The sequence below is a fragment of the Somniosus microcephalus genome, chromosome 5 (assembly GCF_052327205.1).
Source record: "Somniosus microcephalus isolate GS21.2 chromosome 5, FLI_Smic_1.0, whole genome shotgun sequence".
NCBI lineage: Eukaryota > Metazoa > Chordata > Chondrichthyes > Squaliformes > Somniosidae > Somniosus > Somniosus microcephalus.
The window spans coordinates 285,834,470-285,976,712 of record NC_140991.1 but is presented as its reverse complement, the minus strand read 5'-3'; the positions used below and the strand labels follow the sequence as shown (position 1 = coordinate 285,976,712).

Sequence of the window (142,243 nt, the reverse complement as noted above, 5' to 3'; positions counted from 1 at the left end):
GTGAAGCAGAAGCGGTGTCAATATTCAACATTAAGATTGGATAGGTGGATGAAGAAACAAGGTAGGTAAACGTGATTAGGACTATTTGCTTATGTAGAGGATAAATGCCGACATGGGCTGATTGGGCCGAATGGTCAGTTTCCATGTTGTAACCTCTATATAAAACTTAAATTTACTGTAGTGTATGTACCTTGAAGAAGGAACTATATTCTGCAGCCCCTGTATACTGCAGTACTAGTAGTGACCACCCCTGTATATAAGCCTGGGTAGTAACTTTGTATAGTAGTTCCAGTTTTGTCACCATTCAGTAAACACCTGTTATAACCAACTTCTGCAGTCCATGTCTCAATTACACACGGACGTTACATTGGCGACGAACAGATCCGAACTTACCTACAGTTCTGCACCACCTCACGGGGATCCATCCCTGAAGCGAAGTTGTTCGAGGTCAAGGCCAGAAGGAAGAAATCCAAAAAGAAGAAAAAAACAAACAGAAGAAACGGGCGTCGACCGTGGGCAACCGCCCTCTGATTCATTGAATTCGAAGATTTGCAGGAGAGGCTGTCGAGAGCGGGGCTTGGTTATCCAGTCTATGGTGTTCCAGCTAATCGGGCTGGTGGCAGGTAGTACACTGATCCTTCCTGGGCTGCGGCGGGCTAGAGCTCGATCAGGTGGCTTTTCAACGGGGCCGAGCAGCGTTGTCGGGAAGAGGAGAGAGAGGGTGGAGCACACAGGGCGCGGCCGGTGCTATGAAGCCGGGCAGCGTACAGACCCGAGAAGAGGGAGGAAAGTGTCCCATAGGGTCTGCTCTGACGACGGGAACAGTAATTAAAATAAAAGAAATTAGAAGCACAGAAAGCCGCAAGGAGCTGCAGTTTGCCACGGGGACCGCGGAGAGCGGCGTTGGCAGCAGCGCGGGGGGAAGCGCGCGAAGACCATAGGGCATCGCCATCAAGGCATAAAAACGCCAGCAACAGCGCTGGCAGCAGCGAAAAAGGCAGAAAGCACGGGAGGCGCCATCTTAATCCAGCGGGGAAGAAGGCAAAGCGCGGGAGGCGCCATCTTAGATCTCCAAGATGCCGAAGACTGGCAATATCACTGCCTTCGATAATGCAATAGAAGACTGGACCACGTATGTGGAAAGAGTCAAAGTATATTGCAAGGCAAATGAAGTAGCCGATGAGAAAAAGGCATCGGTACTACTAAACTTAATGGGCGCAAGAACGTATGGCCTATTGCGGAACCTGATCACTCCAGTCAAACCCATGGAGAAGAGTTTTAACGAAATTGTTGATATCCTACAGGAACACCTAAATCCGACACCGCTGCTGATAGCAGAAAGATTTAAATTCCACAAGAGAAGTCAGCATAAAGATGAGAGCAATGCTGATTACCTTACGGAACTACGCAAGCTATCAAAGCGCTGCCAGTTCGGAGCAGGACTGGCAGATACCCTACGGGACAAATTTGTCTGTGGACTCCTGAGTGAAGGAACCCAGAAGAGGTTACTCTCAGAGAAAGAGCTGACGCTAGATAAGGCTTTCAGCGTGGCAGTATCGTACGAAGCAGCAGCAAGGGGAGCTGCGGAAATACAGCAAAAGCCACAGGAATACGGCACCCATGAAATGACACGGGGATTTGAAAAATGTTATCGCTGCGGCAGAACAACCCATGACCAGAAGGACTGCTGGTCCAAGGACAAAACACGCAGGCAATGCAGAAAGATGGGACACATTGCACGAGTTTGCAGGTCTGGGAAGAAGACTTTGCAGGTCTGGGAAGACTAACGACAACAAAAAGACTACTAAGGAAAAGTACAGGAAAGTACAAAAGATGATGGACAGTAGTTCCGAAGACCAGAAGAGCGATAGTGAATCCGGGAACAAGAGACTAAGCTGTCTCAAACTACACAACGTAATCGCAAAAGAGGATCACCGAACCATTTGGGTCACCCTCATGATAGCAGGGTCCCAAGTCAAAATGGAATTGGATACAGGATCAGCCCTGACCATCATGAATCGACGAGACTACGAGCGGCTATTCTCACACATACCCTTGAAAGACACATCCATTGTCTTGAAGACATTTACGGGGCAGAAAGTATACCACAGAGGGAAAATAAGGGTGCCTGTCGAATACAACGGCAAGGTTTTACAGAAATTGTATCTGTACATACTGCAAGATGGTGGACCACCGTTATTGGGACGTGAATGGATCAGAAAGATAAGTTTAGACTGGCACTCCATTCAGGCACTGACTGTGGCTGGTAAAAAGGATGACGTCACACCTGGACGATTGTCAAAAATCTTGGCTAACGCTAAAGAGGTATTTCAACAAGAACTGGGAACTCTTAAAGGCGTAACCGCCTCGATAAAAATAGAAGAGAATGCAATGCCCAAGTTTTTCAAAGCAAGACCGGTACCGTATGCAATTCGCCCAGCCGTCGAGGCAGAGCTGGAGAATGTGGAGAACGCAGGCATGTTAACTAAGGCAGACTGGAGCGAGTGGGCGACACCCATCGTTCCTGTCATGAAGAAAACGTTAAACAATAAGTCTGAGGAGCCAAGGATGGTTCGCATCTGTGGGGACTTCAAGGTGACTGTGAACCCAGTCCTTCACACAGTACAGTATCCTCTTCCGAGGATAGAAGATATTTTCGCCTCACTATCTGGAGGGAAACGTTTTACAAAAATTGACCTAGCGCAAGCATATTTGCAGATGGAGGTTGAAGAATCCGCTAGGAAATATCTCACGATAAACACTCACAAAGGTCTTTACCAGTATAATCGACTGGTATTCGGAGTTGCATCAGCTCCGGCTATATGGCAAAGAGCGATGGAACAAGTCCTGCAAGGGATTCCGGGGACTCAGTGTTACTAGTGACAGGTGAAAATGACAGTGAACACCTTGCCAACCTAGAGCAAGTGCTCACTAGACTAAGAGAACATGGGCTACGAGCCAATCGCCCCAAGTGTGAGTTTTTTAAGAAACAAATATCGTATTGTGGCCACGTGATTGATGAAGAGGGGTTACATAAGTCCCGACAAAATTGAAGCGGTAGTTAAGGCTCCAGCGCCTGAAAATGTGTCGCAACTGAGGTCATTCCTCGGATTGGTGAATTACTACCGTAAGTTTTTGCCGAATTTGTCCACAATTCTGCACCCACTGAACGCCCTGCTACAAACTGGAGTAGCATGGAAATGGAGCGATGAATGTAAGCGGGCCTTTCAGAAGGGTAAAGGCCTGATCACTTCAAGAGAAGTATTGGCTCACTACAACCCATCACTACCGATAAGACTGGCGTGTGATGCGTCTCCCTACGGCGTTGGAGCGGTACAGTCACATAAATCCCTTGATGGTTCAGAGAGGCCGATAGCTTTTGCGTCACGCTCGTTAACTGCAGCCGAGCGTAACTATGCCCAGATTGACAGAGAGGCCCTCAGCCTGGTGTGGGGGGTGAAGAAGTTCAATCACTACCTGCACGGACAGAAATTTACTCTACTAACTGATCATCAACCCCTTGTCTCCATCTTCAACCCTAAGAAGGGCGTCCCGATAATGACAGCACAACGGCTACAGAGGTGGTCCCTTTTCCTAGGGGCACACCAATATGACATCGAGTACAAAGGAACTAAACAGCATGGGAATGCTGATGGATTGTCGCGCCTACCGTTGCCGACGGTGGAAGAAGCACCTGCAGTGGATCCTGTGGAGATATTCCACTCGACCATAGTCGAATGTCTACCTGTGACGAATGCAAACATAGAAAAGGAAACACGAAATGACCCAACACTCTCCAGGGTCTATGATTTAACTGTGAAGGGATGGCCAGCACATGGCAAACCACTGTTGCCAGCATTCTCGCCGAGAAGAGAACAGCTGTCAGTGTGCCGAGGAACCTTGATATGTGGATCCAGAGTAGTAATTCCACCCAAATTGAAGGATAGAGTGCTCAATGAGCTTCATGAGGGTCATCTGGGAGGGGTAAAAATGAAGAACTTAGCCAGAGCATTTGTGTGGTGGCCGGGAATCGATAGAGAAATCAAAGAGATGACCAAGAGCTGTACAGGATGCCAGAAGGTCCAAAACGCCCCACCACAAGCCCCTCTACATCCATGGGAGTGGCCCTCATCTCCATGGCAAAGGGTACACATTGATTTTGCTGGTCCATTTATGGACTCGATGTTTTTAATTGCGGTGGATGCACATTCAAAGTGGCCAGAGGTAATAAAAATGTCCTCAACCACCACAGAAAAAACTATCACAGTCTTACGAACCATATTCGCCAGAAATGGGCTGCCTGAACAGATTTGCTCCGACAATGGACCACAGTTTGTGTCTGAAGAGTTCCGGAGGTTCTTAAAGAACAATGGTGTTAAGCATTACACATCCGCCCCATATCATCCAGCCACCAATGGATTGGCTGAGAGGTTCGTTTACACATTGCCTTGATAACCTTCTTGAATGTTTTATGAAGACATACCCCTACAACACAAGACGGATAACTTCTTGTTTGCCTACCGGAATGCGACACATGCGGTTACCAACCAAACTCCAGCCATGATGTTCTTCAATCGAAGACTAAGATGCCGCTTGGATTTGGTTAAGCCAAACATCAGAAGAGATGTGGAGAACAGGCAGTTTCAGAATATGAATGAAAGGCCAACCAGGAGTTTCAAGGTAGGTCAACCAGTTTTGGCCCGGGACTACCGCACAGAGAAATGGCAGCCAGGAACGATCTGTACACAGCAAGGACCTCTAATGTATACCGTGGACGTTGGAGAGAGCATTGTAAGACGCCATGCTGACCAGATTCTAGAGTCACTGGTGTTGTGTCTGTGTGTTGATAGAGACACTGAAGACAGGAGTTGGTTTCATAGGTGTTTACTAAACAAAGTCTGGAGGGGAACTAACTCATACAACACAATATACAGGCTTATATAGCCCGAGTGGCCATTACCGGCATTACAGTACACATGGGGCTCTTAAAGGCACATACACTACAATTCCTCCCCTTTTAGCCAACCAGTACATAATATTTTAAGTAATTATTAATTACATGTTACAAGAAAAATAATCTACACATTGCTGCAGTTAATTAATTATAAGCCAGTCTCTCTGGAGGCTTCCTGACTCGGTCCGGATAACACCTCGGTGGTGTAGTAGTTTCTGGTGGTGTAGGTTCTTTTGGCAAGGCTGATTCGGCTTGAATGCCAGTGTCGGGTTCATCGGGTTCCAGTATCACCGGATCGGAGGTAGATATGGGTATCTCTGCTTCATCGTTAGGCGTATAGAGTTGTGGTGTAGGTTGTCCCTTTTCGGATGACTATGATTTGGTCAGCATGGCGCCTTATTATGCTTTCTCCGATGTCCACGGTATACATCAGCGGTCCTAGTCGTGTGCAGATAGTTCCAGGCTGCCATTTCTCGCTATGGTAGTCCCGGGCCAAAACTTGTTGACCTATCTGGAAGGTTCTAGTTGGCCTTTCATTCATGCCTTGAAATTGCTGGTTCTCCACGTCCCTTCTGATGTTGGGCTTGGTCAAATCCAGCCGGCATCTTAGTCTTCTATTGAAGAACATCATGGCGGGAGTTTGGTTTGTAACCATATGTGTTGCATTCCTGTATGCGAACAAGAAGTTATCTACCTTGTGCTGAAGTTTTATGTCTTCATTACCCATGGCCTTTATGAAGGTCTGGACAAACCTTTCAGCCAATCCATTGGTGGCGGGATGGTATGGGGCGGACGTGTAGTGCTTAACCCCATTGTTTTTTTAAGAACTTCCTGAATTCTTCGGACACAAATTGCAGTCCATTATCAGAACAGATCTGTTCCGGCAGCCCATTCCTGGCAAATATGGTCCTTAATACTGTGATGGTTTTTTCTGTGGTGGTGGAGGACATCTTTATTACCTCCGGCCACTTTGAATGTGCATCAACCGTGATTAAGAACATTGAGTCCATAAATGGACCAGCAAAGTCGATGTGTACCCTTTGCCAGGGAGATGAGGGCCACTCCCATGGATGTAGAGGGGCTTGGGGTGGAGCGTTTTGGACCTTCTGGCATCCTAGGCAGCTCTTGGTCATTTCTTCGATGTCTCCATCGATACCTGGCCACCATACAAACGCCCTGGCTAGGTTCTTCATTTTCACTCCACCCAGATGCCCCTCGTGAAGCTCCTTTAGCACTTTATCCTGGAGTTTGGGTGGAATCACCACTCTGGATCCACACATCAAGGTTCCTCGGCACATTGACAGCTGTTCTCCTCTTTGCGAGAATGCTGGCAACAGTGGTTTGCCATCTGCTGGCCATCCCTTCACTGTTAAATCGTAGACTCGTGAGAGAGTCGGGTCATTTCTAGTTTCCCTTTCAATGGCAGAATTTGTTACTGGTAGACATTCGACTATGGTAGAGTGGAAAATCTCCACTGGGTCTACGGTAGGTGCTTCTTCTACCGTTGGCAATGGTAGGCGCGATAACCCGTCAGCATTCCCATGCTGTTTTGATCCTTTGTATTCTATGTTGTATTGGTGTGCCCCTAGAAAAAGGGACCACCTCTGTAGCCTTTGCGCTGTCATAATGGGAACACCCTTTTTAGGGTTGAATATGGAGATGAGGGGTTGATGGTCAGCCAACAAGGTAAATTTTTGTCCGTGTAGGTAATGGTTGAATTTCTTCACTCCCCATACCAGGCTGAGTGCTTCCCTGTCGATTTGGGCATAGTTACGCTCAGCTGAGTTCAATGAGCGTGACGCAAAAGCTATCGGCTGTTCCGAGCCATCAGGGAATTTATGCGATAATACTGCTCCTACGTCGTAAGGGGATGCATCGCACACCAGTCTGATTGGCAGTGATGGGTTGTAATGAGCCAAAACTTCTTTGGACGTGATTAAGTCTTTGCATTTATGGAAGGCACGTTTACAGTCTTTGCTCCATTTCCAAATTACTCCTGTTTGTAGCAGTTCATTAAGAGGGTGTAAAAGAGTTGATAAGTTCGGTAAAAATTTATGATAGTAATTTATTAATCCCAGGAACGACCTTAATTGTGAAACATTTTCAGGTGCTGGGGCTTTTATGACCGCTTCAATTTTTTTCAGGTGACTTATGCAACCCTTCCTTATTAATTATGTGGCCACAATATGATATTTGATTTTGGAAAAATTCGCACTTCGGGTGATTTGCTCGTAGGCCCCGTTCTCTCAGCCTAGTGAGCACCTGCTCCAAATTGGCAAGGTGCTCGTTGTCGTTTTCTCCTGTTACAAGGATATCGTCTAGGTAGCATTGAGTCCCCGGAATCCCTTGGAGGACTTGCTCCATAGCTCTTTGCCAGATAGCTGGAGCGGATGCTACTCCGAAAACCAGTCGATTGTACTGGTACAGGCCTTTGTGTGTATTTATCGTGAGTTACTTTTTAGAGGCCTCTTCAACCTCCATCTGTAGATATGCCTGTGCCAAGTCGATTTTGGTGAAACGTTTCCCTCCGGATAGTGAGGCAAAAATATCTTCTATCCTCGGAAGAGGATACTGTACCGTGTGAAGGACCGGGTTTACAGTCACCTTGAAGTCTCCACAGATGCGAATTTTTCTCTGTTCTTCAGATTTATCATTATTCAATGCTTTCTTCATGACTGGAACGATGGGTGTTGCCCACTCGCTCCAATCTATTTTGGATAATACGCCTGCCTTTTCCAAATTCTCCAGCTCTGCCTCGACTGCTGGACGAATTGCGTATGGCACCGGTCTTGCCTTAAAAAACTTGGGAATTGCTGCATCTTCCACTTTTATTGAGGCGGTGATGCCTTTCAAGGTTCCTAGTTTCTCTTGAAACACTTCTTTGGCGTTGGCCAAGATGTCTTTTAATCGTTCAGGTATGACGTCATCATCGTTTTTTTTCTTACTGGTCACCGTCAGTGCCTGAATGGAGTGCCAGTCTAAACGTATCTTCCTGATCCATTCACGTCCCAACAGCGGTGGACCACCATCTTGTAGAATGTATAAATACAACTTTTGTATTTCCTTGCCGTTGTATACGACAGGCACCCTTATTTTTCCTTTGGGGTATACTTTCTGCCCCGTATATGTTTTCAAGATAATGGATGTGTCTTTTAAAGGTATATGCGGAAATAGCCGCTCGTAATCCCGTCGATTTATGACGGTCAGAGCTGATCCTGTATCTAGCTCCATTTTAACTGGGGACCCTGCTATCATGAGGGTAACCCAAATGGTCTGGTAATCATCTTTGGCAATTACATTATGTAATTTGAGAGAGCTTAGTCTCTTGTTTTCGGAGTCGCTATCGCTCTTCTGGTCTTCGGAGCAACTGTCCGTCATCATTTGTACCTTTCTGTACTTTTCTTTATTGATTTTTTTTGTCCAGATCGGCATACCCGTGCAATGTGTCCAATCTTTCCGCATTGCCTGCATGCTTTGTCCTTGAACCAGCAGTCCCTCTGGTCATGGGTGGATCTGCCGCAGCGATCTCTCTCGAAACCCTGTGTCATTTCCTGGGTGCCGAAGTCCTGTGTCTTTTGTTGTATCTCTGCAGCTCCTCTTGCGGCTGCTTCGTATGATACAGCCATACTGAAAGCCTTGTCCAGTGTTAAATCTTTTTCAGAAAGCAGCCTTTTCTGTGTTCCTTCACTTAAGAGACCGCAGACGAATTTGTTTCGAAGATAATCCGCTAGTCCTGCCCCGAATTGGCAGTGTTTTGATAGCTTTCTTAATTCGGTGAGGTAATCAGCGTTACTTTCATTCTTGTGTTGATTTCTCTTGAAGAATTTGAATCGTTCCGCTATCAGCAGCGGTGTTGGGTTTAAGTGGTCCTGTAGGGTATCAACAATTTCTTTAAAATTCTTGTCCTTTGGTTTGGCTGGAGTGATTAAATTTCGTAACAGCCCGTATGTCTTTGCGCCCATTAGATTTAGCAGTACTGAAGCTTTTTTTTCATCTTCTATTCCATTTGCAGTGCAATATACCTTCACTCTTTCCACATATGTGGTCCAATCCTCTATCTTGTTATCAAAAGCATCAATATTGCCAGACTTAGGCATCCTAGAAATAAAATGGCGCTTCCCGCGCTTTTCTTTCTTTTCTGCAGAAAAGATATGGCGCTGCCCCGCCGCTGCTGCCGATGACAACGCTGTTTCCCGTGGTTTCCGTTCTTTTTATTTATTTATTTACAGTTGGAGACTCGTTCCCGCCGGACTCTCTCTCTAGGTCTGAACGCCGACCTGCTTGCAGCGCCGGCCGTCTCCAGAGTGCTCCCTCCCCGTCTGTTACTGCTTGCCTCCGCTTTCGCTGCTTGGCCCAGCTATAGAGCCAGCTGCTGGAGCCCCAGCCCGATGCCCAGGAAGGATTATTGCAGTACCTGCCACCAGCTTGGCTAGCTGGTGAAACCACAGCTTTTTCTTTTTCTTGATTTTTCTTCAACTTTGGACGCCAGAAGAATCGATGTCCTTAAGGTGCTGCCGAATTGCAGGCAAGTCCGTTTCCAATTCGTCGCCACTGTTGTGTCTGTGTGTTGATAGAGATACTGAAGACAGGAGTTGGTTTCATAGGTGTTTACTAAACAAAGTCTGGAGGGGAACTAACTGATACAACACAATATACAGGCTTATATAGCCCGAGTGGCCATTACCAGCATTACAGTACACATGGGGCTCTTAAAGGCACATACACTACAACTGGAAAACGTCAAATCTACACCACGATCCTATACACCTGGTGATGAAACCGAAGTACCAATTGCATCTACCTCAGAATCGGTGATATTGGAAGCAGACGAACCAAACAACGACGTTGATCCCGAATCAACTTTGCCAGAAGAACCTGATACCACAAAGAGGCGTTATCCGGACAGAATCAGGAAGCCTCCTCAAAGACTGAATTTATAATTGATTAACTTCAGCTAACGTATATAGCAACTGTAATTGTAAATATGTTATTTAATTATTAATCGAATGTTATGTACTGTTTAGCTAAAAGGGGAGGAATTGTAGTGTATGTACCTTGAAGAAGGAACTATATACTGCAGTACCAGTAGTGACCACCCCTGTATATAAGCCTGTGTAGTAACTTTGTATAGTAGTTCCAGTTTTGTCTCCATTCAGTAAACACCTGTTATAACCAACTTCTGCAGTCCATGTCTCAATTACACACGGACGTTACATTTACCACTTTCCCTAATCGCTGGGGGAGGCAAATAAAACTAGAGAAAAAAATCAGAGAAATTCATTCCTGACTCCTTAAGTCAATCAGGCAAGCTTCAGAAGACCAAGATGTACTTAATTAACCCCTCCCAATATCCAAAGGAACATAGGATGGTTCAGGACCCAAAAATGATCATTTTCATCCATTGTGCCAATCCCAGAAGTCACAAATCTCAAAGATGTTACGTTGAGCACATAAAATATTTAATGTATAGCTAGAAACATAGAAGATAGGAGCAGGAGTAGGCCATTCGGCCCCTCGAGCCTGCTCTGCCATTCAATACGCTCATGGCTGATCATCCAAGTTCAGCACCCGGTCCCTGCTTTCTCCCCATACCCCTTGATCCCTTTAGCCTTAAGAAATATATCCAACTCCTTCTTGAATATATTTAATGTATTGGCCTCTACTGCCTTCTGTGGTAGAGAATTCCACAGGTTCACCACTCTCTGGGGTGAAGAAATTCCTCCTCATTTCTGTCCTAAAAGGCCTACCCCTTATCCTTAGACTGTGACCCCTGGTTCTGGACTCCCTGACTATCAGGAACATCCTTCCTGCATCTAGTCTGTCCAGTCCTGTCAGAATTTTATAAGTTTCAATGAGATCCCCTCTCATTCTTCTAAACTCCAGTGAGTACAAGCCCAATCATCCCTATCTCTCCTCATACGTCATTCCTGCCATCTCAGGTATCAGCCTGGTGAATCTTCGCTGAACTCCTTCCATGGCAAGAACATCCTTCCTCAGATAAGGCGACCAAAACTGCACACAATACTCAAGATGTGGTCTCATCAAGGCCCTGTACAACTGCAGCAAGACATCCTTGTTCCTGTACTCAAACTCTCTCGCTATGAAGGCCAACATACCATTTGCCTTCTTAACCGCCTGCTGCACCTGCATACTTACCTTCAGCAACTGGTGCACAAGGACACCCAGGTCTCGTTGCACTTCCCCTTCTCCCAATCTATTGCCATTCAGATAATAATCTGCCTTCCTGTTTTTGCCACTAAAGTGGATAACCTCACATTTATCCACGTTATATTGCATCTGCTATGCTTCTGCCCAATCACCCAACCTGTCCAAATTATCCTGTAGTTTTTCGGCATCCTCCTCACAGCACACACGCCCACCCAGCTTTGTGTCGTCTGCAAACTTGGAGATATTACATCTAGTTCCCTTGTCTAGATCATTAATATATATTGTGAATAGCTGGGGTCCAAGGACCGATCCCTGCGGTACCCCACTAGTCACTGCCTGCCACTCGGAAAAAGACCCGTTTATTCCAACTCTTTGCTTTCTATCTGCCAACCAGTTCTCTATCCAAGTCAATACCTTGCCCCCAATCCCATGTGCCTTAACTTTACACGCTAATCTCTTATGTGGGACCTTATCGAAAGCCTTCTGAAAGTCCAAATACACCCCATCCACTACAAGTTAAGTAGTGTATTGCCATGTAATCTGGTGGCCTATTTCTACTTCTGCATAATTTTACTTGAAATAAATTTGATTAGCTTCAACTATCATGGCTTATAAGGGATTGTGTTGTCAACTTGGAGATCAGGACTGGAGTGTGACAGCTCATATTACATGGCTAGTTTCCGTTCATAGGAGGTCGGCATGCCAGACTCTCCGAGAGCACGGCTATGAGACATCTACTAGTATAAAATGCATACATACGTCACCCTGCTGCTCTATTTCTAGAAGTCCCATCTTAATGGTGCAGTATTCAAAGTAACAAGTTGCCATTAGTGCTAAAACTAATATATGTTAAAAGGTTTTTTTCTGAATTTAAGACTAATTTAATCTGACGATACAGATAACAATCATAAAGCACTCTGGCTGTGCTGCTGTAGTTTATGAAACTATCGCAATCCTTCAATTAGATTACTGTCTTGTAGTTTATTGACAACTATCCAATGTCCTCTCAATTTTTAAACTTGTGAGATACTGACATTTTGTTCAGGAAAGATGCACAGTTTTGTTTACATTCTGAAATTTGAATGGGATATAAAATCATATGAAATTTTTTTTGCAGAACAATGAAAATCTGATCATTCCACCAAATTCATACATTAATGAAGAGTGGGCAAGTTGCGCTATTCTTGCACATGGACAGTGACACGTTTTTGCTTAAACCATGCCTTTTATATTTGACGTAGGTAGAGCAGTGTCATTTAGCAGCTTTTTAAAGTTCTGTCTTAGTTGGATCATGATGTTGATTGGTAATGCTAGTGAATAAGTAGCACCTGAACCAAATACTTACATTGGTAAGTTGACAATGTAATTTTTTTTTTTTTTAAACTTTCATCTACAAGTTCTGGGAAAAACATTAACGGCCCCTCCCCCATGCACCACTTCAGTGCCTCATCGGGTAATTTACATTTTGCCAATGTCACCTGGATAGCTATTTTCTCACCTAATCCTATTCATGTCATGATAGCAAAATACTGCGGATGCTAGAAATCCGAAATAGCAACAGAAAATGCTGGAAAAACTCAGCAGGCCAGGCAACATCTGTGGAGAGAGAAATAGAGTCAACGTTTCAGGTCGAAACCCTTTGTCAAGACATGTTCATGTCATGTTGACCTGTTCACAATTGCTTGATTTTAATCAGTTTCTACAGCAGTATACGTCAAGGTAGGATGCTTGTTGCCTAGCCAGCTTGGAGCTAGAGTCATGTGGCAAATGCATTCTCCACCTTTTAAAGCTGCAATTGCATATTCTGAACTATGCAATGCAAAAATATTATTCTCAGATATCTAGTTCTGCAACCTAATTTCTGTGAAGCCTCAACATACATGTTGCCTAATATTCCAAGTCCAATGGCGAGTTAGCAAATATGCTTTCTGTGTCACCTTGCAGAAATAGCAAACTAAACACCAGGAGCAATTAAGTAGGCAACCAGCAAACCAGTACACCTGTAGGGTCCTTAATGCAAACTTTTTTGTGACTCCAAACAAACTTACTACAGTAGCATTAAGGGAATTGCATACTTGCAAAACATGGGACGAGAGGCCAGATTTCCTAAAGTCAAAATTACCCCCATTTTCTTTGGGTGCATGTTATGATAATGCATATCTAGTTTCCCCCCCACATTTTCTTCCTTAATAGTTACCACCCATGCACTCCTGCATCCAAAATAGTGCGCCAAATTTTGCTGTAGCAGGGCATCTAATGACATCTGCCGTTAGTTAGACTTGCCCGCTTAGGTTTTTACATTTTTTGAATGGCAAGTTGCTGAGAGTGCGAGCTGATAATGGCGCAGCGAGGGAAACAGGGCATCTGGGACCGGAGTGAGCAGGGCAAAATAGGATTGAAGGATTGTGAAATTAATAGCGCAAGGACTGAGAAGGAAGTGTAAATTACAGTGGGTAAAATCAATCTCAAATCAGGTACATAAAGAGAAAGAAAGAAAGGATTGAGAGAAAAAAAGATAGGAAAAGTAAAAAAAGTTTAAATTTGACATTTTAAAAATCTCCAATAATTAAAACCTGAAGGAATGCGACCATATTTGTAATAGTTAATTTTCAGTGCTGGAAAGGATGATTGGCAGGAATTAACATTTATCACGTCGTTAAAAGGATACTTAGACTAGAATGGACAAGGCTTAACTTTCTGTGCCGAGTTTAGTTTATATCTACTGCGCAAATACAGCAACTTCACGCCATTCAATGCATTTCAATGGTGAGCCAGGCAGCGAGATGCTGTTTTCGCAAAGCTACTGGCGGAAGTCCGCAACTCGGACAGCAACTTTTAGATTTTTGAATTTAACCATGCATCTGCCCCTTGCCTGAAGTTGCTGTAACATAGAAACATAGAAGGAGCAGGAGTAGGCCATTCGGCCCTTCGAGCCTGCTCCGCCATTCAATGAGATCATGGCTGATCATCCAAATTCAGTACCCTGTCCCTGCCTTCTCCCCATATCCCTTGATCCCTTTAGCCTCAAGAAATATATCCAACTCTTTCTTGAATATATTTAATGAACTGGCCTCCGCCGCCCTCTGTGGCAGAGAATTCCACAGGTTCACCACTCTCTGGGTGAAGAAATTCCTCATTTCAGTCCTAAATGGCTTACCCCTTATCCTTAGACTATGACCCCTGGTTCTGGACTCCCCGGCCATCAGAAACATCCTTCCTGCATCTAGTCTGTCCAGACCTGACAGAATTTTATAGGTTTCGATGAGATCCCCTCTCAATCTTCTAAACTCCAGTGAGTATAAGCCCAATTGATACAATCTCTCCTCGTACGTCATTCCTGCCATCCCAGGTATCAGCCTGGTGAATCTTCGCTGCACTCCCTCCATGGCAAGAACGTCCTTCCTCAGGTAAGGTGACCAAAACTGCATACAATACTCAAGGTGCGGTCTCACCAAGGCCCTGTACAACTGCAGCATTGCTCATAAATAACCACGAGCGCCATTAGCCTCACTGTTACTTTGACAGGAAAATCTGGGCCCATGTTATTCAAACAAGCCTTCAACCCCGTCAACTGTGCTCTTAGCTGGCCACCATGTAGCTCACTCAAGACACTCCACCTGATTTTTCTCTCCCCAAAACAGCCTGGCTGAGATTGGAAATTCAGAGGGATGGAAGATCAATCTTTCACACAACTCTCCACTTGTAGCATCCTGTGTGGGTACAGACAGAAACAGTAAATTATTTTAATAAAGTGTAGATCTCAGAACAAGTAATGAATCAATGCCCTCTTCCTTGATTTTGTATCAATTTTGAAGAAAATGACATTGCATGATGACTTTTATGGTGATTTATGAATGGGACATGCTGATTCTTTAACATATGACTAACCAAGCTTGCCTCAACAGGACCTCCTAGTCTCGACCTACACTACCAAGGACAAGAGCAGCGACATCGTGGGAACGCCATCACCTCCAAGTTCCCCTCCAAGTCACACATCATCCTGACTTGGACATATGACACCATTTCTTTATCATCACTGGATCAAAATTCTGGAATTCCCTACCCAACACCATTGTGGGAGCACCATTAGCACAAGGACTGTAGCAGTTCAAGGAGAAGCCCCACCACGACCTTCTCAGGGTAACGAAGGATGGTCATTAAAAATGCAACTTTGCCAGCATCACCCACATCCCAAGAACAAATGAAAAAAAAGCTAGGAGTCATGCAGTTGTAATGTTGTAAAAATGGGAGCGTCTTTTTTGAAATTTGGGAGCACCAGGGATAGAATTATGCAGTTTCAGAAACAAGTCAGGAATGAGAAGGCCATTCAGCCCATCAATGTTCATCCCTTCAGTATATTAACTCTCCCATCAGGGCATCTAACTGAATTTTGACTAGCCCCAATGTTTTGTCTTTATTATCTTGCTTGGTAGGTTACCATAAACAAATTACCCTTTGAGTGAAGATGTTTTGGCTGATATCCGTTCTAAATTTAATTTTCCACTTACTTCTACTTAGGTCACGTGCCCCGACTTTCTTGCAGTATTTTTAAGTCTAGGTTTACGTTATCTATACCATTTAACATTTTTTACACTTTGATGAGATTCCTCCTTTTACTGGTTTCTTTCTAAATGCTGAAACTTCTCTAATCGTTCCTCATAGCTCAACCCCATTATACTTGGGATCGGTCTTGTTGCTCTTTCTGTGCCCTTTTTAGAAGTAGAGTATATCTTTTCTGTGACATGATCACTAAAGATTGACCAGTACCTCAAAGATTCATCATAACTACTGCAGACTTGTGTATTATTGTTCCGGCTATACATCCTAGTACAGTATTCCATTAGGTCCAATTGATTGTTTGTTTTCACCATACAGATTACATTTTAATCTTTCTTGCAAACTATTGGGCAGAATTTAATCAGCGAAAAATATCTATTGCAACATTTAACCGTGTCATTGAACAAGTATTCTCTCTTCTCTTACGCAGTCCCTCAGAACCGAGGATGACTTGCTTCCAGATTAAAAATGAGTTCTCGGGTGACTTTGAGTCCAATGCGGGACCTACAGTCTCCGTCACAGGTGGAGCAGACGGTGGTTGAAGGGGCGGGTGGGTATGGTGCTTGGGTTGACGTGCGCTCCTTGCGCTTGGCTTCCGCTTGCTCCCGGCGAAGAGACTGAAGGTGTTCGGCACCTTCCCGGATGCTTCTCCTCCACTTTGTGCAGTCTTGGGCCAGGGATTCCCAGGTGTCAGTGGGGATGTTGCACTTTTTCAAGGAGGCTTTGAGGGTGTCCTTGAAGCGTTTCCTCTGCCCACCTGGGGCTCTCTTGCTGTGTCGGAGCTCCGAGTAGAGCACTTGTTTTGGGAGTCTCGTATCGAGCATGTAGACAATGTGACCCATCCATCGGAGATGATCGACCGTGGTCAAAGCTTTGATGCTGGCCTGAGCGAGAACACAGACGTTGGTGCACTTATCCTGCCAATGGATGTGCAGGATCTTGCGGAGGCACTGTTGGTGGTACCTCTCCAGTGCTTTGAGGTGCCTGCTGTACATGGTCCATGTCTCTGAGGTATATAGGAGGGCGGGTATCACTATTGCTCTGTAGACCATGAGCATGGTGCCGGGTTTGAGGTCCTGGTCTTCAAACACTCTCTTCATCAGGCGACCGAAGGCTACACTGGCACACTGAAGGCGGTGTTGGACTTAGTCATCAACGTCTGTCCTTGTTGACGGTAGGCTCCCGAGGTATGGAAAGTGGTCCACATTGTCCAAGGCCTTGTCGTGGATTTTGATAATCGGAGGACCTTTGTCTTACGGATGTTTAGTGTAAGGCCTATGCTCTCATATGCTCGGTGAAGATGTTGACGATAGTTTGGAGTTCGACCTCCGAGTGTGCGCAGAGACAAGCGTCATCTGCATACTGTAATTCGATGACGGAGAATGGGATGACCTTGGATCTGGACTGGAGGCGACGGAGGTTGAAGAGTTTCCCGTTAGTTCTGTAAATTCGCTCCACTCCAACGGGGAGCTTACTGGAGGGTGAGATGTAGCATTGCAGCAAGATCGACAAGAACATTGGTGCGATGACACAGCCTTGCTTGACCCCGCATTACATTTTAATCTTTCTTGCAAACTATTGAGCAGAATTTAATCAGTGAAAAATATCTATTGCAACATTTAACCCTGTGTCATTGAACAAGTATTGTAATCCTAATTTCAATACATTTCTTAGATGGTTTAATGTCACCAACATCCTCAGTCTTAGAAGTGTAGAGCACCTGAAGAGCAGCCAAGAACCCTGCTGGCAGTTAAAGAGGCCATTTTGGAGAATGCTTTCCCCTCAGTTTAAATAAAGATTGCAAAAACAAATGTCAGCTCAATTTTATGCAGCAGAAAGTAAATTATGTTCTAGTTTGCCCTAAATGTACATCTAAATGTACACTCTCGGAGCCGCAAGCCTACATTTCGTTGTACTGCACTTGTGCACTAACAATGACAATAAAGTTGATTATGATTACATCCCTCAAATTGCCAGCCGAAAGTTTGAGTGATTGGGAATAATCATTGGCAGCATTTACTGGGTCATATTAATGCTCGTCTCCACCTCCTTTCTACCAGTACAGAATGGGACGTCCAGAAGAACCATTAAGATTGCCAGGAATAAAATCTGGTTAATAGGCAACATTGGACAAGCAATAAGTTTGCTATTACTAAAGTAAAATGTTACCTGTGATTTACCCCATCACTGGTGTAAACCTATGTTTAGGTATGAATTATATGGCAACCTAATACTTCCAAGCATCAATGCCCTAGCCAACTGGTTTAAGGGGTCTCAAAGCTGATCATTACACATATTGTTCTGCTATAGTTTGGATGTTCCACCTCTCCAGCAAAGCTTTAAGCAGGGACTTTTTTCACCTTGGTGTTAGGGCAATCTATACCATTCACTATGTTGTTGATTGGATTCATGGTGTAGGCCAATCGCAAACGAAAGCACTTGCATTTCTATAGCGCCTTTCACAACCTCGGGATGTCCAATAGCACTTTACAGCCAATTAAGTACCTTTTGAAGTGTAGACACTGTTGTAATGTAGGAATCAGGAATACTTTAGGGCTAAATTAAATTAAAGCCTTTTTTTTAAAGTTACAACTTCAAGCTGCTCAGTACTCCAATTTCACAACACCTCCATGTTATAGAAAGAATGTGTGTTCGGCAAATATGAGATATTCCATAGCATAATTCTAATTCACAACTTAATTACTCACGGTGTTAATGATAGGTCCTTGTGGGATGTTTTCCATGAAGCTATGGGCATAACTGAAATATCAATTCTGTTCTTACTAAATTTCAAAAGGCTTAAAGATAAATTACAGACTTTCTGTAGCAGCCTGCTGTTAGCTGGCTGTACTCATTGCTCATGTACAGTTGCGGCTTATAGACATTAGGAATAACATGAAAAAGGAATATTAAAGCAGCAAGAGTGCTTTGCATGATGTGACAAAGTACATATGCACTCTTTCCAGTCATGTTAGAATACATTCTGCTTTACATGTTCCATGCTGCTTGCAGATTCATATATTGAAGATTCCAAACAGCCCTTCACATTTGGGTGGGGCTACTAGTTGTGATCATCAATTTTTTGTTGACTCAATTGTAAGGTTGGATGATGCAACATAAGAACATAAGACGTAGGAGCAGGAGTAGGTCATTTGGCCCCTCGATAAGATCATGGCTGATCTGATCTTGGCCTCAACTCCACTTCCCTGCCCGCTCCCCATAACCCTTGGCTCCCTTACCATTCAAAAATCTATCTCCACCTTAAATACATTCAATGACCCAGCCTCCACAGCCCTCTGGGGCAGAGAATTCCAAAGATTCACCACCCTCTGAGTGAAGAAATTCCTCCTCATCTCAGTCTTAAATAGCCTACCCCTTATCCTGAGACTATGCCCCCTAGTTCTAGACACTCCAGCCAAGAGAAACAACCTCTCAACATTTACCGTCAATCCCCTTCAGAATCTTGTATGTTTCAATGAGATCGCCTCTCATTCTTCTAAACTCCAGAGAGTGTAGGCCCATTCTACACAATCTCTCATCATAGGACAGCCCTCTCATCCCAGGGAATCAATTTAGTGAACCTGTGTTGCACCGCCTCCAAGGCAAGTATATCCTTCCTTAGATAAGGAGACCAAAACTGTGCACAGTACTCCAGGTGTGGTCTCACCATGGCCCTGTACAATTGTAGCAAGACTTCCCTACTCTTTTACTCCAACTCCCTTGCAATAAAGGCCAACATGCCATTTGCCTTCCTTATTGCTTGCTGTACCTGCATGCTAGCTTTGTGTTTCTTGCACGAGGACACCCAAATCTCTCTGACCACCAACAGTTGAAAGTTTCTCACCATTTAAAAAATATTCTGTTTTTCTATTCTTCCTACCAAAGTGAATAATCTCACATTTCCCTACATTATACTCCATCAGCCAACCTACTGCCCACTCACTTAGTCTATCTATATCCCTTTGCAGACACTATGGGGTCAATTTTGTCAAACCTATCGGGAAGGCGGCGGGACTTCCCCTTTCGGGTTTCTGACCCGCCTACTTCGACGTCCAGCCAATCTGCGCTATTTTCCCTTGATTGACCTTGTTAAGCAGGCTCAGCAGGCCAATTAAGGGCCACCCGGCAACAGGTGACTTTACAGACTGCAATTTCATCTGTCAAGATTTTTGACAGATGAAATATCAGTGTCTCACAGCTATTTGAAGCTGTGAAACACTGACAGTCTGATTTCTAAGCGGAGTCCTTCTACGCAGACTCAGTTAGAAATCTCAGCAGCACTAAAAGCGAACAGCTGACTGATGCGCTCCCGACGCCTACAGGAAGAAAGGATGTTAAGGTAAGTAAAGGTAAAAGTTCTTTACACACTTTAGACACACCAAACACACTTACCTTTACACTCATGTACCCATCACTCACCTGAGTGCCGACATCGCGACCCCTCCAACTCATTCAACCCGACGGCCCGCCGCTCCAACCTGGTGTGGTTTGGAGCCGTCGGGAAACCCACCAAAATGGGGATTAGGCTAAAAACTGCCTGTTAACTAGCTGTTAATAGGCAGTTAATTGGCACTAATCCCTTCCCACCTGGTTTCGGCGGGTCCCAGTGCGGGGCGGGTACCTGCCACCCCTGAAACTTACGTGGGGCGGGGTTTTGGGCGGGACCCCCAGTCGGGATTTCCCCCCCCCCCATGCCTGAAACCCTGCCTGACGGCTCCCTGAAAATCTAGCCCTTTGTGTTCTCCTCACAGCTTACTGTCCCACCTAGCTTTGTATCATCAGCAAACTTGGATACATTACACTCGGTCCCTTCATCTAGGTCATTAGTATAGATTGTAAATAACTGAGGCCCCAACACTAATCCTTGCGGCACCATACTAGTTACAGCCTGCCAAACTGAAAAAGACCCGTTTATCCCTACTCTCTGTTTTCTGTCCATTAACCAATCCTCTATCCATGCTACTATATTAACCCCAACCCTGTGAGCCCTAATCTTGTATAATAACCTTTTATGTGGCACCTTATTGAATGTCTTTTGGAAATTCAAATATACATCCACTGGTTCCCCTTTATCTACCCTGCTAGTTACATCCTCAAAAAACTCTAATAAATGTCAAACACGATTTCCCTTTCATAAAACCATGTTGACTCTGCCGAATCATGTGCAACGGGACAGGCCATCATCTTTTCACCTCTAGGACCCAATTTGAATTGATCCCAGATGTAGAGCAGGATCCTTGTAGCTAGAAGAGGGAACACAAGTAAAATAAGACTGGGCATTCTCCAATTGAATGCAAGTGCACAGCACAACACAGAACTGATCATACTCAGATGGCGTGACAAATAAGACAGACTTGCATTTATATACACAGGAAACTTTCTTTTATCCGGCACGGACGGGACCGACGTGGTGCCGGTTCATCAAAAATTCCGGATAACCGAACGCTATAGTAAAAGATAGGGAGAGCTGACAGCTCCGTATAAAGCAACAAACCCTGTTGCTTAGCAACAACTGTAGAACAATGAACACAAGTTTCAAGCGTCTCTGTAGCTTAGCAACAGCTGCAGCCACACCCTTGCACAGCACAGATGGAAGAAGGCAAATAAATATATGAAGTAAAACCTACTCCTGAATTTTGCCGGTTAACCGAGATTTCCGGTTATTTAGGTGCCGGTAAATCGAAAGTTTCCTGTAGCGCATTTCATGTCCTTAGGACGTCCCAAAGTGTTCTACACCTGATGAAGTATCGTCACTATTGTAGGAAACACAGTAGCCAATTTGCGAACAGCAAGGTCCCACAAACAGCAATGTGATAATGACCAAATCATGTTTTTGGTGTAGTTGAGGGATAAATGCTGGTCAGGACACGGGATAAATCCCCAGTTCTTCAAAATAGTGCCATGGGATCTTATGTCCACTGACGGGGCAGATGGGGACTCTGTTTAATGTCTCATCCTAAAGATGGCATCTCAGATAGTACAGCACTCCCTCAGTGCTGCACTATAGTGTCACCCTGGATTATGTGCTCATGTCTCTGGAGTGGGGCATGAACCCACAACCGTCAGTGACTCAGAGACAAGTGCTATCTCTGGAATAATTCACATTTATGCAGTGGAATAGGGGCATATTCTTGAGCTGTAAGCTTAATGAACACTATTGGGGAGGGTCGTCAGAGCCTTCCTTGGCATCTTACTCTTGCCTTTCTTTATCTGGGAGTGCTTGGTAATGATTGATCACACAATGCCACTAGTAGAAAAGTGAACTGTAATTGGCTTTTCTTGTACATTTAGTGGTATACAGTTTATGTAGAACATAAAAAGTGATTTAAACAGAAAGATTACAGGCACATTTATATATATATACTAGTTTATTCCCTTATTACAGGTTTCCTTCACAAAAACAGTAGTTACCAACCATGAATATTCTTTCAGACACACAAACAGCAATGTAATTTAGACATATTCAGATACTTGTTGATTAAACTCCCTCAACAAAGTGGAATTCATCTGGTGTACATTTCAAAACACAGCAAGACATATTAAACCACATCCTGTTCCAAAAAAAAGTACAAAGGGAAGAAATCAATGATGAATGAAAAGGTAAGAAATTCTTCAGCAACACATTATACAACTGAAAAGTCAGTCATGATCGTTGTGAATCTTATAGAGAGAAACTTGCATTTATATAGCGCCTTTCCAGGACGTCCCAAAGTGCTTTACAGCCAATGAATTAGTTTTGAAATGTTGTCACTGTTATGTAGGCAAACAAGGCAGACAAGTTGTGCACTGGAGGTCCTACAAACAGCAATGAGATAAATGACCAACTGATTTGCTTTGGTGGTGTTGGTTGAAGGATAAATGTTGGCCGGACACTGGGAGAATTTCCTGCTTGCTTTCAAACAGTGCCATGGAGTCTTTTACATACACCTCAGCAGGGAAACGGGGGCCTTGGTTTAATGTCTCATCTCAAAGATGGTCCTTCCGACAGTGCAACACTCCCTTGGTACTGCAATGAAGTGTCAGCCTAGATTATGTGCTTAAGTCCTAGAGTGGGGCTTGAACTCACAATGTTCGGACTCAGAAGCATGAGTGTAGTGCTACCACTAAGCCAAGCTGGTACAAAACCGTTATGTCATTTATACAGCGGCTATGCATACGAGGCCCAGTCACTAGCTTCGCCAAGACAGAATGTTAAAAAAATTCTGATAAAGCATCGATGTGAAAAGGAACATCCTAAAGAAAAGGAAAAATCTGTTGTCTAATTAGTTTTAAACTAATTTGGATTAAAATATTTAATTTTAAAGTCTATATTAAAAAGTTCTATTCATTCTTTAGTTAATTTCCATAAAAATGTTAGAATTTGTGTCAAATATAAAACTATAGAAATACCAGAAAAGCAGTTGGGAATAGCAATTGGGTTTAAAATAATCTCTGCAGCTACAATATTAGAAGCGCAGCATTTCAAAGCTTACTTTGTTGAATCAAATACTTAAATACTTAACTTGCATGTCACAAACCAGAAGTCAAATTACAGATGAAGCAGTTTAAAAAAAATCCGTATCCTGATTGCATGGCTTAGTACGAAACAATACTTCAAAAATGACTCACTAAAATTTCCAAAATAGAAAGAAAACAAAATATTTGTCATAGCCAAGCTAAATTGACTAAATCTTTATCAAATTCAATGTTTTGCTACATGGCTTTTTATTTTATTTTAACTGTGGTTCTGTTCTGGTTTAATGTTTAGTGATGAGTCTCCTTCAAATATCATTATTCCAATAAAACTTATTAAAATTCATAATACGCATGTTATAAATGCTTTCATTTTTTCTGCAACAAATTCTAATTTAGAATATTTATTAAGTAGAGACACCATTTCTTATAAGCACATTATTTCAACGCTGTCAGCAAGTGCGATGGTGGGTGGGTAACATTTTTGTCCATTTGAACTCAAACACACAACATTTCTGTGCTTCTAAACTTGGGTTGTGTCTGAAGAATGTATTTTGAGTACACAACGCAAGGGTGAAATGCTGGTGTTGGGAGCGACGAGAAGGAATGAATTAGCATAGTCCACAATAAGACGTATTGATACGGCAACATCCTGTGTTAGTTTAAGTGTGAATTTTCCTAAACCATAAAAAGTACCAATACTATGCTAAATAAACCTAGTGATAACAGTGTATTTGATTAAACTACAGGACCTTGATGTTATAGTGAAACCAGGAGCAGTGCCAGAGAACTGCCACACTCTGGCGAATATAGGGGAGATATTCCTGGGACAGTGAATCGCCAGGGTGCGGGAAATATCGGGCAGGTCAGAGGGCACGCCTGTAAAAGGCCACCCCATTTTCCTCCATTTAAATTAACGACAGAAAATTGGACAGGTTCCTTCACAGGCGTGCTCTGACCCACTCAATTTTCTGATAGTTGCTGTGTGCAGGAGATCCATTGCACAGACCTGGAAGAATCTCCCTTCATTAAGTAGCATCTTGAGTGTAAATACCCCCCAAAAAAAGGTCAGGTTAATTCCTCAAATGGCTAGATTGGCAATGCCAAAAATGAAGCGGATCTGTTACCCAACCATATACATTTGAAAAGTCCATCACAGTTTCAACAAAACCAATCTGGATCACCTGTTAGAAATAATGTTATCTAGATCCAGTAAGTTCATTGGTATACTTTTTAAATCACAATAAACACACATTGAAAAAAATGCCACACAAGCTGTCATTCAGCTTAACTCTAAAGCATCAGCAAACCAAGTTGGTGGTCACTATCCATCTCATTTACCTTTCTAAGATATGTACAAATCCTGATATCATAGTCCTGTAGTGTGTTAAAGAGGAGTCCATATTATCTAGAACCCCTCTGGGCTTTGTTGCATCAATTCTCAGATGTTTTAGAGGTTGTCCATACAAGAGTGGAAGGAAGTGGATCTATAGTACACACTTTTACATTCATCATTGAGGTGTCATAATCCCAAAGAAACATCAAGATTTAGAAAAGAAACGTTTTTGAAAAAGTGAATAGATGCCAGAAAGCGCACACCATTGCCAATCATGAACAAGATTAAGACCAGGGCATCCTATATACAAAGCTATTTTTAAAAACTGTACAGATTTTGAAAACTGCTACAACACACCTACCTGACAAAACCAAGAGAAAATTTCTCAATTCACATTGCCTAAACACTTGTGGTAATGTACAGACTGGACAATATGTTGCATGAGCCAATAACTTATCTGTTCATTCAATGCACACTGAACAGAGAATCAGAGACTTCCTTTCCGATTTGCAGCAGATTTCAGGTTAGAAAATGTTCATCTTGCATTTGAAAGCTATTGGAATGTCTCTTTCTCATACTCTCAGGTCTGTGTGTAAAAGTGAAGAGAAATCCATTCCTTCGCTCGACAGGATGGCTTATTTTTACTACAGTAAACATGCTAGGAGTTTTCGCTACTCCGGTTTAGGCTGCCTGCAGCTGTATTACTTGGAGACTGAAGAAATTCACGGAAGTCTTGGACTAGGTCTCCCTGTTCTCCGACACTCAGGTGAGGAGGACTCCCTATAGAGAAAGAAGAAAATCAGGTCGCCATTTTGACAAAAGTCAACAAGAAACAAAGTTACAAAGAAACCTTTAACCAGCAAGTCAAACACAGGTATTGACTTTAGAAAAGCAGAATCTGGCTTAACTCCTTGGGTAAACCTAGGTTTGGTCTAGTCATGAACACCACCTTTACTACGTAATCTTAATTCTGTTCTTAAATAAAATATTCATGACTTAAGATACTCTTTGAAACTGTGGAGTGAGACAAGAACACCCTATTAATATTTGAGTCCATGGAAGATCTCAAACCCAAATTCAGAAAATCCTTTAGATCAAGCAGTGGGCCAGATTTTGCTGAAAAATTAACTGTGAACGATGCACACCGTTATTAACATGCAAACTGGCCAGCAACTTGGAGAGGAAGATACACGCAGTGAATTGCAAATCACCACAAGTTGCTGGCCGATTTGCGCCACTCTGCCATTAGCATCGCAAAACCGGCATCTCGCACTTAACCTGCCAGTGAGTTTCATGAAATTGATGTATTTGCACATAAATTGCCCATTAAACTCACCACAGAAAGTGAAGTCTAGTAATTAACAGCGCAAGTACCCTTTTAACGACATGGTAATTATTCATGACTGCCAATCAACATCTACTGCCCAGAAAGTGAACAATTATAAGTGTGGAGTCTCATTCCTTCCGGTTGCAAATTGTTTTAGATTTTAAAAATGTCAAATTTTAAAATTTTACATTTTTCTCTTACTTTTCCTTTGTCCTTTTCACTCTCTTGTAATCCAATCTTTCTTTCCCACTCTTTATGTACCTGATTTGACACTGAATTCACCCACTCTAATTCACACTCCTTCCTCTGTTTATTTTTCAATCCTTAAATTTCATTGGTTAAGGGATACACTGTTTGTCCTGTTGTTCACCAAGGTCCAAGATGCCCTGTTGCCCACATCACACAGTTATCAGCTTGCACTTCCAGCAACTTTGTAGGTAAAAGTTTTTAAAACCCAAACATGCATGAACAAGTCTAACTAACGGGGCATACTGCAAGGTGTCCCGTTCCAGCAAAAAAGACCTTTAAATCAAACACATTCAGTTCAAATGCTAGATAGGGTGGTGCAGAAGTGGAAATCTGCACTGCATAAAAAGCATTTACAGACTTGTTTAAAACACAGGATTTTCCCATTCAAATGTTACTGGGGCAAGTAGTTTTCAGAAGTAAAACTATTAAAAAGAAAGCAGCTCTTGAATTACTATTTTCAATGTAAAATATTAACCACCAGCAACTTTGCAAAGGATTTGTTTTTAAAGTTTTGTAATTGATTGCTCAATGGATAAGTAAGTATAGAATCATAGAGCACAGAAGGAGGCATTCGGCCCATCCTGCCAGCTCTTTGACAGAGCTATCCAGTAAGTCCCAGTCCGGTGCTCTTTCCCCATAGTCCTATAAATATTCCCCCCTTTCAAAGATTTATCCAATTCCCTTTTGGAAGTTATTATTGAATCTGCTTCCACCGCCCTTTCAGGCAGTGCATTCTAGATCATAACATCTTGCTGCGTATTTTTTTCCCTCATGTTGCCTCTGGTTCTTTTGCCATTACCTTAAATCTGTGTCTTCCAGTTACCACCTTTCTGCTACTGGAAACACTTACTCCTTATTTCCTCTATCAAAACCCTTCATGATTTTGAACAACTCTATTAAATCTCCCCTTAACCTTCTCTGCTTTGAGAACTTCTCTGGTCTCGCCACATAACTGAAGTCCTAGTGCCATTCTAGTAAATCTCTGTACCCTCTCCAATGCCTTGGCATTCTTCCTAAAGTGTGGTGCCCAGAATTGGCCACAACGCTCCAGCTGGGGCCTAGCCAGTGTTTATAAAGTTTTAGCATAATCTCCTTGCTTTTGTACTTTATTTATAAAGCCAAGGGTCCTGTATGCCTTTTTAAACAGCCTTCTCAACTTGTCCTGCCACCTTCAAAGATTTGTGTACCTACACCCCCAGGTCTCCCTGTTCCTGCACCCCCTTTAAAATTGTACCATTTAGTTTATATTGTCTCTCCTCATTCTTTCTACCAAAATGAATCACTTCACACTTCTCTGCGTTAAATTTCATCTTCTGTGTGTCTACCCATTTCACTAGTCTGTCTATGTCCTCCTGAAGTCTGTTTCTATCCTCCTCAGTTTACTACATTTCTGAGTTTCGTGTCATCTGCAAACTTTGAAATTATGCACTGTATACCCAAGTCCAGGTAATTAATATATATCAAAAAGAGCAGTGGTCCTAATACCAACCCCCCGGGGGAACACCACTGTGCACTTCCCTCCAGTCTGAAAAACAACCATTCACCACTATTCTCTCTGCTTTCTTTTTGTATCCATGCAGCCACTGCCCCTTTAATCCCACAGGCTCCAATTTTGCTAAGTTTATTATGTGGTACTTCATCAAATGCCTTTTCCCTACTACCTTCTCCTTTACTGTGCCATTGGCAGAATCCTCTTTAGTGAAGACAGATGCAAAGTACTTATTTAGTACCTCAGCCATGTCCTCTGCCTCCACAAGAACTCATTTTTGGTCCCTAATCAGCACTGCCCTTCCTTTGACTACCGTTTTACTATTTAGGAACTGAGGGGCTAAGCTGTCTTTTCTTACCTTTTTTTAATCGTATGTTCACATGAATTTTAAATTTGAATCATATTTTAAAAAGGACCCTCTGTAAACTCCTGAAGACACCCATATCCTTCATTGAAAAGTTAAGTGGTTGTGCTCCAGTGATGTCATCGAAGGGGTTGGGATGCCTTGCACTGCATCTACCGCCCACTGCAGCTAATGCTGCTCAGTTTCCAAACAGACATCAACAATATAATCAAAATATTTAATTATTAAAACAAAAAAAACAAAAAAAAGACTTCAACTTATTTTTGGATGCATGCTGTGTAATAGTTATAGATTTGGAATAAAGAGTTCACGAGGGAGAAATTCGGTATCGCCCATTTTGGGGCGCTAATATCGGCTGGGCGCAAAGTTTAGCGCCCAGCGCTAATTATTGCCTCTGACTGCAAAATTCGCCTCCATCACCCCTGGAGGTGATTTGCGTGCTAAATCAGATGCTACATACCTCTCAAGGCGCAAACGTCAGGGAGCAAGGCGCTACCTCAGAACACTACTGAAGCTCAGGCGATGCCAATTACCATGGAAGCCAGACAGACTGGCGCCGTCCAATTTTTAAAGGGGAGGGGCCACCTTGTTGGCCAGCCACTCCCCGCTCATTGCAGCCTTGAATCTCGGCCTGGAGAGACCTCAAAAGCAATTGTGTTGGAAGCACTAATGGATAGGCCCAGGGAAAGAGCTCGGCGCTTAGGAACCTCAAAAGTGGTGCTGAGGGCCAAAACTCCTTAGGGCAGCGGTAAAACCAAAAATTCTGCCAACAAGAAAAGGCAGGAAGCACCCACTTTTAAATAGCGCTCCCCCAGCCCCTTCCCAACTTGAAAACGTTCCCCTCTACCGGTCGTTCCTAGTGGCAGGCACTAAGGCGCGACTCAATATCCGGTCTGGGGTGCTACCGGGGCGTTGCACGCTTGACTGATGTCACGATCTGTGGGAGCAGGAGATCATGGCAGTACAGTTTAGCACCGCCGCAAAACGACTGTTCAATTTCACACGTGGCGCTAAAATCGCCACGCTCGGGTGCTAAGTTCCTACCGCCCCCCGCCCGGAGGCGCTAACCAACCGAATTTCCCCCCCCCACGTTTAATCCTTTGCAAACAAACTATTTATAAAGCCTTTCATTAATAAAAAAAAGTACAATGCCCATCATACACAGAATACTGAATTAGCAATTAAACAATAGTATTTATAACTAAAGCAGATGCATACTGCATGCAGAACAAGATCCTCAAAACCTGAACGGTTATATTGATGTTACGTGAAGGACTGTACATTCCACAATCTATTAGGCCATGGCAACAAGATCTAAATGAGGACCAATTACAGAATGATTAATCCTACTTTCACTCATCAGATGCCATAGCAACATAATTACTGAGCAGCCAGCGGCTAAGCCAGAATGCGTTTAAAGTGATGATATTACAGAAACAGGTTGTAAGATAATTACAGATGAAGGCGACCATCCAGCCCATTTTAATTCATCCATCCAGAAAGACCCTAGTCCCCATATTGCTGTATCTGATTCTAGGGTTTTCGCCTCTATGAGGCAGTCTTTTCCAAGTGTTGATCCCTTTCTGCATGAAGAACGTTCCAATATTAGTTATAAAATTACCTTTTACTAGTTTGAAGCTGTGTTTCTCATCTTAGTTCCAGTTTGATTTAAACTAATATTTTAGGTTCTTTTCCCATACAATTTACTATCGTAAACATTGCTAGATGATCACATTTCAGGTACCTCGTTTCCAGGCTGAAAGGCCCAAAGTCCAAATTTCTTTAGTCTATCTGCATACCTGACACTGCAGGTCAGTCTTGTGATTCTTCTCTGCACTGCCTCCCATGCTCTAATATCTCCCTTGTTTCTTGTACAGATGAGACAGTACAGGCCCCGATGTGATATGTAAAACAACCAACCAGTGGACCCGTCCTTGCAAAACTGCAAGTGCGTTATGTCTAGTAGGGTCCATTAATTATTTAAATACAGTATTATAACATCTAATCTACTACTGATACAACGGGTTTAGTGATTTTTTTTTTAAATCAAGAAAATTTAAAGAAAGGGAGGATCGATGTTGATGCACATCATTAAGCAGGAATATGGCAGCAGAGTGCAATAATTATGCAATCTGGGCAGAATTGTGGTGGTGGAGTAAGGGTAGTGTTGACAATGCAGCGCACAAAGAAATGCTTGCTTTTTTACCCTCCAGGAATTTGATTTTTTTCACACTTTTAGCATAAAAATGAGGGACTGGATTTTGCTGATGCTCAGGGATCGGGTTTGGAGGCGGGACTGCTGGCAAATTCAAAAAGATTGGCAGCAGGTCCCGAACCCGTAGCCAACCCACCTCCAACAATCTTCCCGGGAGTCGGGTCCCCGATTTGCGAAGGGACCCGACTTCTAGCAGCGGGAAGAGGATTATAGCCACTTAACTGCTTGTTAACAGGTAGTTATGAGGCCTTTTCCCATTTTGACAGTTCTACTGTGGGCTTCCAGACGTCGGGAAACCCTGCCAGATTAAGTGTGGCGTGCTGTGGGTCTACTGTAATGTTTGTGTATTGATGACAGCTGCAGAGGTGGTGTGAAGAATCCAATGGTACACTGGTGAGTTTCAGAGGTAAGAAAATGTTGGGATATTCATTTTTAATGTGTTTAGGATTTTCTGTAGGTGACAAGCTTTGAAGTGTTTGTGTAGTCCCACCTCAGTGGGAGAACCTCTCTCACCAGTGACAGATCGCTTCTGTCCTGTTCTAACCTCACCTGCAGCTGCCATCTGTTTTAGCCTAAGGAGGGAGTCACTGGAGAGTCTGGGTGCAAGGGCTTACCTTTGTACAGTGATTGTCAGTGTTTGCAGCACCTCAATGCTGTTAAACACTGAAAAATCATGTAAAAAAAATGGTCGTGGCCCCTTTAAGAAAACCGGCAGATGACGCGTCATCAACTGACGTCATCTGACACCGGCTTTCTCTTAATTGGCTGGCAAGCCTGCAGGGCGGGCATAACAAGGCCAACTGATGCAAAATCGCATCTGTGCGTTGGACGTTGCTGGGGGCGGGACTAGAACCCGGAAGGCAGCTGTCTCGCCCTCAACGCGCCCCGAAAGGTAAGATCCCGGCCAACGACTCCAGATTGGAATAGGGCTGATTTTAAAAAGGTGAGAAGTGATCTAGCTGAGGCCCATGTGAAGAGAGAACTTGGCACAAAGTTCATTTAGATCAACAATAGAATACTTTTAAATAAGGAATTTGCAAATTTGCAGAATAAATATATACCATTAAAAAGAGACTACTTCAAGTTTCAGAATGCTGTGGATAAAGGGGTAAACTAAAATTGAAGAATAGGGTATATGGGGGCTATAGGTATGCTAAAAGTAAGCAAGAATACGAGAAAATATAGAAAGAAGTTAAGAAAGGGATATGGAAAACAAGAAGGGAGCATGCCAAGAGGATCCGAAAAATATTAAAAACAGTATTCTACTAATATAGTAGTAAAACGTGAAGAGTTAAATCTGAGGTGGGACCCAAAATAAAAGAATAACAAGTTATATTAGGATACTTAATATTGGGGAAGAGGCAAATCCTGAATTGGTTTAAGAGATGAGCGATATTGTAATAAAAGCAATATATTACAGAAGTTAGTTAAGCTAAAGGAGGACAAATTGCAAGGACCTGACGGGATACATCCATGGATCCCGAAGGAAATGGGGAAGAAACAGTGGAAGCCCTAGGAATTATATTGGTGTCCCACAGGGTTCTGTTCTAGGACTGCTTCTGTTCACTGTGTACATCAATGTTTTAGATATAGGGAGTGGTTTCTGAATTTGCAGAAGATGCTAAAAAACAAGGCATAGTAATTAATTCTGAGAACCAAAGGAAGGGGATATTAATAAGGTGGTGGTCTGGGCAAAAAAGTGGCATAGAATTCAATGTCAGTAAATGTGAGGTGGTACATTTTTGTAAGAAAATTAAAAGTATTAATTATACTTTGAATGGGGAGAAAAGCTGGGTGATGTGGAAGAGCAGAGGGATATAGGTGTTCAGGTTCACAAGACATTCAAAGCAGCACCTCGAGTGGATTAGGCTATAAAAAAGCTAATGGAATACTGAATTTTAGGACAAGAGGCATAGAATATACGAGTTGAGATGTAATGGTGAATCTACTTAGTAATACCACAGTTCAGTTTTGGCCTCCACACTAGAAGAATGGTGAGACAATCAAGAGGATACAGTGCAGATGCGGTCTTGTATCAGGAAATAAAAATACAAAGGCAGACTTGAAATATTGGGGCTGTTTTCATTAGAACAGAGATTAAGGGGTGATTTGATCGAAGGAATGGGATAGATTAGATAGACACAGACGGTTTCCAATGATTCAAGGATGACAGGACACTGATTTAAGAGTAAATGTAAAAGACTTAGGTCAGAGTGAGAGAAACTTTAAAAAAAATAGATGGTTATGAGACTATGGAATGCAGTACCAGAGTTAATGATTGAAGCAGGGACCATGTGAACATTTAAGAGTTCGATAGGGAACTCTCTTTTAACTGGCAGAAATCTCTGTTAACTGGCAAAATTCAGGAGTAGGTTCAGGTAAGTTTTACTTCATATTAGTGGCAGTTCCTGGATCTGTGGCTGTGTAACTGGGGTTCGTGCACTTGTTGCTAAGCAACAGGGCTGCTTGGTCTGTGGCCGGAGTTCCTGCACATGTTGCTAAGCAACAGGGAAGTCTGGATTTGTTGCTGTGTACAGAGCTCTTGTACCTTTTAAACTATACCTCTCTGTAATCCGGACTTTTTGATAAACCGGCATCACGCCGGTCCCGTTGGTGCTGGATAATAAAGAGTTTCCTGTATATGGGAACAGGGTAGGTGCATGGGAACAGGACTACAGATTGGATAAACACCAACACGAACTGGTTCGGCTAAATGGCCTGTTTCTGTATTGTAATTTCTGTGTAATTCTAAGTTGAGCAGGGAGGTAGAAGTTGCAGTGCCTGCCATCAGGAAGAAGGAACAATGGGAAGGGAGAATCATGTCTTCATAAAAACTTAGGCTAAAAAAAGTTAGTGATGGCGCACTTTCAAATAGCAACTAAAGTTAAAAATGGTTGAGCTAAAAAGAGTTGTTTGCTATTCTGGTATGTTTGTCCATTTGCCCCACCACAAATGGTGGGTCATTTGCCTTACCATAGATGATGCAACTCACACGTTTAATACTCTGCTGCCGAGGGGTTTGAGAGACAATTCCTGGAAGATAGTATCTGTTCTGGGAAAGTTTGCTCCACCAGCATCACTTCACTGCTGGCAGCTACAGTTTACACCAGAAGCCAGATGTAGATCAGAGGGATTTGAGAAATACAGCTTTGCTGCTGTGTTCCCTTTGAGCAGTGATGATGAAATAGCAGATGGGGTGTGTACTATGCAAGCACTTCTATACTGGGAATGTTTAAACCCCTCCGATTAGATTTTCATATGCAACTACATGAGTGTAGTGTTGAGGTTAAAGGGAAGGTTAAGAAATTACATAATAGCTTCAGTCTGCTTGGCAATATTGGCCTCACTGCTGGCCAATTTAGGAGTAATAAATTCTAGTAAAACAGAGAACACCTGCTACTATCGGATTCTTACTGACCAAGGTGTGCGGCACAGTGCAATCTTCCAATTTCCTTTACGTTATTAAAAGGACATTAATGGTAGGGTAAACTGTGCAACAAGACATCTTGACTACCATGGAAAGTTAGGACAATTGACACAAATTGAAAGCCTTTAATGTGAATTCACACTGCAGTAGTATACACTGTTTAAATACTGTCACTAGTATATGTATCACACAAAATGCCGACAGCTTAGATTTAAATACCTGGGCTTTGTGCATGCTGCCTCTGCCAGTTAGTGCTGGGTTATAAAAATTCTAGCTCCTCTGTCACAAACACAACTTGGTGACACTCCCTCATCTCCTGGTCATGTATAATTTACACCAAGCAAACACAGGAATCTTACACAGATTGCCGGGTAAAGACTTACTCTCAGTATACTGAGGCTGACAATTACTATGGGAAGTGCTTCCGGAATAAACCTCCTGTTGGTATCCAGTATCCCTGAACATGGCAACAGAAAATTACAACTTAGCTTTACATACCTGAGCTTTCTGCATGCGGTTTTCATTTACTACACAAATAAAAACTTGACCAGCATAACAATGAGCATTCAGCATAAACGGCACCATTTTTCTCTCCAATGTTCTCCTCTCCTGAAGATGGTGTACAGTTCCGCAGTCACCCCTGGTACCTTGCCAAAGTGGCCATTCTTCATGTGTGAGCCCAGTCAGCCCGTATCGGAGGGATCACAGCCAAGCCAAGCCCCGTCCTTAACCCGTGTCAACAGACGCCAATTCCACATTGTTGGGCTTTACACACACCTCTCCTCAACATTGGGAAAGATCTGCGGCCAAATATGCATTTGGAATTGCTGAGTTATTTTTGTGCTGCCGCCTGAGTTCTGAGATCTGTCCTCCAATGTAAAGAGGATGGATTTCAGAGTACTGGAAGCTGACACAAACTGATTCCATTTGAAGTGGCTCTGTGCAATTTAAGACACATTTGTACTGGAGCTCTGGGAGAACAGTGACACTAAAGCACAGCTCTACAATGTCCAAGTAAGGCTGACTTTCTACTGTACATGGTTAAAGGGCCAACAGGAAAAGGCTTTTGCTTTCTGAAGGAATATAAAAAACACACGCACACAAATCTAAAGTCTGATTTCACGTGCAAAAAATTTAATTGCTAGTAACTGCAGAGGTACTGGTCAAGGAAAGATTGCTTCTGTTGCGTGTCTTATTGATCCTCAGTTTTACAATCTCAACTAAAACATCACGTCCTGTGCTCTCAAACATGCCCAAGTTACATATGTCTTCCCACTGAGTACAACTAGAATGAGCTACAGCAGCAGTTAATGCAGAGTTGGATGAAAACAGCAATTTGTAGCCACATATTGTTAAATGAGGGAATTGGGCCTACTGATGACTTATTACAACGGAGAGACTTGACACCATTTAGGTTTGGATAATTATCAAGCAATCTATTAAAATTCTCATACTGACTCAAAACACTTCCTTCCAACTTGATAGCCACATGTGATTGCAGTGGAAGTATTGACAAGAGACTGATCCTGTGACTCATGTCAACCAACCATCAGTGCTTTGTCACTCATTCTATAAACATTTCTGTGGTGAAGTCTAGTAATCACAACCACTCAAACTGAAGGCAGTCCTCCCCCAATATATCCTTACTTGCACCGAGGTGTGTGTCAAGCGGCATTAAAATTACCTCTGAAAAACCTCTCGGTAGTTCGAAGCACTATAATGACGAAAGCATTTACTCCAAAATCTGATCACGCTAACTAAATATCTTCCTACAATTCATAACTGTCCAGTTGCTACATTTGAGTAACCTTAAAATTACATTTGAGCTCCTTAATACCTACCTCTTTGATCAAGCTTTTGGTCATCTGCCCTAACATGTCCTCACATGGCTCGGTGTCAAATTCTGTTTTGATAACGCTCCTGTGAAGCACCTTGAGACGTTTTACTAAAAGTTAAAGGCGCTATATAAATGTAAATTGTCGTTGTTTACATTGTGCAGCACACATATGGAGTGCGTTAGTGTTAAATGCTTAAGAATCAGGTGAACTTGCAGTTGCAAATCAGCAATATCAACAGGAATCGTAATGGAAATGCAAGTTAACAGCTTGTGTTAAACATCTTTCTTCTATTCTAGACTTGGGTTACTCGATTGTCTCACTTCCACAGTCTAGCTCTGTGGTGCTGCCCTCTTCTCCCTATCATATCATAGACATTACACTGCCTAGAGTAGTTTCTGCTCCCATGCCGGCATAGCAATTTTTGGTGGGCCCCATAGTTCCAGCTTTGACTCCCTCCCCCATAGTTTGCATGCTACCCCTCAATGACATCATTTGGAAAGATGCAAACCGCTTTCCTATGCACACCAATCTTGCCACTTCTCCTCTCCTCCCCCAAACCATCCCATTAACTCCATGCTGTTGCCACTCTTGCCGACTGCCTATTTGACATTAACTTGGGATGAGCTGCAACTTCCTCTAGCTTAATGTCAGTAAAACCAAAGTCTCCCTCTTTGGATCCTGGAAACTCCTTTGCATATTCAGCCTCAGCTCCATCTTTATCCTTGGCTACTAGTTCAGGTTAAACCCAAAGGTGCAGACCCATGGTGCATTCCTTGACCCAAGTTCAACTTCCTCCCCCCCATATCTGAAACATGACCTGCCTCCATCCCTACCTCCAACTGCCAGCCTTCTTGCTTCCACTTTTCATAAGTGACGAGTTGCCCAGAATGTGGAGACCTACATCCTCTCCCATAAGGCCCACAATGCCATTGTTCACATACTCACCAAGTTCCATGTGCCCTAGAGAATTGACTAAGGTCCTCATTATCTTCAAATCCCTCTACCTCACCCTTTCCTACCTACTCAATTTCCTCCAGGCCTATGTCCTTGATCTATGCCTCCAACCGGCTTACTGCTCCCTCTGCTCGACCATCGATGGCTACTCCTTCAGCCACTAGGCGCCCATACCCTGGAACGCTCTCCTCTCAGCATCCAATCCTGTCACTTCGCTCCCTACTTTCAAAGTCCCTTCTCGAGTATACTTTTGCCCTCCCACCCGGCCTCTATTTCCTTTCTCCCTCCTGATTTTTGTCTGCTTGTTATCATCTCCCAGTAAAGCACTCAGACATGTCTCGGAGTGTGAGCAGCTCTATAAAAATAGAAATTGCTGCTATTTAACCAGATTCCCAATCACCTATCCAGACCAGTTTAAAAGCCAATTTATCACAAAATTCAAGTGATTTCTATTTTCTCCAATAAGCAGCTAATCTTTTAAAATTAACAAACCAACCAACCATGGAAGCTGCCAGTATTTCAAATACATAATTCATATGATTTAATATGATTTCATTGTGATTTAAAAAAAAAGACAATTGGTGTTACAGGTTTGATTTAACTCCTTGTAGAAGCTTTCTCCTACAATCTCGCCCAATCCAGCTGCTCAGCGGCCCCTACAGATTACACAGAATAAGGCCATTTGGCCCAACTGGTCCATGCTGGTGTTTATGCTCCACACAAGCCTCCTCCCATCCCTCTTCACCTAATCCTATTAGCATAACCTTCTATTCCTTTCTCCCTGATGTACTTATCTAGCTTTCCCTTAAATGCATCAAAGGGGATGCATCATATTGATCAAAGGCGCTCAGAAAAGACTTTATAGATTGAGTATTTAAAAGGTATGTAACAGGCCCATCGTCTTTAAAAGAGCATGCCAATAAAATATTGCTCAGTACTGAATAATCCAATTGTAGATGGAGATTTAAATTAAAATAGATTAAAACATCTTTAGCCTAAAACTAGATTCTGGACTTCAGCTAACATGAATACAGAATGCTCAAAATGGATAAGACTTGTGCAATAAGTTACCAGGGAAAACCAATGAAGCTTCATAAAACTTCAAATTTTACTGACTTGCTTTTTTAGGCAGTTAACTATTTTTGAAGTTAACGATGTTTCCCTTCTCACGCCAGCAGCTGGCCCAAGAATGGCATTTCCTCATGACAGCTTGGTTATGCAGACAAAGGATTAAGAAAAAGAAGACAGAAGACAGATAAAGTTCTGTAAGCTGGAATGACAGATTGGATTTCCACACCAGTCTCACTGCTGCTACACTTTTAGCGTTGCATTACTTAATGTGTTGTTAGCAAAATGCATGCTAATGTTTACAATTCACAACATACTAGACATTAAAGATTTCTACATTGGGTGAGGCTTCTATTCCCAAAACTGACAGCACAAATTCTGTACGTGTGTACTAGACATTTCCAAAAAAATACTACAAGGGCAAGGTCATCAGCACACTCCTCAGTTTGGTACTAATGCCCTTCTTGTACAGTAGCTTTATACTCATCCTCTTCTGTTTTCACACATTTAGCACACAAGATCACATATTTCACACACACGGTCACATATTTCTTGTGTAGAAGGATGTGGGTTTGACTTGTGATAGATAAACTTTTTTTTCCTTCAAGTAAATATCCAAAGATATTTTGGAGGAATGTGCCAAAGTAGCCATAAAACAAAATGCTCCACTTTAAAACATTTTGTACTATAAAAGAAAACTGTTCAAGCAACATATCTGGCAGGCTATATGGGTTGCATATAAAAAAACTTTCACTAGCACAAACCCTCATACACATAAATATGCACCTTAGATGAGGGCAATCTTACTTACACTAATATTCTTTTTATTAAGGCCACATCATTTCTGAACACCTCTATAGGGCTTTTTGTGAATAAATTGCATGCGAGATGAGTGAAGCTCAAAACCATAATGTATTGTAAGAGAATTATCTGCAGTTTGCAGAAGAAACGATGATGAAAACATACTGCTGAACCCGGAGGTTCGGCAGAACCACGACTAGCCGGTGAAGGGTTGACTCCAAGCGTCAGAGGATTTGGGCTGGAAAAACTTGCACTCTTCAACCATGAAAGGAAGCGAATGAGAGGGGACCTTAAAGAGGCAAAAAAGGCATTAAATGGAATAGAAAACATAACTCCAGAGTACTATTTTAAGTTCAACTTCGCCAGCAGAATAAGGGAGTATGGGTGTAAACTGGTAAAAGGCAATTTCAGAATCGATACCTGGACGTATTTCTTCACAGAAAGTGATTAATACCTGGAATAGTCTTCCGGATTGGTTAGTGGAGACAAGAACTCTGGAATCATTCAAAAAGCAGTTAGATACAATGATTGGATTGGAGGGGGGGGGGGGGGGTAGGGGAGGAGGGGGAGAAGGGGAGAAAGAGGAAGGAAAGACAACAGTAGATTTCTACAAAAGGAAGAGCAACTGGATAAAATGGCCTCCCTCATCTGTACTTATCCTCATCATTTAAATCTACAGTACCACAGCAGAACGTGCAGAGACACAAATCTAATCTCACATACTTTGCCCCCAAACAGTCAAGAAGGGTCTTGTGGACAGTTACTGAAGAATAATCAATCTTTATGCGCTGCAGGCACAAACTGAACCAAGGCTAATTTGAACTTAGCTTATACCTAGGTGGTGCTGCTCGCGGTCGGAGTTACTGGAGATTGAGCTGAGATTTGAGGAAGGTCGGGAACTGACACGTTCCGTCTGAGCCTCATGCAAGTCCTGCAGCAACTTGGTGGTCTCATCTAGATTTCTCTGGTTATCATCGTGATCAGGCTCCTTCTTCACTACTTTCCCTAAAATGTGACAAATTTTCAATTAAGGTACGGCTTAGGTATCTTCGGAAACTGGACAAGCTTTTAAGGGATAGGGTACTCAAAATGCTATTGGTACAAATTAAGCAAACTGTAAAAGTTCAACTTTTTTTTGTATTAAAAAACTGGTGAATTTTCTGCTCATTGAGGGCAAGGGATGTTAGCGTTGAGAAAGGGAACATTTTCCATTTCAGTCACCCAGTTAACATTAAGCATTCCCATGTCTAGTATAGGACGTTAGATACTGAGTAAAGCTCCATCTATTCTGACCCAACAATGCAGCCTAGTCCCAAACTCTGAAGAATGCCTCCGACTGCACCACTGCGATATTTTTCTATTTCACACACCAGTCATCCTATGGCCTCAGAGTAAGCCTGCTGATTTAGCACTGAACTACAGATTGTTTTTTGTGCTTGAGCCCCAAACCCAGCAGAAACCAGACTGATACTGCACAGGTTCAATTTTATGTGGGAAATTTGCAGACAGACAGAAAGAGTCTTTTGTCCCATCAGTCGCAGCTGGTTTTAAACTTGTGTCCCAAAGGTAGAGAAGACTATGCTAACCTACTGGACTACCCAATTCCCCATAATGATAATATTTCAATGCGTGGATTTTGGTAGGTGAATACTTAACTGGTAACTCCTGTTTGCTAATATTTGCTAACATTGGACATTTCTTGCTGCTTTTCTGAAATATCTCAGCTTGAAAATTGAAAAAAAAACTTTCAAAAACACACTATAGGAAACCACAAACATAATCAACCAAGTAGAAATTATCTGAGCAATTGACCTACAGTGCTGGGGCAAGCTGTGATGCATGTTCACTCAGCTGCTTAAGGATATGTGGATGCAAATAACTCAGGAAAGGAAGAACAAAACAAAGCCAAAACAAAAAAAAGCAAGAAAATCTCATTTGAGAGGATCTGAAAATTCCTTAGATTGAAGAGAGTGAACTCTGCAAGAAACACAGCAAGTCACAACAATATACACAGAAATGCTGGTGGTGTTTGAAGCTGTTAATTCATCAGCTCAGTTACATCAAACCATAAAAGAGCAAAATTAACACAAACTACAAGACTGAATTACTGTCTTAAACTCACTGCCAGACATCAGCGATCTTTATAAAGTCAATGAAAATACCTTACTGTTTTGTTTCGTCACAAATTATAGGAAATATAGTGTACGCTATATATTTAAGGAAATGTATAGCCCAATCATTGCAATCTGGGCATATGCAAATTGTCACAAAGTCATGGTTTTGCTCCTTACAAAAACATTGCAGGCATAGATATATTATATACATTACTTCCCCCCCCCCCCAACCATTTTTCTGACCACAAGATAACCTGGAGAGGTTAAGATGACAAGAAGGAGCAATAATTTGCTTATAGCATTTCTCCCAGTCATCACAACACTCCAGACCCCAGGTACTCATAAGCAATGTCACAGGATACCAACTAGTATCTATATATAAAGGTAATAAAGTTAAAAGTACATCAAGGTAAATCGGAGAAAAGCAAAACAAGTCTGGTAATCCCAATTGAAGGTTTCTTTCTAAACATGGTCAGCTGTGGTTTTAGGAGATTATTACTCCCAAGGCAAATGTTTAAAACTGCATTCATTTAATGTAAAAGTAGGTACAGTAAGTTATTTGATTGTGTACAAGTTAGGATTCAGGTAAACCTGTCTATTTGAAATCATTTAAAAAAAAAAAAGTGTGTTCAAAGTACAACTCGTACTTACCTAGCGAGTTCAATAAAGAAATATCCAAGGAGACGTCAGAATAAGACTTCACAGGTATGAAATCCAGGCCAGTCCGGTTGTCGCCTGCACTGCCATTTGCCCCTCCAACCTATAGCAATCAATAAAGTACAAAGTTATAACCATAAAATGTAGGTTAGACTTATTGTCCTGTAATGTGTCTCAATGATCAGTTTCACAGGTTCTGGACAAATGAACATTTCACACTTCAATAATGGTTTCATGTAGAATACCATTAAAACTACTGTATAAACCCATTAACACAGGTAGATGTTTGTAAAGCAATTCACAATTCAGATAGGTGAAAATCTATCCAAAAGCAAGTGATGCACGAGACCAAAATTGCTTTTATTAATATATTTCTCACCAACACTAATCTATATACTTGTTGAAACATCCTGCCAGTTCTGTATTTCTGAGACCTTGTGGCCCACAATGCAAACTCACACCTTGATACGATGGGCCAGTACTCTCAACACCTCCTTGACCAATACTGTCTATTGGACCACAGCATAATACAAAAAGAAGCTTGAATTGAATACTGGAAAACTAAAATGGAAAGTCAGTTCTGATGAAGGGATACAGTTGAAATGTTGACCTTTCTCTGAGCAGCTAATCAATCAGCCTTGAATTATATTTTTCTTGAAAATGACCTTTTACTGTCTCAGCGATAATAAATATATGACCCACACTTAAGTTTGCGTATCAAAAAACACACCATATTAATACTGAAAGATAAAAGCCCGACAGATACAATGTGGGTAATATTTTTTGCCTTCCACCTTGCAAAACTTATTTAAAGGTGCAAGTAACTTGGTTCTTCCTTCTCTCCCCAAATCCTTCTATTCTGTCCTTTACATTACAAGTATTTATATTTTTGCTCCACCTCCCATGATGGAGTTGTAGTATTTGCTGAAGATACAAGTACTTTATTTTTTCCCTCCTTCCCCTCTCTAAATCCTCCTTTTCCTCAGGTTATTTACATAAATTATAAAGCTATCGCCCCGCCCCTCTTTAATTCTCATAGGGATTTGTAGCTGTTTCTGAAACAGTCATTAATGTAGTGCTGTACCAGGGAGGTTTTTTTCCCCCACTGCTCAGTCTCCTATGACCAGCAGCTAAACAGATGGCCATTTGCTATGGTCTGGGGACTGACCAACACTGGCCACAGTGTCTGATGCTATCAGCTGTAATGTTTGAGGCCAGCATCAAAGCACCTAAAACATTCCTCCTCTCTGATTCTTGGGTTGGAACCAGTCTCTCAGCAAAACAAAAACCACTTCACCGCAAATGCGATTAGTTCCGAATTATTCATTAGCTTAACCTACATTAAAAACTCAGGGGGCACAAAAAAGGGAACATTTAAATTATTTTCTCCAGGTTGTCAGGTTATACTCTGGATACCATAGTTCTACAGCAGCAAGGTGAAACCTGCAACCCCCACGATGCATCACTCATAGAATTCATCAACAGAAACAATTAACTTCTTGGTTCCTTTCCACCTATGGGATGTTGTGCTGTATTCTGGGTATTCTAGATCTGTAGCCGCAGGATGAAACTTAACTTCCACGATGCACCTCCATGAATTTCTCCCCAGTAGTATCCACCGACCTATGTGAAACTTTCCAACTCAAGCCCCAGACTCTCGCCGCCTTCTCAAAGCACAACTCTTCAACCAAGCTTCCAGTCACTACTCCTAAGCCTCCCGAAAAGACTAATCGCCTGCTGCTTGGAACATTAAAGGCACCAGATAAATGCAAGTTGTTGCTCAACAGAACTGACCATTTGGGCTGTATTAGATTATAATATGACCCTGTCTTCTGTTCATTATCACAGTGCTGTTTGTGAGAGCTTGCCATGTGTAAATTGGCTGTTGCGTTTCCTACATTACAACGGTGACTACACTTCAAGAAGTACTTAACTGGCTGTGAAGTGGGTTGGGACGTCCTGAAATTGTGAAAGGCACTATATAAATACAAGTCTTTCTTTCTATCTAAACCGTTATTTGCACAGTACTTTCAACATAACCTATGAACACTCAGGCCCTCTCACCATTATTGGTTTAGATGTTTCTGGACAGGCAGACTGCAATTTGGGTTCCTCTTTTATAAAAATTGCTGGAGCCTACAACAAAACAAAAAGTTAGTTAAGACAATGGCAGTACAGGGAAAAGGAAAAGATCAGAGAGGGGTAGAAAAGATAAATGCATGTGTGCCTAAATCAGAAAATATAGCAATAAACAATTGAAAAGTTAACAGTGAACTCCTGAAAATTGAAATTTACGAGGGAAGTCTAAAATTTGTTCGTAGACAAAGAGTGAGAACTACAAGGGTTCTGGTCAGCACTTGCCCAGTTAACTGCTTTTACAAATCCCGCTGCCATTTCAAATCAGATTGCAACAGCTAATGACCAAGAGTTTGTGATTCAAAAGTATGTATCAAAATTTCGGTCTGCTCCAGATATTCTCAAGTTCTGTCCTATAAGCTAGCCCCCGTCCCTTGCAAGCAATAGCTCACATTTATTGCCCAACATCTACTCATAGGATAGCGTGACCCAGAGTTGTATGAACTGGATACTGTAATCTCGCACTTGCCCTCACACACATTTCTTCTATCTTCTGGAAGGAGGACTGATGAACATTTTAGTGAGATGAGGTCGACTATAAATCATACGATGTGCAGAGCAGGCTCGAGGGGCCAAATGGCCTACTCCTGCTCCTATTTCTTATGTAAACATACGAATGCAGAAAAACGACAAACAGCAAAATACAACCTGGCCCATCCAACCTGCCCCATAGTGTCTTGGTGTAACTGAACATCATGATGATCCCCAATGCCCTCCATCGGCTAGTAACCACATAACCTCCTGGGAGAGGCAAAAACAAACAGAAAAATACCCTAGGGCAATTCAGGGGGGAAAAGAATGTGTGAAATGCCTCTCTGAACCACTAAAGGTGATCAAAACAAATTCCAGGAGACCAGTGACCATGAAACACATCACCCAATACCCTGCCTACCTTTTCTACATTGTGCTATCTGCCACAGTAACGTTTACAACAAGTTTTAATCTATTTTGCAATGATTAATTCAATAGTTCATATACTTCTCGTAATATAGAAAATAAAGCAAGTCATACTATCCCTATCAACAGGCCAGAAGCACTTCTCTGAAAATAACTGGCGCTATACTTAAGCAGGGCACTCTCTGTGTTTGATATCCTTACCAGGTTGATACAGTTTGCCTGGGCTCTTTTAATTGGAGAGGAAGCCAACGGCTTGACCTCTAATGCGCCAACCGCGCACCGCGCCCCCCCGCCGCCAAACCGGGATTGGCCTGCTGGGACTGACTCCGGATATCCAAACTCCACTGAGCTCACATGAATGAAGCCATTCCAACACCCAATTTCCTCTCTGGACTGTGTTAATGAACCATGCCTCAATCGGACATACTGTACATAACCTTTTTAACAGACTATCCATCTCCTTTTGGGAAAGCTCATGAACATTCCCCAGTCACCCTCTGTTCCAGTGGTTACAGCCTCTTAAGTTAGAAAAAATGTATGCTGGACTTTTGGGAATTAAGTCATAGAAATTCTGAACCTGAATTTACATCAAAAACATATGATACCATAAACCAAAAAATTCTTTGGAGGCCAAATTGTCATGCTTTAGGATTTTTGACCAGTGAACTTAAAGCCTCTGAATAGAACTTTTCCCCACAATCACCCCAAGAATAAGTATTTTAATATAGAAATATTAGAACAATGATATATGATTCTGGATCTGCTCCTGCCAGTGCCTGCAAGAATTCTATATCAGCCAATGGTAACATGTCCAAAAGGGATATTGATAAGTCACATATCAAGAGTGGGACTCGTCAGCTGATAAAGTGTTAAAGACAACTTCTAGAATAATGCTTTATCCTTCAGTTTCCTTATAGAAATCATGGTGGCCCTAAAAATTATTTTTTGTAGGCTAACACAAATATGGAATGAAAAAAGGTTCTTAAGTTCTGAAAGACAGTGTCAGCTACCCAAGGAAAACTCTTGCTCCCATTGCAGAAAACGTGTTTCATTAGAACTCAGCAATGGAAAAAACATCCTAGTAAATAATAACACAGAAATTTGGTAAGACTGACCTTGTGAGTGAACTTCCTGGGATCCTCAACAACATTTACTTTAAACTCATTCCTGGGACATGTGTGATGCTCCATTTATTGTCCGTCTCTAGTTGCCCAACAATGAGTAGCTTCAAAAGGCATCAAGAGTCAACCATGTGGGAGTGGGGTCAACTGTAGGTTGCTAATCCAACACAACTCCAGTCTACTGTACCCTTCGACTTAATCTCCAACATCAAACAAGTAGTCTTTATTGCACCAATGTAGTAGCTCCCAAACTGGGTATCCCTGTAGCCTGATTAAGACTGACTCTGCACCAAATTAGAGGCAATTTTGCATGTCTTTTGGGAACTAGATAGAGGATGACCCAAATCAATCCACTTAAAGGATTTAGAGGCAGAGGGAAGAAAACTTTATGGTATTAGATGGGTTTCATTCAAACCCAGGTCTAAGTTGAGAGGACAATACTCTTAACAACCACACTGCTCACCATCCTATTTGGCTTGAATGTTCTGGTACTTAAGCTGCAGACATGCTCAGCCAGTAGTACAAGCATAAGGAACTAGTAAGTGGGATGATCAAGCACAAAGCAGCACTTTGAACTCAGGACCTGCATGATTTCACTTTTCCATGTAGCTTGGAGCTTTGCCTTGACTGTGCATTGTAACTTACATCTCAGTTACCATTTGCAGCAAATTTTAGTTTCCAATAAAACAGAACAAAGTTAGTTCTGTAGCCTCACCTGCACTTCAAGACTCATATTGATATCTTTACTTGCCTTTTGTTCAATATTTCTTTTCTGAAAGAAAAGGTACAAATGTTGTAAAACAATTACTGTACATAGAATTTACAGCACAGAAACAGGCCATTCAGCCCAACTGGTCTATGTCAGTGTTGAGGAGGAGCCTCCTCCCACCCCACTCCATCTAACCCTATCAGCATAGCCTTCTATCGTGTCTATTTGCAACACCAAATTTCTGATTGGCCCCCTTCAGACACACCCAACAGTTTGTCTGGAATGTGTAATTTGATCCTGCCTGCTGGAGAGTAATCAGGATCTTTGTAATGTGTAATTTGATCCATTCATTGTGACAGCCAGGCTCGAGAGTTCACAGTGCTAACACTACTGCTTTCAGAGAATAGACAGGGCTCACTCTCCCAGGTTAGGAGCATTCACACTGCTGAGTTCAGATAGGAAGAGGTGAGGACATGGAGGGATTTCAACATGAGGATGAGAATTTTACAATCAAGGTGTTGGTGGATAAATGTTCTCCCTCATTTTTTTTTTTTTTTTTTTTTTTTTGAGAGCACAGTCCCATTAACAGGCTGCGAGGCCCATTCAAAATTTTGCGCATGTTCAAAATTTCCCCTTCAAAAGCCGGTAAGCGGCCTGCATGGGACCTCCAGACAGCATGGTCGTGTAGCTTAGCAGGAACAAAAGGAGAGCGAGAACGTGGTGCAGGTGTAAAGGGTGTAGGGTGGAACATGATTCAGGCCTAACAGAGGGCGGGAAAACATGATCTATTTTTGCACCTGGATCACATTCTCCACCCCCCCCCCACACAAAAAAAGCTCCTGACCTTCCCCCCCCCCCGCCGCCCTCGATCCTCTCTTCCCCCCTCCAACCCTCGGCCCGGTCCCCTCCCTTCCCCTCCCTCCAACCCTCGGCCCGGTCCCCTCGCCCCCCTCCAACCCTCGGCCCGGTCCCCTCCCTTCCCCTCCCTCCAACCCTCGGCCCGGTCCCCTCGCCTCCCTCCAACCCTCGGTCCCCTCGCCTCCCTCCAACCCTCGGTCCCCTCGCCTCCCTCCAACCCTCGGTCCCCTCGCCTCCCTCCAACCCTCGGTCCCCTCGCCTCCCTCCAACCCTCGGTCCCCTCGCCTCCCTCCAACCCTCGGTCCCCTCGCCTCCCTCCAACCCTCGGTCCCCTCGCCTCCCTCCAACCCTCGGTCCCCTCGCCTCCCTCCAACCCTCGGTCCCCTCGCCTCCCTCCAACCCTCGGTCCCCTCGCCTCCCTCCAACCCTCGGTCCCCTCGCCTCCCTCCAACCCTCGGTCCCCTCGCCTCCCTCCAACCCTCGGTCCCCTCGCCTCCCTCCAACCCTCGGTCCCCTCGCCTCCCTCCAACCCTCGGTCCCCTCTCCTCCCTCCAACCCTCGGTCCCCTCTCCTCCCTCCAACCCTCGGTCCCCTCGCCTCCCTCCAACCCTCGGTCCCCTCTCCTCCCTCCAACCCTCGGTCCCCTCTCCTCCCTCCAACCCTCGGTCCCCTCTCCTCCCTCCAACCCTCGGTCCCCTCTCCTCCCTCCAACCCTCGGTCCCCTCTCCTCCCTCCAACCCTCGGTCCCCTCTCCTCCCTCCAACCCTCGGTCCCCTCTCCTCCCTCCAACCCTCGGTCCCCTCTCCTCCCTCCAACCCTCGGTCCCCTCTCCTCCCTCCAACCCTCGGTCCCCTCTCCTCCCTCCAACCCTCGGTCCCCTCTCCTCCCTCCAACCCTCGGTCCCCTCTCCTCCCTCCAACCCTCGGTCCCCTCTCCTCCCATCCCTGCGGTCTTGGTGGGGGGGTGGGGGAAATAGAGAGAACGTGGTGCAGGTGTAAAGGGGGTAGGGTGGAAGTATACGTGATCCAGGCCTAACAGCGGGGGGGGGGGGGGGGGACACGTGATCTATCTTTGCACCTGGATCACATTCCTCCTCTCAATCGCCCTCCCCCACCATCTCCTTTAGACCCAGATCACGTTCTCCCCTCAGCCCCAAGCTCCTGACCTTCTCCCCGCTTCAATCCCCTCTACTCCCCCTTCGCCCATGCTCCCCTCTCCTACCTCGATTTGCTCTCCTCCCTCCCATCCGCAGAGGGACCAGAACACCGTGGAAAGAATCAGTGTTCTCCTGTATGTACTTATCTAGAGTCCCCTTAAATGCATCTATGCTATTTGCCTCAACTACTCCATGTGGTAGCAATTTCCACATTCTAACCACTCTCTGGGTAAAGAAGTTTCAGATTTATTAGTGACAATCTTATATTTCTGACCTTTTCAAACCAACATAGCAGTACAATATCCCTACCCCAACCTCTTAATAGATTATACAGTTTTTTTTAAAAATACATTGAAACGGTTCTGATGTAGGGACAATTTTCATGTTCGTTATTTCTGTTTTTAAAAAAAAGTATGATTATTGAGGGCAACTGGCAAATAATTCAGTTTCACTCGGAATCCCCTGGACTTCACTGAAGTAGGCACTGGATTACCATCAAGTTAAAACAGACTCTGCGATACTCAATCACAGGTGCGATTGTAGATTTAGCTTGAACTTGAATGGTCAAGTTGGTTTATGGAATTTGAAACTACCCTGGGGCTGTGTTAGAACTGTAGGTATTCTAATATCTTACTAAATCAACAGATTACACTGTTGTACATCTTCCTTCAACGTCCCTTACTCCCAGGAGTTGAAGGTCAACAACCTGAAATGTTAACTCTGTTTCTCTCTCCACAGATGCTGCCTGACTTGCTGAGTATTTCTAGCATTTTTTGTTTTTATTCTGAAGTATTGATTGACTAACTAGTTTCTCCCCCTCCTCACCCCATCCTCCCCTGAAAGCAGAGGCTCACATTGGGATAATCTGCAGTAACCGAAGTGTCATCAATGTTCATTACAGCCAGGCAAAAATGCTCTTACCTGTGATAAATGATAGACAGCTTTGGCATGTTCCCCTGCCGTCATTTGATTCAACAAGTCATCCACCATTTTCTTTGTGGAGCTCCCACAGTCTTTAACAAACTCTTGTAAACTGCAGAGAAAATATACATTTAAAAAAATACACCACGCAAAGGCTTTGCATTTTCAAAATATTTCTTGCAAAGTTTCATGCAACCGCTTGAAAGAAAAAACGTTACAATTTAATTACACAACAAAAAGATTTTTGGTCTAAAAGTGATGGCGAACTGATGTCGCAAACAAGTACTTAAAAAAAAAAAAAAAAAAAAAAATTTCCATATAATTTTTTTGCGGCAAGGGAAAACATAGAAGATAGGAGCAGGACTAGGCCATTCGGCCCCTCGAGCCCGCTCCGCCATTCAATGAGATCATGGCTGATCATCCAAACTCAGTACCCTGTCCCTGCCTTCTCCCCATATCCCTTTAGCCTTAAGAAATATATCTAACTCCTTCTTGAATATATTTAATGAATTGGCCTCAACTGCCTTCTGTGGTAGAGAATTCCACAGGTTCACCACTCTCTGGGTAAAGAAATTCCTCCTCATCTCTGCCCTAAATGGCTTACCCCTTATTCTTAGACTGTGACCCCTGGTTCTGGACTACCCGACCATCGGGAACATCCTTCCTGCATCTAGTCTGTCTAGTCCTGTTAGAATTTTATAAGTTTCAATGAGATCCCCTCTCATTCTTCTAAACTCCAGCGAGTATAAGCCCAATCGACCCAATCTCTCCTCATACGTCATTCCTGCCATCCCAGGTATCAGTCTGGTGAATCTTCGCTGCACTCTCTCCATGGCAAAAACATCCTTCCTCAGATAAGGCGACCAAAACTGCACACAATACTCAAGGTGTGGTCTCACCAAGGCCCTGTACAACTGCAGAAAGACATCCATGTTCCTGTACTCGAACCCTCTCAAATTAGTAATTACTAGCACATTTATATCCAACATTTCTAACAGTTAAAAGTTGAGTTCCTTTTCTAGAATGGTATGCTGCCATCTGGTGGACATTTCCTACATCTCTATTTTGCACTGTCAGGTGATTTAGTGCTATCAGAGTGGTTAGAATGTGGAACTTGCTACCACATGGAGTAGTTGAGGCAAATAGCAAAGATGTATTTAAGGGGAATTAAGATGAGTACATGCGAGCAGATAATCCTTTACTAATATTCCTGAGCAATAAAAATGTTAGCTTTATTTAATCCTCTTTCCATTAGCATTCAAAAGTCCTTCGAAAGAAATGTATTTGCCTCTGCAGGAAAAAGAAGTGCGATTTTTAAAAAGCTTTCAACGCTGCGCAGGGAAAGTTGACGTTGCTATAGTCAAGTCATTTAGCAGCCATTTCTTTTCATGGTAACTTCTTACTGCACATGAAATTACCATGATATTTGGAGTCATAAAAGATGCCACTGAGCATCAAGATGGTTCTGCATTGCTGCAAGGGTATGTAGAATACAATACAGACATGGCATGATTGACAGCACTGTACCAGTATACACTTGCAGGCAAATTCAAACTATTTTTTTGGGAAAATCAAAACCAGTTGGATGCAAGTACAGGAAACTTTTGATTAACCGGCCCCTAAATAACCAGAAATGTCAGTTAACTGGCAAAATTCAGGAGTCGGTTTCAGCTAACTTTTATTACTTGCACAGCAACAAATTGAGGAAGGCAAGGGTTTGGCTGCAGCTGTTGCTAAGCTACAGAGACGCTTGCAACTTGTGGGCGTTCTAACAGGGTTTGTTGCTTCATAGGGAGCTCTAAGGTCCGTATCTTTCACTATAGCGTTCAGTTATCCGGAATTGTTGCTGAACCGGCACCACGTCGGTCCTGTCCGTGCCGGATACCAGAAAGTTTCCTGTATTGTTCTCCCTTCAATACTAAAATCCAAGGCTTTCTCTGGAGTACAAATTAATAAAGGGGGTTACCTTATGGCACACTGCACCCCAGTCTCTTCTCCATATGTAGAATACAGCAGCTCCGTCTCCTCTTGGGTAAGGTTAGGGAAGATGGTGTTGTTTTGGATGGACTGTGCTGTATACACACAGTTCAGATAAGTAACTGCAATGGGTAAAGAAAGGCTTCTAAATGCTTTTACATCCAACGCATGTTTCATTTTAAACAAGAGAAGAATGGGTATTGGGTCTGACAGATTCAAGCACGTCGTCGAGTCAGATTCAATTTACGTAATAATCTGATTAGGTTTCATAGAAGTTCAAGAATTAATCCAAGCACGTTTCCAATCAAACTTCTTAAAACATGTTATGTAATAAGAGATATTCCCCCCCCCCAAAAAAAAAATTTGTAGTTTTTTCCTCCCCATTCTCAATTTTCTCAAGATGTTGATTTAATGTTTAATGGAAAGTCACAAGATAGGATAAGAAAGCAAAGAATATTAAAGAAGTTTAGCATCTGTGGCACATCATGAAAGACAAAAACAATTTGGCACATGAAAATGTAGTTATATGATGACAATATACTAACTGCACCAGCACAATACAGAAGGGTTACTGATGAGCAACGAAAGTGACACTAGGTGTAATACTTGCAGACTGACTGGATATAGACATTATTGTAAGGGATATGGATAACAGGAAGAATGTTGATCATACTGACCACTAAAACCGAACATTGGCATTGTATTTACTGAACTAGGGCTTGAATTGCAAAAAGTCTAATTAAACCACAAATTTCAATAAAGACTCAAGCAATATAGATTCCTACTCAAAAAACAAAGTTCGGCCTGGAGAAGTAGAGCAAGTCTTACCCGATAAAGCTTTGTTTCTCCTGTCATCTTTAAATCCCATAGTATTGATACCAGGTTGGAGTTTAGTTGTAAGGGAACTTAGATCGACTTGGTGAACCTCTTCCTCTGCAATGCCAACATAGAAGTCTAAATATATATTCAAACCAGATACAAGATTGCAAGTGACAAATCTGCACAGCTATTAGCGTTTCTCATGTCAACATATATTTACTGCAAACAAATGTATGTCCACATAAACTCCATGTTGATTTCCCCTAATGCAAGCTGACTGTGGTTGACCTGGAGTAGCATTTTTACTGTGATAGTTGTCAAACACGTTAGCACTTGACTCGGTTATGGTTAAAATAGCTTAGCAGGTAGGACTACCTGCTTATTTTTGTCATCTGATTTAATGAGTAGAAAGTTTTATTAAACTGTCGTCATCTGAAAACCTAAAAGAATCTTTTTCACTACATTTTGGTAGAACAGAAGAAATAGGAACAGCAGTCGGCCATACGGCCCATCGAGCCTGCTCCGCCATTCAACGGCGCTGTATGAATAGCTGACGTGTCCCTACGGGGAGTAAGCATTCCATTGTAATTATACTCGTACTGGTTACATATGGCAAATAAAATTGAATTGAATTGAATTGAATAAGATCAAGGCTGAACTTCTAAATCAACTCCACCTTCCTGCCCTATCCCCATATCCCTTGATTCCCTTAGTGCCCAAAAATCTATTGATCTCATTCTTGAATATACTCAACGACTGAGCATCCACAGCCCTCTGGGGTAAAGTATTCCAAAGATTCACAACCCTGAGTGAAGAAATTTCTCCTCATCTCAGTCCTAAATGGCTGCCCCTTTATCCTGAGACTATGAACCCTAATTCTAGACTCTCCAGCCAGGGGAAACAGCCTTTCTGCATCTACTCTGTCAAGCCCTTGAAGAATTTTATATGTTTCAATGAGATCACCTCTCATTCTTCTACACTCCAGAGAATATAGGTCCATTCTACTCAATCTCTCTTCAGAGGGCATCCTTCTCATCCCAGGAATCAATCTAATGAACCTTCTTTACACTCCCTCGAAGGCAAGTATATCCTTCCTTAAGTAAGGAGAGCAAAACTGTGCACAGTACTCCAGGTGTGGTCTCATCTAAAGCTTTATATAATTGCAGCAAGACTTCCTTACTCTTATACTCCAACCCCCTTGCAGTAAAGGCTAACATACCATTCGCCTTCCTAATTGCTTGCTGTATGCTAAATTTCTGTGATTCGTGTATAAGGACACCCAAATCCCTCTGAATACCAACATTTACTAGTCTCGCACCATTTAAAAGATATTTTGCTTTTCCGTTCTTCTGACCAAAGCGGATAATTTCACACTTCCCCACATTATACTCCATCTCCCATGTTCTTGCCCAATCACTTAACAGGTCTATATCCCTTTGCAGCCTCATCACGTCCTCCTCACAGCTTACTTTCCCACCTAGCTTTGTAGCGTCAGCAAACTTGGATATATTACACTCGGTCCCCTCATCTAAGTTATTGATATAGATAGATTGTAAATAGCTGAGGCCCAAGCACTGATCTTTGCGCTCTCCACTAGTTACACCCTGCCATTGTGAAAATGCCCCATTTATTCCTACTCATTGTTTTCTGTCTGTTAACCAATCCTCAATCCATACTAATGTATTACCCCCAATTCCATGAGAGGTCCATATGATGACCAATACTTCACTATGCTTAGTTGTACAATCAAATCAGGTAACGGACAGATGAAATTATTCTATTATTCTCATAGATGAATAGTTTCATGAAGATAGAGTGATGAAATTGTTCGGCGTTAGTAACACCAAACGTGCTCAGTGAATCAGCAGCCAGTTTTACACTGCACCCGACTGAAGCTGGGGGAAAAAAAAGGCTGCATATAATGGCACAAGTCCTGGCCAGAATGGACATGATTGGGTAATTCTCCCGTCAATCATGCTTGGAGACCGCACTGCTGCAAGTGAATGGGATTGATTTTATGCACATAATTTGTATTATGTAACTATCCTCCGCTCACTGCATTCTGCTGGAAAAATAATTCAGCTGTACTCGTGAGACTCTGCTGTAGTTTCGGTCATGAGTTCAGAGACTCTGTTTGCTGTAGTTTATGAGTAAATGAAAACCACAAATCCCACCCCAGCTCAAACCCATTGATTGACATGGTGATGTGAATAGTCACTTTGAAAAGAAAATGGCGCATTGTGAAAGAGGCTGTCGATTCGGTATCTCCTATCTCGTGCTACTGCGCAGACCAATTTCACCCCCCGGAATATTTTTAAATAATCAGGATTAAAGTCAATTTGCCTTCCGTTTCTGGATCAGACTGGTTTACAACAGCAAAGAGCAGAGGACCTTCACCCTCCTTTTTGAGGTAGCCAATCTGCAACAAAATACAATTAAATTGTGCGTTAGATCAAATTTACAGTTTCTAATTACAGTCAGAATAAAAATAACATTTTAAAATCAAACTAAAACTACCCATCCATTATGGAATCAAAGTTTTTTCTTAAATTATTAAAAAAAAGGCTTTTGCCTCAGTAAGTAACAACACTCTGCATGTTGGTAGCCTGAAAGGATTAGCCAACAGTAGCAGCTCCTTGGAATTTGGGCATCCAAGTCCTTCAATATAGTTATATACTCCATACAAAATGGATTACTGTTTTATACATAGTTCAAGCAACAGTTTCAATCTACAGCCTTCACTATTCAAAACCATGTTTGAAGACACTGCAATGATACGTATGTAGATTACTCAACAGTATCACACGTATTTCAATGTTAAGTTTCTTTGGTAATTCACACCTACAACATGAGCAGCTAATAATTGTGTTCTATCCACTGATGATAACCTAAAATTAATATCATACACCATATAAGGGTTGCATAAGGTAAACTGGGATACACATCTCCACTGGTCAGTGTGTCGGTAACTAGAGGGCATGAATTTAAGTTCAGCAAAAGAACAAAGGGATAGACGAGAATTGTTTTTATGCAGAAGTTTGTCGAGACATGGAACGCCTAATAATGGCAGAGGCAGAATCCATAGCAGTTTTTACAAGAGAAGTGAATAAATAGTTGGGGGGAAAAAAAGAGAGAAATTTAACGGTTACGGGGAAAGGGCAGGGGAGTGAGACTAAGGATAGCTGTTTTGAGAGTCTGCACAGAAGCTATGGGGCAAATGGCTTCTTTCTGCACCGTATAATTCAATGATTTTATGAATACAAACCGCTCCAGTCAAAGGACATACACATCCAACCTGCAGAACAGGAAACGCTGACTCAACTGCTATACATTTCGTTTTTATTTCACAGCTGAGCTAATATTACATACACACACATTATCCAACTGCCTCACTGATATACCTTGCTATTAGCAGCATTTCTGCTAATTCTATCTCGAGCTTCATCCGCCGCATGTTCCACCAAGGCTAGGACATGTTCCTCAGCTGTACTGTCTGTCGAACTGCATGCGTTCCCTTCTGGCTCATATAAGTAACTGAAAGAGGAAAAATGATCTGTGTAAAGCTGGATGACAGGAACTGAGCAATGTAGTAAATTAATTACACCCATGATATGCAACTATAAGTACATTGTTCGCATACCCACTACCTAGTCTCTAATGGCAGAACTGAGGTAGTACAATTTTGTTAGGATAAGGGGTAAGCCATTTAGGACTGAGAGGAGGAGGAATTTCTTCACCCAGAGAGTGGTGAACCTGTGGAATTCTCTACCACAGAAGGCAGTTGAGGCCAACTTATTAAATATATTCAAGAAGGAGTTAGATATATTTCTTAAGGCTAAAGGGATCAAGGGATGATCTCATTAAATGGCAGAACAGGCTCAAGGGGCCGAATGGCCTACTCCTGCTCCTATCTTCTATGTTTCTATGTTATCGGCTCTCAAAATGTGGACAGAAGCCAACTCTGAATGACTCAGCAAGTTTATCCAGTACACAACTGAGTCACACAGACCAGGAAGGCCAAGTAGAGTCCCCAGTCTATGACAAGTTAACTTATCCCAGTCAGGACAGTGAAGGGGCGATTAAATTGGCTTAAGTGTTCGCGGGTCACGGAAGGAAAATGAATCAACCAGGATTCCAGTTCTTATAATCATCCAGTGTGATAACAGGATCAAAAAAAAAAACAATGATACTCACTGTCAATGTCACACAAGAATAAAGGCCACTTGGACAAAGGTGACCACCAGCACCATGCAACTATATCCTAGCTAGGAGTCAATGTTTCTGGAGAGATGGAGTAGGAAAAATATAGACACTACTGGACCAGGCCACTGAAAGCCACACCAGGAAGAGACATTTCAAGACCACAAACCACACGTAACCTTGAATCATTAGTTTGTTGGATATGCAAGGCATCCTTATGCACTGAACAGTCAGATTCTATAACAAAATGCCCTCCAATACTACCAGGCTGCTCTGAAACAAGGCTACTGCAGTAGGATAACATTATGGCAGATATCTAAAGTCACTACTGGCAATTTAACTACTCCGAACAGAACTCGATTCACCTCAGTGGCTCCCAAAGTAGCAAACGTTGTCATTCATCCAGCATATTTCTAACGGAGGTCTCTTAAAGGATCCCTGTCTTGCTTCTAAAATGCACCACCCCATTTACAAACTTTCAAGCGGTGCTTTGGAAAAGGAGCAGGGATTTCAAATTGAAATTCAATTTACCTTATGACCTCTTTACTTTGTTTCTTGGATTTCTTGGTTGTTGTTTCGACAGGTACAACAGTAACTTCTGCAACAGTTTCCTCTTGTGCTATATCTTCATCACCTAACAGTGCTGCCTGCTGAGAAAAATCGATCTCCTGCATGAATGTCATGCTGCGCTTCAAAGCTAACAGACGCTCCTGTAAGCAGAGAACACAGAAGGGCACGCTTTTTACTTCTCCCCAAGTCCTGGGGTGAACTGCATGCACATGCACAGCATTTAGTGGTAGCTGGTCATTGATGTGTACTGTGTTTAATGACTGACACTCTTGTGAATGAGAGTGATTACAGATGAGCGTTGTTATGGCTCAATGGAGAAGAACACCAGTTGTGACATATGGTGTATGGATCACAGAATATGGCATGTCTTGGCAAAGACTCTACAGCCATCAACACCATAATGCAAAGTCACAAAGAGGTAATGGAGGAAACAAAACACATTCAGGGTAATGCTGAACACATTTTAGATAACATTAAAATGCATTCCAACTCTCCCCCAAAAAAAATCACAAACACAAAAACACTTTTAGGCATTGCATACTGTACAAACACAATAAAAGCACTAAATGTTAACTTACTTCAATTATGCATCACGATAAAATGCATTTCAAGTATATTTTGATTACATTCCGTCTTTTACTTTAGGTATTCCTAGCAATACAAACTATGGTGGAATAATTGAATGACGTACACATTGGATTCCTCATGCTAGTGATGGTTCAACACAAATGATCAGTCTTGTTTGACCTAGTATAAGTATAGTATGCAGCACAGTCAATGTTCCCTCTAATTTTGTTTTGGCCCGCACGGGCCCTGTAACGGGCTGCGTGGGCCATTCAAAATTCCGCGCACGCGCTGTTTTTCTGTTTAAAAGCCGGCTGTGCGGGACCTGCAGAGCGCTGCGTGGCCGCACAGCTTAGAAGGGAACATTGAGCATAGCAACAGCTGAAGGGACCAATTTCTACGTGAAGACCTATTCCAAGATTGCTACAATACCAGAACAGACGCAGTTTATGATTGCCCTCCCTCTCCATATAGCATGCTTCTCAGCACTAGTTACAAGCTGTATTTCCCAATTGATGACTGAATCATATCGGTGATAGACCCATATCAGCAAGCAGCAGAATGAAACTCTGGATTTGCAAGTATTTGAGTAAGATACTGTGCTGACCCATCACTAGTCACACCACACATCAGACACCCAAGTCAAAAAACTAAATCATCTTACTTTACTCATCATCTTAAATCCTGTGTGAAGCAACTTCTTTGCTGCCTTGTAGTACACCGTTTCAGGTCGGTTGTAAGTCATTGCATTATCGCACATTAGCTTGAAATCACCCTGGGGGGGGAAACAACATAACCAAAATTACTTAAAATATTACTATTTCCATGTTAAATTTTCTGCAGCAGGTACAAAGTACTGGCAAGGTTTTTAAAAAGGGAATGCACGAACTGAGTTGGCCTTGCGTATTGATTAGAATCCAATACAAAAGTCACCATATTTGCCATGCCAGGCTTTTTGTTGTTGTTATTCAGTTACCTTTCTCCCCTTCTCCCATCACATCACTGACCCTAAATAGCCAAATTCAATATAAAAGATTTTTAATGTTAAAGCAGTCCAGAGTCGATTTTAACATCTTCAGGAATGATGAATAAACTTTAGTAACTTTTTGTCACCATATTTTCAAATTACATTCAAACTTTCCCAAAAAGCTTGGCTACAAACTCCCTTAACACAGTTTCACACCTTACGGATAATGGGTAAGGTAGCCATTTAGGAACACAGGAGTAGGCCATTCAGCCCCTCGAGCCTGTTCTGCCATTCAATCAGATCATGGCTGATCTGTATCTTAACTCCATCTAGCCACCTTGGTTCCATAACCCTTAATACCCTTGCCTAAGAAAAACCTATCAATCTCAGTTTTGACATTTTCAATTGACCACATTTTGAGGGCAAAGTGTTCCAGAGTTCCACTACCTTTTGTCTAAAGAAGTGCTTCCTGACATCACCCCTGAACTGCCTAGCTCTAATTTTAGGGTTAAGCCCCCTTGGTCTGGATTCCCCAGATAAAATAGATTTTCGCTATCTACCCCATCAAATCCTTTAATCATCTTAAACACCTCAATTAGATGACCCCTTAATCTTCTATACTCAAGGGAATACAAGCCTATGCTATGCAACCTGTCCTCATAATTTAACCCTTTTAGCCCCGGTTTGACATGTGCAATAATAAACCCGTGAAAGACTGGAACTCATCAATTTCTACAGCAATCCACAAATTCTGTAGCCATAGAATTATGAAACTCCAAACATCACGCTTGCAGACAAGTCTTATTGCATTAATGAATGTTATTTGATCCTCATAATTAAACATGCTGGACCGTCTGGGCTGCCAAAAGACACGAGCAACAATCATCTGCCAGCAAAATGCTATTCTCTGCACATCTTCCACCTGTAATTATAGATTACATTATACAGAAAAATATAACTTGTAGGAAGAGCCGTATAGGCAAGTAGTTTTCAGCCATGGATATTTACCTTCTCCTGTAAGTGAAAGCTTTTTAAAAAGAACTTGCAATGATTGAGTTTTTTTAGTCAGTTATAATGCTAACTCCTCAACGCTACACAAGAATATCTGGCAGATTTGATTCCCCTCCACCCTGGGTGAAATAAACCGAATGGAGTCAGTCTAGCACAGTAGAAGGGGCAATCATTAAGACCTCTTCAAAGCCCAAACCAGCTCAATTAAAAAAATAATTCCAAAATGTTTTGAAACTAAATGGTCATTAATGACAGAACTTTAAAAAAAAACACCCGTTGCTACTTTTTGAATATATGCAGATTACTCATGTCCAGCTCTTGTATTAACCTTACCTTGAATTCTGTAATGGAGTTGTATTCATTTGCCAGGATTTTATCCTTCATGGTGCTGAAATCCATCGGATGTTTTATTATCATAGAATAACCAGGTGCAATACTATCCGTAACAGGGAATGCAAAAAATCCGTGAGGATCTTTCCTAAAAAAAAACACACAGTATTTTATGACAACTATTTAAATGTAGGCAATAATTATTAGCAATTTCCAACAATCACTCCTCTTTTCTGCCTCCCTCATCTTCAAACACTTCCAGATACCACAATGTGCAGAGGGGAAGTTTTTAAAAAACATACTGTGCACGCCTTACTCGATGTAGTGGTGTGGTATTGAGCCATACAGCTCTTTGGTGTCAGTCGCATTAGCAGATCTCAGCTGGGCTGGTGGCATTGGTGTTACGATTAGCCTCAGTGGCCCAGGCTATGGTAGGCACTAAAAGTCGACCAGGGTTCCCTCCCTCCCTACCAGGGAAGATTTCCTCAGGCCGCTATGCGTTAGCAACATCTTAAACATGATGGGAGAATTTCTTTTACAATGCATTTAGGAGTTCACTCGATTGGATGAAGTCTTTCTGCTCGGTTTACAATGTCTCACCAGAGGAAGCCTCCCTTCTCACCAAATTGTTATCCAGAAAATCAGAATGACATGCATGCATACAGACATTGGGGATGAGGACAGAATTGAGTTTAATTGTGATTCTCTCCGTCATCCTGCAATGGAATAGCTTGTCACACTTACGGTCTAGGCTCACACATGTGTGATGTATATGGGGGTTCTTGTTATCTGTGGGTACTTTCCCAGTATAAATGCAAGTTCCTTCTCTTGCATCTATCAACAGCTCATAGCCCTCAGGAGGTGAGGGTGAAAATGGAGGAAGGGAGGGTGGGGAGGGACTGGCACAATAAAACTTTTTAAAATGCAAGATATTGCAGTATCTTGAAGCTCCAGCAAGCCGCACTGTAATATGCTGGGATGGAAATTTGTGTCTGCTGTCCTCCACACAGGACGCGCTCAATTTCAGATTGGAGGAAACCTGTCACTGTGGATAGGTGGCAAGCAAAGGCCAGACTCTGCCCACCAAGAAAGGCGGGTGAAGGAGGAAGTGGAAATTCTCTCACACTTTGTGGCAGACTGCACAGCAGCACTGGACACAGCTTAGATCGTCCATCTAGGGAGACAAATATAGTTGAAGGTGCTGTAAAAATGCAAGTTGCTTAATTATCGCTGCCTTTGTGTCATGATATTTTGATATTGCATGGGGTCAGTATGACTGTGGAACTTACCTCTGTAACTGGCGCAAAAAGTGCTCCAATAGCTGCTGCAGGGGTGTGTTCTCACTTTCCGCTTTTAATACAAACAAATGTTTTATTAGTGTCGAAAGATAATGGCACACTGATAATCTGTATTTGCTTACATAAAGCATTGCACTTTAAAAAGTAATGCATTGCGTGAAGTGCTTCGTGATCTTTTAATGTGTCGCTGTATGAATGCAAATATTATTTATTAGCATGGTAAACTACAAGCATAGGGCATTAGAGATTATTTGGTGGTCAAAAGATATTCTGGTCTACATATGTTGAAGCATTAAAAAGCTGAAGGCAGGAAAGTTATTGGGGTATTTGCCCAATTAAGCAACCTGGCATGTACGAGATTTAAAGTGACAGCTCAATAACAGATTGTTCTACAGTGCCAGGTCACCTTTCGTGCTAATGCAGCCGCACTCTTGCCATCTCCCGAGTCAGTGAGACCGCTCCCTGGTCAGAGCTGAAACAGTCAACTGAACCAGGGTGCAATCCCACAAAAGGCAGTTGAACTGTATGCCTAAGCTGTGTTGCTTACCACAAATAATTTCAAAGAAAAGTTATATAAATGCAGTTAAGAAAGATTTTGTTTTTTGGTAATTGCCAGGCAGGGAGTAAAGCAAAGCTGAATACAGACTATAATTTGTCCAGTTTATCTTGTGTGCTCGGGGGAAGGACCAGGCAGAGTAAAAGATTCAAAAAGGTTTCTCCTACATTACAACAGTGACTGTACTTCAAAAGTACTTCACTGACTATAAAGCACGTCGGGACATCCGGAGGTTGTTTTAGGTGCTATGTAAATGCAAATGTTTCTTTGTTAATGAGAAGGGACTTGGTGTTTGCATATTACCTCTCCTTCCCCAAGGCAGTGTGTCATGTTTGGATGGTTTTACTGCATGGGCTCCTAAACTCTCCAGTACTTCATTCAAGTGTCTGGTCTTTAAATGAGAACCTGGATAGCAACTGTTGACTAGCTATTTGACCACTGGTGTCATCAGAGTACAGCGTCACACTGAACATCCACAAACACCGATTTACAGTACGGGGGGGGGGGGGGGGGGGGGGGGTCACTGGAGAATAATCAGGAATAGGATCTCTAGTTGCTGCTCCCCCTACTTAGCACAGAATTCAGAGAATAATTGTAGCATTCTCACTGTGGACCCAGCAAGATGGCTTAGACCAGCGATAAAAACCTTGCACCTTTGTTATTTATATATGGCTCAATACCACACTATGTGGTGTATTTATGTGCAAAAGATTTTATTGAAATGCTATTCATATCCGCTTTTTTTTTTTTAAAAGCAGGTTTGGTATTCGTTTAGCAGTTTATCACCAGTGATACAAGCTTTATACCCTGAACTACAGTCATGATAATCTACTACACAAACTTATGAAAAAGTATAGAGCTAGAAATTCGACTCGGGCAGTGGCGCATAACGGGTGGTATTGGATTGGCTCCCTATTATAGGCAGTGCCCGATAGAAGCGCCAATGACGGCAATGGAACTGAATATCAGGCGCTGCGCATAACAGGAAGTCAATCCGATACCGCCCGTGATGAATTTCTAGGCCAATGTATAATATTTTTGAATCAGTATTAACCAAATGAGGTACTTCTTGGCCCATGACAGAATTCTGCTATTCTAGAGCAGTATTACAATCATCACTAAAAGCCCCAAATAAAAATGTTCCATATGCAATAGTACAGCCTAGATGAAAGTTTAAGTAAAACATTACAACTCTGCTCCAGTGTTAATTTTGTATACCCCACCACGTCCCATTGTGTGAACTTGCATGCCTAAGCTCCAAGGACACAACAGTGGCAGCAAAGGAAGAGGTAAAAATGGTCAAACTCAAAACTTACAACAGTTTGGAAACAGCAATTTAAAAAAAAAATCTTCAATGTATTATAAATAAAAGACATCTAGGAATGCATTATAATCAGTACCGTCAATCTGAGGTCATAATAGGTTCTGGGTTTCCCCTCGTATATCTGAAATTTTATTACACACGATAGTTGTGCTTCAAGTTATAACAAAACTTTTGAGCACAATTGATGACAGATTTCCGAAACTTGGCAATTAATACTTTGTCACCACATGTTTTGCTCAGAGGATAAGGTATTTCTAGGTCTTTTAAACCTGACTAAGATATTATGAGACGCCTATAAAAAGAGATTTAATAATAATTTTAACAAACTTTACAGACTACATATTTTACAATTTTTAAGTTAATTAATAAACTGTCTATTTTAAGTCAATAAATGATTTTTATAACATTACTAAATAAAAATGACAATATTTTCAAATACTCAATCATCTTAATTTTAACATCTTAATATAAATCCCATGTGGAATCACATTAAACTCTTAAAATTAATATGTTTAGCATTCCCAAATCTGAAATAAAGATAGAAAATGCTGTAATACACAGCAGATCTATCAGCATCTCTAAAGAGAAAAGATGGGTTAACGTTTCAGGTGTAGAAGATTACTCATAAAACAAAAGCAAAATCCTGCGGTTGCTGCAAGTCTGAAATTGGGGCTCTAAAATAGTTTTACTTTACTGATGCTAAAGGACCTGCTCAGTAGTTCCATCATTTGTGCCAACATGCTCCCTTGTAATACTCCGTCCACTTATGGCTGTACATTGTATTGCTAGTACACCCAGGAAAACCAAAAATACTTTTACCTTGTTCCTTTGTTCTACATGATCGGACTGGTCGATCTATCGGGGGCTCAACTTCAATCCTTTTTCCCGGGTCAAACTCGTCAGCATCGGCCTCACTGTCCAAGTGCTCTTTTTCACGCTTTCGTTTCTTCTCTTCCTGTTATAAAACAACCAATGTCAGTCGGTAGAATACACCATCACATCGGTTTCCACTAAGGGATGTCATCAAGGCAGACAACCAGTGAATGCGGTGAGCTCTAAATCTATGGCAAACAGAGTACGATTAGTTTTGTGCCACCACAGAAACAGTAGGGTGCAAAGGAAGTTGTTTCCATGTTTCTTAATTCTTAGTTACAAACATGCAATAGCGTAAAGGGCCACCTTTCAGTAAAACAATTTCAGAAAGCACATGCTAAAAAGTTCCGTTCAGTTTATTTTAGAAGACTGTGCAGCTATCAACTTTTCCCAACAAAGGATGGTGCGGTGTGTTTTCAATTTTATGCCCATTTTTTTCTTATACAAAATAAGTAGACAGGTCATCAAGGCAGCTGGTATGAGCATGGTATGGTACTCAACACTACTGGCACACAAATATGAATGTTTAGATCACTGCTAAAACACAGCAAGCAGAATTATAGCCTCCGTTTTCAATCTAATTATGCAGAAAAAAACCTATGCAGAGGTCAAAAGGTGTACTAAAGAAGCTGGGCCTTGTTCAGCATGACGCTAATAGATTACTGTGCAAGACACTGAACAACCAGTTAATCCAATTGTAACCTGTACACGGTTGGTTTAATACCAAATATTTAACACTTTTCTAATAGGGTAATGATTCTATTACCCAGGACAACTGATGTGACTCTCCTATTGTATTGAAATCCAGTCACCAGGAGGACTTTATAGAAACTTGAACAGCCTCGAATACCAGAAAATATTTGTACACTACAATGCACAACCATTGGTCTTAATTTCTTGACCAGTCCAAAGTGTCTGTGAAAACTCCCGGCCTTTGTGACGTGTTTAACCTTTCAGTTCCAGATATTCCTTGGAACTACCACAATACATACCTGGTCTTCAAGACACAATATCGGCAAACAAGAGTTGGCTGACGCCAACTGGTCTTGAACCTGTAACTAAGTGAAATTGAGGATTTGTTTAGTATTGAACAAGACCAGTCGTTCCTTCAGGAAAAGTATGCAGCCACACAACAGCCCGTGATTTCGGGAAAATCGCCATTTTTCCACACAAAGATGTGTTTCTATGGTCAAGTACGTTGCACACACTACTCTTTTTACACCATTTTCCTCAGCCATATGCTCCTGGGCCAGATCTGTATGCTGTACTCCTCACTGTCTCCATTACCTAGGTGATGGATGCAATCAGCAAGTGTGGAACGCAATGTACTAAAGTTAAAGTAATGGTCTATCCATTCATCACAATGCCAACCTCTGATCATGGACATTTGTACAAGATCGTAAAGCACTGCATCTCATAATCTGAGAAACCATTTCAATATTTGTTTCTTGTAGAAATCTCCGCCTGCAATTCTTCACAGATGTCACTGATACTTCTTCATCCCACCAGGAGACACAATAGGAAAAATCCAAGATGTGGCCTCCTTCCCAAACACTTTCCCTGCCCTCAAGTGGAGACCAGGTCACCCTCCAGGGTCAAGGCCAAAAATTCAAATTTAGAAATTCTGTAGCTATTAAGGTGCCACAAGAACAGCATGATAAGCTGAAGCTGAGTAAATTTCAGGGGCTTGTTTATCTGGAACTCTCAGGTGTATTCAATTCTTTCAAATGTAGACAGGTAGGAACACCTAATCCCCAAACCATTAGTCAGACAGAAAAGTCTACCAAGCACTAGCTACCACCCATACAAAAATAACTAATCAAGATTTCAAAGTTCCCCATCAGGAGCCAGCACCTGCAGCAAAATTAAACAAATATTTCCACCCCGCCAGTTCTCCTGGCAGCCATGTTTTCTGCTCCCTAGCCCAAGTACTACTGATCCCAGACCTCCAGTGCTGCCAAACTCCAGAAAACTGCTCCCCACCTAGCACGCTGGCACCCTAGCCCTCACCCAGAGTGCTCCTAAACCTCAACACCCCGCCGTGCTTCAAGCCCCCCACCCCCCAACCTGGATTACAGTTAAACCCCAGCTCCAACAGCTTCCACCCCTTCCAATCAAGTGATCCCAAAACCCATCCCCAATGAATGCTCTCAGGCACCAGACCCAACCTCCCATGAGGAATTTCCATACACTACCTGCACTCTACCACCAACCCCAAGCCTCACTATGAACTGCCCCCACCCTCCCAGGCTGAAACCCCAGCCTCCACTTTCACTCACATCTGTGAACACATGCGTGCGCACTCTCCAGTATTTCCCACACAGCCACTCCCTGCTTAATTCCAGGACAGATTCTAGACATGATGCTGCCTAGTGTCAGCTTGGCTCAGTGGGTAGCACTCTCACCTCGGAGTCAGAAGGTTGTGCATTCAAGTCCCACTCCAGGGACTAGAGTACAAAAATATAGGCTGACACTCCAGTGCAGTGCTGAGGGAGTGTTGCACTGTCAGAGGTGGCGTCTTTTGGATGAGACATTAAACTGAGGCCCCGTCTGCTCTCAGGTGGACGTAAAAGACCCCATGGCACTATTTTGAAGAAGAGCAGACGAGTTATCGCCGGTATCCTGGCCAATATTTATCCCTCAATCAACGTAACAAAAACAGATTATCTGGTCATTATCACATTGCTGTTTGTGGGAGCTTGCTGTGCACAAAATTGACAGCCGTGTTTCCTACATTACAACAGTGGCTACACTCCAAAAGTACTTCATTGGCTGTAAAGCGCTTTGAGACGTCCGGTGGTTGTGAAAGGTGATATATAAATGCAAGTCTTTCTTTCTTAACCCCAGATTCCCTCATGATCCAAATGCTACAGATCCCAGGTCTTCCCAGTCCTCTCAGGCCATCTCACTCTTCCCAAATCCGAGCCAAGAGCACATCATGGTGTGAGCTGGGAGCAGAACGACAGTAGGGACCTAACTTGGTGAGAGCGAGAATGAGGTGCAGGGAAGGAATGGGCTGCTAAATAGGCTGGCTGATATTAAATGGCAGCACAGGAAGAGACAGTGATGTGTCAATCCAGCAAGACACGAGAGTTTCGAGCACCAGGTGTTGACATGGGCAAATATCTGTGAGAAGTGACACCAAATCACATTGCTCAAGCTCGATAATCTCAGAACTTGAGAAGGAGATGGAGAAAATCTGACACACCAGGAAGGGAGAGCAGTTTTGGAGCAAGAGTTTGAGAGGGTAATCACATCGAAGAGAAACAGGGAGTAGGCAGTGGAGGAGGAAAGATGGGCGACGATGCGTGGGGTGGGGAAAGGGAAGGAAATGTTACAACAGAAGCACCCAGAGTAACTCAGGCGCTTATACCGATTTAAAGCCCCAGCACCGTGTGGGTAAATGAGAACTCAATAGCATCAACAAATAGCAAATGACATGGGGGAGTGGTCATATGGTTAGCAACACAGCTAGAAATGCAGTAGTGATAGGGGCTTCAATCATTAGAGAGGCTGACACGATCATTTACAGTCCTGACCGACAATCCCGGATAGGTTGTTGTTTCCCAGGTCCGAGGGGAAGGGACATACTGAATAGACTGAAAAAGATTGCCCAAGATGAGCGCGAGCAACCAGTTATCATGGTCCATGTGGAAGCCAATGATGTAAGTAAAGACGGGCTTAAAGGCCTGCAAAATTAATTGAGAAGTTTAGGAAACAAGTTTAAGAGGAGTTCATGGGTTATAATCTCAGGATTATTTCACCTGCAATGCACTAGAATAAGAAAGGACAGGAAGATTAGGGAACTCAATGATTGGCTGTCAGGAAGAGGCTTTCCACTTCGCTGTGCATTGGCACCAGTTCTGGGACATGTGGGTCCTATTCCACAAGGATGGGCTTTATCAAAACAAGCAGGGTGCCAATTTACTGGCAAAATGTACGACTATAAAAATAATTCAAAAAACTAAAAGGAGAGTATGAGAAAATGAGAGAGAGTAAGAGCTGGGCATGGAAAGTTAAGAGAGAGGATAAGGAACTAATAAAAACATTAAGAGGAAAGGTAAAGTATTTTATAAGCACATCAGTAAAAGAGAATTGATAAAAGCAAAGCAGGACCTTCGAGAAGAGAGGATTGTTAATTTGTAGATGATAATCAAAAAATGGCAGAGGTATTTAAGAAGTACTTTGCATCGCTCTTTACTAAGGAAAATAGATACATAGAAACAGACCGCATGGAAACAGAAATAACAACAGAAAATGCTGGAAATACTCAGCAGGCCAGGCAGCATCCGTGGAGAAAGAAACAGAGTTAACGTTTCAGGTCTGGGAGCCTTTGAAGGGCCCCAGACCTGAAACGTTAACTCTGTTTCTCTCTCCACGGATGCTGCCTGGCCTGCTGAGTATTTCCAGCATTTTCTGTTGTTATTTCAGATTTCCAGCATCCGCAGTATTTTGCTATTGTATTAGCATGGAAACAGAGTTCGGCCCAACTATTCGGCCTTGGTGTTTACCCTCCACGCAAGCATCCTATCTACCGTTAGCTGTTACCTTGTTAAAAAATTCAATGAAGTTTCACAAGCATGATTGTCACTTTTGAAATTTGCTCTATCTACTTGCAACAATTTTCTCTTTATCTAGATACTTGGTCATTTTATCCTTAAAGTGCTGAAGTTTTACCCACTGCAGATGTTACTCTAACTAGCCTGCAATTACTCGGATTAACTCAGGTCCACATTGACAAGTCCTCTGGCACATATCCATGGCTTAAATGTTCCTTTTATTTATCATTTTGCTCTCAATTTAAGGACTCACCTCCTCTCCAATATGCTATTCTAGTTTTCATCACAAGAGGTGAGCTGATATAAAACCCTAAGATCTCAGTTAGAGTACTGTGCGCCATTTTGGGCTCCACTCTACAGGGAGGCTATTGAGACTTTAGAAAGGGTACAATGCAGCTAACACTAGGATGCTACCTGGTATGAGGAAATACTACAAAGAAAGACTTGAAAAGTTGGGTCTTTTTTGAACAATGGACATTACAGGGCGATATACGATAGATAGGAATTATGATAAAAGCAGACTGTTTCCAGTAGCTGAGAGGGTCAAGGATGTGAGGCCACAGATGGAAGATTAAATGCAAGAGATTTAGAACAGAGGGCAGGAGAAACTTCTTTACCTAGAGTTCTGAGGTTGTGGAATTCACATCCAGTGCTAGTGGTAGAGGCAGAAACTATATCAATATTCGAGATTAGACTGGATAGGTGAATAAGGAAAAGGGGTATGGGAATATGCGATTCGGAATATTTACTTGCATGGAGAGTAAAGTGAGTCACGGACTGGTTGGGCCAAATGACCTGTTTCCGTTGTAACTTCTACATATTTCTAAGTGCAGTTTGCTGTCGGCACCACTCCCAAAGAAAAACACAAGCATCCTAAAATCCACCATGGTAGGGGATGGACACACACATACAAAAACTTTCATCCTTCTGTAACATCACTAAAATCCACTGACTTTACTGCAGGAATAAATTAAGTCCATGGTTTTTATGCAAACTGCCGGTGCTCCACAACTCTCTCTGCCTGATCAATAGCTCCCTTAAGTTGAACAGAACCCGAAGACAGTCTACTCCTGATAATTATTGGACTAAATAAAATGAATTATCCAATAATTTGAAATTTAAGCAAATAGCACAACAAAGTGGGAATTTGTTGCTAAAGAGAAATTTCAGTTAATCAACATTGAATTGAGTAAAGTGTATTCATGTGTGAAACACAAAATCTAAAGATTTTTTGTTTGCAAACCTAAAACTTCAACACAAAAATACCAAATATAAATAATAAAATTCACAAAAGGCTAGTACTTCACCAAATTCTGACTCAAGCGAACAATGCTCAGGGGTCATTAGACTCATCATAACGCAGCTTATTTACTACTTTTGTAAAACAGTTTAGATACCTAGTACTGTAAAAGTTGTACCATAATTGATGTACATTTATAAACGAACGTCGTTTCTACAAGACCCAACTCCTGTTCCTTTGATACCCTTCCCTCAGCTCCTGATGATTCATATTCCTCTCCCAGCCCCCACGTTGGCTGACTATTAAAAAGCTCAGGTTCCTCAAGCACAGTCTCTCTACTTTTCAAACCTAAAGATATCAGACCTCTCCTCAAAAAGACCATGGCCCACCTCTCTTGCTACCCCAGCCCCGCCATGGCTGAAATTCTTATCCAGTTTTGCCACCTCTCGACTGGATTATTCCAATGCCCACCTTGCTTCCCAATCTCCACAGATTCCAACTTGTGCAAAACTCAGAAAATTCCATCTTGACCTGCACAAGGTCCTGTTCATCTATCACTCCACATCTTTGCTGACCTACACTAGCTCCCTCTCTCAATGCATTAAATTTAAAATCATTGCCTTTATACCCCTCTATACTGTCTCATCCTTCGCCCACCCCCAATCCTAAACAAGCTCCTTCAGCCCGATGTAGCCTCCTGCACCGCTCAGTCCTCTGGCCGTTCACGTATTCCCCCTTTCCAACATCGATGACAGAGCCTTCAGCCATCTTGTCACTACATTGTGGAACTCTCTCCCGAAAATTCTTCATTTCTCTCACCACATTTAAAAACCTTCTCAAAGCCATTTTTTCAATCTACGTCTCAGTCACCCCATCTAATCTGTCTGCCCATCGCTTGGGTGTCTGTTCCCTTATTTTTTCTATCTCTGAAATGTGTTGGACCTAAAACGTTAAAGGCAGTACATAAATACAAGCTGTTCTTGATCAAACCAACAGTTTGTCGACTTGCCTTCCTCCTCCTACGCTCTTCGTCTGAAATGTGCTTATCTTTCTCTTTCTCTGACTTCTTTTTCTTCTTCTTTTTCTTGTCTTTATGTCGTTCTCGCTCGTGATCAGACCGGTCGTCATAATAACTGGAATCGTGCCCTGAGCCAGAGAGCTCAGTCACTTCACTTCCTCCCACCTTCAGTACCAGTTTAAGTGGCTTTTCAGGGGGTTTATCGATAAAGCCTGTCGTGAAAAGGAAAACACATCACACATACAAGGAATAAGAAAAAAGTTGCAACATTTATGCAAGAACTTGCTCTAAATTAAGGGAGGCAGTAAAAAAGAGTTTGTCTTTAATAATCAAAGATTAGTTGTCCTTTAAAAATCTAATTTTTGAGAGTTTTGCACAAGTTATTCTGTATATTTTCTCTCCTTCCCATTTGATTTCCCTTCATGATGAATTAGGATTGGAAAAAAGATGCATCTTTTACTAGAGTGAGTTACAATCAATGAATTACTTTTGAAGTATACTCACTGTGGTTTTGTAGGCAAATGCAGCTGCCAGTCCACACACAGCAATGAAATAAATGGCCAGTTAATCTGTTTTTGGTGGTGTTGATGACGGGTTAAGCATTGGCCAGGACACCAGGACTACTCCCCTGCTCTTCCTTGAATAGTGCTATGGGGTCTTTTCCACCTCTACCGGCAGATAATGTCTCAGTTTAAATCTCATCTGAAAGATGGCATCTCTGACAATGCAGCACTCCCTCAGTATTGCACTGAAGTACTGGAGGGGAGCTTGAACCCAAAACTTTCTGGCTCAGAGGTGAGAGGGCACTGAGCCAAGCTGCTCCAACGCCCAAGTCGCGTGACTCTTCCCCCTCAAGGTCACCTCACATCGATTGCCAAAATGCAAATCAGTGACCTCACACTGGCATTAGGCTGTGCTTTCTTCAGCATAAAATCCACATTACATTAAAGCAGAATCTATAGTTTAACTTGTGAAATCGCCTTGCAAAAGGTTTTGGTAGATTTTCACTGCAGCTCGGTCTAGACTAAAATGCTCCCAACATCAACTACAATCAAATCTGCTGCTTAAAACGTAACTCCAATGTAGTGGCCTTTCATTCCTGTCAAACCCAATTTTCTTACAATTGTGAACTTTTTCATGTCTTCCCATTTTTTTCCAAACAATTTGCAATGGCAATGTTGCTCTGCAACTGCTTTTAGGACACATTTTAAAACCGAATTTTAATGTATCTCACTTCAACTTTATTCAGTTTAAAATGAGTTTGCAAATGATCATACTGCATTTGATAAGTATTTCAACCCAAACAAGAACAGGGGGGAAACAAAAAAAAAGAGAATTTAAGACGCTGATCTTAAATACAAGACAGTCACTAATAAATCCAATAAAGAATTCAGGAGAAACTTATTTACTCAGTGGTGAGGTGGTGAAACCTGTTAGCACATGGAGTAGTTGAGGCGAATAACATAGATGCCTTTAAGGGGAAGCTAGACAAGTACATGAGGGAGGAAGGGATAGAAGGATATGTTGATGGTGGGGGTGGGGGGGGGGGAAGGAGAGATGAAGTAGGGTGGGAGGAGGCTCACGTGGGGGCATAAACACCAGTATAGACCAGTTGGGCCAAATGGCCTGTTTCTGTGCTGCAAATGTTATGATCAATAATTCCTAGTGGCCATAGCACCAATTACCAGGGTGAGAATTCAACAACAACTTGTATTTATATAGCACCTTTAACGTAGTTAAAAAGTCCCAAGGCGCTTCACCCAGAGTGGTGAACCTGTGGAATTCTCTACCACAGAAGGCAGTAGAAGCCAATTCATTAAATATATTCAAGAAGGAGTTGGATATATTTCTTAAGGCGAAAGGGATCCAGGGGTATGGGGAGAAAGCAGGGACCGGGTACTGAAATTGGATGATCAGCCATGATCGCATTGAATGGCGGTGCAGGCTCGAGGGGCCGAATGGCCTACTCCTGCTCCTATCTTCTATGTTTCTATACAAGGCAAGGCAAGTCCCACATTACAACAGTGACTACACTTCAAAAGTACTTCACTGGCTGTAAAGCGCTTTGAGACGTCCGGTGGTCGTGAAAGGCGCTATATAAATGCAAGTCTTTCTTTTACAGGAGTATTACGAGACAAAAATCACACCAAGCCACGTAAGGAGAAATTAGGGCAGAGTTCCAAAAGCTTGGTCAAAGAGGTAGGTTTTATTAAGGAGCGTCTTAAAAGGAGAGGTAGCAAAAAAGAATCAAAACTAGGGAGGAAGCAACAAAGGTAGAATTTTTTTTTAAAAATCAGCCAGGCAGCAGATGGGTCTGTTGCAGGGTCGCTGCAGATGCCGAGGGGGCTGCAACACTTTCTATAATAGCAAAATACTGCGGATGCTGGAAATCTGAACTAACAACAGAAAATGCTGGAAATACTCAGCAGGCCAGGCAGCATCCGTGGAGAGAGAAACAGAGTTAACGTTTCAGGTCTGGGGCCCTTCATCAGAACTGGAAAAAGCTGGAGATGTAACAGATATTAAGCAGGTGCAGAGACAAGGGTGGGGGAGGGGGTTAGGAATTGAAAGAACACCCTGTACTTTTGTAAGAGGCAGGAAAGATAAAATGTTGCAAATGGGAATGGCAAAAATCATACTGCATGAAAAATGGGGGTAGGGATAATTAGCTGAAATTGTTGAACTCAATGTTGAGTCCGGCAGGCTGCAAAGTGCCCAATCGAAAGATGAGGTGCTGTTCCTCGAGCTTACGTTGAGCTGACCCACTGTCCAGGGCCCCAAACACCCCTTCCAGGTGAAACAGCGATTTACTTGTACTTCTTGCAATTTAATATACTGTATTCGCTGCTCACGATGCGGTCTCCTCTACATTGGGGAGACCAAACGCAGATTGGGCGACCGCTTTGCAGAACACCTCCGTTCAGTCCGTAAGGGTGACCCTGAGCTTCCGGTCGCCTGTCACATCAATTCACCGCTTCACTCCCACTCTGATCTCTCTGTCCTCGGCCTATTGCATTGTTCCAATGAAGCTCAACGTAAGCTCGAGGAACAGCACCTCATCTTTCGATTGGGCACTTTGCATGCCTGCCGGACTCAACATTTGAGTTCAACAATTTCAAATAATTATCCCTGCCCCCATTTTTCATGCAGTATGATTTTTGCCATTCCCATTTGCAACATTTTATCTTTCCTGCCTCTTACATAAGCACAATATGTTCTTTCAATTCCTTCCTCCCCTCCTGACCCCCACCCCCTGTCTCTGCACCTGCTTAATATCTATTATATCTCTAGCTTTTTCCAGTTCTGATGAAGGGTCCCAGACCTGAAACGTTAACTCTGAATCTCTCTCCACGGATGCTGCCTGGCCTGCTGAGTGTTTTTTTCCAAGACAGAGACCTCTTTTTATTTAAATCTGGTAGTACTTGTTACAACACATCAACTTCATAATAAACTGCTGAGTGTTTTCTGTTGTTATTGCAACACTTTCTGGTGTGTGTGTGTGTATATAAATAGGAGCCCCTCCCCCTCCCGGCCCGGTCCAGCTCTGCTGACTGGACGCTAAACCCCCACCCTCCCCTCCCTGAGGAATCGTCCTCGCCCGTGTGCTGTTTACACGGAAAGGGGCCCGGGCTCGCTCACTCACTACCTCACTCACTACCTCACTCACCGTCGTACGAGCGCCACTCACACTTGTGTTTCTTGTGCTTCTTCCCCATCTCCGGGCCGCTGGCAGCGCGCAGGCGCGCTCGCTCGCTCGCTCACTCACCCTCACGCAACCCCCGATTCGGCCCCGCGCGCGCCCAACGGCGCCCGGCTGACAGGAGAGGCGGTTCGGCGGGTCCGTCCACTGCCCCTCCCGCCACCGGCAAGGGGAAGCTTCCTCAGCACCGATTAAAAAATTTTTTTTAATGCTTCAACTATTCCGGATCATTCGATCTGACGGTAGTTTAGAGCCCGTACTATTCCCCGCCTCCCCACCCCCTCAACCCAACAAAACGCTCCTTTCTGTTGGAGTCCGACCGTCAGGGGCAGGCGGGAGCCAATCCGGCTGCAAGTTAGAGAGTGATAGGAAGCACGAGCCAATCAGCGATGAGCTGACGGGCAGGAAGGCGGGATCGACGTTAATTGACGTGGCGGCCAACCAATGGTATTATTTGAGTGAGCAAGCTCTCGCCAATAGCGAACGGCGATCGGGCATTTGTCCTGCCCCCACTCCCGCCATGCTCCGCCCGTGTGACGTCGTGCGCGGCCTGAGCCTGTGGCGTGTCGGGCGGTAGATTTGAGTTGCTGGCGGTGGCAGTGAGGGAGCGGAAGGAATTGTGAGTGAGTGAGTAAGTAAGAAGCGGCCCTGAAATCGCGCGTGTGGGGAGGGGGGTCCTGGTAGTGACAAGGAGACGGTGGTGGTACGGATAGAGGAGGGGGACCGCTACTTTCTCTAAGGGTCAGCCGTGGCTCAGTTAATAGCACTCTCGCCTCTGAGTCAGAAGGTTGTGGGTTCAAGTCCCACTCCAGAGACTTGCGCACAAAAATCTAGGCTGACTCTAGGGCAGAACTGAAGGTGTGCTGCACTGTCGGAGGTGCCATCTGGACCTAAAAGATCCCACTATTTGGAGAAGAGCAAGAAAGTTCTCTCTGCTGTCTTAAAGAAAGACTTGCATTTATAAAGTTGTTGGGTTTCCTACATTACAACAAGTGATGACACTTCAAAAGTACTTCATTGGCTGTCAAGTGCTGCCCCACCCCAACTATTCTCCCCCCCCCCCTCCTCCCCAATCCCCTTCTTCCCCCTTTCCCCCCCCCCCCCCCCCCCCCCAAATCTGCCACTATTCCCCCTGCCTCCATACAACCTTTGTGGGGATTTGTTTGCGAGATACATCCTCACAACTGCAAGTCATTCTAATATCCTTGCGTGGGCTATGTTAGCAGGAGAACTAGCGCTTTGGGTGTAGCTGCCAGTAACTCCAAATGTATCGAGATAAATCAAAGAGTTGTAATCAATATAATTGTAAAATCTTCAAACTGTTGCTAGGGGTGCTTACAGCCCGTGGACGATGTGTGACTTAAAAGCCCTGGCAACTCAGTTCTTTTTGTCCTTGTATTTCTTACTTCCTGGTTTGTCCTGTTTAAATTCTTATACTCTAATGTTTGGAAAGGACTATATTTTGCACTGTTGCCTCACTGGTGGATAAACCCTAAGTTCTGTTGGTATTTATAGCTTGAGATGTATATGAATTAATGGCAATATTGATTTAAACTTATTTGTGACTTGAGACTTCTTGCTATGTATCTAAGCAAGCCTACAAAGTCTAAAATACTTGGACACTCCTGTACATTGTACTGTGCAGCTCAAAGGTGACTGGAACCTGTGAAGGGGACATCCATAATTGTTGTTGTTTTATGTGTGTGTACATCCTTCTCTCAAATGACACTCTAAATAGATGTAAATTAATTTTGCATATGTGTATAGATGGGACGTAACCTCTTGTATTTTCCTGAACGCATGGTCCATTATTGATGCCACTGAAAATGAATGTAGGAATTTGCTTCTGTCATGAGCATCAATTGATTAGATTGTCCAATTCTTTTTTTTTTTTAAACTTCTGTTTCATCAGTAACTATAAATGGATGCAGCAGCTGGAGAATTAAAGCAAGCGTTACCATCTTTCGAATCCATGCAAATACACGTGGAAGTCTGTGTAAAACAGAACAGGTAAGTCATTTTATTTCGTGCAACAGAACCCATTGAAATAGCTTTGAGTCAGAAGCTACTTGAAAATGACTGCTGATCCTGCTCAGAATGGACCGATTTATTTTTTAGTTGCATATTGATACTAGTATGATCCATTTGTTTCTCTGACCATTCTCATGCCACAGTAAACAAGGAAAACAAAATGGAAAAATTACTCAAAGGAAAAAACAGATTTAAGCAAAAGACAACAGGCGAGGATAGTGGTGTTCGGTCAAACACACTAATGCACAATGCAATGGTTTGTGCCTTCAGGTGTTGAGTTCCTGATCTCAGACACATTACAGTACAAGGCAAAGTAAATGCAAAATTTAGCCTCTCTAGTAGTTGAGTAGACGGTTAAGGGGAAAATCATAGAACCATACAGCACAGAAGGAGGCTATTTGGCCTGTCCTGCCTGTGTTGACTCTTCGAAAGAGCTGTACAATTTAGTCCCACACCCCAGCTTTCTCCCCATAACCCTGCAAATGAATCCTCTTTAAGTACATGTCCATTTGCCTTTTGAAAGTTCCTATTGAATCTGATTCCACTGGTAGTGCGTTCCAGATCTTAACAACCATGTGTGAAAAAAATCTCCTCATTTCCCCTGTAGTATTTTTGCCAATTATTTTAAATTTATGCCTCTGGTTACTGGCCCACTTGCCAGAGGAAACAGTTTCTCCCTACTTGCTCTATCAAAACCCCTCATAATTTTGAATACCTCTATTAGGTCTCCCCTTACCCTTCTCTGTTCTAAGGAGAACAATCTGAGCTTTTCTAGTCTCTCCACATAACTGAAGTCCCTTATCCCTAGTATTATCCTAGTAAACCTCCTCTGTACCCTCTCCAAGGCCTTTACATCCTTCCTAAAGTGTGGTGCCCAGAATTGTACACAATATATCAAGGCACAAATCATTGCATTTTGATAGAATAGATGGGAAGAAACTGTTTCCACTGGAAGGAGGGTCGGTAACTAAAGAATACAGATTTATTATTATTGGTTAAAAAAAATTCCAGGGGAGAAATTAGAATTTTTTAACGCAGCGAGTTGTTATGATCTGGAATGAGGGTGGTGGAAGCAGATTCAGTAGTAACTTTAAAAAGGGAATTGAATATATACTTGAAAAGGAAAAGAATTGCAGAGCTATGGGGGAAAAAGCAGGGGAGTGGACTAATTGGATAGCTCTTTCAAAGAGCCGGCACAGAATAGATGGGCCAAATGGCGGCCTCCTGTGCTGTATGTGTCTATGATTTGATGAATGTCTGTCTGGGATCGGATTGCCTATTTGATCCACCATTTGGGCAAGGAGTAGTGTAGGGGGATTTACAGGGAGGAAATATGTGAAAATTGAGATTTTACATTTGGAAAAACTGAACAAGAAGCAGAAAATGAAAGTCAGAGACTGGGAAATAGTAATTAAAATTGAATCGTTCAGTAACCGAAGCCTGCAGTAGGAACTGAAGCCAGGAAGCAGCTGGCACGGTTTTGATTTCTGCCACAATAAGGTAGCCTGCTTTCCTGTTGCCAGTGTTTTCTGCCAAACCTTGAAGAGTCGACCTGCCTGCAGCCTTTGACACGGTTGACCACACCATCCTCCACCAACAGCTCCCCTCCATTGTCCAGCTAAGTTGTACTCCCTTTGCCTGGTTCCCCTCATGCCTATCCAATCTTAGCCAGAGAATCTCCACGACCTTCACCTAAATATAGACAGTTTAGCTTCATCATTATTTTCTTGTGTAAATTTTCCTGCTTTGGCCCAATCCACGCTCTTTCTGGAGTCACCAAAGGATCTATCCTTGGTCCCCTCTTATTTCTCATCTACGTGCTGCCCTCAGTGACTTCATCCAAAAACACGACGTCTGGTTCCACATGCAAGCTGAGAACACCCAGCTCTACCTCACCACCACCTCTCTCGACCCCTCCACTGTCTCTGTTCTCAGGCTGCTTGTCTGACATCCAGTCCTGGATGAGCCACAATTTCCTCCAGTTAAATATTGGTAAGTCTGAAGCCATTGTCTTCGGTCCCCATCACAAACTCCGTTCCCTAGCCACCAATTCCATCCCCCTCCCTGGCCACTGTCTGAGGCGGAACCAGACTGTTCGTAACCTCGACATCCCTGAGCTGAGCATCTGAACCTATGTCCGCTCCATCACCAAGACCGCCTACTTCCACCTCTGTAACATCATCAGTCACCGCCCCTGCCTCAACCCATCTACTGCTGAAACCCTCATCTATGCTTTTGTTACTTCCAGACTCGACTATTCCAATGCTCTCTTGGCCAGCCTCCCACCTTGCACCCTCCATAAACTTAAGCTCATCCAAAACTCTGCCCAAATGCTAACTTGCTCCAAGTCCCATTCACCCATCACCCCTGTGCTCGCTGACCTACAGAGGCTCCTGGTCCCCAAACACCTCCATTTTAAAATTCTGCTCCTCGTGTTCAATTTCCTCCAAGGCCTGGCCCCTTCCAATTTCCGTAACCACCTCCAGCCCTACAACATTCCAAGAACTCTGTGTTCCTACCACTCTAGCTTCTTGTGCATCTCCCACTTCCTTCATCCCATCATTTGCGGCCACACCTTCAGCTGTAGAGTCATGGGGGGACAATTCGGTTGCTTTGCGCCTCCCGTTAGCAACTAGCGCCCGGGCATGGCGATGTTTGCGCTGCTCGTGAAATTGACCAGACATTTTGCGGCAGCGCTAAACACTACCGCCACGATCTCCTGCGCCCGCAGATCGTGACGTCAGTCGAGCGTGTTGCGCCCCGGACCGGATATTGAGTGGCGCCCCCTGCCTTCCCGCCTGCCGCTAGCAACGACAGGTTGAGGTGAGTGTTTTGCAGTCGGGAAGGGACTGGGGGAGCGCTATTTAAAGGTGACCGCTTCCTACCTTTTTTTGTCAGCGACATTTTTACACCACGCATTCAGCGAGAGAGAGAGACTTCTGGAGAGATTCAATGCTGTGTGAAGGAGTTTAGGGTACTGAACAGCACTTTGCAGGTTCATTTTGACTTGACCTTCCTTGCATCGATTTAGAAGAGACTGTGGGGGCTGCACTCTGAGCTCTTTCCCTGGGGGTCTCTATTGTTCTTTCCAGCAGATTTGATGTACAGGTCTCTCCAGGCCAAGATTCAAGGCTGCAAGGAGCAGGATGTGGATGGAAAGCCAGATCGACCCTCCCCTTTAAGAACTGGCCGGCGCCAGTGTGTCTGTGTTCCATTGCTGACTGACATCACATGAGCTTCGCCAGTGCTCTGAGGTAACGCCTCGCTCCTCACCGTTAGCGCCTTAAGCGAAGTGTTCTGATTTAGCACTCCAATCATCTCTAGAGGCGATAAAAGTCAAGTTTGCAGTCGGAGGCGATAATTAGCGCCAGGTGCTAAAATTTGCGCCCGGCCGATAATTGCACCCCATACGGGATGATACCGAATTTCTCCCCCGTAGAGTCATAACGGTACAGAAGGAGGCCATTCGACCCATCGAGTCCATGCCGACTCTCTGTAGAGCAATCCAGTTAGTTCCATTCCCACGCTCTATTCCCGTAGCCCTGCAAGTTTATTTCCCTCAAGTGCCTATCCAGTCTCGCCTTGAAAACATTCAGTGTGGCCGCTTCCACCATTTCCGTCGGCAGCGAGTTCCAGGTCTTCACCACTCGCGTAAAAACGTTTTCTTCACATCCCCCCTGTATCTCTTGCCCAAAACCTTAAATCTGTGTCCCCTAGTCCTTGTACCATCAACTAGTGTGAACAGTCTTTCCCCGTGTAGCCTATCCAAACCTGTCATAATCTTGTACACCTCTATCAAATCACCCCTCAACCTCCTTTGCTCTAATAAAAACAAATCCAACTTCTCCAACCTGTCCTTGTAGCTAAGATCCCCCCATCCCCAGAACCATTCTGGTAAATTTCCTCTGCACTCTCTCAAGGATCTTCACATCCTTCTTAAAGTGTAGTGACCAGAACTGGACGCCATATTCCAGTTGCGGCCTAACCAGCGCTTTATAAATGTTCAGCATAACTGCTCTACTTTGTACTCAACCTCTATTTATGAAGCCCAAGATCCCATATGCTTTGCTAACCACTCTCTCAATATGTCCTGCCACCTTCAGGGACCAATGCACATTAACTCCCAGGTCCCTCTGTCCCTGCACACCCTTTAAAACTGTGCCATTAAGTGTATATTGCCTCTCCGTTCCTTCTGCCAAAATGCATCACCTCACACTTCTCTGTATTAAATTCCATCTGCCACTTGTTTGCCTATTCTGCTAGCCTTTTTATGTCCTGTTGCAGTCGATTGGTATCACCCTCACTGTTTGCCACACCAAGTTTGGTGTCATCGGCAAATTTAGAAATTCTACTCTATTCCAATAACCAGGTCTCAAAAAAAGCAGTGGCCCCAACACTGACCCTTGGGGAACACCACTGTCTACCATCCTCCAGTCTGAAAAACAGCCATTTACCATAAACTGTTGAATTCTTTCCCTAAACCTCTCCACCCCTCTGTCCTTTTTTTGAGACCCTCTTTAAAGTCTACCTCTCACCTGTCCTAATGTCTCCTCCTTCAGCTCGGTGTCAATTCTTGTCTGATTACACTCCTGTGAAGTGCCTTGGGACGTTTGCTACATTAAAGATGCTATATAAGTGCAAGTTCTTGTTGTCTTGGTGGGATGATGCAAAATGTTGACCATTGGCTTCTAGCCCCCACCGCCTTTTATATCTCAAATTCTACCCTTAGTTTAGTAAAAAGTGTAAACTCCAATTCTTTGAGGTCAGAAGTTCTCAATTGAATGGTGATTGACCAGTGCTGCAGCTTCAGATTTATATCATTGTTTTCTATTTCTGGTTTAACAGCAATTTCTGAAAACTGATTATATTTTCTATGATCTGGTGTTCCATTCCAATAATCTGCCCTTATTAGAGGAACGTACCCTGAGGATTAACAATAACTGCTTGCAGTAGTGTGCTTACTGGATTAAATGTAGTCCTATACTAAACTACCAAAACTCTTCCAATTGGTGGAGGTTAAACACAGACCAGAGAGTTTTGCAGATGAAAGAAACTAATGATGATTTACAAGGAAATAATATGAAACACAAAATTTAGCAAATACTAAAACACCATGGCCTAGAAATTCGGTAGTGGCGCCAAGTTCGCCTGGGCGCTGATTTTTGCGGAGCGTTCGGAGTAATACCGATCGCCAGAAATTCAGTTTCAGCGCCCCTAGAGGGAGACGGGGTGAGGCTCGAGGCGCTCTGCGTCCCTCTTAGGGCGCTGAAACTGAATATCGCAGCGCCACACGCTGCGGCACGGCACGCTGCGGTACTGCAGGCCTTCCTCCCATTGTTAAGGGGGAGGGGCCTGCAACAGCGCGATCCCCGATCGTGAGTGCTGGCAAAAGAGCCCGGCACCGAGGAGAAGTGCCGGGCTCTCGGGAAACAGCCGGCAATGCCACGGGGGGGGGGGGGGGTCAGGAGGTCGGGGACAGAGGTGCTGGCAGGCGGCCGCCGAAAAAAGCAGCCGCCCCGCACCTCCACCTTAACTTGCGCCACTGCCGGCACAGCAAGGCCCCGTGAACCGGGCGCGGGTAGCGAATGGCTACCAAATATCGCGATCGGGGCGCTAATGGGGTGCTGCGCACACCGATGACGTCATCGGTGGCGGCGCAGCGCAACAGGCTAACGCCACCATTAGCGCCCCCGCTGAATATCGCGGGAGGTGCGGCCAGTGGAGCTACAGCCACCGACTGCCCTCTTTAGGCGCTAATAGGTGGCGCTACATACCCAATTTCTCCCCCCATGTATATCTAAATATACATTGAATGTCAGAGTCTATAATGGGTTAATTGCCCTTTTATAAGGACATTTTCTAAAGAATTATAACAGTTTTTGATGGTTCACTACATTAAATTCTTGTTTCTGGTAAGACAGTAGGTTTTGTCTTGTTTTCCCACTTTTGCTATCAGTGCCTTGTATCTCGGTGTATTGCAATACTGTATAATGATTCAAGCAGAGCATCAAACTAAGTCCTTTGATCACATAATAAAGCTCCAAAATAACTCCTGAACTGTTTGAAACAAGGTTTTAATCTCTCATTTCTTTTGAAGTAGAAATTTTCAATTAAGAAATATCAATATATTAAAAATCTTATGTCTGCGTGCACTTCCGGTCAATATTTTCCATTTATAAATTCCTGCGTCACATAATGGAAACGGCCTATGTAAACCTGTCACGCTGTAATTGCGCCCTCCTTCTGGTGGAAGCACTGCAGTGCCACCACTGGCAGAAGGCTGTAATTACAACACGCTACGTTTAAATAGGCAGTTTACAATGTAAATAGGAATTTATAATTGAAATATAAAAATAAGGACAGAATGTATAACTTTAATAAAATGGGGGCTGAATTATGTCTGCAGGCCCTGCTCTGCTTAATCTTCATCTGAAGACGACTTTTGGTCTTGACTCATCGTGTGCAACCCCACAGGAGATCGACTAATTACATTAAAATGTACAAGTAAAAATACGACATTCAAATACACAAATATGCAAACGTAGAACTAGATGGGATTAACACTACAGAAAGTAGAAATTACATTTCAGTCTATGAAAATGCAAACACAATTAGTAAGTCCCTGGCAATAAATCAAAAATGAAACACGCCAGAAATCTTTAAATAAAATGACGCTGCTTTTTAATTTAAAATGCAGCAAGTAAATTACACATTTGCAGCAGCCATTTTACATGGTTTAGTTCTGTTTTTATAGTACTGTGAAGCAAGAAGATGTGAGGCAGAGTGTGCTGCAGCTGCTAAGCAGACACAGAGTGGTGTTCGGAGATTATGCCTGGATGGAATTTGATGACGAATTTCTGGCGAGGAACGTAAACTCTGTGAGCATCGTAGACACAGATCTTACAATTAAGGAGAGACAGGTAAGAGGTCGAGAGAGGGAAAGATTAAAATTGTTAGGCAGGAACTTTTGTAAGAATTCAAAAAATGATATTTTGGAATTGAGTGACCTGAGATGAGTCACTTAACGTGATAGAAGTGCTTCTCTTTATTTCCCAGCCAAGCATATAAAGAAAATAGGCTTGCACTACAATTTGAATGTCATTTTCTCTTTTTCTGTTGCATTATTATCCATTCGAGATGATGCTCTGCTTGCTGACACCTGCCAGTATAACTATGTGAATTGATGTACTGAAGCAGCTGGCAGCCAGGTTAGCAAGCAGTTATTTTGCCACTTTTGCATCAGTGCAGTGACTTTGGATGTTAAGCACACCAGCGTGAAAGTGGGAGCATAATTGACTTGCAAGTGATCTGAGACCACGCGAGTAGGTGGTACCGCGTTGCTCGGAGCTTGTGCAGTATAATTACAGCTTGGTGAAAAGCTGCTTTTAAAAAGTCCTCTGGATTTTATAAACTTACTTTCCCAATCCTTTTGATATCGAGAGAAAGCGTTTGCTCCTGTCCACAATCTCCCAACGTTAAGAGGTAGTCCCCTAGAGTCGGAAAGCCATGTGCTCAAGCACGTGAGCATTAACTGCTTTGTACAGGAAACTTTCGATTTACCGGCACCTAAATAACCGGAAATCTTGGTTAACCGGCAAACTTCAGGAGTAGGTTCAGGTAAGTTTTATTACTTGCCTTCCTCGATCTGTTGCTGTGCAAGGGTGTGGCTGCAGCTGTTGCTAAGCTACAGAGATGCTTGGAACTTGTGGCCATTGTTCTGAACCTGTTGCTAAGCAACAGGGTTTGTTGCTTTATACGGAGCTCTCAGCTCCGTACCTTTTACTATAGCTTTCGGTTATCCAGAATTTTTGATGAAACGGCACCCCGTCGGTGCCAGATTTTAAAAAAAGTTTCCTGTAGCTGAATTCAATACAAAATGCAGCCGGCAGTATAACTGGGGTCTGTCAATGGGACAGATTGTAGATATTAAATAGATTGTTTTTACCCATATGATTTACACTTCATCTAGTGTCATCTTTTGTTTCTTAACTTGTCCCATTACCATCTCCTTTTGCCTGGCACCATCTCTTAATGTCTCTTGATCTCTCCTGCCTGCCATCCTATCACAGACCTTCCCTTTTGTTCTTTCCTCCCCTCCCCCCTTTTTTGCCCCTGCGCTTGCTTAAAAACCTGTTCCATCGCCAGCTTTTTCCAGTTCTGACGAAGGGCCATCGACCTGAAACGTTAACTCTGTTTCTCTCTCCACAGAGGCTGCCTGACCTGCTGAGCATTTCCAGCGTTTTCTGTTTTATTTCAGATTTCCAGCTTCAGCAGTATTTTGCTTTTGTCTATCTTTTGTGTCTGTGGCACAAGCCATGATGTTGCAAGTAATGGCGTTGAAATTCCTCTGACGTCGTTGCGAGAAGTGGCAGTGGCAGGATCAAGCCCCACCAGAATTCGCACCAGTTTCACCTCTGTGGAAGCCAAAGTAAAGTGTGCCTGCATGATGCATACTTGTAGCACAGAGACATAAAGTGGGAGGGTGGGGGGGGAATACAGTGCCATTTCCCAATGTGATTGAATGCCGGCAGGAAACTGGAAAGAAAGACATTTGCTGCATATTTTGACAAAGGATTCAAATCTTCAGCCATAATGTGCTGTTCTGATATTCTTGACCGCGAACCCTACCTTTGCTGGACAAAGGCCCAGGGAGCCCAGTAAAGGGTGCCTAATGTAAATGATCCCATGCCTGGGATTTGCGATGGAGTAGGCGCCGGAACAGAGTGGCGAGTGGAAGTCTCATCCCACCGCAGTTCTGACAGTGCAGTGGCCCACCAAAAATGTTGTGGCCGTTATGTTTTCATGTTTGAAATACAACCCATTAAAAGAACCAGAGGTTTAATGTGTTGGGCACTACAAGCAGAGAAGCATCTCCCCATGTGAGTTGATTGTATAGTAAATAAATCGCTGCAAACATATACCCTACCACTTCAATTTTGTATGTAATATTGACTGCTATATATATGCAAAAATTAAATGCAATATTTTTTATTAAATCTTTCTCTTCCTGTGATTTGATTTCCCTTAACTTGGTCTAGTAGTATCATAAAATCACTCCTGTTTCTGCCACATGATGTTGAGCTATATGACAAAATTCAGCACTCTACTTAAATGTTTTAAATGTTGGTGTCTGTCACAACAGTATTTTAACATAAAATACAAAATATAAACATTTTAATAATTATTTGATAAATACTTAAATTTCTGAATGGACAGCAATGGTTAACTAATTTAAAATGTTACTTCTAAAGAATATTTTGCAGAGACTTGTGGAAGTTGATCCATGCTCTGTAGATGAGCTAAAAGAATAAAGCATGAGTGCAAGTGAATTAATGACCAGTGTTGCAAATGGAATATCAATTTTACCTCTAGAGGTCTTCTGTGTATATGTGTTTAAAGTTAACTCGGTGTGGGAAAAATGGATGATGCCAATTTTGTATGGGTGGTTTTTATTTAAAAAAGAAAAGATTTTCTTCATTCCACTCTAATGCCCTTTAAAAGATGGGTTTACTTTTCCCAGTTACTTCTACCTAGTGGATACAGAACCCAAAAACTACAAGACTTGTAATTTTTCAGAATCATCAATTACGCTTGGTGCTATTAAACCATCCTCTTCATTCTCTCTCACAGCCCGTTGAGCTGACAAAAGCCAATCTTTCAATTTATATATTTCGTCTGAATGAGGAAGGTCCATCCTCTGAGATTTTGGAGGGGGAAGAGGAGAACATGCCAGCATCAAACAACTGGCTCCTACCTGCCGGTATGTACCACAAAACCCTATTACAGTCTGCTCCTGTACTGTGAAGCTGGTTAACTGGGTGCACTAGCAGACTGGGACAATCCCAGCAGATAGCAACTCTCTTTTGTTTGCGTTAAAGGGATCCAGGCTGAACAATTCCCAGTAAATAATAAAGCAGCCCACCATGTTTTGTAATGGATCTGTTTCTTCGTGGAACTTAGAAATTAGAACGTACACTGGAAATCTGAAATAAAATACAAAATATAAACGTTCAGCGGGTCAGGCAGCATCTGTGGAGAGAGAAATGAAGTTAACATTTCAGGTCTATGACCTTTCATCAGATGTTACAATGTCAGCTATGGTTCAGTGGTAGCGCTCTCGCTTCTGTGTCAGAAGGTTGTGGAATGCACTGCCTGAAAGGGTGGAAGCAGATTCAATAGTAACTTTCAAAAGGGAATTTGATGTATACTTAAAGAGGAAAAATTTGCAGGGCTATAGGGAAAGAGTAGGGAAGTGGGATTAATTGGATAGCTCTACCAAAGAGCCGGCACACGCACAATGGGTAGAATAGCTTCCTTCTGTGCTGTATGACTTAACAATACAGGTAGACTATCCTTTATCCGAAAACCTCGGGACCAGCCGTGTTTCGGTTTTAGGAAAATTTCAGATTTCGGAAGGTGCGCGAAAACACTTCGGTTTTCAGAGTAATTTGGTTTGCGGGAGTGCGGATAAAGGATGCACTATCCCTTATCCGAAAGGGTGGGGGTCGGCTGAGGTGGGGTTCGGCGCGGGGGTCGGGGTCGTGCGCACGACTTACGCTGAGCGATTTCGGTTTTCAGAAGTCATGCTTTGCGCCACTTTCGGCTTTCAGAGGTTTTCTGGTTTCGGATGTGCGGATAAAGGCTGGTACACTTACGCTGAGCGATTTCGGTTTTCAGAAGTGCGGAAAAATGCTACACTATCCCTTATCCGGCTAGGCCTGTAAGTCGTGCGCCACTCTGGTCATGTCGTGCGCACGACTTACGCTGACCGAAAAAACCACCGGTTTTTAGAGGGTTTCGGTTTTCGGAAGTCCGGATAAAGGGTAGTCTACCTGTAGTATCTCAATTTATGGCTGTAGGCCCTATATATACATTTTAAAACTTTGAAATGTCCCTAGCAAGCCACTTAATTGTATTTTTTTTTAAAGTCACTATCCCACCAGCATTTTCTCAGGGCAACTGGATTGGGCAAAAATTGCCCACATTCCTAGAGCAAGTATAACAAAGTCATCTGATAGTTGCAGCACCGACCAGAATTAGAACATTTCTTTATTCATAGAATCCTTGGAATAAGCACTTCAACATATGTTCAAACTCTCCTTTAGTGCTCTTTGGGTTAACGGCTGTTTTGCAACCATCAATAAACCTTCACAATCCATTTTACAAAATGTCCACTGTATCCTCTTATTTATAGTTGGATAATGTACAGTACTGAATTTACAAACCATTTTAGCATCTAATGGTACATTATTATGTTGGCAGGCATATATTGGCTAAATATGCGTGGTCAATGTTAATTTGTATAGTATGTTATAACAATCATAGCCATCATAGTGAGCTGGCTATTTACAGGAAACTTTCTGATATCCGGCACTGACGGGACCGAGCTGGTGCCGTAACATCAAAAGTGCCGGACATACCAGAGTTAATGTTTAAACATACGGAACTGAGAAGCTCCGTGTGAATCAACAAACCCTGTTGCTTAGCAACAGCTTCAAAACAGTCGGCTGCAGCTGCAAGCGCCTGTAGCTGAAGCTGTTGCTATAGCTACAGACCTTGCAGTGCTTGACTGGGGGGGAAAAAAGCAACAAGAACTAAAAAAAACATATAGAAAACGGCTCCTGATTTTTGCTGTTAGATCGAGTATTCCAGACATATAACCTCTAGATAAACCAAAGTTTCCTGTATTGTCTTTAAGAATGTGTAGACTGAATTTTCTATTAAAAATGGGAATTATTGTAGAAAAAGAACTGCACGTTTTCAGCTCTTGTGAGCTAAAATTCTTACCATACTTGAAATTTAATGCACTTTACGTCCTTCACTAAGTATAGTTTTTAATCCCCTCTTTGTAGGTGAATTCCATGGTCTCTGGGAGAGCTTGGTATATGATAGCGAGGTTAAATCACAAGTAAGTGCCTTCAAAAGTTGCAATAATACCCTGGCTATAATGGAAAAACTGCTTGAAATGCTTCTGGCTAATTGTTTTTTGCTATAGGTCTGCACTACATTTGTGTTAAGGAATATTTAACCTATCAAGATTTGTTGACATAACTGAAAGTAGTTTAATAATTTAACATGGACCTGTCTCCTGATTAGCTTTTTCTAAATCAGCTTTTCATGTCTGTATCAATGTACCACAGCTTCTTTAAAAATGTATTTGATTCTTCAGTGCCATCACAGAATGGTCCCTTACAAAATATTCTGTTTTCCAAATAGTGGTGCCAACTCGGTTTTCAATAAATAAAAGTTTCTATAGCAGTATCTAAGTTGCAGAAGGAATTGTATTTAGAATGCACACTGTCAAATGCATTGAGGGGAATTAGTGTCAGAATTTTCCTTTTTTATATTCTCTTCCCCTTTTTTATGTAATAACCCCCAGCCAGTTATCGGTGTTTTAAGGTTTTACTCGTACAGAAGCATGTACTGTACCCTCAGACTGTATTCAGATTGAAAATTGGTTGTTGGTTGCTGACTAATAGAAATTTGATTTATCCCAAATTCCAGATAAACACAAGGGGTGTGGTCATCCCAAATTCTATACAACAACTTGCACATATAGCGCCTTTAATGTAGAAAACCGGCCCAAGGCGCTTCGAGCCAAAGGAGAGATTTAAGAGGGGCGGCCAATAAACATTCCCCTTAAGCCGCATGGCCACGCAGCGATCGGAAGGTCTCGCGCAGGCCGCTCACCAGCTGTAACGCTGGAAAAGATACCGCGCATGCGCAGCCGCGGAACAAATTTAAAGGGACTGTGTACCTAAAATAAAAATTTGAGGGAACATTGCGGCCAACAGCTTGGTCAAAGAAGTGGGTTTTCGGGAGGATCTTAAAGGGGGGCATAGGAGAGTTGTAGGCAATGTTCCCTCTAATTTTGTTTTGTACTGAGTGGGCCACGAACTCCTTTGAGCGCAACCCTTTTGTCTGTGGGCAAATTTTCCTTTAACAACAACTTTTACAACAACAGCAATCACTTAAAAGCATATATACAGTAATGCCATATTGCCATCCCACTGTCTCAAATCATGAGACAATCAGACAAGGTTCTATACAGGTTTAACATAACTTCTATGCTTTTGATTTCTATTTCCCTAGAAATAAATCCCAGTGCTTTATTTACACTTTTATGGCTTTTTTTAACCTGCGCTGCTACTTTTAATGATTTGTGAATCTATACCCCTAGATCCTTTTGCTCTCAAACATTCTCCACAATATTAATCCCAACTCTTAAGGGTAAGTCTTACTATGATTGCACAGGGCCTTGGTGAGACCACACCTGGAGTACTGTGCACAGTTTTGGTCTCCTTATCGTAAGGAAAGATATACTTGCCTCAGAGGCAGTGCAACAAAGGTTCACTAGATTGATTCCTGGGGTGAGAGGGCTGTCCTATGATGAGAGATTGAGTAGATTGGGCCTAAACTCTCTGCAGTTTAGAAGAATGAGAGGTGATCTCATTGAAACATAAGATTCTGAGGGGGACTGACAAGGTAGATGCTGAGAGTCTAGAACTAGGGGGCATAGCCTCAGGATAAGGGGACAGCCATTTAAGATTGAGATGAGGAGGAATTTCTTCACTCAGAGGGTTGTGAATCTTTGGAATTCTCTGCCCCAGAGGGCTGTGGATGCTCAGTTGTTGAGTATGTTCAAGGCTGAGATCAATAGATTTTTAATCTTACTGAATTTCTGCACTTTGATATATTTTGAATACATTTTATTTTGATATTCCGGTAAGTGATAACCTTTAAATTTATATCTTTATTTCTTACAGTTACTTGACTACGTCTCAACCACCTTGCTGTTTTCTGACCGAGAAGTTGATAGCAATCTGATTACCTGGAATCGAGTGGTGTTACTCCACGGTCAGTCTTGGCTCTTTGCAATCAATACCAATCCCTTTTGTGTTCTTGTGCTGTTCCAGCCCATTCATCTTGTTTTATCTCCTGCTAATATTGGTACCAGCCATGTATCTAGGGACCAGCCCTGCATGTCTAGGCATTCGCTGTTATAGGTCTCGAATCCCTCCAGCTCTCATTACCCATTTAGGAAGATCTATCCTTGGCCCCCTTCTATTTCTCATCTACATGATACCCTCAGCGATATCATATGAAAACACAACATCAGATTCCACATGTATGCTGAGGACACTCTGCTCTACCTCCCCTCCACTGTCTCTGATCTGTCACACTGCTTGTCCGACATCCAATATTGGATGAGCAGAAATTTCCTCCAACTAAATATTGGGCAGACTGAAACCATTGTCTTTGGTCCCCACCACAAACTCCATTCCCTGGCCACCGTTTCCATCCCTGGCAAGTAATTGAAGCTGAACTAGACCATTTGCAACCTTGGTGTTTTTGACCCCAATATGAGCTTCCGACCACATCCACCTCCGTAACATCGCCTGACTCGGCTCGGCTCATCTGCTGCTGAAACTCTCAGCCATGCCTTTGTTACCTCGAGACTCGACTATCCCAATGTTCTCCAGGCCGGCCTCCCACCTTCCACCCTCCATAAACTTGTACTCATCCATAACTCTGCTGCCCACATCTTGACTCGCTCCAAGTCTTGTTCATCCATCACCCCTGTGCTTGCTGACATACACTGGCTCCATGTCCAACAGCGCCTCAATTTTAAAATCCTGAACCTTGTTTTCAAATCCCTCCATAGCCTCACCCTTCCATATTTCTGTAACCTCCTCCAAACCGACAAGCCTTCGAGATCTCTGCGCTCCACCAATTCTGGCCCCTTGCGCATCCCTGATTTTAATTGCTCCACCATTGGTGGCCGTGCTTTCGGCTGCCTTGGCCCTAAGCTCTAGAATTTCCTCCCTAGACCTCTCCGTCTCTCTACCTATCTCTCCTCCTTTAAGAAGCGCCTTAAAACCTACCTGTGACCAAGCTTTTGGCCATCTGTCCAGATAACTCCTCCTGTGGCTCGTTGTCAAAATGTTTTGCTACGTTAAATGCACTATATAAATGTAAGTTGTGTGTCCTGCCCAAACTTGGAATCTTCACGACTCCACACGGGCACCTTCTATAGTCATGTTAGAAGATCAAACATCATGAACCTGTTTATTGATGGGTCAGTGGCATGACAAGGTGAAATTCATGGTTAAAGAGATGGATCTTTGTACTATTGCATAATACTACAGCAATTATTGCAGTATGTACAAGTTGTAATGCATACTACCAAGTTTAATTTGATGCATATCCAATGTTTGGAGAAGTATTTCATCAGGTACAGATCAGCCATGAGCCAATTGAATGGCGGAATAGACTTGAGGGGCTGAATGGTCTACTCCTATACCATCATCCTATTTTCCTATCGGCCCTCTGGGTTAGGAAGGAGAAAAATCGGCCAGGGTTCTCGCATCTGATCTTTTTTCAGTGATTCCTATTGGAAAATGTGCATAGTTAGATATCTGGGGAAGGTATTGTGATGCCCTCTGTGGTTGAATAGCATGCAGGCATTCTGCCTAGGATCACACGTGAAGAATGGCCACTTGGATGTGGAACCAGAGGGTGGCCTGCACCATGGAAATCGTCAGGAGTCAATGATACAAGACAGGAGGGGAGAAAATTGGAGGGAAACGTAATTTGCACAGTAAGTTAGATAGCTGAGAATGACAAATCAAAGGATTACAATGTCACATAGATCAAGACCTATGAGTAATTTGTAGAGCAACTCTCTGTCTTGTATCTTATTTACCCTACTACTTACCGCTCTAAATCTCGTGCACAAGCAGCATTCCAATTGACTAGTAGAATATTCTCTTAGGTAATTGCTTTTGAAAAGTATTGTGAAATGTTGTAAGATGCAAAGTCATTGCGGTACTCTGAGTGTCTATACAGTACTGTATTCCAGCGTCTAAGCAGAGTACCTGCTAGAACTATCTGCATAGATACAGTCTGAGGTTCACGTGACTGATACAGCAAGTGACTCTTCCAGTGGAACAGTAGGGCTTTGAATAATAGAGAAAGACTGTCTCTCAAATTTAAGGAGCAAATGATGGAGTGCTTTGAGGTGAATAACCAATTCAAATGTGCTCTTTACTTATTGGGACTCGGGCCAAGGGAGTTAGGCATAGTGTGTTAAAGCATTGCATAAAACACAGTGTATAAAAAACCAGCTTAAAAAAAATTACTTCAGCATTCGGGCTGAATTCCTGCTGGTCATTGCTGCCGAGCGTCTCCCACTGTAAAGTGCATGTGTATGGACATTGGTTGAGGAATAGATTGTGCTTCATTGTGATACCATAGCTGATGGACCTTCGAAGGCCGTGTCTATGCTGGCGTGAAGAATGGTTCATTTAGCAATATGGGAGGGGCTACTGCGGGTGCCTGTGTGGACACAGCCCAGCTGCGAGGGAGGTGGGAAAAGTCAGCCGAGGCCCAGTTGCCCAAATAGAATCATACAGCATGGGAAACCATTCGGCCCATCATGCCTATGCCAGCTCTTTGAAAGAACTATCCAATGAGTCCCACTCTCCCTGCTCTCTCCCCATAGTCCTACACTTTGTTTCTTTTAAAGTATTTATCCAATCCCTTTTTGAAAGTTACTATTGAATCTGCTTCCACCGCCCTTTCAGGCAGTGCATTCCAGATCATAACTCAATAATAATCATAACATAAATGTTGAAACTTCTTTGTCTTCTCTTCTTAACGCAGGTCCCCCAGGAACTGGTAAAACATCTTTGTGTAAAGCACTGGCTCAAAAACTCACCATTCGATTTTCTCACCGGTGAGCTCCACAAAACTAATGTTATATTGAACGAAGCATATTTTGAGAAGTTTGTAGTGTTCTGCATTGTTAATTGCTCACAATTAAAAAAAATATATATATATTCTTTGCTGGAAGTAAAGCAGGTGACTGGCCCTTACTTAATTGATGGCTATTTTCATGGACATTATGGGAGAGGGGAAGGGAAAGAGGAGTTGGCACCCAAAATATTGTTGCACAATATGTGGATAATATTGTAGAACCCTAACATTTTGATTAATTCAACTATTTCCCAAATAAGGGGTCTGCGTGATAGTGGGTTAGCATACAAGTTCTAAAATTTCATCTCTGGAATGAGTTTGAATACACCCCAGCATGATGGGATGAAAGTCATGTTCTCAGGATTATTAATGTATTTATAAATGTATATCTCGCGCACAACACAAAGTGACAACTGTTTTTGGTCAGCCTCGTAACTTTTAGATTTGTTAAATTTGGATTCCAATGTGTATTTGACCTCAAACTTTCAGTGTAGCAACACGGTTATTCAGCTCTGTCCTTCACTCCAGTATTAAGCCTGTGGCATCTTAGATGGGGTAGCAGCAGTGGTGGCTTGAGAATTTGCACGGTGTGACTGTGGGTGTGTTCAGTGACTATAGCTTTTATCGTGCTTTAACCTCTGCTCTCTCGTGACATCAATCATTGATTGTAACCTAGTGTCAGACTTTTTATTGTGTCACTTTTATGTCCGAATGTGAAATTATTTTGTAGCTGGGAACACACAAAATAGCCACAATTCAGAGAACCGAGCAGTTCCCAGATCACTTCTCTTTATATTGATGGAAGTATTTACTGGTCATTAATTGCTGTGAGGATTCGATTGCCAATTAACTTGAAGACTTTTTAAAATAAAATTTAAGAGAATGTGTTATTGCAACTGTATGTGTTTCAGGTACCGGTATGGACAGCTAATAGAAATAAACAGCCACAGCCTCTTCTCTAAATGGTTTTCTGAGGTAAATCTCCCCATACATTTTCACACCATTTAGATTATTTTCTTGTGACAACATTTTGTAATCTTTAAAGCTTTACCTTTTCAAGCCAGAATTTTTTTTTTTAATAACTTATTCTCATACAATCATATTATTGTTAAATATTGATGATCTTCTCAAGCACAAATAGCTGATTATTTAATATAATTATTAACTAACATTTCCTAAACCTCTTGTGCCTACAGCCTACGTTATGATTTTTGGGTAATATTGATGTTTAATTTTTCTTCAATATTCTCTGCAACGGTCAACACATACATTTGTGTTGCATAAGAGTTGATTCGAAGTAAACTAGTCGTATTTATCTAGAAAGTGTGGTGTTATTAAACCACTATCTGTTTTTAGTAATGACTGAATGCAAGGTCACTCAGGCAAACCTTTGGAATGGTAAACAGATCAGATTGGCAGGTACCAGTTCACCATGGTTACCAATTTGTGTAACAGAAATGGGGAAAAAGGCATAAAAATCTTGCACATGTTTTGTGTCACCGCTATGTTAGAACTTTTTTTTTTCTGGAGAATCTTGGCTAACTTTAGAGCAACAGTGAGGTGTGTTAATACTAACAACTTTAATTTTAAAATATCTTATTAAACAGAGTGGAAAACTTGTTACAAAGATGTTTCAAACCATTCGGGACTTAATTACGGACACCGAATCCCTTGTATTCGTTTTAATTGATGAGGTAAGACAATGCATTCTGTCCTAAAGAAAATCTAAAAGTGGCACCACTGAGACAAGCTCAGAGTAGCTTGTGATAGATCTTTTTCAAATTATTTTATTTTATGAGATGAAGTAAGGTGAGAGGAGGCTCGTGTGGAGCATAAACACCAGCATAGTGTCGAATGTGCTGTAAAATCCGTGAATCTATGCAAGACTTATTTATAGAAATTCAGCTCAAACATGGTTATCTGCCACTAGATGTCACTGGATTGCTTTGTACTGTTATACTAAGTGGCAGAAAATTGGTAGAGAAGTTTTTTGCTAAATTCCATGTTTTATCAGCTGCATTAGTTTAAAATTTATTTTAGTGCATTGTACTGTTAATAGTTGGATAAGAAAAAAAGAATGCGCATTTATGTAGAACCTTCCACATCCTCAGGACATCCCAAAGACTTTGCAGCCAGTGACCACTGCTTTTGAAGTGCAGTCACTGTTACGTAGGCAAGCACAGCAGCCAATTTATGCACAGCAAGATCCTGCAAACAGCAATGCGATAAATGACTAGTTACTCTGTTTTTGGTGGTGTTGATTGAGGGATGAACATGGAGAAACTCCCCTGCTCTTCTTCGAATAGTGCCATAGGGTCTGTATAGGCAGCCGAGGCCTGACTTTAATATCTCATCCGAAAGATGGTACCTTTGTACTCCCTCAGTACTGCACTGGAGTATCGGCCTAGATTAAGTTCCCAGTCCATAGTGTGGGTTGAACCCACGACTACCTCAGTAAGATTGATCGTGCAACCAACCGAACCAAGCTATCAGCAAATTTTTCCTTTTTTTTTTGTCAATCAACGAGTTAATGGCTACAATTGAGCTTTAAAGATGCTAAATCCACTTGTCCAACCAGAAAGTGCATTAGTCTGCAAATTGGGCATCATTAACATCTTTGTACACAAAGGTCTGCTGTTGAAGCAAAACCTTGGAGGTGAGGGTGAACTCCTTGAGCTTACATTGTGCATAAAAAAAACACATCCTGCACCACAAGGAGATCCTGGTCTTGGAGGGAGTGAGGAAGTACAAAATAGGGCAGATAAATGGGATTATGCATCTGTGCTGTGGATATTGGGGAGGTATTCATAGGAAAAAAAGGTGGCTTAGAGGTGAGTTCACTGAAGTATTTAAGATCCTAAAGGAAACTGGATCCCCAAGCAGTGTTCAATATCAAAACAAGGACCAGGGGACAGGGATTAACGTTTAGACAAGAAAAGATGTAGGCCAGCATTTTCACAGGTTAGAATGGGTGGGTTGGAGGCATGGGGGGAAGTGAAAGTTTTAAAAATGTAAAACCCAACCCCAACCTGCCCACTTTCACCTTTCGCTTGGGTGGGGTGGGGGTGAGGGGCTGCCAACCCGCTGCCAGGAATGGGTGATGAATACATGGACTAGCCTACTCAGGGAGGCAGTGCAAGTGAGGGAGATTATACATTTCAAGAGGTTGATGGATATATTTTTGGCAGATAGGATTTTGAAAGCTGAGAGAGATAAAGTGCAGTTGGAAGGCTGACATCTGGGGCAGGATCAATTAATAGAAATTGTCTTTTGGGGTAGTGTGTTGTAAATACTGGGTCTATTGAAATTTTTGAGATTGATAGACTTTTGTTGCGTAAGGGTATCAAGATATGGAGCAAAGGCGGGTAAATGGATTTGAGATGCAGATCAATCCGAATCGAATAGAATGGTGGAACAGGCTCAAAGAGCTGAATGGCCTACTCCTGTTCCTATGTTCCTGTATATAATCATTTTCTAAGGAAATCTGGACATACTGGGGGATGGGGGAGGAGGTGGTTAGTTAATTAAGTCAAGTGATGTGCCATGGATAACCATGAGCTAGAGCTTGCTTCATTGCCTTATAGAGTTGGGGAGGAAGAGTTTTTCCTGGGTTTTTTTTGCCACCCCGGGAATAAACATTACTAGTGATTGGGGAGGATGAGTCCCAAGATTTCACCGTCTAATATACAGTAAGCACTGATTGCCTTTTTTGCTTCCCATTTTCATGTGTTAGTCTTGCTAATCCTTGGATTTTGCTGTTTGGCATCACCTGGAACGATACAAATTGAGCAAATCCTTGTAAGCAATCTTGGGTATTCATTATTCTAGGTCATAAGTTTTCAAACTGGAATTCCCAGACCTTGGGAGTCTGTGAAGGGACCTAAAAGGATCATCAAATTTTTGTGTCTCTGCCATCAGATATCTGTTAGTTGGTTTGCTTGTGTGTTGCTTCTGTTGCTGTATACTCCTTTTTAAAAATGCCGCAGTGATGGCACTGTTTTTCTTTGGCTGTCGTTGGGGGGGGGTCCTCTATCGCAGACTTTGAAACCATTAATGCATTATTAAAATTAATTTAATCTGTTTAACACATTCAATTTTTTATTTTAAGTGACAAAGAAACATTACTCGTTTAATAATAAACATAATTTAGAGGAATTTGACCAGCAAACTTCTATTTTTGAAAAGAGAAGCTAGTTGTCCAGAAGGCTGGATTTAAAAATGCAGTGTAGATCATGACCTGCTCACAATAAGGTTATCAATTCACTCCGTGTCCCTCGTACTGCAGGTTGAAAGTTTGACAGCAGCCAGGAACGCTTCAAAGGCTGGCACAGAGCCATCTGATGCCATTCGAGTAGTTAATGCTGTGTTGACACAAATAGACCAGATCAAAAGGTAAGCTTTAACTGTTACAGCTGTTTGTCTATAGCACATTGCACTTTGACAGTTTAACCAGTTAATGAGCCACGTTTAGTATAGTTGAGATTAGTTTTGTTTTTTCAGGGCTGATCTCCTTCTGGATCCTTTATATGGTCTTACAGATTCTGATATTAACTGGTTTTGTGTCACCTAATTTTCTCTTTTACCCTAATAGTTATGTGCTTTGCCACATAATGGTAATCAGTGCTTTGCAACTTGACTGCATCCTTCCTCTGAAACCCATTAATTCCCCATGTTTTGCTTTGTCTGCAAAGTCGAGCAGAAGAAGGAAAAGAAATGCCTTGATTTTTTTTTTACCCTTTTTTTGTTCACAACACAGATATAAAACCTAGCATCTATATGTTCTTGGGTACTAATGGGTGAAAGTATTGTGCTAATTGGGCCTAATATTTCTATACAGAATAAACCTTTCATTCTATAATAACTTAAATACTATCATTGGTTGTTACAGGAAAAGTAGTGTAGAAAGTTTATCTCTGCATGCACAGATTTTGATTTTTTTTCATTTCAGTTTAAAGTTTGCCCACCTGTGCATAATCAGGCTATGTCAGTACATTGGCCCAGAAATTCGGGTCGGAGGCTTCCCGCGGGTGTAATCCCCCGACCTGCATTTACCTTGCACGCCGGCTGTTGAGCTGTGGGCCCCCGTGGGATTCCGATCCTGGGCCTCCTCCAACTGCCGGCACGCAGTGCTTGCGTATCCCAGGGGCGCAGTTAGTTCAATACATCCCCTGGGATCACGTGGGCCATGGGGAGCCAATCGGAGCAGGGAATGTTTCATTCATAAGTTTGACAGGAAGGGCTGTCAAAACTTATAAATACTACGGGCTCTAAAACATCACTAAATCTTCAAATAAATTTTTTTTTAAACTTTTTTTTAAATAAACAATAAATTACATGAAATAACTATTTTAAACAATAATTTAAATTTTTGAAAAAAATAATTTTATTTTCTAACGGGGCTAAAAATAAACTTACCTTTAAAGTATTTAAAAATGATAAACCTGTGGAAAAAATGTTTTAATTTTAATTAATTCACCACTTACCTTGTAAAAAGCAGGCCTTGCGACTGCTTTTTATATGTGTAACTTCTGGAGACTTACCCTCCCGGGAAAACCTGCAAAAAAAACGTAAGTTCGATGCGCATGCGCAGCCTCTCCCGCGCACGCGTTCAAACTCTGAACCCCTTTCAGGGGAACGGAAGTGCCGGTTTCCCGCGCATGTGCAGTGCATGCAGGAAACCGGCACTTCCATTGGGCCTACGGGTGAGTACCCCGTGCGTACTCACCCGTGGAGACCCGATGTTCTGGGCCATTAATAAAAAAATTTAAAACCCGCTGCGTGCAGTGGTTGTAGTAGTCATTGTAGGAGCATCATCATCTCAAAGACTGCAGTGGTCAAGGAGAAAGTCCACCGCCGCCACAGGGCAACTAAGGATGGGCAATAAAGATGCAGCCTTGCTGGTGTTCCGCACATCCGGAGAACAAGTTACTAAAAAAAAACATTTGTGGCTAAACATTTGGAGCATGTGCAGTTTGTTAATGCAGTTCACCTGCTCACCTATTCTAAATTGTCTTTGCTCTCAGGCCAAAGTCTGTGGAAAGGTTTCAGTTATTTAGAGTTTGACCAGTATAAATCTATTAAATGGGTATCCGATTTGGATGAGTTTACACAGACATCCATTATCATATATCCAGAAAATTAAATGTGACTGCATTTTGAAGTAGGCTGGCTGTAGTATTCCCTAAACCAGGCTCTGTCCTGCCAAGTGAGGAGTTACATAGAATTACATTGCATAAAATTAACAGCACAGTAACAGGCCATTAGGCCCAACTAGTCTATGCCAGTGTCGGAGAAGGTCTTAACACGAGAAGGTGAGCCCTGTCTGTTCTATGTGAGCTCTGTTCTGTCTGGAGCCTGGCGGTCAGAATGACTCGAATTACACTTTGCAGAGTACTTGATCACTTTGGAGGGCTAGACCTGATTTCTGATTGGTCCCCTTTGAGGACAAGACACACCCAGCAGTTTAGCTGGAATGTGTAATTAGATCCTGACTGCCTAAGTAATCAAGTACTTTGCAAAGTGTAATTCGAGCCATTCTGACTGCCAGGCTCCAGACAGAACAGAGCTCACATAGAACAGAGACAGGGCTCATCTTTGTGGGTTAAGACCTTTTCTCGTCACCCCCCCCCTGCCCCAGACAAGTTCCTAACCTTGCTCCCACCCCCCGAATTTCTGATCTTTTCCCTCCCCCAAGTTCCTGACCGTCTCCCCCTGCCCAAGTTTCTGACCACCTTCCGCTCTTCCCCCCGCGCCCCCCCCCCATCCCCCCCCCAACAAGTTCCTGATCTCCTTTCTCCCCCTCCCCCTGCACCCCCCCCCCCCCCCAATAGATGGGGCATTGTGTGTGGGTCACGGATTGTTAACAGGTTTATTGGGTATGAAGTGAATAGTGACGGTGTCATGGCTTCAGGATTTCATCCAGTCCAATGATGTCACTTGCCACACATGCACCGAGCATTTCGAGAAATCAACCAGGTCTAGGGAGGAGAGGAAGAATGTGGTGCGGGTGTAAAGGTGGTGGGGTTTGAAGAATGTGAACCGTCTTGCCATCTGGATCACGTTCTCACTCTCTTCTCTCTTTTTCCCGCCCCCTCGTAGACCTGGATCGCGTTCTTCCCCATCCCCACTGTGCTCTCCGTACTCTTTACCCTCCCCTCCCAAGTTCCTGACCCCCTCCCCTCCGATTCTCTCTCTCTCACTCTCTCTTTCTCTCCCCTCCCTGCCCACCTTCCTCTCTCCCTGCCCACCACCTTGTCTGCCCACCCACCTTTCTCTCTCCTTTTTTTCTCTTTCTCTCTCTCTCTCTCTCTTTTTCCCCCCCCCGCCATCCTCTCTTTCCCGCCCCCCACCCGCCATCCTCTCTTTCCCCCCGCCGTCCTCTCTCTTTTTTCCCCCCCCCCCCCCCCTCCCCTTTCGATCCACTCTCTTCAACCCCACCCCCTTCCCCCCACGGGCCACCAACGGATCCAGTGACGACCTCCGCACGGAGCCGAGGAAAGCGTGGCCCACAGTGCAGGCCAAAACTTTTGGGTACTGCGGATACACCGCTTCGGTAAATGTCATGCATGCGCAGAAGGGGATCGGGTGCGCGTGCGCAGCTCCAGGATACCGCACGCATGCACAGAAGGCCACAAAAATGTCCCTGCAGATGATCACTCCCCACATTGTCACCACTCTCAGTAAAGAAATTCCTCCTCACTTCTTTATTTGATTGGTTAGTGTCTGACTTGTATTTATGCCCCTTTATTCTGGACCCAGCCACAACTGGAAAGACGTTCTCTACATCCACCCTATTGAATCCCTTCATAATTTTGAAGACCCCCATCAGGTCTCCTCTTAGACTTTTCTTTTCTAGGGAAAAAAGCCCCAGTCTACTCGAACTTTCCTGATAGTTATATATTCTCAATTCTAGTAATATCCTTGTAAATACAGTAATTGTCAATTCTGCCATAAAATGTGAGGATCCACAGCTTTGCATTGGAGGCCGGCACACCGTCTTGCTTGAAATCCTCGGTGTTTTGAGGTGCTGAAATGTATCTGCTGAAACAAATTAATTTATGTCCCTTCAAGATTTTAACATGAATATTATCTGAGCATGTCCATTTTGGTAGGAAACATGTGATTAAGGCCTGAATTTTAATCCTTTGACAGGTTGGGAGGGGGGGCTTGGAAGCGGTTGGGGAAACCCGGGAGAACGGGTTTCCCGCAGGCCCTGTCAAATTTAACCGCAGGGCCTGATTTACATTTGAAACCTCTATTTCCCATCCGCAGCCAGCCAGCTGGAAATGCAGGCTGGCTGCGGGCGGGTAGGCCTGCGGCACTAAGCCGCACTGAGGAGGGAGGGATCAAGGTGGAAGTGGGGGGGAAGCTGATTTGGGGGGGGGCGGGGGCTGATTGTGGGGTGGGGAGGCGCAAGATGATCGAGTGTGGGCTGGAGGAGCACGGAGTGGGGGAAGCCGATGACATCGGCGGGCCAAAGGAGCATCCTAGGGGAAAGCAGATGAAAGTCATGGGAGGCAGACGACATCGGGGGGGAGGAAGAAAGATGACATCGGGGGCTGGATGAGCATCAGGGAGGCAGGCAGATGACATCGGGGGCTGGAGGAGCATCAGGGAGGCATGCTGACGACATTGGGGGGCTGGAGGAGCATCAGGGAGGCAGGCTGACGACATCGGGGCTGGAGGAGCATCAGGGAGGCAGGCTGACGACATCGGGGGGCTGGAGGAGCATCAGGGAAGCAGGCAGATGACATCGGGGCTGGAGGAGCATCAGGGAGGCAGGCAGATGACATCGGGGCTGGAGGAGCATCAGGGAGGCAGGCAGATTACATCGGGGGGCTGGAGGAGCATCAGGGAAGCAGGCAGATGACATCGGGGCTGGAGGAGCATCAGGGAGGCAGGCAGATTACATCGGGGCTGGAGGAGCATCAGGGAGGCAGGCTGACGACATCGGGGCTGGAGGAGCATCAGGGAAGCAGGCAGATGACATCGGGGCTGGAGGAGCATCAGGGAGGCAGGCAGATTACATCGGGGCTGGAGGAGCATCAGGGAGGCAGGCTGACGACATCGGGGCTGGAGGAGCATCAGGGAGGCAGGCAGATTACATCGGGGGGCTGGAGGAGCATCAGGGAGGCAGGCAGATTACATCGGGGGGCTGGAGGAGCATCAGGGAGGCAGGCAGATTACATCGGGGGGTGGGAGGGAGACGGACAACATCAGGGGGCCGGAGGAGCATTGGCAGGAGGTGGGGAGTGGGTGGGAGACAAACGACATCGGGGGCCCGGAGGAGCATGGGGGGTGGGGGCGGGGGGTGTGGGGAGGGCAGAGAACATCAGGGGCGGCCTGAAGATCATTGATCAGGGTGGTGGAGGAGGCCAGGAAAGCAATTGCAGGCCGGGCTGTGGGGAGGGGCGGGGGGAATAGGAAGCCTCGTCTGGGGTGGGGTTCTCTGTTCTGGGGTGGGTTAGGCAGGGACGTGGATACAGGAGGTAAGTGTTAATACACATGCTTCCTGGATCCAGCAGTCCTCGCCTTCCATTAGCTGGTGGGTTTCACGAGGCCTACAATACCCGACCAACCACTGTTAAATTTAAAATGCTGGTTAAATCTGAGGCACATCAGCCTCACTATAATGTTTAAATGGGTGACTTGCCTCCTGGGAGCGATTTGCCTGCCCGCCTCTTTATAACTGGAAGTAAGTGGGATGTGGGTCAGGATTCAGATTTTTAGCACTAACTTCCCACCAGAGCCAGCCCACCAGTTTTTCGGGGTTAAAGTTCCTCCCTAAATGTCTATCTTAAGAACTGGTTACATCACTGTGCTAAATAACTTGTCATAGAACTACAGAACTAGTTAATTTAAATTTAATGTTTGATTAGCCTTTGGGTGGGTGTTTCTATGGGGAGAGGGATTTTTAGCTAAAATGAAATGTGAAACCAACTTTGGAACAAAAGACGACCAGGAGTTGTATAAAGTTCAAAGAGAAGGAGATAAATGCTTGCTTTGATGTATTTTTTCCCTTCTGCTGGCCTCCCTGTACCTTGCGTCTCCTTGTACAGTGCTTCCTGCCCTAACGGAGAAGGTTGTCAGAGTAAATTGCTTGCAAATCTCTATAACTAGAAGGTGAACAGCAGTCAGTTCCTGATACTTTTTGCCTTCTGTCCTGTGCAACATAACCTGGCTTCTCCCCACAGTGACCTAGCTGAGACCGGAAATTTGGTGTGTGGAAAATTGCCCCAGAAAGCAGCATCCTAACACTGTAGCATACTGCACAGGGGATCAACTGCTGTGGCATCATAGGAACAGGAGTAGGAGATTTAGCCCCTCGAGCCTGTTCCGCCATTCAATTAGATCATGGCAACTACATTTACCCGCCTTGGTTCCATAACCCTTGCCTAACAATTTTTTTTTACTGCTCTAGGTGGCTTTATTTTAGTGACGTAAAGGAGTTCTCTTTCTGAAAAGAATTAAATCTGGACAGGAGTGTTAATGAATTTTGGTATAATATAGGATAGTGTGGGTGAGGAAGTTTCAATGCAATGAGGAAAACTGGGTGAAAAGATACTTAAACATTTAGAAAAGAATAAACGACATAGATTTAATATGGTCATTTACTTTGGCTGTTTTTTTGTAGAAACGTCTGTGAACCAGTGCTTGTGTGTGTGCGAACATAGGTGTGAATTTATTTTTGAATGAATATAGTTGCAGGTTAATCACAACAGGACTACCTTTTGTTAATTGTTATAATATCCTTTATCTAACTAATCACATTTTCTTTAAGAATTGCTATCTGGCATATTAGGATTTTTTAAATTAAGCAGCTGAAAAGGTACTGTTACTATGGAGAGGGAAATGAGAGTTAAGTGTATTTTATCAATTGTATAGTAACAAGTTCCGCAGCATATCTCAATACCCAATTTAAAAAAAATAATAATCTGGAAAAGTCTGACTCGTCATGTGTGTTTCAACCTCAGTGTCTTCTATTTCCTGACTTTGGGGGGAAAGATATCAGTTTCAAAACAAAACTTGTACTGACTACTGGACTTGATGGCCAACGCTCCATTTTTCTTGAAATGTAGTTTTGTTCTGATTGGGTTCTATCCATGAACTGTTAGACTACACTAACAGTAATCAGGTTTCCGCCCCTGCCACAGTACCGAAACGGCTCTCATCAGTCACAAATGATATCCTTTGTGACTGACAAAGATAAACTATCCCTGATGATCCTCCTCGTCCTTTTTGACTTGTCTGCAGCCTTTGACACGGTTGACCACTCCATCCTTCTCCAGTGCCTCTCCACTGCCATCCAGCTGGGTGGGACTGCACTCGCCTGGTTCCATTCTTATCTAATCATAGCCAGAGAATCACCTGCAATGGCTTCTCTTCCTGCTCCCACATCGTTACCTCTGGTGTCCCCCAAGGATCTATCCTTGGTCCCCTCCTATTTCTCATCTACATGCTGCCCCTTGGCGACATCATCCGAAAACACAGCGTCAGTTTCCACATGTACGCCGACGACACCCAGCTCTACCTCACCACCACTTCTCTCGACCCCTCCACGGTCTCTAAATTGTCAGACTGCTTGTCCGACATCGAGGAAAACTTTTCTCCAATTAAATATTGGGAAGACCGAAGCCATTGTTTTCGGTCCCCGCCGCAAACTCTGTTCCCTAGCCACTGAATCCATTCCTCTCCCTAGCATTTGTCTGAGGTTGAACCACACTATTCGCAACCTTGGTGTCATATTTGACCCTGAAATGAGCTTTGACCACATATCCGCGGCATAACTAACACTGCCTATTTCCATCTCCATAACATCGTCCGTCTCTGCCCTTGCCTCAGCTTATCCGCTGCTGAAACCCCCATCCATGCTTTTATTGCCTCTAGACTTGACAATTCCAACACACTCCTGGCTGGCCTCCTACGTTCTACCCTACGTAAATTTGAGGTTATCCAAAACTTGGCTGCCTGTGTCCTAACTTGCACCAGGTCCCATTCGCCCATCACCCCTGTGCTCGCTGACCTACATCGGTTAAGCAACACCTCGATTTCAAAATTCTCATCCTTGTTTTCAAATCCCTTCATGGCCTCGCCCCTCCCTATCTCTGTAATCTCCTCCAGCCCCACAACCCCCCCCCCCCCCCCCCCCCCCCCGAGATATCTGTGCTCCTCTAATTCTGCCCTCTTGAGCATCCCTGATTATAATTGCTCAACCATTGGTGGCCATGCCTTCTGTTGCCTACGCCCTAAGCTCTGGAATTCCCTGCCTAAGCCTCTCTGTCTCCCTACCCCTCTTCCTTTTAAGACACTCCTTAAAACCTACCTCTTTGACTAAGCTTTTGGTCATCTGCCCTAATTTCTCCTTATATGGCTCGGTGTCAAATTTTTTTGCCTTAATACTCCTGTGAAGCGCTGTGGGACATTTTACTATGTTAAAGGTGCTATATAAATACAAGTTGTTTTTGAAGAAAAAGAAGTTTCTGCACTTAATGCTCTTCGCTATGTACATGATTCCTTTCTCTAACTCCCCTCCCCACAGATTTCCCAATGTTGTAATTCTGACTACGTCAAACATCACAGAAAAAATAGACTTGGCTTTTGTGGACCGAGCAGATATCAAGCAGTACATTGGGCCGCCATCTGCTGCAGCCATCTTTAAGATCTACCTCTCTTGTCTGGAGGAACTGATGAAGGTATCGTGCCGTTGTCTCTGTTTGCTGGGATGAAACTTGAGCTGTCGTGTTACTGAGACTGCTAAATGAATTTCTTTCTCGGAAGGGCGAGCGAGAGAACAAGACGAGTTGTCTGTGGAGTTCTTAACTCTCTTTTAATTTTTAGCGCCAGATCATCTACCCTAGACAGCAGCTGCTGACCCTGAGAGAACTGCAGATGATCAACTTCTTGGAAAATGATGTGTCCAGGCTAAGTTTGGCACTTAAGAATATTTCAGCGTAAGTTTCTTTTGCTGTGTGTGATCAGGCCAAGTCCATGTGCGGGCACCTCCTTGTCACTTGTCCATGGGTACTTTTCACTGCTTAGCTAATGTAAGATGGATGTACAAGGACTGGCTGTATACTGCATATACATCTCCAATTAAGTCAATTTTATTTTCACTAGATATATTTGGGGTTGTTAACAGAATAAAAAGTTACAGTATTGCAAGATAGCTGTATTACTACAGAATAATTGGAAACTAGTTGGTGGATCTTAATCAGTAGTTTCTAACCGCTGTCAAGTGGTATGGTATGGTATAATTTTTCTCCCTTGCCCTTGGTTTCCAGGCATCATTTGTGGACGAGAGGACAAACAGGCAAATGCTCTGTTTCCAGGCCTGCGTTGTGAAGTTTAGAGGGGTGCACAGAAGTACCCCTGGACTTTTTGTTTGATTTCCCCCTACCCCTCTAACTATGGAACCACCTAGCATCTGCTCATTACTTCCCTACACTGGCAGGGTTGGGATCTGTGACTCGGCCTATGGGTGAATTGAGGACAAATCTCGGCCTCCTATCCCTCTATTGTCCACTATGTTGGTGCATCAGCACAGCTCCTTGTGACCGAAGTTTCACACCAGTGTAGTTTTTCTTTTGTTCTCTTCCCCCATAAACGTTTACATCAAGTGGCTGTGCGTTTGAAAACTACTTTTATAGCTAACTGTGAGCATCAAAAAGACCCTGCTATATGATCTGAATCTCGCACTGTGTATGTCCTACTGAGTCCTAGGCATTATGACTAAAGTGCTGTTACTGTTTATTTATGTAAGGACTGACATTACTGTGGAGCTAAGTTTCCATTGTGAAGACTTTTTCCTATTTTTGTGAAATGCAGGAAAAGTGAAGGACTTAGCGGACGAGTTTTGCGAAAGCTACCCTTTCTAGCTCATGCACTGTACATTCAGGTAAGTTTCTCCACAATCAGTTTTTCTGTGTGTCCGCCTCAGTGGCTGGTATAGTTGGGTTTAGATGACGATAGCATGCTGGATGCCCAGGGAGTGATTCCATTAGATTACTACTGTCACAAAAGCAAAAGAGTGCAGGTGCTGGAAATCTGAAATAAAAACAGAAAATGCTGGAAATACTCAGCAGGCCAGGCAGCATCTGTGGAGAGAAGTGCAGAGGTAACGTTTCAGGTTCTGACAAAAGGTCATCGACCGGAAACGTTAACTCTGTTTCTCTCTCCACAGATGCTGCCTGACCTGAGTATTTCCAGCATTTTCTGAGATTACTACCGTAGGCTTTTTTTTGACATTGAACTCAATTAGGTTGACTTAAATGACTGACCAAAAACGTTAGTGATGAGAGGGTTCGTAGTTCTCAAATAAATACAAGTGGGTTGCAACTGCACCATGCAGTATTGGCAACATTGGTTTGAACTCCTTATTCCTTAGATTGTGTAGCCCAACTTCAGGCAGGAATTTTACTGTAGAATTGTAGTGTACCCATCTGAGCCAGGTGATTTACCCTCTACCCTATTATGAGGGGCACCAACATATCCACCTTGGCCAGCTCCATAGGGTGTGCCAATTGATCACAAGGAGCCGTGGCTCAATGGTAGCACTCTTTCCTCTGAGTCAGAAGGTTGTGAGTTCAAGTCCCACTCCAGAGACTTGAGCACATAAACCAGGCTGACACTCCCAGTGCTGTACTGTCAGAGAGTCGGCCTTTCGGATGAGAAAATAAACTGAAGCCCCGTCTGCCTTCTCAGGTGGACATGATGTTCCATGGCACTATTTCAAAGAAGAGCAGGGGAGTTGCCACCAGTGTCCTGGCCAATATTTATCCCTCTACCAACCTTGCTGAAAAAAATTATCTGGTCGTTCTCATTACTGTTTATGGGAGCTTGCTGTGAACAAATTGGCAGCTGTGTTTCCCTACATTACAACAGTGGTTACACTTCAGTAAGTACTTCATTGGCTGTAACGTGCTTTGGGACATCCTGAGGTTGTGAAAGACGCTATATAAATGCAAGTTCTTTCTTTAGCTTTGGAGTCTTATGACCTTGCAATGAACCTACTAATCTGGGGACACTTGCCTCAGATTCTGAATAGCACAGATGTTTCTAAAATTCACAATATTTTTGGTTAGTTTAATGGGATCCTTGTGCAGTTTTATTTCCTATTCCTAGTTGCTGGGGTGGTTGCAGCTGCTTCTTTGTATTTTAATTGTTTGGGCAGCAATTTCCCCATTTTATTCCCCTGCTCAAAAGAACCATTGTCTATTCCAAAGTAGCCTGGACTTGGTTTGTTCTGATGAGAGAGTTAAGATTAAGTTCAGTCTTAATTAGCTCTCTGAATGTTTCTTATGAATGGAAAGCTTTGTACTGCATCTCTAGCTGGTCGATCTCTGCTCCAAAGCATAGACAGCCTCTTTACTCCTCAGTCAGAAACTGAGAGAAAGTAGCTTATATGTCACCTCAATACTGCCTTGAGACCTTCCACAGGGATGCCTTAGAAGCCACCAATCCCAGGTTTCCTGAATACCTATTGATCACCTTCTCCGGCCTTTGTGTCAAAGTGGGGCCGAGCAATGTCTTATTCATTCTTGACTGCAGATCCTTTGCCTTTTTGGAAAAAGGAGTAAATGTAAGGGAGCTTGGAGCATGATCAGAGAACACTATTTGGTATCTTAGTGACTCCACAGTGATCATGTCACCATCTTCTGGGATGCCATAAAATTGTCAATTTGTGAATACACCTCTTGCCATGGTAAATAATAAGTAAGATCCCAAACAGTATGGGGGGTTTGGCCCCCATATGCTATTGGGCCCATCTCACTGTCACATTCCAAAAGGTCATCCTGGCTCCTGCAAAAATGGTCCAAAACTGGATTGACCAGGAGAGAGATTAAAATCCCCACCTATAATTTGTGGAAGCTTCAGTTGCTCTAAGTTTGCAGGAGACCACCTCCAGGTACTGTTATACTGTACACTATATAGAGCATTCAGTAGGCCACACCTCACTGAAGTAAGTGAAATGCTTGGCATCCAAGTACTGTTTTACAGGATTTATTTTTTCATGATTAGATGTTCTATCTAGTCCTCAATCAATACGATCAAACGTTCATAGTTTTATATTAAGTATATAGCACGTGCAAAAGTACTTAAGCATGCACTTAAAATATAGAAATGACAACCACAGCTGATGGTTGGGGACTCGAACGCGTTACAGTTCTGAGCTCAGTATTCAGGTTGATCAAACTCTTTGAATCTAAATCCTCGTAATTTGCCACTTTTATATTTTTCTCTTACCCCTACTATGTGACAATTCACACATTTCTACTTTATATAGTTGCATCAAAAGGTAAGAACAACTCCACATAAAGAGAAACTAATTGGACCTATACCTTATCAATAACTTCAGTTAATAAGCTGATTTCCTTACTAATGAGCTCTTTTTACGTTGGGCTAATGAGATTAGTATAATTCCCCATTTTGTTATCACAAATTTCTCTTTTGTTACATAAAATTGCTATTCCACCAAGTGAAACTTTTCATTATAAGTCTGTCTTTGATTCTGTCCAATTCAGCACCAGCTGATCCTTAATGAAAAAGATAATGTTTTACCCAGATGTTTTCCTTTTGCACGACTGTCATCCATGCACCCAACCAACATGAGGGAAACACCTACTTGACCTTGCCCTCACCAATCTACCTGTCGCAGATGCATCTGTCCATGACAGTATTGATGGGAGTAACCACTGCACAGCCTGTGGAGATGAAGTCCCGTCTTCACAATGTGGACACCCTCCATCTTGTGTGGCACTACCATCGTGCTAAATGGGATAGATTCAGAACAGATCTAGCAGCTCAAAACTGGGCATCCATGAGGCGCTGTGGACTATCAGCAGCAGCAGAATTGTATTCCAACACAATCTGTAACCTCATGGCCTGGGATATCCCTCATTCTACCATTACCATCAAACCAGGTGAACAACCCTGATTCAATGAAAAGTGTAGAAGAGCATGCCAGGAACAGCGGAAGCAGCATGCTATAGACAGCTAAGCGACCCCACTACCAACGAATCTGATCAAAACTCTGCAGTCCTGCCACATTCAGTCATGAATGGTGGTAGACAATTAAACAACTAACGGGAGGAGGAGGCTCCATAAACATCCCCATCCTCAATGATGGCAGTGAGTGCAAAAGACGAGGTTGAAGCGTTCGCAACCATCTTCAGCCAGACGTGCCGAGTGGATGATCCATCTCTGTCTTGTCCTGAGGTCACCACCACCACAGAAGCCAGTCTTTAGCCAATTCGATTCACTCAACGTGATATCAAGAAACGGTTGAACGCGCTGGATATGGCAAAGGCTATGGGCCCCGACAACATCCCTGCTGTAGTGTTGAAGATTTGTGCTCCAGAACTAGCCGTGCCTCCAGCCAAGCTGTTCTCGTACAGTTACAACACTGGTATCTACCCGACAAAGTGAAAAATTGCCCACATATGTCCTGTCCACAAAAAGCAGGACAAATCCAATCCGGCCAATTACTGCCCCATCAGCCTACTCATTCATCAGCAAAGTGATAGAAGGTGTCATCAACAGTGCTATCAAGTGGCACTTACCAACAACCTGCTAATTGATGCTCAGTTTGGGTTCCACCAGGATCACTCGGCTCCAGACCTCATTACAGCCTTGGTCCAAACATGGACAAAAGAGCTGAATTCCAGAGGTGAGGTGAGAGTGACTGCCCTTGACATCAAGGCAGCATTTGACCGAGTGTGGCACCAAGAGCCCGAGTAAAATTGAAGTCAGTGGGGATCAGGGGGAAAACTCTTCACTGACTATAGTCATACCTAACACAAAGAAAAGATGGTTGTGGTTCTTGGAGGCCAATCTTTGCAGCCCCAGGACATTTCTGCAGGAGTTCCTCAGGGCAGTGTCCTAGGCCCAACCATCTTCAGCTGCTTCATCAATGATCTTCCCTCCATCATAAGGTCAGAAGTGGGGATGTTCACTGATGATTACACAGTGTTCAGTTCTATTTGCAATTCCTCAGATAATGAAGCAGTCTGTGCCCATATGCAGCAAGACTTGGACTTGGCAGGTAGTGCAGGAGACCCCCTGTGACCATTCCCCTCTCAAACAGGTATACCGATTTGGATACTGTTGAGGGGGATGACTCACCAGGGGAAGGCAGCAGCAGCCAACTTCCTGGCACTGTGGGTGCTCCTGCTGCCCAGGAAGGGAGGAAAAAGAGTGGGAGAGCAATAGTGGTAGGGGATTCTATAGTAAGGGGAACAGATAGGCGTTTCTGTGGCCATAGATGTGAATCCAGGATGGTTTGTTGCCTCCCTGGTGCCAGGGTCAAGGATGTCACTGAGCGGCTGCAGGGCATTCTGGAGGGGGAGGGTGAACAGGCAGAGGTCGTGGTCCACATTGGTACCAACGACATAGGTAAAAAGAGGGATGAGGTCCTGCAGCAAGAATTTAGGGAGCTAGGTGGAAGATTAAAGAGCAGGACCTCAAAGGTTGTAATCTCTGGATTACTCCCGGTGCCACGTGCTAGTGAGTATAGGAATAGGAAGATAAAACAGATGAATGCGTGGCTAAAGGGATGGTGCAGGGGGGAGGGCTTTAGTTTCCTGGATCACTGGGCCTGCTTCTGGGGAAGGTGGGACTTGTACAAGTCAGACGGTCTACACCTGAACCAGAGGGGGACCAATATCCTTGCGGGGAGGTTTGCTAGCACTGCTGGGGGGGGGGGGGGATGGGATACAGAGTGGAGATATAGTAGGGGGTGATTTACAGCCAAATACAGAGGAAAAAACAAGTCAGCTGGGAAGGCAGAGAAAATATGTGAGGGCAAAAGGGAATATGGCAGGGCTGAAAGGCATTTATTTTAATGCAAGGAGTCTTGCAAATAAGGTGGATGAACTGAAGTTGTTGTTGAACACATGGGAGTACGATATTGTTGCTATCACGGAGACATGGTTGAGGGAGGGTCAGGACTGGCAGCTCAATATTCCGGGGTATAGAATCTTCAGGCGAGACAGAGGGGGGTGTAAAAGGGGAGGGGGTGTTGCAATATTAATTAAGGAGTCAATTACTGCTGTAAGGTGGGATGATATATTAGCGGGTTCCTCTAATGAGGCCATATGGGTAGAAATTAAAAACAAAAAGGGGGCAAGCACCTTGCTGGGAGTGTACTATAGGCCCCCAAACAGTCAGGGGGAGATAGAGGAACAGATATGTAGGCAAATCTCGGAGAAGTGCGAAAATAATAGGGTAATAATAGTGGGGGATTTCAACTTCCCCAATATTGGAATAGTCAGAGTGTGAAAGGCTTAGAGGGTGCAAAATACTTAAAGTGCATCCAGGAGAGCTTTTTGAGCCAACATGTAGAAAGTCCTACAAGAGAGGGGGCGGTACTGGACCTAATTCTTGGGAATGTAGCCGGGCAAGTGGTGGAAGTGTCAGTAGGAGAGCATTTTGGCGACAGTGACCATAATTCGGTGAGATTTAAGGTGGTCATGGAAAAAGACAATGACGGCCCGGAAATAAGGGTTCTAAATTGGGGGATGGCCGATTTTTAATATGATAAGGCAGGATCTGGCCAAAGTGGACTGGGAGCAGCTACTTATAGGAAAATCCACATCAAAGCAGTGGGAGGCTTTCAGAAGGGAAATAGAGAGAGTACAACGCCAACATGTTCCTGTAAAGGTCAAGGGTGGGACCAACAAGCAAAGGGAACCTTGGATGACAAGGGATATACAAAAATGCATTAGGAAAAAAAGGGGGGCTTTTGGCAGTTACAAAAGACTAAAGACGGAGGAAGCCCGAGAGGAGTATAAAAAGTGCAGGGGCATACTTAAAAAAGAAATTAGGAGGGTGAGGAGGGGCCATGAAATAACACTGGCGAGCAAAATAAAGGAAAATCCTAAGATGTTTTATAAGTATATTAAGGGCAAGAGGATAACCAGGGAAAGGGTAGGGCCCATTAGGGACCAAAGTGGCAATCTGTGTGTAGAGCCAGATGATGTAGGCGGGGTTTTAAATGAATTTTTTGCATCTGTCTTCACTATGGAGAAAGATGATGTAGACATAGAAATCGGGCAAGGGGACTGTGACATACTTGAACATATTAACATCGGGAGGGAGGAGGTACTAGCGGTTTTAGCAGGCCAAAAAGTGGATAAATCCCCAGGCCCGGACGAGATGTATCCCAGGCTGTTGTGTGAGGCAAGGGAGGAGATTGCAGGGGCTCTGACACAAATTTTCAGAACCTCTCTGGCCACAGGGGATGTACCAGAGGACTGGAGAACAGCTAACGTAGTACCATTATTCAAGAAGGGTAGCAGGGATAAACCAGGGAATTACAGGCCAGTGAGCCTAACATCTGTGGTAGGGAAATTATTGGAAAAAATTCTGAGGGACAAAATTAGTCTCCACTTGGAGAGGCAAGGATTAATCGGGGATAGTCAGCATGGCTTTGTCAAGGGTAAATCATGTCTGACAAATCTGATTGAATTTTTCGAGGGGGTGACTAGGTGTGTGGATGAGGGAAATGCTGTGGATGTGGTTTACATGGACTTCAGTAAAGCTTTTGACAAAGTCCCGCATAGGAGACTGGTCAAGAAGGTAAGAGCCCATGGGATCCAGGGTGCCTTGGCGCGTTGGATCCTAAACTGGCTGAGTGGCAGGAGGCAGAGGGTGATGGTCGAAGGTTGCTTTTGTGACTGGAAGCCTGTGTCTAGTGGGGTACCTCAGGGATCGGTGCTGGGTCCCTTGCTGTTTGTGATCTACATAAATGATTTGGATGAGAATGTAAAAGGTATGATCAGTAAGTTCGCAGATGACACGAAAATTGGTGGGGTGGTAAATTGTGAGGAGGAAAGCCTCAGGCTACAGGAAGATATAAACGAGTTGGTCAGATGGGCGGAAAAGTGGCAAATGGAATTTAACCCTGAAAAGTGCGAGGTGATGCATTTTGGACGGACAAATAAGGCAAGGGAGTACACAATGAGTGGTAGGACCCTAGGAAGTACAGAGGCTCAGAGGGACCTTGGTGTGCATGTACATAGATCCCTGAAGGCAGCGGAACAGGTAGATAAGGTGGTTAAAAAGGCATATGGGATACTTGCCTTCATTAGCCGAGGCATAGAATATAAGAGCAGGGAGGTTATGATGGAGCTGTACAAAACGCTGGTGAGGCCACAGCTGGAGTACTGTGTGCAGTTCTGGTCGCCTCACTATAGGAAGGATGTGATTGCTTTAGAGAGGGTGCAGAGAAGATTCACCAGGATGTTACCTGGGATGGAGTGCCTCAGCTATGAAGAAAGACTAAACAGGCTGGGGTTGTTTTCATTAGAGCAAAGAAGGCTGAGGGGGGGGACCTGATTGAGGTGTACAAAATGATGAGGGGCATAGATAGGGTAGATAAAGAGGAACTTTTCCCCTTAGTAGGGGGGTCAATAACAAGGGGGCATAGATTCAAGGTAAGGGGCAGGAGATTTAGAGGGGATTTGAGGAGGAACTTTTTCACCCAGAGGGTGGTTGGAATCTGGAACTCTCTGCCTGAAAGGGTGGTAGAGGCAGGAACCCTCACAACATTCAAGAAGCATTTGGATGAGCACTTGAAATGCCATTGCATACAAGGCTATGGACCAAATGCTGGAAAATGGGATTAGACTGGACAGGGATTGATGGACGGCGCAGACACGATGGGCCGAAGGGCCTCTTTCTGTGCTGTAAAACTCTATGACTCTATGACTAACATCCAGGCTAGCGCTGATAAGCGGCAAGTAACATTTATGCCACACATGTGCCAGGCAATGACCATCTCCAACAAGAGAGCGTCTAACCAACTCCCCATGACATTTGATGGCATTACTTTTGTTGAATCCCACACCATCAACATCCTGGGCGTCCCCATTGACCAGAAACTTAACTGGACCAACCACATAAATACTGTGGCTACAAGAGCAAGTCAGCGGCTGGGTATTCTGCAAGTAACTCTCCTCCTGACTCCCCAGCGCCTTTCCACCACCTACAAGGCACAAGTCAGGAGTGTGATGGAATACTCTCCACTTACCTGGATAGGTGCAGCTCCAACAACGCTCAAGACACTCGACACCATCCAGGACAAAGCAGCCCGCTTGATTGGCACCCTATCCACCACCTTAAACATTCACTCCCTCCACCACCGGTGCACCGTGGCTGCAGTGTGTACCATCTACAAGATATAGTACAGCAGCTCGCCACGGCTTCTTCGACAGCACTTCCCAAACCCGCGACCTCCATCAGCTAGAAGGGCAGCAGGCGCAGGGGAACACCACCACCTCCAAGTTCCCCACCAAGTCGCACACCATCCTGACTTGGAAATATATTGTCATTCCTTCATCGTCGCTGGGTCAAAATCCTGGAACTCCCTCCCTAACAGCACTGTAGGAAGACCTTCACCACCCGCACTGCAGCGGTTCAAGAAGGCGGCTCACCACCACCTTCTCAAGGGCAATTAGGGATGGGCAATAAATGCTGGCCTTGCCAGTGATGCCCACATCCCGTGAATTAATTTTAAAAATCAGTAAATATGAAGAAAATTGGGAATGTGCCGTTGCAAACTGTTCCTCTGAAAATTGGGAACCAGAATGCAATGGCATGTCTCCAATTAACTTCTCTTGTTAAACAGATGGTTACTTCAGATTAAAACCTGCCAGTGCTGGAAGGTCAGTCTCAGTTCAAAAGTTCAGTGGTCAACATCTTGATACACAACTATTTTAAGATATTACTATTTAAGAATATTTCTTAAAAGCTAAAAAATTGCATCATTACAATATAAAGACATAAAGCGGTATTACATTAGCACCCTCAAGTCCGTCTAATTAACCCTTTCCTTACAAGAGAATTATGTTTTGTTTCGCTCCTCGTCGAATTGGCTTATCCAATCCAATTTTATTTGCATTTGGGTCATTGATCTGGCCTAGTGTATTGAGAAGTGTTTGAGTTGTTTTTCTGATGTTATTTTCCATTGTCTTTCCAGTCATCGTCTGCAACAGTAGAGAAGTTTCTAGAAGCTCTATCCATGGTGGTGGACAGGCAGTTTGAAGAAAAGAAGAAACTAAACTGTGTCAGCAGCAGTGTCTAGTGCCACCCTTGAACCATGCTGTTATGCAAACATATTTGTGTGGCATACTGTCGAACCATCCAAGGTGATTTCCTTAATAATTGGTAACATGGGCCTCATTAAGCTGCATTGTATTTTGAGTGTGAGAATAGAGGTGGCTAATACTTGGGATGCTCTTTTCTTTCCAAGTTAGTAAACAGTGTTTCTGTGAAGTTACTGTAGGATTTTGGATAATTTTTCGATCTAGACGAGGTAGACCCACATTATGGATACCCAGCCAAAACCCGAAACCTTTCCATAAACCATTCTGTTTTGCCTGCCATGCTTGGCAAAATTACATAGAATTTACAACACAGAAATAGGCCATTTGGCCCAACTAGTCTCTGCTCCACATGAACCTCCTCCCACCCTACTTCATCTAACCCTGTCAGCATATCCTTCTATTCCTTTCTTCCTCATATACTTATCTAGCTTCCCCTTAAATGCATCCATGACACTGATCAATCATTAAAAATAAAGATGAAATGAATGACTCGACACCCTGCTCTTAGAGACACTTCAGGAGGTGTTTTTCTTCACACATACCCAGTTCACGTTGAAATTTGCCAAAAGATGAAAAATGTTCTGTCACTTGCATGTGATGACGATGCAATAGATACTTTTGCACAGCAGCTCTGTCCCTTCTCGTGGCAAGATCTAGTCCTGCTTATAACAGTTGGCGGAAAGAGTACCAGTGTGAATAAAAATCGTATTCCACAGTGAGAATGGGACATTAAAGCAACTTCAGTTGATTTTTTTAGGGCAGCAAAAACCCCTTGAGCATTCATTTAAAGTTGATCTTTTTCAATTGAAAACCTATTTCAAGCGTTAGACTGTCACAGCCATCAATGCGTGATAAATTTGTCCATATGTGAGGGACCATGACTTGCAGTTTCATTACTCAGAAATTACCTGGTGAGTCACATTTATTGCACATCATAGCTGACCCAAGACATTAATGTTAAGACTAGATTTTTGGTGTAGATATATTTTGAAAGCGTGTTGCATTGTAATAGAATTACATCAAACGTATAGCACAGAAACAGGTCATTCGGCCCCACTGGTCTATGCCGATGTTTATGCTCCACACGAGCCTCCTCCAACCCCTCTATCTAATACAAAAACAAAATACCGCGGATGCTGCAAGTCTGAAATAACAACAGAAAGTGCTGGAAACATTCAGCAGGTCAGGCAGCATCGAGGAGAGAGAAACCGAGTCAGAACTAGAAAAATTTAGGGAAGAGAGATTTTTAAGCAGGGGAAGGGAGGAGAGGAGGAAAGAACAAAGGGAAGGTCTGTGATGGGATGGGAGACAGGAGAGATTGAGTGACAAAAGGAATGATGGTGCAAGGCAAAAGAAGAGGTAATGGGACAAGTTAAGAAACAAAAGATAGCTCTAGATGATGTGCAAATGATGATGGCAACAACAACATTAACAGCTACCATGTGAGGAAACGAGAGAGAAAAAAATATATAAAGAAATACAGGGGCCAATTTATCGTCTAAAATTGTTGAACTCGATGTTAAGTCCAGAAGGCTGTAAAGTGCCTAATAGAAAGATGAGGTGCTGTTCCTCGAGCTTATGTTGAGCTTCACTGGAACAGTGCAAGAGGCCGAGGACAGAGAGATCAGAGTGGGAGTGGAGGGGAGAATTAAAGTGACAGGTGACCGGAAGCTCAGGGTCACGCTTGCGGACTGAACGGAGATGTTCCGCAAAGCGGTCACCTAATCTGCGTTTGGCCTCCCTAATGTAGAGGAGACCGCATCGTGAGCAGCGAATACAGTATACTAGATTGTAAGAAGTACAAGTAAATCGCTGGCACTTTCTGCTGTTGATGGCAGCTCGAGGAACAGCACCTCATCTTTCTATTAGTCATCTCCCATCTTTCCTCATCTAAATCTATCAGCATAACCCTCTATTCCCTTCTCCCTCATATGCTTGTCTAGCCTCCCCTTAAATGCATCTATACTATTCGCTTCAACCACTCCCTGTGTTAGTGAGTTCCACATTCTCATCACTCTGGGTAAAGAAGTTTCTTCTGAATTCCCTATTGGATTTCTTGGTGACTATCTTATATTGATGACCTCTAGTTATGCTCTTCCTCACAAGCTACTTATGACCAAGTCAACATGAATTTGGTGAATGTTTACCTTATTGACTTTATATAGACCTAAAAATTAGATAGTGCAGCTTTGTGAAGTGGTGATTTTTAAAAATTGGTTGAAGAAGGCTTTAAGCCTAAACAAATATGCCCATCACAATCTTTCTGTAATTTAAAGGGGGGTTTAAGTAGGGATGGATGATACAAATCTGTTTAGTCTACAGATCACTATTTCATCTCCTACTTTGTGGATTACAGGAAACTTTGATATCCGGCACCGACAGGACCGAGCTGTTGCCGATCTATCAAAACTGCCGGACAAACCAGCGCCAATTCTGAAGGATACGGAGGTTTTCATCTCCGTATCTGACAACAAACACTGTTGCTTAGCAACAGCTTCTAAACAGTCGGCCCGTACCTTGGAAGCATCTCTGTAGCTTAGCAACAGCTTCAGAGAGACTTTCCAGAGCCTGACTGTTGGGGGGAAAAAAAGCCACGAGAAGAAAAAAAACCTAACAAAACGGCTCCTGATTTCTGCCGGTGGATCAAGGTTTCCGGACATACAACCTCCGGATAAACCAAAGTTTCCTGTATAATGCAGTTATGATTTATTGATGATTAAAGAGACAATGGAAAAGAGCGGAGCTAAAATTTCTTAAGGGAAAAACACTAGGATTGCCCCAAAATGTTGTGTATATGCCACACTTTCTTACTGCTTGTCTCTTAAGTTGTTGCCAAAAACCAATGGTTCAAAAAAAAAGTGATTTGTTATCTGGATTTTGTAGCGAGCAAATGTTGGTATTGGTGCATATTGAACAGTCACATTGTATTATGACACCCTAATTCTTAAAAATGTAATTGAAGACGATAAAGTTAAATTAAATGAACTGTCTGCCTTTATCCTTACAGTATTATGTTGAGCTCGAACAACATTCACAAAATTCATTATAGTTTTCTACAACTTGAAGTACTTTTATGACGTGTGTTTAGAAGGTTTAAGATATTTCACAACATTGTAGTATGTATGGGGAGCAACGCTTGTTTAATAAGTTAACTTGCGATTTTGTGTGCAACGTTGAGGGAATTAACTTCCATCCACTGGATGTGTCTTCTTCCATTAGCACTCTCTAGGTTTCAAGATATTGGGCAGTATGTTTTCACTAAATGTTAACTGGTGTTGAGAAAAATGTGTTTTGCATGTTTCTGATTGTATGTTTTTCATTTGACTGTTTGCCGATGCTCTTGTAGTATTTTTTGATAAAGTAACTTCAGAATATCAGTAATAAACCAAAAATGCAAAGGTTTGGTTAGGCACCCATTTTTATCCTTGGTGCGAGTTTTAATGTGATGGATAAAGAATGTTCTCAAGTGGAACAGAATAGGTTTTTATTTACTCACGACCAACCAATTGCCTAATCCGTTACACTGCTGCTCATGATTAGATACTACATTGTCTCAGGATATGGCTTTCCATGGATTAGATCTTACAGTCGCACTACATTTTACTTTTTCAAAAAGAATTAACTTGAAAAGACCAAATGTTTTGTATTTAAAAAAAAAAGTTTGAAATAAAAGTTTTTTTTTTTCAAAATTTAGTGTGGTGTGAGTTTTCATCGGTAACTCCCTTGAAAGGTAATTCAAACATGTTGGACAGAACGAGTGGATCTTGTAATTTCCTCACCTTTTTCTGTTGCATGTACAATTGGTATACCAGTCCTAAAATCAGGAATGCTTCAATAACTAAGAGAGCAAAACTAACATAGAATGCAGTGATTATCTCTTCGGTGGTCAGATTCATTGACAGAATGTCTTGTGTCACTCCATTACATTGCGCTGTAGACTGGGTGGTGGTAGGTCTAGCAGTGGTCGTGTTGCTCACAGGTGAAGTTGACACTCTCTCTTTATTACACCATTCTTCAGATTGCATCTTGAGGGCAGTTTTGCTCCAAAAGGCTGTCTGCTGTCTGCGGTAAGATCTGCCTCTCCAACCTGATCTGTCTGCAGTGAAGTTCACAAATTCTGTGTCAGCGGATGTGTAGTTGGGCCAGCTCGATATCCTGTGAGGTCCTCTGTTTGGGTTACTGTGAAAATTAAATAAACATTAGGAACAAGAGTAGGTCATACAGCCTCTCGAGCCTGTTCCACCATTTAATCAGTTCATGGCTGGTCTGTGCCTCAACTCCAGATTCCTTGATACCCTTACCTAACAACAGTATATCGATCGCTGTCTTGAAAGCTCAAATTGATCCAGCATCCACAGCCTTTTTGGGGAGAGAGTTCCAGATTGCCACTATTTGTGTGGCAAAAGTGCTTCCTGATTTCACAATGGCCTAGCTCTGACTTTAAGATTATACCATCAATAAACCTGGAAGATCTTTTGTAAAACTATGTGCCCCTGTTAGAATTTCAAGGTCCACAAGCAGGATTCTCCTTTTCATTGGCTGTAAGGAGCCAAAGTGAAATGAGCTTGGATGGACTCAAAACATAGTTCCAAGTGTGTTTGAGCTGACTACAAAATCTCACTTCGAACCTGGTACCAACTTGCAGTGAAATCATGCTGGTTTTTGTGAAGATATGAAACTGCTCCATTCTGGTCTAAAGAATATGTTACAGCAAAGAACATATTTGCGTTGGATAACTAAAATGGAAGGGTTCACATTCTCATCTGTGGTGTTGGTGAAGTGCCGAAGAGAAGTTTGGTCATCAGGAAGCCAAGATTGGCTGCTCTCCTATCGTTCCTCCTAGCAGTCAGCATAAGAACAGTATCAGCAGAGGCCTGAGAGTGGGTCACTTGGCCTTGGATGGGGAATGGTGGGAGGTGCAAGATGATGTCAAGAGGCAGATGAAATAAGAATACACTTTTTAACATCACTGGAAATATTGCCTTACCCGCTGTGTGCAAAATTTGACCAGTAAGCCATGAGGCTGAAAGATAGTTGTTTCTCCACTTCATCGTATTGGTGGGTTGGATTTTTAGCAACAGGGTCTCCAAGGAGGTAAAGCAAATCATCCAAGTGAGAAGCTCCAATCCAAGGAGGAGTCTGGGAGAAGGCGGTACGATGGCTGGAAAGAAAAATAGTTTTTGATTATTTTTCTAAATACACAAGTATTTTTTTTTTTTTTTTTAAATGTCACCCAGTTCCGAGTGGATGTGGCTACCACACCGAATATGAACTGATTCAGAGTGGCCAAAAGATGGCTCATTGGGGAATTGGGAAACTTGTCACAATGCTTCAGTAAGGGCACTCTTCTGAGTTTGGGGTTGAGGTATATGATTTTTAACAGAGTAAAGGAGCTTTACTCTGGTGTTAGGGAAATTGATGGGATTGAAGGCCAATAAATCCCCAGGGTCTGATAATCTACATCCTAGGGTACTTAAGGAAGTGGCCCTAAAAATAGTAGATGCATTGCTGATCATCTTCCAACATTCGATGGAATCTGGAACAGTTCCCATGGATTGGTGGGTAGCTAATGTTACCCCACTATTCAAAAAAGGTGGTAGAGAGAAAACGGGGAATTACAGACCGGTAAGCCTGACATCGGTAGTGGGGAAAATGCTAGAGTCCATTATAAAAGATGTAATAGCAGAGCACTTGGAAAAACAGTGACAGGATCGGACAAAGTCAACATGGATTTACAAAAAGTAAATCGTGCTTGACTACTGGAATTTTTTGAGGATGTAACTGGTAAAATAGATAAGGGAGAACCAGTGGATGTGGTGTATTTGGACTTTCAGAAGGCTTTCGATAAGGTCCCGCATAAGAGATTAGCGTGTAAAGTTAAGGCACGTGGGATTGGGGGCAAGGTATTGACTTGGATAGAGAACTGGTTGGCAGACAGAAAGCAAAGAGTTGGAATAAACGGGTCTTTTTCCGAGTGCAGGCAGTGACTAGTGGGGTACCGCAGGGATCTGTCCTTGGACCCCAGCTATTCACAATATATATTAATGATCTGGACAAGGGAACTAGATGTAATATCTCCAAATTTGCAGACGACACAAAGTTGGGTGGGCGTGTGTGCTGTGAGGAGGATGCCGAGAAACTCCAGGATGATTTGGACAGGTTGGGTGATTGGGCAAAAGCATAGCAGATGCAATATAACGTGGATAAATGTGAGGTTATCCACTTTGGTGGCAAAAACAGGAAGGCAGATTATTATCTGAATGGCAATAGATTGGGAGAAGGGGAAGTGCAATGAGACCTGGTGTCCTTGTGCACCAGTCGCTGAAGGTAAGCATGCAGGTGCAGCAGGCGGTTAAGAAGGCAAATGGTATGTTGGCCTTCGTAGCGAGAGGGTTTGAGTACAGGAACAAAGATGTCTTGCTGCAGTTATACAGGGCCTTGGTGAGACCACATCTTGAGTATTGTGTGCAGTTTTGGTTGCCTTATCTGAGGAAGGATGTTCTTGCCATGGAAAGAGTTCAGCGAAGATTCACCAGGCTGATACCTGGGATGGCAGGAATGACGTATGAGGAGAGATTGGGTCGATTGGGCTTGTACTCGCTGGAGTTTAGAAGAATGAGAGGGGATCTCATTGAAACTTATAAAATTCTGACAGGACTGGACAGACTAGATGCAGGAAGGATGTTCCCGATGGTCGGGGAGTCCAGAACCAGGGGTCACAGCCTAAAGATAAGGGGTAGGCCATTTAGGACAGAAATGAGGAATTTCTTCACCCAGAGAGTGGTGAACCTGTGGAATTCTCTACCACAGAAGGCAGTAGAGGCTAATACATTAAATATATTCAAGAATGAGTTGGATATATTTCTTAAGGCTAAAGGGATCAAGGGGTATGGGGAGAAAGCAGGGACCGGGTACTGAATTTGGATGATCAGCCATGATCGCATTGAATGGTGGAGCAGGCTCAAGGGGCTGAATGGCCTACTCCTGCTCCTATCTTCTATGTTTACTCCATATGTAACTGATGGGGCTGACCAGAGAGTGATGCTTATCCCTTGGTGACCAAAAAAGGGAATGGGCTCACTCTCACCTCACATCAACACGAATTGCAACAATAATGTTAGAATCAGTTAAATTGAGCATAACTAATTCCATGGACAGGTCCAATAAAAGACTGGGGCTTTAAGTTGCAGCAAATGTTTTTCCTTCAATTTTGTTTTGAAGTGGGCTTTGAAGAGCTGAACCAAGCAAGAAGTACCTGAATTTTAGCTTTAGGCCTTTATTTTTTTTTTACAGGCGTAAAAGATAATCCCAGCCCAAAATTGAACAGATTGATCCTTGAACAATGGCCTGCATTAACAAAGAAACCACATTAGTCTGTAAAAGCTGAAAAGTCAACTTTGGAGATCTGTAGTGAACTCCTTGACTTGAGTATTTTACATCATTAAAGAATAAAGATTAGAAAGAACTCACTGAAGTGAGATAACTCCAGTCCAACAGCAGATAAACTAAAGGGTGTAATTAAAATATCAACTATTTGTCTAATCAAACTGAACTGTGGCCTGAAGCTACACGTGTGACTCATACCCTTTCAGTAGCCCTGAGCTGTTCATTTAACCCTTCCCTTACAAACTGATGCGCCATCAATTACTCAAAAGACTGAAGTTGAGCGAGTAACAATCAGGCTTTTATTAACTAAAGAATGAAGGTCTTGTCTCGAGTGGTCGACCCGTCCAGAATACTAAGGGACTGGGAGGTAGTCACTTATATACCTGGAATAGTGGGAGGAGTCAGCCGAGGCATGTCCAGACCTGTACCTAGTGGAATACACATACAGACACAGACAGGTATGACAGTGGTTTACCACATTCACCCCTTGTTTAAAAATGAGTCCGGCGGGGTGAAGTGTATTTAAAAGTTCGTGTATTGGAGTCTCTCCGGAGGTCTTGTCTGCCGCTGTGATCGACGTGGCGACGGCAGGGGTGGTGGAGCTTCCGGCGTCGCGTCCCGTGTAGGCTGGGGCCCTGGAGTGTAGTCCTCATGGGTGACGGTCCAAGGCGAGCCGGCTGCTGGGGTTGGATATCGGGTCGTGGGGGGGGGTGGTAATGGGTAGTGGGTTACAGCGGTCCCCGAGGGTGCGAGGTCTCGTATGGAGACTGTGTCCTCCCGCCCGTCCGGGTACGCAATGTAAGCGTACTGGGGGTTGGCGTGGAGGAGGTCGACCCTCTCGACCAGGGGGTCCGTTTTATTGGCCCTCACGTGTCTTCTCAGTAGTACCGGCCCTGTGGACGTCAGCCATGGCGGTAACGATGTCCCCGATGTGGACTTCCTTGGGAAGACAAACATTTTCTCGTGAGGGGTGGCATTGGTGGCAGTGCAGAGAAGTGACCGAATCGAGTGGAGCGCATCGGGGAGCACCTCCTGCCAGCGGGAGGTCGGAAGGCCCCTAGACTTTAAGGCTAGTAGGGCAGCCTTCCAAACAGTTGCATTCTCTCTTTCCACCTGTCCGTTCCCCCGGGGGTTGTAACTGGTGGTCCTGCTTGTGGCTATACCCCTAGCGAGCAGGTACTGGCGGAGTTCGTCGCTCATAAACGATGAGCCCCGGTCGCTATGGATATAGCTGGGGAAACCGAACAGGGTGAAGAGGCTGTTCAGACATTTAATGACCGTGGCACTGGTCATGTCCGGGCAGGGGATAGCGAACGGGAACCGGGAGTACTCGTCAATGATGTTGAGGAAGTACACATTGCGGTCGGAGGAGGGGAGAGGCCCTTTAAAATCGACGCTCAGGCGTTCGAAAGGGCGAGTGGCTTTTATCAGGTGGGCTCTGTCTGGTCTATAAAAGTGCGGTTTGCACTCAGCGCAGACTTGGCAGTTCTTGGTCATGGTCCTGACCTCCTCAATGGAGTAAGGCAGGTTGCGGGCCTTGATGAAGTGGAAGAACCTGGTGACCCCCGGGTGGCAGAGGTCATTGTGGAGGGCCCTCAGCCTATCGATCTGCGCGCTGGCGCAGGTGCCACGCGATAGGGCATCTGGGGGTTCATTGAGCTTCCCAGGCCGGTACAAGATCTCGTAATTGTAGGTGGAAAGTTCGATTCTCCACCTCAAGATCTTGTCATTTTTGATTTTGCCCCTCTGCTTGTTGTTGAACATAAAAGCAACTGAACGCTGGTCAGTGAGCAGGGTAAATCGTTTTCCGGCCAGGTAGTGCCTCCAATGACGCACAGCCTCCACGATAGCCTGGGCCTCCTTCTCGACCGCGGAGTGTCTGGTCTCCGGGCCCTGGAGGGTTCGTGAGAAGAATGCCACAGGTCTCCCCGCCTGATTAAGGGTGGCGGCCAGAGCGAAGTCGGACGCATCGCTTTCCACCTGGAAGGGGATGGATTCGTCCACTGCGTGCATGGTGGCTTTGGCAATGTCTTCCTTGATACGGTGGAAGGCTAAGCGGGCCTCTGCCGTCACGGGAAAAGAGGTGGACTTGATCAGCGGACGGGCTTTGTCTGCATAGTAGGGGACCCACTGAGCGTAGTAGGAAAAAAACCCTAGGCACCTCTTCAGAGCTTTTAGGCAGTGGGGCAGTGGGAGTTCCATAAGGGGACGCATCCGGTCCGGGTCGGGACCGATGACCCCGTGTTCTACAACACAGCCAAGGATGGCGAGGCGGTCTGTGCGGAATATGCACTTCTCCTTGTTATATGTCAGGTTCAGGAGTTGGGCGGTGCGGAGGAATTTCTCGAGGTTTGCGTCATGGTCCTGCAAGTCATGGCCGCAGATGGTCACATTATCTAGGTAAGGGAAAGTGGCCTGCAGCTCGTTTTGATCGACCATCCGGTCCATCTCCCTTTGGAAGACGGAGACCCCGTTGGTAACGCCGAAGGGAACCCTAAGGAAGTGATAGAGGCGGCCGTTTGCCTCAAAAGCAGTATACTGGCGGTCTTCAGGGCTGATGGGGAGCTGGTGGTACGCTGATTTCAGGTCAATGGTCGAAAAGACGCGGTACTGCGCGATCTGGTTGACCATGTCAGCTATGCGGGGGAGTGGGTAGGCGTCCAGCAGGGTGTAGCGGTTTATTGTTTGGCTGTAGTCGATGACCAGGCGTTGTTTCTCGCCGGTCTTAACGACCACAACCTGGGCTCGCCAGGGGCTGGAGCTGCCCTCAATAATCCCCTCCTTCAGGAGCCGTTCCACTTCGGTTTTGATGAAAACCCTGTCCCCGGCACTGTATCGCCTGCTCTTTGTGGCGATGGGCTTACAGTCGGGGGTGAGGTTAGCAAACAGTGGGGGGGGTGGGACTCTGAGTGTGGAGAGGTTGCATCTAGTGCGCGGCGGGCAATTTGGAGGCTGCTGGCTGCGGACTGTGAGTGGGGGGAGGGGGCCACCGTACGCCATCGTAACGCTTTTGAGGTGGCACTGGAAATCCAACCCCAGTAGAACGGCAGCGCAGAGGTCGGGCAGGACCAGGAGTTTAAAATTATTGAACACAGTCCCGTCTACTACTAGTGTCACCACGCAGTAGCCGCCAATGTCCGCTGACTGGGACTCGGAGGCCATAGAAATCCGCTGGTGCGCAGGCAGGACTGGGAGAGAGCAACGCCGCACCGTGTCGGGGTGGATGAAGCTCTCTGTGCTCCCGGAGTCAAAAAGGCAGTTTATTGCATGGCCGTTTACCTTAACGTCCATTTTGGACCGAGCTAGCTGGTGCGGTCTCGTTTGGTCCAGCGTCACAGAGGCCAGCGTAGGGGTCGGTGTGTCGCTGCGAGTATCAGATGGGGGGGGGTTGGCGGTCTGCTGCGTCCCGGCTGGTGTCCAAGATGGCGGCGCCCATGATTCCCATGTGGCTGGAGTCGTCCAAGATGGCTGCTGCTGCGGTGGTTCGCACATGGCTGGGGAGGCCCAAGATGGCGGCTCGCACGGCCCACACGCGGCGCTGCTGGCGTTCGGGGTGGCTTTGGCCTTGCAGACGCTGGCGTAGTGTCCCTTTTTCCCGCAGCCCGAGCAGGTTGCATTCTTCGCCGGGCAGCGCGCTCTGGGGTGTTTGGCCTGGCCACAGAAGTAGCATTTCTGGCCTTGGGATACTGCTGTCTGGCTTTGGGACACTGCTGCGGTAGTTGGGCCGTTGTTGGGCTGTGGCTGGGGTGGCACGGTGCTATGGGGCTGTCCTACCGTGTCCCAGGTTGTCGTTCCCCGCGGCGTCCACGGTGCAGAGGAGTAGGCATCCATGCCCCGGAAGGCTGCGTCCAGCGTTAGTGCGATGTCGGAGGCTTTGTCGAGGGTGAGGTCACTCTGCTCCAGCAGTCGCTGTCTGGTGTAGTTGGACCTGTGGCCCGCTACGAAGGCATCCCGGATCAGTTCCTCCGTGTACTTAGTGGGCGTTACCGCCTTACACCCACAGGCCCGGCCAAGCACGGACAGTGCTTGGAGGTATTCCTCTGTCGATTCCCCAGGTTGTTGCTTGCGACTCCCCAGAAGGTGCCTAGCGTATACTTCGTTCACAGGGCGCGTGTACTGGGTCTTGAGGAGCTGGAGGGCGGCTGTGTACGAGGTCGCATCCCGGATGACTGAGTACACTCGGTGGTTCACCTTGGAGAACAGGACAGACAGTTTGTCCGCATCCGTTTCGACCGCAGTGGAGGCAGTCAGGAATGTCTCGAAGCACGTGAGCCAGTGAGCAAACTTGGTGGAAGCGTCCGCTTCCCGACTGTCCAGGTCCAGGCATGCTGGTGTGAGGATCTTCTCCATTATAAAAAATTTAGTTAATAAAATTGATGCGCCATCAATTACTCAAAAGACTGAAGTTGAGCGAGTAACAATCAGGCTTTTATTAACTAAAGAATGAAGGTCTTGTCTCGAGTGGTCGACCCGTCCAGAATACTAAGGGACTGGGAGGTAGTCACTTATATACCTGGAATAGTGGGAGGAGTCAGCCGAGGCATGTCCAGACCTGTACCTAGTGGAATACACATACAGACACAGACAGGTATGACAGTGGTTTACCACACAAACTAAAACTATTCCAGAGAGAATAATGAAGCTTTGCAAAAAATCACTAGGCTCAGGATCACTACTGATGTAACAGTTCTGGTAGAGAAGGATAAACTAATTAGTATAACATGAGTTGTCTCAGAATTCATAATTTGAGATACTGAGCATTTTGAAATGCGTGAGTTAATTACAGGCAGCCAGCATAGATTTGGTAATGGCATGTTAATCTGACAAATTTAATGTTCTTTTGAAGAGATGACAGATTGGATAGATAAAAGGAATGCAGTATATGTGCTGTATATGGATTTTCAGCAGGTGTTCTCTCAGGCATCCTCAACCCCAGTTCTGGAATCAGACAAGAAACTTAAGCCTCAGCTCAAGACCGAACATATTGGAATGACACCAATAGAAGTGCGAGAGGCATAGAGGGAAAAGGAGAGAGACAAAGACAAAGGAGATACAAAAAAGAACATGCATTTATGTAGGGCCTTTCACATCCTCAGGATGTCCCAAAGTACGTTCGAGCCAATGAAGTCCTTTTTGAAGTGCAGACAGTTTTGTTTTGTAAGCAAACATGGCAGCCAATTTGCGCACAGCAAGGTCCTACAAACAGCAATGAGATAAATGAGTAGTTAAACTGCTTTGGTAGGGTTGTTTGAGGGTTTTAACATTGGCTAGAACAATGGGAGAATTGCCCTGCTCTTCAAATAGTACCATGGTATCTTTTGCATGCACCTGAACAGGCAGACGGGGCCTCGGTTTAACGTCTCATCCAAAAGACGGCACCTCTAACAGTACAGCTGTCATCTTAGATTAAATGCTCAAGTCCTGGAGTGAAGCTTGAATGCATAGCCTAACTCAGAGGTGAGTGTGCGACCATTGAGCCAAGCTGACACTTGCACCCAAGCAGCTGGCAAGAGTGAGTGAGACAGAAAGAATTCAAGTGGGACATGAGCAGAAAAAAACATTTTAAATATTTTTTTCTCCACAAGCAGCACCATGAGAAATCAATTAGTATATATTTTTAAAAATGTGTGGCTCTTTCAAAAAATTCCGGGTACACTTTATTAATATATAGAATTGATCAAGTCAATTCTACAACTTTTGAGGTACTTTACCTGTAAATATACAGAAAGGTTTCCGCCCTGCTTGAGTGCTGGTCTGCTAATTGGTAACTTGGTGTCAACCACTTGTGGTCCTGAATTAGGTCTCTGAAACCTTCTCTGAGGGCAGCTGGGTCATTTGGGCGTGTGAAGTCTCTGTAGGAATAGCTGGCAACATCCGCTATCTGGGATGGATTATATCTGTAGGAAATGACATTCAAAGTTATTTTGTATTTTACTTGCTCGGAGGATAGACAGACAGTCACTTCGTGCAGAAACAAGCAGTACATTTTGGAACCTCCAAAACTAGAAACAATAAAATAATTTGAGATCGGCCTTTGGTTCTATGAAGATAGAGTGCGAAGGAACATGTCTGAAATAAGACAAACTACAAGCACATAGCTGACCCTTAGGCAATGTAGTGTTGACTACTTCTCATCACCATTGCTTTGCTAATTGCACTTGTTTTTTATGAAAAGGGTGTCATAGGAGCTCTGTGGAAGGGTGTTGATAGGAACTCCATGGGTGCTCTGTATCATCTTCAAGGAACATAGCAATTGCTAGATGAAAAAAGACCATGGTCCATCTAGTTTGCCTTCTACCATCCTGGTAGTTGCGTGATACAACGATAATGGACTTGTTGACTAATCATAGCTATGAATTAGTCTACAACAGACCCAGACATGACCTGCGGAAACCCCCCAGTGGTGGGTGGAGAGCTTTGGGAATCATAGGTCCAAAGTCACCTGTTCCTCCCTAGCATGCTGCACTTGCCACATGCATGTCTCAAATTTCTCTCAACTTGTACCCCAAAAAGCTCTTTTCTGAAAGAAGCCTTGAGGGATTTTACAGGATCTTCATAGTAAAACAGGAGGGGGTAATAAAGATAAGTAATTACTGGGCATCAAAAAATACTAGCAGGAGAGAATGAAAGTCAGGATCAAGAGAGGGAAAAGAAGGGGATTTAGTTTAACAAATAATCAGCCATTTAATCTGGGAGTTCAGTGAAATGTCCATCAACAACAGGAACTTGGTTTCTGCTGATCTTTGGTGATAATAAGCAGAAATTCCCTGAAATCAAGAATCGGTGACTTGCAAACGATTTGTATTGATAGCACTCAAGTGCTCCCAGAACCTTTCGGCAGTTGCCTGGACTTGACAGGATGGATGCAGGGAGGATGTTTCCCCTGGCCGGGGAGTCTAGAACCAGAGGTCACAGTCTCAGAATAAGGGGTCAGCCATTTAGGACTGAGATGAGGAGAAATTTGTACACTCAGAGGGTGGTGAATCTTTGGAATTCTCTATCCCAGAGGGCTGTGGAGGCTCAGTCGTTGAGTATATTCATCACAGAGATCGATAGATTTTTGAATATTAAGCGAATCAAGGGATATGGGTATAGTGCAGGAAAGTGGAGATGAGGTAGAAAATCAGCCATGATCTTATTGAATGGCGGAGCAGGCTCGAAGAGCCAAATGGCCTACTCCTGCTCCTATTTCTTATGTTCTTTCACGTTTACTCCTGTAGACAGCTGGGCAACTTTGGAAGCTAACCATTGTCTTTTGAAATCTTCTGAGATAAAGCTTGGAAATTCATGCTTTTCAATTGGCCAATGGAATCTGTACCATGAGTATTCAGTTGTATCTGAAGATTCTCGCTGGGAATTTTGTTGTGGGATGGGAGTGGGGGAGGTTCTCCTGACTGCCCACCATCGAATTAGCATAAACCAAGGAAAGGTGTTTCTGCCGATTATTGGAAGAACCCTTAAGGAAATTCCCGACATCTAATTGGTTAAGTGCATATAGAGAGCACGTAGTAAGCATAGTATGGATCAACAATTCAAATACATGAACGTGGAATATTGCACTTTACTTTGAGATGTTAATGCTACAGTTTTTTTTATAAAAGAGCTGCAATGATAAATATTTCACGGGCAAGTTTCCTTCCTCACCAGTCCCACTCAAACATCCTGTCAATGCACACTCTTAGGCTACCATATGAAGTATGGCCACTTTGGTGCGGTATCAGCAGGCAGCTAGCTCTCGTGGAACTGTATCCCACCAAGAATCTGAGTCATCAGCTGCAGTGGAAAGAAAATTAGAGTGGAAAAACATGAAAGAAAAGAACAAAAATTGTACATACCGGAAATGACTTCTGGCGTAATCCAGCACCATCTTGTGATAAGTCTCTGTGGCAATTCCATAACCTTTACCCAAAAGATCGGCAAGCTCAGCCCCTGCCTCGTCATTGGTAAGTCCTACAATGTAAGGAACTTTCATGTAGTTTCCTTTGAGAAGCGAGTCCTGAGGCGGTTCCTGTAAGAAAACACCATCGACGACAGGAGGGAACTTTACTCCATATTTTGGCTTGGGCACTGGGGCATTGATGAGAGATTCAACTGGCTTTATTCGAAGACAGTCCATCATCTTTACATTATCATCAGTTGGACAATCCAGTGCTTTGGCCAGTTGTCGGCTGGCAACAAGAGGGTCAGTATAATAGTCCCCGGGCTTTGCGATGAAACCCGGTACCAAGGCATTGCCACTACTGGAGATGGCTCTGTGGAAGAGGCCTCTGGTTAGGGGCGACAACAGAAGATAACTCACCGCCAACCCTCCGGCCCCGTGGCCAAACAATGTGACGCAGTTGGGATCGCCCCCAAAGTTCTGGATGTTGTGTCTTATCCACTGAAGGCCTTTGGACATGTCCAAGAAACCAAAGTTGCCGGGTGCATTCACATCCAGAGTGCTGAGGAAGCCAAGCGGCCCAAGACGGTAGTTGAATTCCACCACCACAACCTGCAAAGTCCAATTAATTGTATAACAGCACACCCCAGTCTGATCAAACCCACAAACAACAATAGGCATTTATATAGTACCTTCATAGAAAAACGTCCCGAGGCACTTAAGTAAGAGAGAAGTGAATAAATTGTGGTATTTTAACACCTTGCTACTAATTCCAACACCAGTCCCTTGTGACATCTTTATAAAGAACTTCGCTCATTGTGAATTACTTTTTTATTTAATTTATCATTAACCTTTAATATGTTTTATCTTATTTTTAAACTGAATCTCAACCACTGCTCTCTCTCTATCACAAAGAAAATCTGGCCATTTAGAGTATCAAGTCTGAAATACCTTCAAGTATGTTTTACTTTGTCTTAAAACACGATACCCCGTTATAGGGAGAGCTGCTCACAGATTTCCCAAATGGATAATCAACTAGTCAGTATGGAGTGAGCCTTTAGCTCAGTGGTAGCATTCCTCTCTCTGAGTCAGAAAGTGCAGCGTTTAAACCCCGCTCCAGACAGTCCCAGTGAGTGGAGACCAGAGGAATACTCACGGCTGGTGGGTGTGGGTGCTCCCCTCCCACATGGTATGGGTTGTGACAGCCCATAAAGCTCTATCCCCTGTATAGGATAGGACTAACTACCCTATTGGCTGGTATAGAGATGGTTACAGCCTTGGAAGGAGCGTTCACGTTACGGCCTTTCAGACTGTTAATCAGACCATGATTCCTTCCACTACCTCACACTGTTCTCCAGAGGAAAAGTGTGAAGATACAACAACAATAATAACACCACTCTGTTAATCATCCTGCAAAGTCTTCCAATGAAGATAGGACAACAACAATAAACTAGTCAGCATGATCTGTGTGCAATGTAAAATGACAGAAAAGAGTAACTACAAACACTAATATGGGTGATAGAGTATTTCCACAACTAGACTGATCCAAGGAAATGGCTGTTTCCTTGAGCCTGTTGTTTTGCAAGTTTTCATCTCATGCCCCTCTACCATCCCTTCAGGAAGAGATGGACGTTGTCTGCACTCTCCTTTTACCTGTCCATAAGCTGCGAGATTCTTCATGTCATGGGCCCCAGCTGCTCCTGACTGGAGGGAACCATGGTGAATGTAAACCATAACGGGAAGAGATCGAGAACTGTTGCCTGTCTGTTAACAGAAATAAATAAATACTTTAAAAAACTGAGTTGAAAGTAAATAGCTAGGTCATTTCTGAATCAAGTATAACTACCCACTGCCAGCAACCATCAGTAACAAATGATTCACATTTTCGACTGGAAAAATCTCTTAAAGCACTTCCTTAAAAAGAATAATCAAACAAGCTAGATCATTGAATTTAATCCTTGTTTTCTATTTGTTGTGTAAATAAAGTTTGTTTTTTTGTTCTTCAGACTAAGGTCCAGCAAAATGTCTTTCATGGGAAGTGATTGATAGCAGTTCTTGAGATCAGCCGGTAACCAGTGGACACAGATTGAAGGTAATTGGTAAAAGAACCAGAGGTTAGATGAGGAGAATTTTTTTAAGCAGCGAGTTGCTATGATCTGGAATGTACTGCCTGAAAGGGTGGTGGAAGCAGATTCGACAATAACTTTTGAAAAGGAATTGGATATATACCTAAAAAGGAAAAAAAATTGCAGGGCTATGGGGAAAAAGCAGGGGGAATGGGACTAATTGGATAGCTCTTTCGAAGAGCCGGCACAGCACGATGGGCCGAATGGCCTCCTTCTGTGCTGTATGAGTCTTTATGATTCTATGATAAGCAGTATCTTCACTCAGACAAGGCAAGATACAACAGATTCATCCTCATGCTCAGATAGTCAGGTGAGCTTTTACAGCTTTCTCGAGATGGCTTATCTACAACTGCTGAATAAGAGATGATTACCCTTTCCTATCTATTGCAGGTTCATTCGTTTTGTGGTTATTCACTCTTATCCATAGCACTTGACAAAACTGACTGAATTGTTTTAGATAGTAACATTCTTTCCAACCCCCATGATTAGCAAGGAACAGGAGGAGGAGGAGGAATACAAACAGGAGTAGGCCATTCAGCCCCTCGAGCCTGTTCCACCATTCAATTAGATCATGGCTGATCTGTATCTTAGTTTCATTAAGTTGCTCTTTGCCATTAAATTACCACAAGGCTTTTTTATGGGTTTTTTTGACAGGTGGGGATTCAGTGGGTTCATCACATTGGTATATGCTGAGGAATGGAACACCTTCCACAGCTTGTGTCAGGTGACAGGGTCCAAAACTCCCAGGTCAAGAATAGGCTAAGCGATCCTTCAGTCTGCTTCAGTAATGTGACGTAGCCCCACCTCTATCAGTTTATGATATGACTACTGCTTTTAGGAATCTAAAGGGACTAGATAATGTCGACAATGACAGGCTATTTCACCTTGTCCAGAACAGTAGAACTAGATAGAACCTGGAACTCGCTGCCGACGGAAGTGGTGGAAGCGGAGACACTCACTGTTTTCAAGGGGAGACTGGATAGGCACTTGAGGGAAATAAACTTGCAGGGCTACGGGGATAGAGCAGGGGAATGGGACTGACTGGATTGCTCCAAAGAGAGCCGGCACGGACTCGATGGGCTGAATGGCTTCCTTCTGTGCCATTATGACTCTATGACTCTATAACACGGCCTACGCCTGAAGGGGGGTAAATTCAAAACAAAATTTTTACAAGATAAGGGAGTGAAGGGTTATAGGGAGTGGGCAGGGAAGTGGCTTAGTGCCCAAGATCAGCCATGATCTTATTGAATGGCGGAGCAGGCTCGAGGGACCAAGTGGCCTATTCCTGCTCCTATTTCTTATGTTCTTAAACTGCGGAAACAATGTTTCAGTGAGCGAGTGGTTAATCTATGGAACAGGCTCCCGAGGGAGGCGGTGCAAGCAGTTAGTATAGATTCATTCAAATGCAAATCAGATGGCTTTCTTTCAGAAAATAACTTTTTGTGATACAGTATCTGAATTTGAGACATGACATTTGGTAAGTGCAGCAAGCTTGGGAGGAACAGGTGACTTTGAACCTCTGGTTCCCAAAGCTCCCTCTCGTCATGACTGGGTCTGTTGTAGACTAAATTATAGAGATTGACTACCACGATTAGTCAACAACTCCATTATTGTTGTATCATGTGGCTACCAGGATGGTAGAAAGCGAACTAGATTGACCTTGGTCTTTTTATGCTTAGCAATTCCTATGTTCCTAATTTCATTTCTCACAACAGCCACTCCAAGTGCATATTAGTACCAATTTGTGGTGAACTATCAGCTGTTTCGTGATGTGGACTCATGCACCGAGGGTGAGATTGCAAAACTCATTTCACTTTGTATTCTTACACCCATCAGTCTGGTCTGGATTCAAACCCAGGTCCCTGAGTGAAAGGGCTGTGTCTGCCCCACTATGCTGCTCCTCGTCTCGTGGCTTAATAACACTTTTCTGTTGACTTCACAACAGCACCTCTGCTGCAAACTAAGAAAAAGTTCGGAGGCTAGTTAAAAGGCGAGAGGGATTAATAACAGCTCCCAAGGCTGGCTTCATGGTGAATTGACCTATTTTGTATCCGTGACCACTTTTACTTGGAGAGTTTCGGATCTTGGCTCATGCCATCGGCGAGAAGTGCCCAGCCGAGGCTCAGTGCTTGCCCAGAGGGGAGGAGACCAAGCAAAACAGATGGTATGTCACGAGAGGAGTTACCCATGACCTCTCTCTCACATACCTCCCAGTGACCTGAGTATAGGAGATTGAGGGGTGATCTGATCGAGGTGTTGAAAATGTTAATGGAATTTGATAGGATAGATACGGAGAAACTATTTCCTCTGGTGGGGGAACAAGAACGAGGGGGACATAATTTTAAAATTAAAGCTAGGCCATTCAGGCAGCAAAATCAGAAATTACTTCATCACACAAAGGGTGGTTGAAATCTGGAACTCTTCCCCCAAAAGGCTGTGGATGCTGGGAGTCAATTGGAGCTTTCAAGACTGAGATAGATGGGTTTTTGTTAGGTATGGGTATCAAAGGATATGGAGCAAAGGTGACAAAATGGAGTTGAGGTGCAGATCAGACATGAACTAATTGAATGCAGGAACAGGCTTGAGGGTTTGAATGGCCAACTCCTGTTCCTAATGTTCCTATTACTGATTATGGAGCTCCATGGGTGGATGCCTGAGAGTGTGTCTGTCTGTCCTTTCTTGTCACGGAATGTTGTCTCGCAGTGTGAGGTACACACAAAGAAGAATACAAATGACTTTAAAGATAAAGTTCTCCTTTATCCTTTCCCATGACCTAATTTAGTTTTCAGCTCATTCTTGCTGCCTTGCGAACATTCAACGATATATATTCAAATTGCAGTCAAAAGCTTGTCCATGCAAACTTGTTTTTATGGTAAAGTGCTCTTAAGGTTTAACCTCAGTGAGTGCTGCTCCAATAAGACACGGTGGCATAGTGGTTAGCACTGTTGCCTCACAGCGCCAGGGACCCGGGTTCGAATCCGGCCTCGGGTGACTGTCTGTGTGGAGTTTGCACATTCTCCCCGTGTTTGCGTGGGTTTTCTCCGGGTGCTCCGGTTTCCTCCCACAGTCCAAAGATGTGCGGGTTAGGATGATTGGCTATGATAAATTGACCCTTAGTGTTAGGGGGATTAAATACGTGGGGTTACGGGGATAGGGTGGGATATGTGTTGGTGTAGGGGTTACGGGGATCGGGTGGGATGTGTGTCGGTGCAGGCTCGATGGGCTGAAATGGCCTCTATCTGCACTGTGGGGTTTCTGTGATTCTGTGAAGACCACCAGAACCAGAGGAAAAAGGAGTGAAAGGTATGAAGTTTGAAAAAATAAAGCATTTAAGGTTCCAATGCATACAACAAGTAAAGGAAAAGGACTCGCATTCATATAGCGCCTTTCACTACCTCAGGTCATCCCAAAGCACTTTACAGTCAATCAAGTACTTTTGCAGTGTAGTCACTGTTGTAATGCAGCAGCCTTAATGCACACAGCAAGATCCCACTAACAGCAATGCGATAATGACCAGATAATCTGTTTTTTTAGTGATGTTAGTTGAGGGATAAATATTGGCCAGGACACCGGGAGGACTCCACCGCTCTTCTTCAAAATAATGCCATGGGATCTTTTACATCCCCCTGAGAGGGCAGACAGGGCCTCGGTTTAACGTCTCATCTGAAAGGTGGTACCTCTGGCGGTGCAGCGCTCCCTCAGTATTGCACTGGAGTGTCAGCCTGGATTATGTGCTCAAGTCCCTGGAATGGGGCTTGAACCCACAACCTTCTGACTCAGAGGCGAGAGAGTGCTACCCACTGAGCCATGGCTGACATGTAGTAACAGTTATAACAACAGAAGACGCTGGAAAAACTCAGCAGGCCAGGCAACATCCGTGGAGAGAGAAATAGAGTCAACGTTTCAGGTCGAAACCCTTCTGCTATATAGGCTTCCCCAGTGGTTTAATGGATTAAGGCCTCGCGTGGTGCAGTATTGAGCCATTTAGAGCAGCAAAATCCCAGGTTTATGTCTCTAATACTCATACTGTAATTTCCCTAGAGGTATTGAGAAATATACTGTCGAGTAAAGTGCAGTGCAAACAGGATTTGTAGAGTTAGCAAGTCATTCCCTACCCTGATTGGTGCGTAGACATTGAGGTAGAGGCAGTCTTCGCTCATGCGGTTGATTCCGTCAGGTAACTCAGCGGGAGACTGCGGGCAGGCAGGTCCCAACTGTGTAGCATCCAGTGTCCCACTCCACGGCCTAGCATCCTCAGGGGGCTGACACACAAGACACCAATGTGAAAAGGAGAAACCTCATTAACAACTTTTGTTCAACATTACTACCTGATGTGGGATAGGATCCAGGCAGGAGAGTTTAGGATGAGCTGAGGTTTATGGAGGATGGAAGGCGGGGTAGGAGAGCATTGGAATAGTTGAGTCTGGAGGTTACAAGGGCATGGATGAGGGTTTCAGCGGCAGATGGGCTAAGACAGTGCTGGAGATGGGTGATGTTACAGAGGTGGAAGTAGGTGGCCTTTGTGACGGAGAGGATATGGGGTCAGAAGCTCATCTTGGGTTTGAATAGAAGACCGAGCTTGCGAACAGCCTGGTTCACAGTGTCAACAACTCGCATTTGCACAACACTATTAATGTGGTAAAACGTCCCAAGGTGCTTCACAGGACTATTATAAAACAAAACTTGATACCGAGCCACATAAGGAAATATTAGGACAGCTGACCAACAGCTTGATCAAAGAGGTAGGTTTTAAGGAGCATCGTAAAGGAGGAGAGAGATGTGAAGAGGCAGAGAGGTTTAGGGAGGGAATTCCAGAGCTTAGGGCCTAGGCACCTAAGGCACATCCGGTAATGGTGGGGTGATGGAAATCAGATATGCGCAAGAGGCCAGAATTGGAGGAGCGCAGAGATCTCGGAGGGTTGGAGGAGGTTACAGAGTTAGGGAAGGGTGAGGCCATGGAGGGCTTTGAAAACAAAGATGAGAATTTTAAAATTGAGATGTTGCCGGACCGGGAGCCAATGTAGGTCAGCAAGCACAGGGGTGATGGGACTTAGATGAGCTCATGTTTATGGAGGGTGGAAGATGGGTGACTGGACAAGAGAGCATTTGAATAGTCAAGTCTAGAGGTAACAAAGGCATGGTTGAGGGTTTCAGCAAAAGATGAGCTGAGGCAGGGGTGGAGACAGTCGATGTTATGGAGGTGGACGTAGGCGTTTTTGGTGATGTAGCGGGTGTGGGGTCGGAAGCTCATCTCAGAGTCATAAGGACGCCAAGGTTGCGAACTTTCTGGTTCAGCCTCAGCCAGTGGCCAGGGCGAAGGATGGAATTGGTAGCTAGGGAGCGGAGTTTGTGGCGGGGACCGAAGACAATGGCTTCGGTCTTCCTAATATTTAGTTGGAGGAAATTTCTGCTTATGGACAAGCAGCATGACAAATCAGAGGCAGTGGAGTGGTCGAGAGAGGTGGTGGTGTGGTAGAGCTGGGTGTCATCAGCATACATGTGGAACATGATGTTGTGTTTTCGGATGATGTCGCTGAGGGGCAGCATGTAGATGAGAAATAGGAGGGGCCCAGGATAGATCCTTGGGGGACTCCAGAGGTAATGGTGCGGGAGCGGGAAGAGAAACCATTGCAGGTGATTCTCTGACTATGCCTGGATAGATAGGAATGGAACCAGGCGAGGGCAGTCCCACTGAATTGGACGATGGAGCAGAGGTGTTTGAGGAGGATGGTGCGGTCAGCCATGCCAGTGGCTGCAGACAGGTCGAGAAGGATGAGGAGGGATAGTTTAACACACACTCAGTCATATAGGATGTTATTTGTGACTTTGATAAAGGCTGTTTCAGTGCTGTGGTTGGAGTGGAAACCTGATTGGGGGGGTTCAAACATGGAGTTGCGAGAAATATGGGCACAGATTTCAGAGGCAACAACATATTCAAGGACGATAGCAAAATACTGCAGATGCTGGAAATCCAAAATAACAACAGAAAATGCTGGAAAAACTCAGCAGGCCAGGCAACATCCGTGGAGAGAAATTAGAGTTGATGTTTCGGGTCGAAACCCTTTTTCAAAACTGGAAAGGAAATAAAATAGATCGAAGGCAGGGCTGCGATAGAACAAAAGAAGTAAAAGAAACATTAAGAGGTATTCAAAACCAGACGAAATGGTAATAGGACAAGTGGAGACAAAAGACGGCTGAGATTAGGTGTGAAGTGTACTGGCAGGATGAGGCAGAGCTGCCACGTGGGAGAGAGGAAAAAAAAGGAAAAGGGGGGGGGAGGGGAAGGGAAGACCCAAAACAAAGGGGTGGGAAAAATATAAGTAAAAATGTAATAGGGCTCAAGGACTTTGGAGAGGAAAGGGAGGTTGGAGATGGGGTGGTAGTTTGCAAAGATAGGGGGTCAAGGGGTGTTTTTTTTGAGGAAGTGGGTAATGACGGCAGATTTGAAGGGGAGGGGGACAGTACCTGAGGAGAGGAAACTATTAACAATATCAGCAGAAATGGGGGCCAGGAAGCATAGTTGGGTGGTCAGCAGTTTGGTGGGAATAGGGTTGAAGGAGCAGGGGGTGGGTCTTATGGACAAGGTGAGCTTGGAGGGGACATGAGGGGAGATAGGAGAGAAACTAGAGAAAGCTGAAAATTCAGGGCTAGGGCAGAGAGGAAACTTAGGGTAAGTTTGGCTTGGTGGGCTTGGGGAAGGGAGGGAAGCAGCTGAACAGAAGGTCTCAATCTTCAAAGATGTCCATGAGCTTCTTGCACTTGTTGTTGGAGGTGAGTGTGGAGCAGGCAAGGAAGAGTGGTTTAAGAAGACGGTTTGTAGTGGATTAGAGAAGCTGAGGGTTATCTTTGCAATCTAGGATGATCCTGGAATAGTGAACAGTTTTGGCAGAGGAGAGTAGGCCCCAATAGTGCTTTATGTGGTTCAGCTAGATCAGATGATGAATGGCTAAACCAGTTGTCCGCCATAAGTTGTCTGCATCCCTTGGACTTAAGGGAGTCTTGTTGGGCAGAGATCCACAAGATCCAGCTTAGCTGGGGAGGGGGATAGAATAGGTAGCAAGGGTACGTAGGTTGTGGCGGGCGTGTAACACGATGGGGGCTCCCATAGTTGTGTGTGTTCCTCCCCGCCTAATTCTGATGCATTCCGTGCACCCAGCAGATCCAATGGCCCCCAGGTGCAGAGCCAGGAAAATCTGCCCCAAGATATTTTACAATGTTGAGGGTCTAGAGCAGGAGACGTACAACGAGTCTTTATTTCAATGCAATGGTGATGTAGGGAGGGGGAAGACTGCGTAGGATGGTGCATTTTGAGCTTGTAAGGAACAAGAGAGGAAAGTTCAGAGGAGAACTGACCATTGATGAATCAATAGAGAAAGAAAAGAAAAGTTTAATTAAACAGTGATGATGTCAGGTCAATAAGACACCAATTTGAAAAAGCCTAATCAGTTTTGTTTTTAGAGATGCAGAAGTAGTATGCCAATTATTTCTTGACACATTGTTGAGGATGTAATACCCTTGGTTTGTTTGTTTATTTTGAAGATATTTTCCTTCCTTCCTCTTGCATAGAATTACATGGAATTTATAGCACAGAAACTGGCCATTCGGCCCAATAGGTCTATGCCGATGTTTATGCTCCACATGAGTCTCCTCCCACCCTAATTCTAACCCAACTGCATATCCTTCTATTCCTTTCTCCCTCATGTACTCATCTAGCTTCCCCTTAAATGCATCTATGCTATTTGCCTCAACTACTCCATGTGGTATTGAATTCCACATTCTAACCACTCTCTGGGTAAAGATATTTCTCCTGAATACTTCATTGGATTTATTAGCGACTATCTTATATTTATGGCCCCTAGTTTTGGACTTTTTCTTGGCTCTCCCTGTGCCTAGCTGAGGGGGCAACCCAGAAACGTATTACTGGGCCACTACTGATCTTTTGAAGACAGGCTCTGGCAGATGTGTGAGGACTGTCGACGTTGATTTTCTCTCTGATTTTCTCTCCCTCCCTATGGGGAAGCACCTGACCCCCCACTTGGCTCCCTTTCAGTACAAGGACTCACTTATGTAGAGGTAGAAATCCAGTTTACTCAGGCTCCGCTGGCTTCTTGATTTCTACAGGAATAGGATGAACTGGAGGGCAGCTTTCAGAATAGAAACATAGAAACATAGAAGATAGGAGCAGGAGCCCCTCAAGCCTGTTCTGCCATTTAATGAGATCATGGCTAATCATCCAAATTCAGTACCCTGTCCCTGCTTTCTCCCCGTATCCCTTGATCCCTTTAGCCTTAATAGAATGGCACAGAGCAGTGGTGGCACTGGCCAATCCAGAGACTTACTCTGAATCGGAGATCTCCAACAGGTGGGGATGCATAAGGAATTCCCAAGAAAACCTGCAGGAATCCTCCCAGGAAATCTTCAACACTGAAACCTTAAGAAAGAAATGGTGAGAAACACTGAAAACATTTGTTGCAAATACTCGTTTACAGCTATGTGCGTGACAAGAACTAGAGTGGGCTATTTTTTACACGATAATGTCACATGGGCCTGTTGCATGGCCCTAGACAATGGAAGTTTTCCAAACACTTTTCTATAAGTGTCATCCTTAGCTCAGTGGGTAGCCATCTCACCTCTGAGTCAAAAGGTCGTGGGTGAAAGTCCCACTCCAGAGACTTGAGCCCATAATCTAGGCTGATACTCCCAGTGCAGGACTGAGAGAGTGCTGCACTGTCAGATGTGCCATCTTTCGGATGAAAGGTTAAACTGAGGCCCCTTGGGTAGTTGCTGTTTACCTAAATACAGTACTTCAATTCATCGTTGGTGAGACTCAGGCTGTTATTTGAGGATAGTATTTCGACCATTTTGGGAGTTGTTTGGGATAATGTCAGGGATCATGAGTGGACCCCCTAACACTGCTCCAAAACTAGCTGCACGCCCTTATTAATTCATATTAACCCCAATTTGTAACAATTATTTCTACTTTTTTCTCCTTCCTCTCTGTTTTAAGCACCCTTCATTACTTGAAGACACAACAACAACAGCATCATGCATTCATATAACACCTTTAACATAAAAAAATGTCAGGCAATTTACTCTTAGGCACTCAGGTGCTTCACTGCCTGGTTTCCCTCATTCTACCACGAGCTAGTTAAGGCTGATTTGGAGAATCACATCAACAATGTCCTAT

General features: G+C 43.8%; 2 protein-coding genes across 13 annotated transcripts; one reads left to right on the top strand and one right to left on the bottom strand.

Annotated features, from left to right (window-relative positions):
- Positions 1–22,028: 22,028 nt before the first annotated feature.
- On the bottom strand, positions 22,029–74,042 carry brd9 (bromodomain containing 9). 9 transcript variants are annotated; one of them, XM_085989076.1, is made up of 18 exons: positions 73,742–74,042; positions 70,066–70,286; positions 64,250–64,315; positions 63,204–63,339; positions 60,496–60,556; positions 59,210–59,354; positions 57,563–57,673; positions 56,296–56,474; positions 54,966–55,098; positions 53,908–53,983; positions 51,574–51,678; positions 50,735–50,867; positions 48,769–48,880; positions 45,840–45,896; positions 43,035–43,106; positions 40,965–41,073; positions 39,034–39,204; positions 22,029–25,247 (listed from the first exon to the last, which is right to left on the bottom strand). In XM_085989076.1, the coding sequence occupies exons 1-18, from the start codon at positions 73,788–73,790 to the stop codon at positions 25,126–25,128; spliced, it is 2,058 nt and encodes a 685-aa protein (XP_085845202.1). In that variant the 5' UTR covers positions 73,791–74,042; the 3' UTR covers positions 22,029–25,125. The 9 variants fall into 9 exon arrangements, with proteins under 9 accessions (XP_085845202.1, XP_085845206.1, XP_085845205.1 ...); XM_085989080.1 differs by having other exon boundaries at positions 50,735–50,840; XM_085989079.1 differs by having other exon boundaries at positions 73,763–74,042.
- A 104-nt stretch (positions 74,043–74,146) lies between these two features.
- Positions 74,147–119,346, top strand: trip13 (thyroid hormone receptor interactor 13). Of its 4 annotated transcripts, none has more exons than XM_085989088.1 (14): positions 74,147–74,393; positions 75,687–75,784; positions 82,560–82,725; positions 85,436–85,565; positions 87,658–87,713; positions 89,572–89,662; positions 92,471–92,543; positions 93,475–93,538; positions 94,171–94,257; positions 96,849–96,955; positions 105,102–105,255; positions 105,401–105,513; positions 106,388–106,457; positions 115,539–119,346. In XM_085989088.1, the coding sequence occupies exons 2-14, from the start codon at positions 75,696–75,698 to the stop codon at positions 115,641–115,643; spliced, it is 1,305 nt and encodes a 434-aa protein (XP_085845214.1). In that variant the 5' UTR covers positions 74,147–74,393; positions 75,687–75,695; the 3' UTR covers positions 115,644–119,346. The 4 variants fall into 4 exon arrangements, with proteins under 4 accessions (XP_085845214.1, XP_085845215.1, XP_085845213.1 ...); XM_085989089.1 differs by having other exon boundaries at positions 74,147–74,397; XM_085989087.1 differs by having other exon boundaries at positions 74,147–74,401.
- Positions 119,347–142,243: the final 22,897 nt, after the last annotated feature.

Coding starts and splice junctions, on each gene's coding strand:
- brd9 (XM_085989076.1), bottom strand. CDS start 73,790: ATGGGGAAGAAGCACAAGAAACACAAGTGTGAGTGGCGCTCGTACGAC. Junction 64,316..70,065: donor AAGAGCGTAGGAGGAGGAAG/GCAAGTCGACAA, acceptor AATTTCACTTAG/TTACAGGTTCAAGACCAGTT. Junction 43,107..45,839: donor ATATGAGTCTTGAAGTGCAG/GTGAGGCTACAG, acceptor GTTTTGTTGTAG/GCTCCAGCAATTTTTATAAA.
- trip13 (XM_085989088.1), top strand. CDS start 75,696: ATGGATGCAGCAGCTGGAGAATTAAAGCAAGCGTTACCATCTTTCGAA. Junction 93,539..94,170: donor TCTCTAAATGGTTTTCTGAG/GTAAATCTCCCC, acceptor CTTATTAAACAG/AGTGGAAAACTTGTTACAAA. Junction 94,258..96,848: donor TATTCGTTTTAATTGATGAG/GTAAGACAATGC, acceptor CTCGTACTGCAG/GTTGAAAGTTTGACAGCAGC.